Source organism: Elephas maximus, chromosome 7 (assembly GCF_024166365.1).
Source record: "Elephas maximus indicus isolate mEleMax1 chromosome 7, mEleMax1 primary haplotype, whole genome shotgun sequence".
Lineage (NCBI taxonomy): Eukaryota > Metazoa > Chordata > Mammalia > Proboscidea > Elephantidae > Elephas > Elephas maximus.
In genome coordinates, this window is record NC_064825.1 from 31,818,837 (window position 1) to 31,963,015 (window position 144,179).

Here is a 144,179-nt window from a genome sequence, read left to right on the forward strand (position 1 = left end):
ACCTGTTAACTGGAATGATGAATATTAGAAATGGACTTTTCCTGGTAAAAGTAAAGACATTCAAGTCTGTGATTAAGCTAAAACATTTTAGAGGCACCCCACACCTTTGGATGAATAGGGATTAAGAATTCTGTGAGTGACTGAGCATACCCAACGTTGGTGAGAATGTGGAGGAACTGGAATTCTCATATATCTCTGGTGGGAGTGTAAAATTGTACAACTGCCTTGAAAAAAGTGTGGAAACTTCTTAAAAAGTTAAACATACACCAGGATGACGCAGCTATTTCACTCCTAGATATCTACCCAAGAGAAAAAAATATATGTCAAAAAAAAGAACCGCACTTGAATGTTCATAGCAGCCTTATTTATAATCTTCAAAACTAGAAACAAACCAAGTGAACAACAACAGGTGAATGGACAAATTGTGGCACATTCATAAAATGGAACACTATATTCGTCAAAAGAAAAAGGGAACTATTGATACATACAACCATATGGATGAATCTTAAAATAATTTTGCTGAGTAAAAGGAGCCAAACAAAAAAGGGTACATACTGTACAATTCTAGTTATAAAAAACTCCAGAAAATGCCATTATCTATAATGACAAAAAGAAGACTGGTGGTTTCTCGGGAAGAGGGAGTCAGAAAGAAGGGAGGAAGGGACTGCAAAGGGGCATAAGGAAACTTCTGGGGGTCACGTTCACTATCTTGATTGTGGTAATGGTTAACAGGTATATACATATGTCAAAATTTCAAATTGTAAAATTCAAATATATGTAAGTTATTGTATGTCAATTTTGAAGGCTAATATAAAAATTGCTCAGGTTTTAGAAAGCTGACCAACAAAAAAAACATTGCCATTAAGTCGATTTCGACTCACAGAGACCCTATAGGGCAGAGTACAACTGTATCCGTAGGGTTTCCAAGGAGCGGCTGGTGGATTTGAACTGCTGACCTTTTGGTTAGCAACTGAGATTCCAAGAGGAAGTAAATCTGAAAGTGGGTGTAATCTTGATGTACGGTATCCTCTCTATGGATGTGACAGGCACCTTGTTCTCATTGTCTGGGCATCTCCAACCATGGTTTCAAAGTGGGATGTCTTCACAGGAGAAAGTCAAAGTGATTTGTTGTATAATTTTTTGGTGAGTGTCAAGTGTATGAAGTCGCACAATTTTCATAAGATTAAATTACAGGGCTTCTCAGTGGCTTCCACCAACTCCAAAAAACAAGCCTAGGGAACACAGTGGAGTTTCACCCAGAGTCAGCATGACAACGAATCCAGCACCAGTCACGTGCAGCTTTTACGTTGCTAAAAGGAAGTGTATTTCTTGGCCTGAAATATGAATTTCCTGCTTGCTTCCAGAAGAAATATAATTACGGATAATGATAAATTTTTTTTCTCATGGCTGATTATTTCCTTAGTAAACTATATGAACCAACCAACCAAATAACTTGTTGCCATGGAGTCAATTCTGACTCATTGCGGCCCTATAGGACAGAGTAGAACTGCCCCATAGGGTTTCCAAGAAGTGGCTGGTGGATTTGAACTGCCAACCTTTTGGTTAGCAGCCATAGCTCTTAACCACTGCACCACCAGGGCTCCAAATTATATGAACACCCATGTTATTTTCTTTTTTAATTCCAAAAATTAAAATAAAACTAATTTGAAATAATTCTCAAACTCTTGAAATCCACTCTAAACATTAGAAATATGAGTCACATATGTGATTTTGTTTTCTAGTGGCCAGTTAAGAAGTAAAAAGAAATAAGTGAAATTAAATAACATTTAATTTAACTAGATATATTAAAAATACCATTTCAACATCTAATCAATATTCAAAAAAATCAATGAGATAATTTTCTGTTTTTGTACTGGCTTTGAAATTCCATGTACATGGTGACCAGTGGAATCCAGCAGCTCCCACTGCTTTCTTGGGTGGCTTTGTAGTGGAGTGCCTCTGTCAAGACACTTCCCCATAAACAGCTTTTCACAGTACCCCGGTGGCTGATTTCCAGGGAGTTCTGGAGTGAATTTTCAGCAATTTCTATTATTACAGCACCACAGCGACTTCTCTGCCAGACAGTGAGACAGGGGATTGGGGGACACCTCCCTTGGTTGCTTTGTCTCAACTCTCAGTGTAGTGGCTATTCCTTATAGCTGTAGTTCTCATATTATTTAGTGTTCTCTCTATATCTCACAAAACAATTTTCTGTTATAACAATGTTGTTATAATTAATAATTTTTAATATTCTCTTTCCCTGTTCAAGTTACTGTGTGGGTTCTCACTCTTGATTGAATCTTGATACATAAACAGTATATCCACAGAGGTGAATACTTTGTTAGTGAAATGGAATCTGCAACCTGGATGAACCTTGAATGGTGAATAAAGCAATCAAGTAATAGAAAAATACACGATATGATTTTTTAATAAAAGTTCAAAAAATGCTCACAAAGCCAAAAATATGTGAGTGATACAGCCACGTGTGGTAAAATTATAAGAAAAACAGGGGAAAGAGAAACAAATTCCTAGGAAGTGGTAATCATTGGCAGAAGAAGGTGCAACCGGCCTGCAGTACATGGAGGATTCAAAGATATTGGTAATGTTCCATTTCTTAAGCTGATTATTGGGTTCACAAATGTCGATTTCATTACTATTTTTCACTGTACATATGTTATATATTGTGATGGTTAAAGGTTGTGTGACAACTTGGCTAGGACATGATTCTCAGTGGTTTGGCAGTTATGATGTAGTTATGATGCAGCTATGTAATGATGTAATCACCTCTATAATGAGATCCCATATAATATAATCACTGCCATGATGAGCTCTATTATGAGTAGCCAATCAGTTGAAAGGGAGTTTCCTTGAGAGTTTGGCCTGCATCCAATATAGGTGGACTTTCTGGCAAAGCTCTCAGGCTTTTGCACACTCTGAATCCTGTAACTGGCTCCTGTTAACTGACCTCCAGTAATTGGGACTTGAGCTAGCAGCTTACCTGCCAATCTTGGGCTTCGTCTGTCTCTACAGGCTGTGAGCCACAGCCCTGCTGTCTGATCTGGTGATCTTGGGGTTGCCAGCCCCTGCACCTACATGAGTCAGGAGAAGCCTCCAGCCTGACCCACGGACTTGGGATTTTTCAGCCTCTGTGTGTACCACACACCACAACCTCAGGAGCCATTTCCTTGGTATAAATCTTTTTCTATGTATGTGTATATGTTGCTTAACTTTACATATGTCATTTTACTACTTTACTTTGTCTTCTCAAACCACCCTTTGAAATCTTCTGTTCAGCTCTTTTACTTCATCATTTCTGCTGTTTGCTTTAGCTACTCGACATTCAAAAGAAAGTTTAGGGTCTCTTTTAACATGCATTTTGGTCTTTTCTTTCTTTCCTGCCCTTTTAATGACATCTTGGTTTCTTCATGTATGATGTCCTTGATGTCATTCCAAAACTTGTCTCATCTTTGGTCTTTATAGTTCAATGCATCAAATCTATTCCTGAGATGGTCTCTAGATTCAGGTGGAAAATACTCAACGTCAGACTTTGGCTCTCTTGGACTTCTAATTTTATTCAGCTTTAACTTCAATTTGCATGTGAGCAATTGATGGTCTATTCTGCAGTCAGCCCCTGGCCTTGTTCTGACTGATGATATTGAGCTTTCCCATCCTCTCTTTCCACAAATGTAGTCAGTTTGGTTCCTGTGTATTCCATCTGGCAAGGTCCACGTGTATAGTCGCTGTTTATTGTTGAAAAAAGGTATTTGCAATGAAGAAATTGCTGGTCTTGCAAAATCCTATCATGTGATCTCTGGCACTGTTTCTATCCCCAAGGCCATATTTTTCACTACCAATCCTCTTCTTTGCTTCCAACTTTCATATTCCAATTCAACAGTCAAGTTGCAATATTGAAGGATCCTATGGGCAAAATACTGAATGAAGGAGGAAGCAGCAAAAGTAGATGCAAGGAATATACAGAGTCACTGTACCAAAAAGAATTGGTTGACATTCAATCATTTTGGGAGGTAGCACATGATCAAGAACCAATGGTACTGAAGGAAGAAGTCCAAGCTGCACTAAAGACACTGACAAAAAAACAAGACCCCAGGAACTGACAGAATACCAACGGAGATGTTTCAACAAATGGATACAGCACTGGAAATGCTCATTCGTCTATGCCAAGAAATTTGGAAGACAGCTACCTGGCCAACAGACTGGAAGAGATCCATATTTATGTCTATTCCAAAGAAAGGTGATCCAACCGAATGTGGAAATTATCAAACAATATTAATATCACACACAAGTAAAATTTTGCTGAAGATAATTCAAAAGCGGTTGCAGCAAAACATATACAGGGAACTGCCAGGAATTCAAGCTGGATTCAAGAAGACATGGAATAAGGAATATCATTGCTGATATCAGATGGATCCTAGCTGAAAACAGAGAATACAAGAAAGATGTTTCCCTGTGTTTTATTGACTATGCAAAGGCATTAGGCTGTGTGGATTATAACATATTATGGATAACATAGTGAAGAACAAGGTAATTTCAGAACACTTAACTATACTTATGAGGAGCCTGCACATAGACTAAGAGGCAGTTGTTTGAACAAACAAGGGGATACTACATAAAGTCAGGAAAGTTGTGCATCAGGGTTGTATCCTTGCACCATATTTATTCAATTTGTATGATGAACAAATAATCTGAGAAGCTGGACTATATGAAGGAGAATGGTGCATCAGGATTGGAGAAAGACTCATTAACAACCTGGGTTATGCAGATAACCCAACCTTGCTTGCTGAAAGTGAAGAGGACTTGAAGCACTTACTGATGAAGATCAAAGACTACAGTATGAATTACACCTCAACATAAAGAAAACAAAAATCCTCACAACTGAAGCAATAAGCAACATCATGGTAAAAGGAGAAAAGATTGAATTCATCAAGGATTTTATTTTACTTGGATCCACAATCAACACCCATGGAAATAGCAGTCAAGAAATCAAATGAAACACTGCATTAGGAAAAATCTCCTGCAAAAGACCTCTTTAAAGTATTCAAAAGCAAAGATGTCACTTTGAGGACTAAGGTGTGCCTGATCCAAGCCATGGTGTTTTCAATCGCCTCATATGCATGGGAAAGCTGGACAATGAATAAGGAAGACCAAAGAAGAGTTGATGCCTTTGAGTTGTGGTGCTGACAAAGAATATTGAATACACCATTGGCTTTCAAAAGAATGAACAAATCTGTCTTGGAAGTAGTACAGCCAGAATGCTCATTAAAAGCAAAGATGACAAGACTTCACCTGACCTACTTTGGACATGTGATCAGGAGAGACCAGTCCCTGGAGAGGGACATCATGCTTGGTAAAGTACAGGGTTAAAGAGGAAGATCCTCAAGGAGATGGATTGACACAGTGGGTGCAACAATGGGCTCAAGCACAGCAACAGTTGTGAGGGTGGCGCAAGACTGGGTTGATTCATTCTGTTGTACATAGGGTTGATCTGAGTCAAAACCAACTTGATGGTACCTAACAACAACAACACAATTCACTGGTTCTGATTCTCCAGAGAACCTAGGCTAAGACATTTGGTACTGAGAGTGATTCTGGAGAAATAAAATTATAAGGGTGAGTTTTTTAAATTAGTTCTCAAGTCTGGTTAGTTTTAAATATGTTGACCCTTCTTTCAGTAGTAAAGAGGGCACTGCTGATTCATGGTATGAGATGGTAATAGAAATACAAAAAATATCACCACCAATAGATCAGGCATTTGTGAGAGGTACGGCCCTGGGTGATCACATGTTTGATACCTTTCTACAATTTTGTCAGAATGAAACATATAAGGAAGCTGCTTGATTGGCCCTACTTTCGCTTGACAAAGTGGTGAAAAAAAGGGATGGGCTCAGGGCTTCAGAGTCATAGATTGACTGCTGCATATATGACCTCAAAATTTCCACTTGTGCCTTGAAAGAAAGCCTTATTTCTTGTGGTAAAAGCACTGATATTGTCCAAAACCAAGCTGAGGGTCTTATAATAACACTGGCTGAATTACAATGCCAATTGAATTCTCAACCTTGAATGATGTCTAAAGTGAGGGCATTGATTGGGAAGAAATGGGATCCTGAAACTTGGAATGGAGACATATGGGCAGATAATCAAGAAGCTGGTAACAATGAACCCCTAAATTCCACTAAATGGCTCTTGCCAACAGAACCAGCCCTCTCACTCCCATCTGAGGAGGTTACTCCATCTTTGTCTGTTAAGCCACCCTCCCCAGTAAAACCATTAGCCTGTCTATCCCCATCTGATGAGATTAAGCCAGCTGTATCTGAAGAGCCTTTGTCTTAAGTCACTGCCTGGGGCATCCCCTGGGGCAGATGCCTTACAAGATGTTGCTAAATGTTCTTAGAACATATCCCCACCACTCATTTTTGCCTCTAGACCTATACGTAGACTTAAGTCCCAGCAAGCCCCAAAAGGGGAAACACAAAGTGTGATCCAGGAAGAGATACACTACACTCCAAGAGAACTACTTAAGTTTTTTAATATGTACAAACAGAAATCTGGGGAAGTGTGGGAATGGCTATTAAGGGTATGGAATAATAGTGCAAGGAACATAAAAATGGGTCAGTCTGAGTTCATTGATATAGGTCCGCTAAGCACAGATCCTTCATTTAATGTTTCAGCTTGAGAGGTTAGGAAAGGATCAAACAGTTTATTTGGTTGGTTCACTGAAGGATGGGTTAAGCAGTGGACTACACGAAATCAAGTTGAAGTGCCAGACTTGCCTTGGTGTACTGTAGAAGAAGGTATCCAAAGACTTAGGGAAATTGGCATGTTAGTGTGTATTTATCAGGTTAGGCCCACAGACTAACACATGGAGTTCCCAGAGGACACACCTTTGACCACAACTGTGAGTCACAAATTTGTGAAGGGAGCCTTGGCATCCTTGAAGACTGCTGTGATTGCTATTTTATGTAAGTCAGGTTTGACAGTGGGAATTGCCCTAACTGAATTAAGATACCTAACTACAATGGGACCAATTGGACCCTGTGGTGGTAGGGGCTAAGTGGCAGTATTCAATCAACAAAGACAAGGTGGGCATGGTTACCATAATGGACAGTGGAGTCAAAGCAATAATCAAAATAGCCTGACTCTTATGCACTTATGTCATTGGCTACTTAGTCATGCTGTCCCTAGTGTGAAAGAGATTGGAAGCCTATTATTTACTTGATCTGTACAAGTGGAAGAATTCTAGGTCAAGTAGAGATTGAACGCTTAGCCATGGGCCACCAAGTCACCATGAGGCCTGAGCTGCCTATCATGAACTGGGTGTTGTTGGACCCAGAGTCATAAAGTCAGGCTTGCACAGCAGCACTACATCATTAAATGGAAATGGCATATACAAGACTGTCCCTGAGCAGGACCTGAAGGCACAAGGAAGTTGCATGAAGAAGTGTCCCAAATGCCCATGGTCTCCATTTGTCACATTACCTGTCCTTTCCCAGTCTGCACCTTTGGCCTCATAGGGAGTTCCTTATGATCAGTTGACTGAGGAATAGAAAACTCATGCCTGGTTTACAAATGGTTCTGCACAAAATGAAGGCACCATGTGAAAGTGGACAGCAGCAGCACTACAGCCCCTTTCTGGGAACTTCTTGAAGAACAGTGGTGAAGAGAAATCTTCCCAATGGGAAGAACTTTGAGCAGTGCACCTGGCTGTTCACTTTGCTTGGAAGGAGAAATGGCCAGTTGCATGATTGTATACTATTTCCGGGCTGTAGCCAGTGGTTTGGCTGGATGGTCAGAGACTTGGAAGGAACACGATTGGAAATTTGGTAATGACCTTCTTCCTTGGGGAAGAGATATGTGGACAGACCTCTCTGAATGGACCAAAGAAGTGAAGATATTGGTGTCTCATGTGAATTCTCACCAAAGGGTGACTTCGGCAGAGGAGGATTTTAACAATAAAGTGGATAAGATGACGTGTTCTGTGGTAATCAGTCATCTTCTTTCCCCAGCCTTTCTCGTCATTGCCCAATGGGTTCATGAACAAAGTGGCTATGGTAGCAGGAATTGAGGTTATGCACGGGCTCAGCAACATGGGCTTCCTCTCACCAAGGGTAACTTGGCTACAGCCACTGCTGAGTGCCCGAACTGCCATCAGCAGAGACCAATACTGAGTCCCTGATATGGCATCATTCCTCGAGGAGATCAGCCAGCAACCTGGTGGCAGGCTAATTACACTGACTGCTCAAATCATTGGGAAGGGCGACATTTTGTTCTTACTGGTATAGACACTTACTCTAGATACGGATTTGCCTTCCCTGAACACAATACTTCTGCCAAAACTACTACCTGTGAACTTACAGAATGCCTTATCCACCATCATGGTATCCCACACAGCATTGTCTTGGATCAAGAGACTCACTTCACAGAAAATGAAGTGCAGAATGGGCCCATGCTCATGGAATTTGCTGGTTTTACCATGTTCCCCATCATCCCGAAGCAGGTGGCTTGACAGAATAATGGAACGGCCTTCTAAAAACAAAATTATGGCATCAGCTAAGTGACAATACCTTCCAGCGTTGGGGCGATTTCTCCAGAAGGCTGTATATGCTCTAAACCAGCATCCAATATATACTGCTGTTTCTACCATAGCCAGGATTCATGGTCAGGAATCAAGGGGTGGAAATGGGAGTGGCACACCACTCACTATCACCCCTAGTGATCTCACAAAATTTTTGCTTCCTGTCCCCATGACCTTACGCTCTGAGGGTCTAGAGGTCTTAGTTCCAAAGGGAGGAATGCTCCTACTATAAGACACAACACTGATCCCACTGAACTGGAAGTTAAGAATGCCGCCTGGCCACTTTGGGCTTCTCACGTCCCTGAAACAAGCAAAGAAGGTAGTTACTGTATTGGCTGGTGTGACTGATCCTAATAACCAAGAGGAAATCAGACTGATGTTACATAATGGAAGTAAAGAACTGCATGTCAGGAATACAGGAGAACCCTTAGGGCATCTCGTAGTACTACCATGCCCTGTGATTAAAGTCACTGGAAAACTATAGCAACTCAGTTCCAACATGACTATTAATGGCCCAGACCCTTCAGGAATAAAGGTTTGGGTCACCTCACCAAGCAAAGAACCATGACCAGCTGAGGTGCTTGCTGAGGGTAAAGGGAATACAGAATGGGTGGTAGAAGAAAGTAGTTCTAAATAACAGCTACAACCATGTGATCCATTGCAGAAATGAGGCCTATAATTATGAGTATTTCTTCCTTGTATGTGTGCGTGAAATATTTTTGTTTTCTTCACTTAAAAAATTTAAGATGTAAATAGGTCTAATGCATTTTTTATTGTACATGTGTTAGTTGTATCGTGTTAGTGGCAAGTATGACTTTATAATAATTGTCATTTTTTAGAGATGTATACAGGTGCCAAGTTGACAAGGAGTGGACTGTGGTCATTAAAGTTATATGTCAACTTGGCCTCCAAAGTCTGTGAGTCAGAGGTGTGACATGCTGATCATAGGTTTGCCAGCCCCTGCAGCTACTTGTGTTAGGAGAAGCCTCCAGCCTGACCCTCAGTCTTGGGGCTTTCTAGCCTCTACAAACATGTGAGCCAATTTCTTGATATAAATCTCTCTCTCTATATATACATATTTATATACGCTTCACTGGCTTTGCTTCTCTAGAGAACCCAGCCTAAGATATGTATATGTAACCTTTTATATAAATGATATATTTCTTATTTAAAAAAGCAATTATCCCTAAATGTGATTAGACCAGAGCTTCTCAACTAGTGTGCTAAGACACTGACCCTCTTAGCCATGGGTGGCGAGGCAGGACCTGGGGGTCTCTGAGTTGGAGCAGCTTTGTGCATTTTCCCCTTTGTGCTCTATCACATACAGATATTTGCTATGTGTGAAACTACATGAATGCATTTGGAAAGACTGAGTTAAAACTTGATTCCCTGATGTGCCAGAGGAGAATTTTACTATATTAGGCTGTTCTTAGTTTTAACACCTACTTCAACTTTACAATAACCTTCTATAATTAAAGAATAAAACTGTCTATGTCTTTCAATCCATAGGGAGAAGAAAAATGAATGCTAAGAGAAATACATATATTAATGTAATATACACACATATATAACCGACTATTTTTTTTAGTCTATCAACATGGCCATGATGATTCTTTCAGAGTAATTCACCAACTCAATATGGGCTCTTGAATGAACCCTCTCAGGCTACTTCTCTCAGAGTCCCTGCTGCAGCCTGCACTGTGAAGGCTACAATAGAAATCTGTCTCTTGACTTCTTCCCAGGCTTTAGAAGGCTCCACTTTGCTTCCAATATCAAACAGAGCATCATAAATTCCTGGAAATGACTCCCCTGCATATTTGTTGTGGCTGCTTGGAGCGTAGATGACATGCCTGTTGACAGAAAGAGTTTGCTGTCTGTCAGTTGTCCAAATGATATATGAAAGAAAAAAAAACAAAACAAGAGCACTCTGCAATTCCTGGATTGCATATTCCTTAACTGTATTATTTTAATGAGCCACTTGTCAATTAAGCTTCCAAGTTCAACCATCTCCAAAGGTAAGCCTATGAAATATGTATTAATTGACTATTAGGAAAGTGAGTAAATGGAGCATAATACGTGTGTTTTTCATACGTCTACACATGTTTATATATAAACATACATATATTTAAAAGGGGAGAGGGTCTAAAATTATACATACCACAGTATAAACAGGATTGTATATGTGGCTGATGGGACTGGGGAGATTATTGTTTTCTCTTGTGGCTTTCTTGATTTTCTATATTTCGTACAATAAGCATATATTCTTTTATAATAAACAAAACATAAATGCTAAAAATAGGAATATGTAAGAATCATTATATTTTATGAAGGGATAATATATCATTTACTACATATATTTTGTAATTTTCTATTTGCTTTCAAGGAATCAACTGTGATATTCTCTTCACAGTGCTAAAAAATGACCAAAAAAAATTATAATGTCATAAATTTGTTTTCTTACCTGTAGAAAGGCCTGTCTGGTAGCCCTAAAGGATCAATAAATGCTCTTTCCAGAAACATTAGCTGATCATTCATAATTCTCAGTAGCATTGGGCTAAAAAAGTAAGTGAATACAGTTATAACTTCAAGAAAATGTGTGCACTACAAGAAAATTAAAAACTAAAAAACCAAACCTGTTGCTGTTGAGTTGATTCTAACTCATGGAGACCCTATAAGACACAGTAGAATGGCCCCATAGTGTTTCCAAGGGTGTGATCTTTACGGAAGGAGACATAGCTAATATATTTTAAATTTCTGTAATATACAAATTAAGAACAAAAATACATACAGTCACTGTATTTTGGAATCCTATAACTATTCTGTTAAGGCTTATAAAACCACAGAAACAGTTATATATGCCCAAGGAAAGTAAAAAGTGATTGTAATCTTTATTTACATTGAAATAATAATCAATTGATAAACCTTGATATTTTAAATATAAAGCCTCCCCCCCCCCCGCAAAAAAAAGAACCCATTGCCATTGAGTCGATTCTAACTCATGGCAACCCTATAGGACTGAGTAGAACTGTCCCATATGGTTTCCAAGGAGCAGCTGGTGGATTCAAACTGCCGACCTTTTGGTTAGCAGCCAAATGCTTGAACACTGTGCCACCAGGGTACCATTTTAAATATAGGCAAGACTTTTTTCACCTTAAGTATTCTAACACTCTAGTAATAGAAGTCGTATCTGTATTGAAATTAGATAATATATTAATGCTTAGTAGGATATTTGGCAAATTATAAACGTTTACCAAAAGATAGCTACTCATGCTTTCACTATTATTATTAAAGATAGGTGTATCACGAAGACAAGAGATGGTGTGTACTTCATCCTTTCAACAATATTTGAGTGCCTGCTATATATCAGACACTCTGTGCTCTCACAGAGCCTGTATTACAAAAGGGATGGTGGTTGTGATATTGTATTATAAATTTTCAATATAATTGAAAATTTACCCACAAGCCTTAAATAGTTCAGCAATAAAGTACTGAATTCATTATATTAATTTTGTCATAATTTAATTAACTAATGAGAAATAATCATTATAATAAAGAATAAATTATTTATTAATTTAATTAAACAACAGTCTTGTTATAATTTAGTTTTATTAGTAACAGCTACCATTTACTGATTGCTTCCTATGTTCTAGTTCCAGTTCCAAGTGTTTATACAATATATTATTTTAATCTTCAGAGCAATCCTACAAGGTAAGGATGAGATAAGTAAGGCTCAGTAGTTAAATAACTCATCCAGGATAAAAACTCAAAAGTTGCAGAGTCAGAATAGGAGATCAGTACTACTCTTTCAGAAGCCCTGGTGGCAGAGTGATTAAGTGCTCAGCCGCTAACCAAAAGGTCAGCAGTTCAAACCCACCAGTCTCTCTGCAGAAGAAAGATGTGGCAGTTTGCTTCTGTAAAGATTACAGGTTGGAAACCCTATGGGGCAGTTCTACTCTGTCCTATAATGTTGCTATAAGTTGGAACAGACTCGACGGCAATGGATTTGGTTTGTTTGGGTTTAACTACAATTTCAGCTGCACTATGTGCTGAAAGGAAAATAGGCAAAACTAGTCTCCATGATCTGAATTTGAGCATTTTCACCATCCATTTATTTAGCATCATAAACTCAGGTTTTGTGATAGCATAAAAGTAAACTAAGCATAAGACTTTACCTGTGAGCAGTTCACATAAACTAACAAAAGAGACAACTGAATGAAAAATGATTTCAATAAGATGCTATAGGATTCTTAACTGAATTCACAAAGCATGGCTAGGAACAAAAAAATCAAACGGATATGCACACATACACACCTGTACACACACACACACACACACGTCTCTCCCTCTGGAGGTAATGAGATCAGCAAGTGGTAGAAAACAATGCATGCTCTGAGAAAAGGAGAGCTTGGTTGAAGAATGAGGAGGGAAGAGCAAGATGATGAAGTGAGTGGAGGCTCCCATTTACTCCCCCAGCAACTAATCCACTGAACAAAGAATCAAAACAAGCACAGACTGAGATCTTAGAACACTGAGCAGCATCTGAGTTATTGGAGAGTCAGGGGGAATCCAGAAGCAAGGGAGAAGAGGAGTGGAAATGGCACAGCAGGTGGGAGAACCTGCCTGCTAACATCGGGAGTGCTCGCTTATTGCAGCCATTTTAGGACAGGGCTGGGTAATACCCCAAACAGGGAACACAGAAAAAGAACTAATCTGAGGAGGCTGTAGCCAAACTTTTTTTTAAGGTGGCACAAATTGGTTGTGGGAATTCATAGGTAGTATAACTGGGTGGGGGTGAAGAGACATTGTGTCATTGGGACAGAGTGCTTTTGAATCTTGCTGAGGTCTGAGACAGATGGACACTAGGACCGGGAGAAACAGTGGGGCAGCAGGGAGAGAGGAATACTTTGGACTGACAAGATGTCACATCACAGAGAGAGACAGCCCACAGCGGGACACTGATTGAGGCTGTACCTGTGAGAGAAACAAAGAGAGCCCCTCACCTTCACCACAGGAAAGTTGAGCCTCACCACTTATGTGCACCCACTTCAGTGCATGTGTACTGAATTCCAGAGATCAAGCATCCAAAACTCCTAAATAAGCACTGAGAAAAAAACCTAAGTATAGGAGAGCTTTCTAGTTTTTCCCAGGAGAAGATACCAGGCCTGCAGCTGCTGGGTCAATTCTGACTCATAGAAACCATGAGATTCAGTGGAGCTGCACTGTGGGGTTCCCAGGGCTGTGAGTCTTTGCAGAGATGAGTTGCCACATGTTTGTCCCATGGAGAGGCTGGTGATTGCAGGCCCCAGATTTTCGGTTGGCAGCTGGGCTCTTGGCCCCTGTGCCACCCAGACATCCAACCAGAAAACTTTCCCATGAAAACAAGAATACAATATTTAAAGTAAAAAAAAAGATGACAAATGGCCCAAGCTCAAAAAAATTAGTAAAACACAAAAAAATCACAAAAGAAGAAGGACCAGTCAAAAGCAAAGTATTAAAAAGAGGAAATTTCTCCTACGGAGGCTAGAATAATTCAAAGAATTGATAATTTTCAGACTATGATGCTAAATACGCTTAAAGAAAGCAAAAAAAAAAAAAAAAAACACAGAAAACAAAATATCAGAGATTGGGAAACAAATGGAGGAACAAAACGAGAGACTCAATATCAAAATAAAAAGAGAACTCCTGCAACTGATGAATAAAACGGCTGAATTAGTGAAAGCCAGAGAAACACTCAACAATACAGTTGAACAGTCAGACGACAGAATAAATGAACTAGAAGACAAAATAACTGAGTTTATCAAGTCTCAAGAGAAAAGAACAAAGAAAAGAGAACAGACCGAAAAGGAAATAATGGAATTCAGTTAAGAAATCTAACATTAGAATTATTGGAATCCCAGACCACCATGACAACAATAAAGGCATAGAAATGATTTTCCAAGAGATAATCAGAGAGAATTTCCCAGGCCTGAACAGTGAACCAAGGCTACAAATACAGGAAGCTACATGAACCCCAGTTGAAAGAGACACGAAAAGATCAGCTTCATTCCATATCCTAATAAAATTCTTGAAAACCAAAGAGAGAAGAGAATTCTGAAAGGAGCAAGAGAAAAATGCAATATAACATACCAAGAGGCTTTCATAAGAATCAGTTCAGATTTCTCCCCCAAAATTCTAGATGCTAGAAGACAATTTAGCAATATATATAAAATACTGAAAGAAAACAATTGACAGCAAGAATTCTTTGCCCAATAAAGTTGTCATTCAAAAACAAGAGGGAAATCAAGACATTTCCAAGCAAATGGAGGTGCTGAGAAATTTGCCATCACCAGATCAGGGAGTACTCCAAATGGAAAGATAAGAGCATTAAATAAATACTCATATCTACACATGGGAAAAATAAAAAAAAAAATGAGAGATGTCAAAAAGTCTTAAAAAACACAGGCAATTATAATGACCAAGTTCATGATACTTTCAGGGAATAAACTCAATAACTAAAGCCTCCAAACAATACAACACCAAGTTTGTAAAAAATGAGTACAAATTAAACTCATCAAATAAAAACCCAAACCAAACCCATTGCCATTGAGTTGATTCTGACTCATAGCAACCCTACAGGACAGAGTAGAACTGCCCTGTAGGGTTTTCAAGAAGCAGATGGTGGATTCAAACTGCTGACCTTTTGGTTAGTAGCCTGTGCTTTTAACCACTGTACCATCCGGGCTCCCCAACTCATCAAATATAGGCTATATATGGATGTTAATGGAGACACATCAACAGAAATGCAGAAGGGAGGAGCATATCAGGAATAGATTTATTATGTTAGGGTTGTATGTTAACAGTTGCTTATACATTAAACATTATTGCAATTGTAAGTTGTGTAATGTAACACATGTGGTAACCACTAAGAAATCACCAAGAAGAAACATTGAGAAGGAAATTAGCAAAAAGGCTTATCACAAGAAAGTAGCCAAATACAAACAAAAATCAGAATAAAACAAAGAAGATATAAAACACTCAAAAAACAAACAAAAAAATGATGGGGTAGACACTTCGTTTTCAGTAATAACCTTAAATTTGAAGGGTCTAAATGCCCCAGGTAAAATGCAGAGAGTGACAGGCTGGACTAAAAAAACAAACGAAAAAACAGATCCATCCTTTTGGTGTCTACAAGAAGCAAACCTTAGACTAAGGACATAAACAGACTGAAAATAAAGGCACAAGGAAAAATATACCATGCAACCAGCAAAAAAAAAAAAAAAAAAAAGAGCAGGGTGGACATACTGGTATCAGATAAAATAGACTTTAAATCAAAATCTATTATAAGAGATAAAAAAGGATATTACATAATGATAAAAAGGTCAATCCAGCAAGAAGACATAACAATTATAAATATATATACACCTAACAGCAATGCAACAAAATACATGAAACAAATACTGACTAATATGAAAGGAAAAACAGGCAACTCCACAATAATAGTAGGTGACTTCAACATACCACTTTCAATTACAGACAGAACATCTAAGAAAAAAGATCATCAAAGACACTGAGAACTTAAATAAAACTATAAGCCAATTGGACCTAACAGAAATATATAGAACACTTCATACAGCATCAGAACAATATACATTCTTCTCCAGCACACATGGATCATTTTCCAGAAAAAATGATATTATAGGACACAAAACAAGTCTCAACAAATTTTAACAGGCTGAAATCAAACAAAGCATCTTCTCTGACCATAATAGTATGAAGCTAGAAATCAACAAGAGGGAAATTAAGAGAAAAAAAAAAAAGCAAAACATGAAAACTAAATAATAATACCACTAAAAAACAACTGAGCCATAGAATAAATTAAAAGTGAAATTTTAAAATTCTTACAATCAAATGAAAATGCAACATATTAAAATCTTTAGAACATAGGAAAAGCTATACTCAGAGGGAAATATATAGTAATAAATGCCTACATTAAAAAGAAGATTCAAAATCATTGGCTTAAATCAACAACCTGAACAAATAGAAAAGGAAGAGCAAAAGAAGCCAAAAGCTATCAGGAAAAAAAAAAAGGGGGGGGGGGGAATACTAAAGATCAGGGCAGAAATAAATGAAGTAGCAAATAGAAAAACAATAGAAAGAATCAACAAAACCAAAAATTGGCTCTTTGAAAGGATCGATAAAATGGACAAACCACTGGCTAGATTGCCAAAAGAAAAAAAAAACAAAAGGAAGAGGCAGATAACCAAATTATGATCCTACAAAGATAAAGATCATAACAGATTACTGTGAAAAATTGTACTTCAACAAATTTGAAAACCTAGATGAAATATAAAAATTCCTAGAAACACACTACCTACCCAAGCAGAGGTAGAAAATTTAAACAGACCATTACAAAAAAAGAAATAGATGTCATCAAAAAACTGCCAACAACAACAAAAATTCCCAGGTTGAGATGGCTACTCTGGAGAATTCTACAAAACTTTAAGAGAAGAGTTGACACCAATCCTATCCATTCTCTTCAAAATACATAGAAGAAGATGGAACAGGACTGAGCTCTTTCTATGAGGCCAGCATAACCCTGGTATCTAAACCAGACAAAGACATCATAAAAAAAGAAAATTACAGGTCAATATTTCTTATGAACATAGATGCAAAAATTGTCAACAAAATTCTAGCCAAAAGACTTCACCACCATATAAAAAAACAACAACAGAAAACCACACACCATGATCAAGTGGAATTCATACCAGGATTACAAAGGCGTTTTAATATCAGAAAATCAATCTATGTAATCCACCACATAAATAAAACAAAGGAAAAAAACCATATGATCATACCGATTGATGCAGAAAAAGCATTTGATAAAATTCAACACACTTTCCTGATAAAAACTCTCAGCAAAATAGGAATAGAAAGGGATTTTTCAACATAATTAAGAGCATGTATGCAAAACCAACAGCCAACATTATACTTTATGAAGAAAAGTTGAGAGTCTTCCCTTTGATAACAAGGATATCTGTTATCATCACTCTTATTCAGAGCTGATGTCCTGAATTTGGACTTTTAGACTACTAGACTGTGAGAGAATAAACTTTTTGTTAAAGCCATTCAATTTTTGGTATTTCTGTTATAGCAGGACTAGATAACCAAGACAGGGACCCTCTTGGCCTTATACAGTTTCACAGGAGCAGCTGGTGGATTCAAACTGCTGACCCACTGGTTGGCAGCTAAGCACTTTAACCACTGTGCCACCAGGGCTCCAATATATACCCTAGAGATCTAAAAATATGCTGTAAACAGACATATGCACACTTATCTTCATTGCTCCTTTATTCACATTAGCAAATAAATGGAAACAACTGAAGTTTCCAACAATGGTGGATGAATGAATGCGCAAATTGTGGTACATACATACAGTGGAATACTATGCAACCATAAAGAACAACGATGAACCCATGAAACATACTATAACATGGATGGACCTGGAGGACATAATGCTAAGTGAAGCAAGCCAAGCATATAAGTACGAATATTGTATGATCCCTCTTTTATAAGAAGAATGGATAAAAATAGAGACACCAATGTTCATTGCTGGTTACAAGGGAGGGGTGTGGGAAAAGTAGGCTTTATAGTAGAGACTTATTTTTGGTGATGGGAAAAGTAGCATCAAATGCAGCTGTAGTGAACATAGCACAACGAAAGTAAAAACAAGTGTTTGAGCAAATATGGACGGGTGCAGGGGAACTGGTATACAGGTAGGTACAGATGTGTACACAGGTGAAAACGGATAGAAGTACCTATAGGGACGTGCAAAAACAAATATGTGGGTGTAGGCACATACGCTTACTGAAGACACAAATACTGATACTCCTCAGACATAACCAAACACCTTCCAACGTTGGTTTTCTGGATTTGAAGGGTCAGGACCACACTGTCATGGGACAACTCAGTCAACTGGCATAACATAGTTCACAAAAATCGTGATCTGCATCCTAGTGAAGTGAGTAGTGTCTAAAAGGGTCTTAAAGCTTGTGAGTGGCCATCTAAGACACAACCACGGGTCTCTACTTGCCAGGAGCAAAACAGTAAGAAAATAGCCAAAAGCACAGAGAAAAAACAAGTCTACATGAGCCACAACCTCATCAACTCTGAGACCAGGGAGGCAGAGCCAAGGTGGTGGAATAGACAGATGCTTGTTTTTTTTTTTTTTTCTGGTGAGACTTCTTTACAACAAAGACCCAAAAAAACAAGTGAAGTGAGTATATTTGTGACGAGCCGGTGGCCCTGAGCTTGAAAGGCAAGCTTAGAAAATGAACTGAGGGGCAGGGGGAGGAAGAGACCATTCAGAAGCAGAGAGGAGTTACCAGACCTGAATCGTGGGGAGCCCTCAGGTACCATTCCCGGAGCGGTGATGGTGGTGGGCTGGTACTAGTGTTTGGCTGCAGTTTCCTCAGGGAGAAGCAGCCAGCCACACAGCCTACTCACACCTCTGGAACCTGAGAAGAACAGTGCTCTCAGCAAAAGCTTAAGTACTTGCGTGTATTTTGCCGTGACCCTCACCCCCAACCTGGCTTCAGTGCTGAATTCCGTGGGCCTGAGATAGGCCCTGCTGAGCATCTAGAGCCATCCTCCTGGCCTTGGGGAAGGAAAAGATTTGCAGTTGGGGGAAAAGATATTTTGCTAGCTCCACTAACCAGGGGAGCTCAGGACAGAAGTGGCTCCTGTCCAGGCATAAACCGTCCATGGACTTTGAGCACATTTCCCTTCTGCATGGACTTGTGTGGGCCTATTTCGGGAGAATAGGCCCTTGTTCGCAGACTCCAGCCATTTCAGCTGTGCAGTGGAGAGGTGGCTGTTTGATGTTTGACATTGCTTTGTGTATTAAACAGGGTCCTTACCTACCCACATCAGGGACCTAAGAACTGGTAGCTCCATTCAGGTCACCCAGCCACCTGCAACAGGGATCCAAGGATAACTGGTACCTCCCAGTCCTTACAACCAAAAACTTTGGGTGCTCATGGTCCGTATGCAGAACCCACCCACCTGCAAGCTTTAGAGAACAGGGATGTGCTTTCCTCAGAGACACTCGGGGGTCAGCTCTCAGCACCCTTCCTTGTTCAGAGCATGACCCCCTGCTGCAATCAGATACCAGTATATATGCCAATCACCCCTGCCCCTCTAAGACTGTAGGACAGAGCCTGTACCACACACTTGACGATCAGCTACCTGGAAACCTGAGCTGAATTCATACAAGAAAACTGAATGAACTCCTAGACTGATACCTCATAACAACTCTAGCCATTTGGGTAGAGGACGTCAGAGCTCCAAAGGCAAAAATAATCAAGGTAGCTCGCTCAAGAAACCCATAGGGGTATACCAAAACAAAACAAAGCAAGAAGCTACGACACAGTAAGCAAGCATAAACTAATACGACAACTTCTAGATGGCTCGGAGACAACAGTCAATATCAAGTCACATAAAGAAACAGACCATGATCACCTTAACAAGCTCTCAAAACAAAGAATCCAGGGATCTTCTAGATGAAAGTGCATTCCTGGAACTACCTGATGCAGAATACAAAAGTTTAATATACAGAACCCTTCAAGACATCAGGAAGGAAATATGGCAATACACAGAACAGGACAAGGAACACACAGATAAAGCAATTGAAGAAATTAGAAAGATTATTCAGGACCATAATGAAAAGTTTAACAAGCTGGAAAAATCCACAGACAGATAGCAATCAGAAATTCAGAAGATTAACAATAAAATTACAGAAGTAGACAACTCAATAGAAAGTCAGAGAAGCAGAATTGAGCAAGTAGAAGCCAGAATTTCTGAACTCGATGCCAGATCACTTGGCACAAATATATTTGAAGAAAAATCAGATAAAAGAACTAAAAAAAATGAAGAAACCTTAAGAATCATGTGGGACTCTATCAAGAGAAATAACCTACGAGTGATTGGAGTACCAGAACAGGGAGGGATAACAGAAAATACAGAGAAAATTGTTGAAGATTTGTTGGCAGAAAACTTCCCTGATATTGTGAAAGATGAGAAGATATCTATCCAGGATGCTCATCAAACTCCACATAAGGTAGATCTTAAAAGAACATCACCAAGACTTATTATAATCAAGCTTGCAAAAACCAAAGATAAAGAGACAATTATAAGAGCAGCGAAGGATAAAAGAAGTTACCTACAAAGGAGAGCCAATAAGAATAAGCTCGGACTACTCGGCAGAAACCATGCAGGCAAAAAGGGAATCGGATGACATATTTAAAAAACTGAAGGAAAAAAATTGCCTGCCAAGGATCGTATATCCATCAAAACTGTCTCTTAAATATGAAGGTGAAATGAAGACATTTCCAGATAAACACGAGTTGAGGGAATTCATAAAAACCAAACCAAAACTCCAAGAAATACTAAAGGGAGTTCTTTGGTTAGAAAATCAATAATATCAGGTATCAACCCAAGACTAGAACACTGGGCAGAGCAACCAGAAGTCAACCCAGACAGGGAAATCCAAAAAAACAAAGCAAGATTATTTAAAAAAAAAAAAAAAAAAAAAAACCCGAAACAGGGTAACAGAGACGTTATTATGTAAAAGAAGATAACATTAAAATAATAAAGAGAGACTAAGAAATGTAATCATAGTCCTTCCATATGGAGAGGAAGATATAGCGATACAAAGAAATAAAAGTTAGGTTTAAATTTAGAAAATAGGGGTAAATAATAAGGTAACCACAAAGGAGACAAACTACCCTACTCATCAAAATAAAATGCAAAAAAAAAAAAAATAGAGACTCAGCAGAAACAAAATCAACAACAAATATGAGGAAAGGACAACATATAAAGTATATCTACTCAGCACATAAAATTAAGTGGGAAAAAGACACAAAAAAAGACATCAAAATGATAGCACTACATTCATACCTATCCATAATAACGCTGAATATAAATGGAATAAATGCACCAATAAAGAGACAGAGAATGGCAGAATGGATTAAAAAACACGATCTGTCTATATGCTGCCTACAAGAGATGCACCTTAGACTTAGAGACACAAACAAACTAAAATTCAAAGGATGGAAAAAATATATCAAGCCAACAACAATCAAAAAAGATCAGGAGTGGCAATGTTAATTTCTGACAAAATGGATTTTAAAGTTAAATCCATCAGAAAGGATAAGGAAGGACACTATATAATGATTAAAGGGGCAATACACCAAGAAGATATAACCATATGAAATATTTATGCACCCAATGACAGGGCTCCAAGATACATAAAACAAACTCTTTCAGCGTTGAAAAGGAAGATAGACAGCTCCACAATAGTAGTAGGAGACTTCAACACCACTTTCGGTGAAGGACAGAACATCCAGAAAAAAGCTCAATAAAGACACGGAAGATCTAAATGCCACAATCCACCAACCTGACCTCATAGACATATACAGAACACCCCACCCAACAGCAACCAAGCATACTTTCTTTTCTAGTGCACATGCAACATTCTCTAGAATAGACCACATATTAGGTCATAAAGCAAGGCTTAGCAGAATCCAAAACACTGAAATATTACAAAGCATCTTCTCTGACTATAAGGCCATAAAAGTGGAAATCAGTAACAGGAAAAGCAGGGAAAAGAAATCGGAAAAGAAATCAAACACATGGAAACCGAACAATACCCTGCTCAAAAAAGATTGGATTATTGAAGACATTAAGGATGGAATAAAGAAATTCAGAGAATCCAATGAGAATGAAAACACGTCCTATCAGAACCTTTGGGACACAGCAAAAGCAGTGCTCAGAGGCCAATTTATATCAATAAATGCACACATCCAAAAAGAAGAAAGGGCCCAAATCAAAGAATTATCCCTACAAGTTGAACAAATAGAAAGAGAGCAACAAAAGAAACCCACAGGCACCAGAGGAAAAAAAATAGTAAAAATTAGAGCTGAACTAAATGAAATAGAAAACAGAAAAACAATTGAAAGAATTAACAGGACCAAAGCTGGTTTTTTGAAAAAATCAACAAAATTGATAAACCACTGGCCAAACTGACAAAAGGAAAACAGGAGAGGAAGCAAATAACCTGAAAAAGAAATGAGAGGGGCGGTATTACAACAGGCCCAACCGAAATTAAAAGAATCATATCAGATTACTATGAAAAATTGTACTCTATCAAATTTGAAAACCTAGAAGAAATGGATGAATTCCTAGAAACACACTACCTTCCTAAACTAACACAAACAGAGGTAGAACAACTAAATAGACCCATAGCAAAAGAAGAGATTGAAAAGGTAATCAAGAAACTCCCAACAACAACAACAAAAAACCCTGGCCCCGATGGCTTCATTGCACAGTTCTACCAAACTTTCAGAGAAGAGGTTAACCTTACTAGTACTAAAGGTACTTCAGAGCATAGAAAAGGATGGAATACTATCAAACTCATTCTAGGAAGCCACCATATCCCTGATACCAAAACCAGGTAAAGATGCCACAAAAAAAGAAAACTATAGACTTATATCCCTTATGAACACAGATGCAAAAATCCTGAACAAGATCCTAGCCAATGGAATTCAACAACATATCAAAAAAATAATTCACTATGACCAGGTGGGATTCACACCAGGTATGCAGGGATGGTTCAACATTAGAAAAACAATTAATGTAATCCACCACACAAATAAAACAAAAGACAAGAACCACATGATTTTATCAATTGATGCAGAAAAGGCATTTGACAAAGTTCAACACTCATTCATGATAAAAACTCTCAGCAAAACAGGAATAGAAGGAAAATTCCTCAACATAATAAAGGGCATTTATGCAAAGCCAACAGCCAACATCACCCTAAATGGAGAGAGCCTGAAAACATTCCTGTTGAGATCGGGAACCAGACAAGGATGCCCTTTATCACCAGTCTTATTCAACATCCTGTTGGAGGTCCTAGCCAGAGCAATTAGGCTAGATAAAGAAATAAAGGGCATCCAGATTAGCAAGGAAGAAGTAAAATTATATCTATTGGCAGATGACACAATCTTATACACAGAAAACCCTAAGAAATCCTCCAGAAAACTACTGAAACTAATAGAAGAGTTCAGCAGAGTATCAGGATACAAGATAAACATACAAAACTCAGTTGGATTCCTCTACACCAACAAAAAGAACATCCAAGAGGAGATCACCAAATCAATGCCATTCACAGTAGCCACCAAGAAGATAAAATACTTAGGAATAAATCCTACCAGAGATGTAAAAGACTTATACAAAGAAAACTACAGTACACGTCTGCAAGAAACCAAAAGAGACCTACATAAGTGGAAAAACATGCCTTGCATATGGATAGGAAGACTTAACATAGTAAAAATGTCTATTCTACCAAAAGCGATCTATACATTTAATGCAATTCAGATCCAAATCCCAACAACGTTCTTTAATGAGTTGGAGAAACAAATCACCGACTTCATATGGAAGGGAAAGAGGCCTCGGACAAGTAAGGCATTACTGAAAAAGAAGGACAAAGTGGGAGGCCTTCCTTTCCTGATTTTAGAAACTATTATACCACCACAGTAGTCAAAACAGCCTGGTACTGGTACAACAGATACGTAGACCAGTGGAACAGAATTGAGAATCCAGACATAAATTCATCCACATATGAGCAGTTGATATTTGAAAAAGGCCCCAAAACAGTTAAATGGGGAAAAGACGGTCTTTTTAACAAATGGTGCTGGCATAACTAGATATCCAACTGCAAAAAAAATGAAACAAGACCCATACCTCACACCATGCACAAAAATGAGCTCAAAATGGATCAAAGGCCTAAACATAAAGACTAAAATGATAAAGATCATGGAAGAAAAAAATAGGGACAACCTTAGGAGCCCTAATACAAGGCATAAACAGAATACAAAACATTACCAAAAATGACGAAGAGAAACCAGGTAACTGGGAGCTCCTAAAAATCAAACACCTATGCTCATCTAAAGACTTCACCAAAAGAGAAAAAAGCCTACGTACAGACTGGGAAAAAGTTTTTAGCTATGACATCTCCAATCAGCACCTGATCTCTAAAATCTACATGATACTGCAAAAACTCAAGTACAAAAAGACAAATAACCGAATTAAAAAATGGGCAAAGCTATGAACAGACACTTCACTAAAGAAGACATTCAGGTAGCTAACAGATACATGAGGAAATGCTCATGATCATTAGCCATTAGAGAAATGCAGATCAAAACTACAATGAGATTTCATCTCACTCCAACAAGGTTGGCATTAATCCAAAAAACACAAAATAATAAATGTTGGAGAGGCTGTGGAGAGACTGGAACACTTATACACTGCTGGTGGGATTGTAAAATGGTACAACCACTTTGGAAATCAATTTGGCGCTTCCTTAAAAAACTAGAAATAGAAGTACCATAAGATCCAGCAATCCCACTCCTTGGAATATATCCTAAAGAAATAAGAGTTTTTACACGAACACCCATGTTTATTGCAGCACTGTTTACAATAGCAAAAAGATGGAAGCAACCAAGGTGTCCAACAACAGATGAATGGATAAATTATGGTATATTCACACGATGGAATATGACGCATCGATAAAGAACAGTGATGAATCTGTGATCCATTTTATAACATGGAGGAACCTGGAAGGCATTACGCTGAGTGAAATTAGTCAACTCTGAGACCAGAAGAACTAGATGCTGCCAGGCTACCACCACTGAATGCTCTGACTGAGGTCATAATAGATGGTCCCAGATAGAATGGGAGAAAAATATGGAGCAGAAGTCAAATTCTTATTAAAAAAAAAAAAGGCCAGACAAACTGGAACAGTAGAAAGAGAGGACTCCCTGAGACTATTGTCCTGAGACAGTCCATAAACCTAGAACTTAGCCTTGCCCTGAGTTCACCTTTTAGCGAAACATCAGAGTGGCACACAGAAGAAAGGATTTTACCCATAAGATCGTTGCCTTGCTTTAAAACCATCAGTATGAGACCAAAAGGTCAACAATTACTCCAACTTGAAGATGAGAAGATAAAGGGGCAGGGAAAGGTAACAAACTAAACACAGTTAAAGAGACTGTTGACACTCTGCGATAAACTTAACTAATGTCACCGAACAATTTGTGTGGAAATTGTCAAATGGGAACACAGCAAGTTTACACTTGCTGTGTAAACTTTCACCAAAAATTCAATCAAATATTTAAGTTAAAAAAAAAGGAATAAGAGATAAAACTGGAAAAAGCTGAGGTCACATAGTGGAGGACCTTTAATGTTACGGTGGGGTTTTGTAATTAATCCAGAGTCGTCAGAAAAGAGGCATTGACATTTCTGAGCAGGATAGCCCAAACTCACAATGCCAGGGATAGACCTTCAAAAGATAAAGCAGCGTTAGGGTGGAGAGACAGAAAGCAGCAAGAACTTTCTAAAGGTATTTCAGCAATAAAGATCTTAATTAGTATTTCCTTTCAATTAGATCTATGATATGCATAATTTATTTGTAGAGAACATACTTGCTTGTGTCCAAGTCTTGGAGTCTCTTATTGAACTCCGAAGCAATTTCTGTAAAATTCTTCACTGCACTAAAAAGTGAATCTGAAATAGAAGTTAGGACCATCAAAAGCTTGATGAACATATTGTCTAGGGGCATCGTTGTATAGTTTAAACAAAAGGAACAATATAGAAAGCCACCCTCTATCTTTTTGTATTTATACTTTGAATATCTCAAGATATGAACATCAATGAAATGGAAAACATCTTTGTAGACATAAACAGAACATTTGATCATATGGCATCAAAATAATAAACGAATCTAAGCTAGGCTATTGGATTTTAGAGATCAATAAGAACATACGGATACTGAATTTTGAGATTGAGCAACATACCAAATGATACGTTGTATGTTTTCATTTCTTGTGAATGTTTCATTGAAATGTTGTAGATCTCGTCAGCATAATTTCTTAAAACTACAGCATAATTTCGACAGTCAAACGGGAGCACTATGGAGTTGGCTAGTTCAAACACTATCCCGCCTCGAACCTGGGCCACAGTGAGGTGGTATTTAAATGTTGGATCATAAAATTTCTCCACCAATTCATATGTTTCATAGACAGTGTGATACAGTGGATAGCTACTGAATTTGCTTGTTGCCTGCAAAACAAAAACAAAATATATCTCTTATAAGATAGTCTATAATACAATGCATAAAACCTTATTTATTATTAATACTAGTATGAATGTTTTAGTCAGCAATGAGAAGGAAAGGATATAGCACCTCAATAATCCATGTACTAAAGGGCTAGTATTACAGTACTCAAATACAATCTAGGTTTGTACCAATTAAAATATATATGTATATAATATAAATAATATTATTTAAAAAATTCTTTTGGAAAGACCTAGACTGTTTGCCTTTAAGTACATAAGAGCTGTGGAAATGTTTTAAGAATCTGACGCAAGATAACACTGCACCTGAGCAAAAATAATTTAAGAAGACAGTGAGTAAATAAGCACTGGGCAACATCACAGGGTAATACAGCAAATTCCTTAATCACTGAAACATCATGGTTAAATGGCTCTCTGACAAGCAGGGTACTGAAAACCAGAGAGCCAGAGCAGTGAGGGGTTCAGTGGTAGATTCAAAACCTCATTAAAGAGAGAGAAGGAATACTCAGAGAGGTCAAGAAAAAAATAAGAGAACATACAAAAGGTAAGAGGGAAGGACCTTTTTAACTGTGAATTGTTGATTTAGTCCCTTTGTTTACTGTTTTGAGGTTCTTATTTTTTCTTATTGATATGTGAGAATATTTTATATAGTTATGGGTTGAACTGATTGGGACTCTGAAATCAGCTGTTCCAGGATTTAGGACTTAGGGCCACAAACTTTGTGTGGTCACTTAACCTTCCTTTACCTTAGTGTTCTCCTAAGTAAAATGTAGAAAACAATAATAGTATCTTCTCTCATCACTACCGTCATTTAAGCTTGTCCAACTTCCTATGCCACTGGCAGGAGATTGAAGATTTCCTGTCTGGGAAAAATAACTGGCCCAAGAGAACAGACCTATAGGTGCTCAGTGATGGCTGCCTCCCAATGAAGCAGATAGGCCAGGCCATCCCAATCACTGTCCTGTGAAGCTTACCTTTCAACAAGTGCCATCCGTGAATGCAGGGCTTTAATCAGCTTTTCATTGCCTCACTCTTGCATAAGAACAGATTTGAAATGATGACCAAGTATTTGAAGAAAGCATTTAACTTGAAAGATGTAGACCAAATAAACCAACTAAAACCAAAATAACAAAAATTCAGAGTAAAGAGGTAAATACCCATTGCAGTCAAGTCAATTCCAACTCATAGTGACCCTATAGGATAGAGTAGGGTTTACATACTTAAAGCCAAACCCCATAAGGTTTCCAAGGCTATAATCTTTACAGAAGCAGACTGCCACATCTTTCTCCCATGGAGTGGCTCATGGGTTTGAACTGCCAACCTTTCATTTAGCAGCTAAGAGCTTAACCATTGTGCCACCAAAGAGGTAAAGCAAGGAACAAAAGGAAACAATGAAAATGATTTCAAGAGAAAAATGAATGGTAAATGTGAGGAAAATATTCCAGAAAGTATAAAAAGACATAAACTGAAACAAAACAAAAAAAAGGGAATATCAGAAGATAATCTCCAAGCACTACACAAACTAATATTCATTCAAAAAAGAGGAAAAAGCGAAGAAATAATTGAAGAAAAATCTTTCCTAGAACTGAAAGACATGGTTTTCCAGACTGAAAAGCCCACTTTGTGCTCAGCCTGGTGAATGAAAAATGACATACACCAAGGCATATGTGTACATTAAAGCACAGCACTGGTCATAAAGAGAAGATACTAAAATCTTCCTTAAAAAAATAAAATAAGGAGGAATCAAATGGCATCAGATTTCTCAAGAGCAACCTGAATCCTAGAAGACAATGAAGCAGTGAGTTCAAAATTCTGAGAACACAGGACTTCCAATCAAAAACTCTGTGCCCAGCCAAACTACCAAAGAACTGTGAGTTCAGAATAAATGACATCTTCAGACATGCAAGGCCTTTAGTTTTCATATATCTTTTACAAGAAGCTTTTGAAGGATGTGCTCCAACAAATATAGGGCCCAGGTGGTACTGTGCTTAAGAGCTTGGCTGCTATCCAAAAGGTTGCTCCTTGGAAACCCAATGGGGCAGTTCTACTCTGCCCTACAGTGTTGCTATGAGTCGAAATCAACTTGTTGGCAACAGCTAAGCAAGAAAAAAGAAGACATGAAATCCAGTAATCAAGAGATCTAAAACGTAGAGAAATGATGTTACTCTCAGACTAATAGTGAAGGAAAACTCCATAGGCGAGAGCTATGCTGTAGGTGGAGAGCACCATTACAGAAGCCAGAGGAGCAGGAGAACAGCCCCAAGAGCGGGGAATTAAAATCTGCCAGGTCACCTGATATGCTGGAGAATACAAACAGCTTGGTATTCTAATCAACAAGAACATGACAACTGTATAGCGAAAAAATGTAAAGAGAGAAGGTATTTGGGGGTCTGAAGGAGGAGATGATACAAGAGAACTAAATCTCCACCTTCCCTAACCAAAACCAAACCCATTGGTGTTGAGCTGATTACGACTCATAGTGACCCTATCAAGTAAATGGCTAATACATAAAATCGAGAACAAAGAAGCCCCAGCATGAGCAAATTATTTTTAACATGGAGACAGGTATCAGAAGAAACCAATAAAAACATTGAAAGAGTTTTCGTCTGATGAATAGAATCAGTGGTAAAATGAGCATAGAAGTGGGATAAGTGACCACTGTTTTTCATTACATGCCCTAATAGAACTATCTGGTATTTTATAAACTATGTACTTGTGCTACTTTGACCATATAAAAAATAAAATCATCATCAACAACAGGAAAAAAAAAATGAAAGGAATCATGACTTGGTCATGTTCACTGTGTTTTATGACCTTTGTTCATTTAAAGTGACCCTCCTTTTCATGTTTAATGATTGAAGATATAATAAAATATAAAAATCCAAATATTTGCAGATCTCGATACTGATAAAATTTGAATGATAATAGGGAAAGAAGTCAAAGACAATTCCTACATTTCTAATTTAAATGACTAGGTGGATGCAGTGCTGCCAAATGACACAGAAAACATGTGTAAGGAAGTACACGGAGGCTCAAGTTTGCAGATTTTATTGGTCCCAACTGGTATTTGAATGTAGGGCTCAGGGTACCAGATGCAAAAACTCTCTCATGTAGTGCTAGAACAATCTCAACAACCAGACTTCTCCCTTCTGCTCTCAAACTCGTCTATGCGTGAGCCACTTTTTTGGTAACTAAAATGTATTTATAAATTATCTTTACATTGATATAGACTTACCCAGTTTTTCGTGTAGTGAATTCGACCAGAAGCAATGCCAAGTCTTTGGAAGAAAACTTCAAAATCATTACCAGATCCCAATTTGCCAATCCTTTAAGGGATTAAATACTAGAATTATTTCAGAGTAATTTCCTCATCAGTCTAAAGATTAAAGATTCAGTTAAACTAAACTCTATGCACAAATTTTGTTTTTCAGCTATGTAGCCTTACACATGCAATAAAAAAGTAGAGAGGAACAGCAATTCTGCTCACAAAGTATCTATTTTCCTAAGACTGTTCTGTGTCATGGTGATCATTTTATGTCACATTTTTTTAAGATTCATGAGGTTGAAAAATAGTTTCCTTCAGATTACTTCATTCAACTTATTTTGTAAGCTATATTTGTTGTACATGATAAAGTGGGAAGTAGATTGCTTCACTTCACATAATTCAGATATAAATCCTGTCCTTAATAACATAAAATAGTCATACTGTTGCTATCTCTAATCTCAAACTACTGACACATTTATTCCTCTTCACTTGCTAGTGAAGATACAACCAATGGTGAAATGATGTTTCTATCTTTATTAGAATAACCAAAATATTCAACTGTCCAGAATAAAGAATAATTGGAGGATGACTACCCAAACCCAGTGCAGTCGAGTCAATTCTGACTCATAGTGACCCTATAGGACAGAGTGGAACTGCCCCCATAGAACTAGCGGGACACAAATGTAAGGGGGAATTACTTTTCACCATTATATCCACAATGGCCTTTGAGTTCTGTACTACATGTAAATATTACCTATTCAAAAGAGAACAGTTTTTTGATGCCATACAGATTTTAGCTTCAAGGCAAGCAATAGTGTTTTACTTGTGAACCTAAGCATTACTTTTATCAGGTTTTAGAGCCTTTTGAAGAGTTAAATTTTTATTACTCAAGATAGAAAACATCCTTTTATTTTTAACACAATCCCATATTGAATTTAGCAGAAAGGTTTTGTGTGTGTGTGTTGTTTGTTTGTTTGTTCATTTACCTGGGCTTGCCACTGAAGTTGAGTGAAGGACTTTTTTCTTTCCAGCTCTCATAAAGAGATTTTCCTGCAAAGCCTTCATCAGGGCTTTTCAGCTACACAAATTAAAAGTAAAAACACAGAATACTTACAAACCAGTTATATTGAAACCTAACATGTCCTTTAACCAGGGAGGGAATAGTAGCCTGTTGGTCAGCAAACTAAGAGATGCAATCCATATGCTAGTAGTCATTTAACATTACAGTCACGATTTTCTGACAACATGGACAAATGCTCGTGATACGTATGGGCACAACTATATTATATAAAAAAATGCATGGAATGTATAGAAAAGAAAGCTACACTAAATTATTACCAAGCCATTGTCTTTACTGTTTTTTAATTTATTTTATTTTGCTGTTGCTGTTGTTAAGAATATACATACATCAATTCAACAATTTCTATATGTACAACTCAGTGACACTGAGTACATTCTCCAGGTCATATAACCATGCTCACCCTCCTTTTCCAAATTGTTCCTCCCTCATTAACATAAACTCACTGCCCCTAAGTTTTCAAGTTGTTGTTACTAATTTGATCTCATATAGACCGTTATTAAAAGAGCACAATGCTCGAGGCAGACATTCTTACTAATTAAGCTAAACTATTCTTTGATTTAAAGAAGACTTCAGAGGATATTTTTGGTTTAAAGATTATCTCAGGGCAATAATTTCAGGAGTTTATCTAGTCTCAATGGCTTCAGAAAGTCTGAACCAAGCCAAGTGTCTTTAGGTAAATGCTTATACTATTTATTTGGGGGGGGGTGGTATTTTTTTCTGAATTGAGAGAAGCTATGCTCAAAAAAATATATTTCTTCTTCTTTTATAAGAAAGAAAATGAAAAGAGGAAAGCTAGTTAAGGGAAAGTATTTCTTTTATTATTGTTTCTTGCCAGTAAGGTTATCAAAATCATTAAATAATAAATAATGAAACAGTGAAATTAATATTTCATTTAATTAATTGAGTATGTATAGGGTTGCTATGAGTCGGAATTGACTCGATGGCAATGGGCTTGGTTTGGTTTTATTGTAATTGTGTTAAACATTGGGCTGTAGATACATTTTCTGATTTTATAGATGAGAGAACTAAGAGAGTAAAATACAATCGATCATTGAATTCTAGACTCAGAAGATTTGGTGTTAATTGTGTCAAAAACACTTGGCAAACTAACTTTTAATTAATGTCCATAGTTATGTATAGGTCATTGAACATTTGGTATAAATTATTTCATTTCATATTTAATAAAAAATCATAGGCTCTAACTTTCAACAAATTCAATTTAAAAATGTTTATAGGAGTGTCACCCAGGGACTCCTATATGAATTTGTAAGTAAAAAAAAAAAAAGATAAAAATCGTATATACACAACTACTTAAAAAACTTTTTTAAACCTATAAATGTGAGAACAAGTGTACTGTGCCCTTCTGGCCATGTTTTCACATTCTGCTCCCTTTGCAAAATGCCATTTCCTACTTCAACAGAATACCTCCTCCTCCCTCAGGACTCAGCTTCTCTGGGGAGCCAGTTTCAACTTGCCCTACCACAGGCCAGAGGGTGAGGTGGTTCAGTGGTAGAATTCTAAGTTTCCCAGCCAGTGTATCTCATGTACAGCTACCACCCATCCGTCAGTGTAGGCTTGCGTGTTGCTTTGATGCTGAGCGGGTTTCAGTGGAGTTTCCAGACTGAGACAGGCTAGGAAGAAAGGCCTGTCCGTCCACTTCCAAAAATCAGCCAGTGAACACCCTATGGATCACAATGGTGTGACCCCATTGTGCATGGAGTTCTCATGAGTCAGGGCCAACTCTGTAGCAGCTGACAACAACCACCACCCTAGGCCAGTCTGGGTACCCCTCCTCTGATTGCATACCACCTTACATATTCACTGGCCATAGGCTACATAGCTGAGACATAATTAAATACAACTTCTGGGAACAACATTGTCAAAGGGCTATTTAATGACTGAACCCGGGAAGTATCATGACACTCAGCATTGTTTTCAGTCCTACGCTGAAGAGAAAGTAATTCATTCTAACAAAAGTGTTTTAAAAGCACCCTCCTCTGTCCAAAAATAGGAGCCTCTGAAGGGCACAAACAGTTAAGTGCTGAACTACTAGCTGAAAGGTGGTTCAAATTTTCCCAGAGGTGCCTGGGAAGAAAGGCCTGGAGATACACTTCCAAAAGATCACAGCCTTGAAAACCCTATGGAGCAGTTCTACTCTGTACACATGAGGCTGCCATGAGTTGGAATCGACACAATGGCAACTAAAAACAACAACGACAATGTCCAAAAACTTAGAGCAGCTTCATGAGACAATAATGTTGCTTTCACAAAGAAGAACATAACTGGAAGTTAAGGTCTGAGCCAGAGCTGCAGTCCCAGGCAGCCACAGATGATCTTTTGCTGAACAAAAGATTGTGTGGCACAGGAATCAGCACCCTTGCTGAATTCTACGGTAAAGAATCTCATTTTTCACCGCACACATAAAACTCATCGTATACTATATTCTACTGATTTGTGCACTTGCCTGTCCCTCCACCAGACTTTGAGCTTCTCTGGAAGGCACCTGCTATCTTCTGTCTTTGTATTTCCAGGAGCTAGCATAGAGCCTTAGGCTGACTAGGCAGTAAACTCACTATTAAATGAATGAATAAATAAAGGGAGGTGATGCCAGTGACCTTGATGGTCTTAAGCAACCATTTAGAAACTGGTGGATTCATGGGGAAGGAGGACTAAGGTGAAGAGTTGGCTATCAGTCCTGTTGGAATTCAGGTACCACTGCTTGGCCAGGCCCAGTTCTGAGTACTGCTGTCAGAGACTCCTGTCTCTCAGCCAGGCTACCACTCTACTAAGCACAGAGCTCAGTGAACTGGAGCCCAGGGCAAAGTTCAGGCAGTCAGGAAGGGTAGGTACCTGCTATCCTAGCTTCTGCTCCAAATTGATTTGCCCTTGGAAGTTGGCACTAGGTATTTTTATGCATATTCTTTTTCAATCAGTTAGAACTTTTAAACTTTCCTGGGTCCTGAATTAATTGGCATCACTATATTAAGGAGTATAATTCAGTTTTTAAAACTAAGGAGTTAAACCACAGAATCAAGTCCTCTGGTACAAGTTGCACACACAAAAATAAAAAAACCATTGCCTTTGAGTCGATTCCAACTCATAGCTGCCCCATAGGACAGAGCAGAACTGCCCCATAGGGTTTCCAAGGAGCACCTGGTGGATTTGAACTGCCGACCTTTTGGTTAGCAGCCATAGCTCTTAACCACTATGCCACCAGGGTTTCCAAGTTGCATTATAGTGGTGGCTAATCCCCTTCGAGCTCAATTTGCTTATCTTCAAAATGGGACGGTAGACATAATGCTATCCAAAGACTGCCTCACTGTGGGGAGGGGAGAAATGAGTTAATGTATGCAAACACTTGGTTAAACCAAAAAAACCAAACCTGTTGCCTTCGAGCCAAATTCTGACTCATAGCAACCCTATAGGACAGAGTAGAACTGCCCCATAGGGTTTCCAAGAAGTGGCCGGTGGATTCAAACTGCTGACTAATCGTTGCAGCCTGAGCTCTTAAGCAGTGTGCCACCAGGGATCCAACACTTGGTTCCAAAAACCAAACCAAACCTATTGCTGTCAAGTCGATTCCAACTCATAACGACCCTATAGGACAGAGTAGAACTGCCCCATAGAGTTTCGAAGAAGTGGCTGGTAGATTCAAACTGCCAATCTTTTGGTTAGTAGCCTGAGCTTTTAACCACTGCGCCACCAAGGCTGGGTGCTATTTATTAATATGAAAAAAAGTCGTAAAACAACACAGATGTTTAAAATAATAATGGCACTTCAAGGACACATCATTTGCAGAACTTAAATTTTCTTAAATTACATGTAATTTTCTTTTACCTGTTTTGCTAGGTTGTATACCAAGTTGAACATCAGTGGTGTACAGTCAACTCTCAGAGTGTAGTTTCCTGAAAGGTAAGATCAACTGTATTTTATTTCAGTTCTTTCTTTTATTTTTTCATTTAAAGACCATTGCTAACTCCCCAGCCAAAATGATCCTTATAAAATATAAATCAGATAAAAAATCCCCAATGGCTTCCCATCTCACTCAATAAAATCCAACATCCTCACCATGCCCCACAGAGCCCTGCATGAAACAGCTCCAGTCCATCTCTCCAAACTCTTCTCCTTCCACCTGCCTCAAGCATACTCCCACCTCAGAGTCTTTGCAAGTACTATTTCCTCAGCATATATGGCTTACTCCCCCACGTCACTTAGATGTGTCATGTTTTCTAAAACATGTTTTCAGGTGTCATGTTTTCTAAAAGGCTTTCTCTGATCACCCTACATAAAACAGATACTCTTCCTACCACCATCCTAGCCACTTTCTCTCTTGACCTTGTTTTATTTTTCTTCATATCACTTATCTACCGAACATATTACTTATTTGCTTGTTTTTTTTTTTTTTCATAGCTTGTTTGTTTTAATTATCTGGTCATTTGGAGAAGGTACTTTCTTTTATTCACTGCCATACTCCCAGTGCCTACAGCAGCCCTGGTATTTATTTAGCATTTACTCAGTAAGTATTTGTAGGAAAAGTGAATTTGTGAGCCAGGTACTGTCTAGGCTGTTCTCAATAGAGAGCAGAAATGGAATCCCCTTTCCTCAGGAGTTCTCCATCTGGTGCATGTGAGAATCAAACAAACCAGCCCCTAGAGGTTCCCTTGGGGAGCTGTGGGAGCACAGGAAGGTGCAGATGTCAGAATGCAGGGCGGGGAGGTACTAGGACTCTTCAATTGAGTCTCATAGAATCAGAAGGAGCTAGCTGAGCCAAAAAAGAAATGGCATTTGGAGCTAAGGGAATAGCCTTTACAAATGCCCAGAAATGTCAAAGTTCACAGTGCATTCAAAGAATGGCAAAAAGCTTTATCCCAAAGTATAAGGATCACGTCTGGGAACAGCAAAAAGACAGGCTTTATAAATGAATAGTGGCACCACAATGGAATTGTTCATGGAACTTGAAAAGCTAATTCCATAATTCATCTGGAAGGAAAAAAAAAAGCACAAATAGTCAATGAAATGTTAAAAACAGAAGAAATGCTGATAAGAGCTGACTCAGCTCTTTTTGGGGGTAGGGAAGGAGTTTGGCAGCGTTTACTACAATTTAAATGCACATATCCACACCCAAGCATTGTACTTGTCACTCTGTACCCTCATTTTATGTAGAAGATGGCATGTAAATATAAGGTATTTACTGCAACAAATTGAAGCAACCGGACTGTTAAAGAAATTTCCCTATTGAATACAATGCTGAACTTTTACTTTTAAATGAGGCAGATCTATATGTAGGAACATGGAAAGTTATCCGTGACGTGTTGTTCAGTGAGAAAGGCAGGTTGCACGCCCCTTTTATCTGCCATATGACGCCAAGAGTCTGCAAGGTATAGAACAGTGAGAGGCACTAGAGAGTACTGGTTAGACAGAAAAAGTTGCAACAGGTCAGCTCAACTATTCATTCACTAACTGTATGACCTTGGGAAAGTTACTGATCCCTGCTGAGTCTGTTTCCTGTTCTATACAACGGAAACAATGAAAGTACTTGCCTCACAGGGTTATCCTGAGGATTAGATCCATTTTCACATGAAAAACACTTGCACCTGCTGCGCTGCTCCTACTTTGTGTGAGCTAAATTCTATTCTAAACTGAGGGCAGTAGTACCTTTGGAGAGCAAGTAAGATTTGGGAGTTGCTTTAATGGGGATTTTAGCTTTATTTGTAAAATTTTACCTTTTAACATGAGAAGTGCAAAAATATATGACTTCTTGTATTGTTTGATGCTTGATGGTATTTATCATCCAATCAGAGGCATGGGAAAAATGAAGTAAAACGACCAGTGAAGGACACACAGGTAGTCCCTGACTTGTTCGAGCTATGATGAACCACACTTATGACTTCAGTGTATTTGGAACATTGCATCTTCCTGGGAGGAAGTTATGGGAAAATGCATGTAGGTGATATGGAAAAAAATGCTGAGTTACGTGAACACTGTGTGAACATGCTCCAAGCATTTGATCAGGATAATATAATGGAAGAGATCAGAGGGAAAATCGTCCACATGGCAGGAAGGCTGAATTTAGAACTTGATATTGCCTAGGTTGAACAGCTTATAGATCATGAAGAAGGGAAATTGAAAGATCAGGACTTGATGGATTTTGAAGAGGCAAAAACGCTGAAGAAGAAAAATAATAATGAAGAAGAGGAAGGAGAGAAGTTGTCAAAAATTTTTATAGTGAAAAGATTAGCTGGAGCTTTTTCTAAACTAAATCATGGGCTTTAGTTGCTTGAAAACATGGGCCCAAACGCTGATGGCCTTGCTAAAATCTACAGGCAGATTCAGAAAGCAGTGAGTTGTTACTGCAAAATATATGAAGAAAAAAACAAAAGGACCATACAGACAACTCTCACTCATTTTCTGACTAGAAAAGCCATCCCCATTCCCAGGGGTAATCCAGATGATCCAGAACCTTCCACAAGTGGAGTTATTACTGCAACCGACAAAATGCCCACATTCCAATCCTTCATCATCGGAGTAAATTTTTATTATTTGTGTTTTTTATGTATGTATGTATTAAAATACATCTGTAAGTTTATACGTAATGCTTTCAACCGCTACACACAAATAAAGATCAGTTTTATAAAGATACTGATAATAAAAGGCAATACTAATGAAACCTAAAAAAAAGGAAAAAAACGTGATATTCGACTTACACTGGAACTGACTTACAACGGAATCATCAGAACAGGAGCCCGTCATAAGTGGAGACTGCCTGTATAGGAAATAGGAGTTGCAATGGCTGGGATGTTGCCTATTACCAAGGAGTGAAAAGAAGAGTGTTGTGGCTGGAGTGTAGCGACAATGGACTGTTTGATCCGCACAGAAATCTTCATGGAAACCTGAGAATGTCCCTTACTTTGAATCATAGTTTCTTAGAAGCTTATTCATTCCTCAAGGCCTATCTCAAATGACTCTCTCATTTCTCAAGCCTTTCCTGAAGTTTCTTTTTCTTTTTCCTCTGACCCCCCCCAGAGAATTTTGATTGTATATTTCTTACAGTACCTTCATATAGCATAATCCTGACCAAAAAACCAAACCCGCTGCTGTTGAGTCAATTCTGACTCACAGCGACCCTATAGGGCAGAGTAGAACTGCCCCACAGAGTTTCCAAGGAGGGCCTGGCAGATTCGAACTGCTGACCTTTTGGTTAGCAGCCGTAGCACTTAACCACTACGCCACCAGGGTTTCCGTAACATAATTCTAGATTGATTTATTTTATTATCTCTATTAAGTAAGACTGTTCCCTACCTAGTTACCTCTGACTTTTCTGACTCCATGACAAAGCACACTGCATACAGGAGGTGCTCAGTAAATATTTGATGAATTGAAGAAAAAGCAAAACACTTGGTGAATGATGAAATTTTAGTAAATCGGCATTTTTTCAAAACTTATATGTTTGTTATTATGATGAAACTAGGGATTAAACCTAAAGTGTAGTTTCCTCCATCCCACTCTGAAATCATGGAACTCTTTAGTTCCATGATTTCCTCATTCATTCAACAGGTATTTACTGAATTCCTATAACACATAAGGTAATCTAACCGATGAAGCAAATTAAAGAGTGCTGCTTTCCTAATTAGCACTTAGTGCAAAGCAAATGAAAAAAAAAAAAAAATCAACAGATTCCCATCCACATGTTATTGGATTTGCCGGCATTGTTACTGCATAATTTATGAACTAAATGGCTCCTACTAGCATATTCACATCTTTTCCTCTGAAGCCAACAATATTCACCTTCTATAGAAAAATCAGAATTAATATAGGCCACACCACGTTCTTGAAGGAGTCTAGAATTATCCTATAACAAAAAAGAAAGAAAAACATAAGCATACAGCCATATACCCCAGTCCCCCCCCACAAATTCACGTTTACATTTATTGTATACAGATTTCTAAATTCAGCTGGCCCAAGTAAAGCACAATTTGACATATAAAATCTCCAAAAGAACTGGTTTGAAAGAATTTCAATAAAAATTTTTGGTAAGGAACTACATCTAAAACTTTTTAAGACTAAAATTTAAGATAAGAGTGTCCACATACTTAATAGGGCAAGTGGAAAAGGAGTGGATTTTTTAACTACAATAAATATATCCTTCACACAATTTTTTTAGCAAATGTGCATGATCCGAGAAACTCTGAAGTGGAAGTAGAGAATCTTGCCTGACTCACAGGGAATGAGCTATTTAAAATGTATGGTGTTATAAAATGCGGTAAGTTAAATTATGTCTCTATATACCCTGAAATAGTCAAGTATGGAGACTATCTCCTGCAAGATGCTACCATCTATTGGTCAGATTGATAACTACACATTTTTAGAACACTGACCAAAAGAACAATTTTTTTTTTTTTTTGAGAAGTCATTGTGGATTCTGAGTCTCCAAAACATGCAATTTCCTAAGCTTTCTGAATGTAAGAAAGAAACTGAAAAAAAAAAGTGCAACGTTGAGTGATGAAAAAAAGTACAACATTGATATAGACAAATTACACCCTCAAAGTATTTAGGCCCTTCCTGACACAAGCCTAAATCTTTCTTGTAAAAGTTTCAACTAGGTCTACAGGAGTACTGCTTATTTTCCAAGAAAATGGAAGTCTGGAGTATAATAGGAGCCAAAAAATACTTACAATGTGACTGGAAGTTAGTGGAACAAATTTTTACAAATATTTACAACTAACGCTTCCATTATACAAAGCCAAAAAAAAAAAAAATGACAAAAACAATACATGCAGGTAGAGTTACTTTTCAAGGGGTCTAGTAAATGTTCTGTGATGGTAATTAAGTCCTGACTGGTTTATTATTACTGTGAAAATTTATCTTGTAGCAAATTACCAACTAACCTCTGCCCACTCAGTAGAACCAAGCAGACCATATTCTTCGGCATCCCAGCTTGCAAACAAAATTGTTCTTCTGGGTCTCCATCCTAAAATATAGTATGTACGTACATGCATATATATATACACACACACACACACACATATTCAGAAAATGTGTAATATATTCAAGACATTACCAAGCTCAAAAAGGGGAAAGAAACTGTGTGGGTTATGTTAGGGAGTTTGGATTATAGTGTGAATCTTACATAATTTCCTTTTATAGGATGTTAAAATGAATCTGTCAATACAAGATAATACAATTGTACTGAAAATGAAAATAAAATTTAGACATAGAAAAAATCCTGGGAGGGCACAAAATATTTTATTAGGCTTATAATAATAGAGTATGCTCAGGAAGGCATCAGTGTCTGTAACTGCCCAGAGCAAAAGAAGAAAATGCTAGATGAGGTTGGCATTCTGAGAGCAGATGTAGCTGAGAAAATCTTTTAGAACTGTGCCCTATTATTCCTGCATCACATGAACAACTGCTCAGTGTCATCTGGCTGTGTGATGCCACTCCATTCTCTGCCAGAATGAGTCAACAGGGACTCAGTTAGCAATACTAATGTCTGCTGCTGCTGCTGAAAACTACACAATTCAATAGGGAGGTCATAAGACTTGGAGGTTATAAAACTAACCTTGGAATTAAAGACAGATCTGGCTTCAAACCTCGATTCTCTCACTTACTAGCAGCGTGATCAAGGAAATGTTATTCAGACTAACTAAGCCTCAGTTTCCTTAGTTATGCACCAGGAAAAACGGCTTATTGATAACCACACTATTTGATTGTCGATTGTCAGGGGGGATTCAGTGGAATAATGCTGATAGCAGTCAATATACTATTTCTATACTAATCAATGATCCCAAAACTTTAAGTTGTTAATATTTTAATAATTATTTCATATGTGCTGATTAAAAATGTGTATCTTACTGCCATTGAGCCCAGTGTTTTATTTTTGTCAAGTTTGTTAATAGCACTGTTCGAATTTCCTTTTTTTAGTTTATTAGTCCTCATTATTCCATCCTTTCAGCATATTGTATAGTTGTCACAGTGATGCTATGCATTTATTAGAGGGAATCTTCTTGTGAAACGACTGAAACCTTTTGTAATAAAATTATGCATGACCCTACTCTAAAGAACTACGTAAATTCAGGGATCCAGAGTTCTCTTTTCTTAAAATGTAAGGTACCTGTGTTGGAAAAAAAAAAAATGGAATGCCTTTGTATTTTAATTTAAATAGAGGCATCATGGTTTAGTGGAACGATAGCCATATAACTGGGTTTGCGCTCTGGCTCTCTGACTCTGCCATGTACTAGTTACATAGCTTGGGTGAGTTACTTGATTCTGTAAATCTTGTTAATTTACCTGTAAAATTAGAACAGAGGCCACTAGGTGAACTTCTGATGGGATACTATCAGTTCAAAATAGATAATGAATGTGAAAACACTTTGCTTCACTGAGGAAATAAGATCTATGCAAACTTACCATATTTTTCCCCTAGTTTTCATTGCTGATAACAAAAATATGAATCACATTTTACAGCCTTTAGACACCATGTTTGCAAGGTCAATAAACACAGTGGGCTTTCTACTCTCAATATGTAGTGATCATCTTAAAAACCAACTTTAAATGCTATTTTAATTTTCATATGAATATTCTAAAATGACTGAAGTAAGTAATTGTGGTAAGAATATAATCCTTATTTCTGGGAAAGCAAACCTGGGCTGGGGGTAAGAGAATGCAGATAACGAGATTTTGCAGAATCCTCTAAGGCAGCAAGACCAGTGTCTTCTGAGAAGCCTCTGCCTCCTCAGCTACTTAGTACCTGGACCTGAACGTGAGGCTGGAAGAGCTCAAGGAACTTCTACTCACAGTTCCCTGATCATGAAGTGTTGGCTTCGGAACTACTCCATTGTGGCCTCTTCAGTGAAGAAACCCATTTTCATCTTCTCAGTGCCCAGCACTAACCACTAACAATGTAATTTCTTTATTTCATATTATACAGATTATAATTAACACACAAATATCAATAATATAAATACTGTTAGGTAAATAAGTGCAAAAATAAAAAATGTAATTAATGAACCAATATAGGCAATATAGCCGTGATTTATTGAAAGCTACTCGATGCTACTAAGAACTACTAAGTGCTCTAGCTACTAAAATGGCATACTTTATGGATATCAGTCCTGCTGACCCTTCGCACAAACCTATGAGGTACTAATATGACACTTTACAGAGGACTAAACTGAGGCTCAGAGTGTTACTCTCTGTTTATATTACCTTCCTTTTTCAGCTTTCCAAAACTCCTCACAATTTCATGAACAACAGCTGCTCCAGTCTGAGGGTCAATGCCACCAAATACCCAAGAGTCACGGTGACCTCCGAGAATGACATATCTGTCTAGAAAGCATCATTGCAAGATCACTAGTCATTTCAGGTCAGTAATACAGCAAATTGCAAATAGTTCAATTGCATCTCACATGAAACTTTCACAACTCAAAAAAAAAAAAACAATAAGCTCTTGAAGACTTGTGTAAATATATTATTTTGTTCTGATTTTGATGTATGTTTCCTCTATCTGAAGAAGCTCAAGCCAACATAAAAACATGTACTTCAATGTATTACAATAATTATAGTAGTAACTTATTCAAACCATAGCCCATGAAATTACCCTTATCCAAGTCTTTCTATGATACTCCGTTACTCTTCCCTTACCTGGCTTACCACTTTCTGTTTCCAGTATGTTCAGAGTGAGAGAACACAGTGGTAGTGTAGTAAGTTGTCTATTTCCCATTCCTTCTACTCAATTTTCAAGGCACAGTTCAAATATTTTTCCCCTCTATGAACCTTCCTTATTTTCTACAGGAAGAGGGAATTACTCTGCCTGCCCAGCTCTTGGGGCAATATTTTTGTATCTGATTTAGCATTTATCACACTTAAATGTCTGACTCCCCATCCTAATTGTAGGCTCCTTGTTCCTGGTCTGGGTTTTTTCTTTTTTTTTCTTTTATCTCTTCATCTCCATGACTAGCATAGAGTTGGCACATAATAGGTGCTGAGTAATAGCCAAGAGTCCCTGCGTAGTGCAATCTGTTAAGCACTAGACTACTAACTGAATGGCTGGTGCCTCAGAGGACAGGCCTGGCAATCTGCTTCTAAAAGGTCACAGCCTTGAGAACCATATGGAACAGTTCTTCTCGGCACACATGGGGTTGCCATGAGTCAGAATCGACTCAGTGGCAACAGGTTTTTTTTTCGAGTAAAAGTCAGTTGTTATATGTTGGTTAGTACTCTTTGGAAGTACATCAATATTAATGATCCCTGAAACAAAGCACTGGCTGCATGTAAGAAAGAGAAGAAACTGAACTGTATCTGTTTTTATGAGAAATAAGTAATAAAATATTTCCTGAGGAACTGAAACAATGAACTAAGACTTTAATAGGGATTTATTACAGATGTCATTTTAAATCTCCTATGAAAAGGATGTGTAGTTTTAGAGAAATTTCTATAATTCCTACGTTTTACTTCTAATTTGGCGTTGTAAAAGAGTAGCTGGAATGGATGTATAACTAGTGATATTTAGTGGAAAAGTACTGTGTACATCTAAGCTAACATTATATATAACTAAAATTTATCTAAAATCCACTCATCTGTCAGTTTGTCATACTGTGGTAGTTTGCAGAACAGACCATCAATTGCACATATGCAAGTTAAAGTTAAAGCTGAAGAAAATTAAAACAAGTCCACAAAAGCCAAAGTACAACCTTGAGTATATCCCACTTGAATTTAGAGACCATCTCAAGAATAGATTTTACACATTCAGTACTAATGACCGAAGCCCAGACGAGTTGTGGAATGACATCAAAGACATCACACATGAAGAAAGCAAAAGGTCATTAAAGAGAAAGGAAAGAAAGAAAAAACAAAAATGGATGTCAGAAGAGACTCTGAATCTTGCTCTTGAATGTAGAGTAGCAAAACCAAAAGGAAAAAATGATGAAGTTAAAGAGCTGAACAGATTTCAAAGGGCAGCTCGAGAAGATAAAGTATTAGAAGGAAATGTGCAAAGAGCTGGAGTTAGAAAAACAAAAGCTGAAAGAACCGAAGACAAAATTTAAACCTTGAGCTACAATACTGAAGGATTCTATGGGCAAAATACTGAATAACACAGGAAGCATTAAAAGAAGATGGAAGGAAGACACGGTCATTATATCAAAAAGAATTGGTAGATTTTCAGCCGTTTCAGGACGTAGCATATGATCAAGAGCTGATGATATTGAACGATGAAGTCCAAGCTGCATTGAAGGCATTGGCAAAAAACAAGGCTCCAGGAATTGATGGAAAACCAGTTGAGGTATTTCAATTAACAGATGCAATGCTGGAAGCACTCATTCATCTATGTCAAGAAATTTGTAAGACAGTTATCTGGCCAACCAGCTGGAAGAGATCCATATTTGTGCCAATTCCAAAAGAAAGGTGATCAAACAGAATGTGGAAATTATAAAAAAAATATCATTACTATCACACACAAGTAAAATTTTGCTGAAGATAATTCAAAAAAATGGTTGCTGCAGTATATGAACACGGAACTGCCAGAAATTCAAGCCAGATTCAGAAGAGAACGTGGAACAAGGGATATCATTGCTGATGTCAGATGGATCTTGGTTGAAAGCAGAGAATACCAGAAGGATGTTTACCCGTGTTTTATTGATTATGCAAAGGCATTCAACTGTGTAAATCATAACAAATTATCGATAACTTTGCAAAGAATAGGAATTCCAGAACACTTAATTGTGCTCATGAGGAACCTGTACATAGACCAAGAGGCAGTCATTGGAACAGAACAAGGGGATACTGCATGGTTTAAAGTCAGGAAAGGTGTGTGTCAGGGTTGTATCCTTTCACCATACTTATTCAATTGGTATGCTGAGCAAATAATCCAAAAAGTTGGGCTCTATGAAGAAGAACATGGCATCAAAATTGGAGGAAGACTTGTTAACAAACTGCTATATGCAGATGACACAACCTTGTTTGTTGAAAGTGAAGAGGGCTTGAAGGATTTACTGATGAAGATGAAAGACTACAGCTGTCAGTATTGGTTACATCTCAACATAAAGAAAAAAAAATCCTCAGGACTGGACCAATAAGCAACGTCATGATAAATGGAGAAAATACTGAAGTTGTCAAGAATTTCATTTCACTTGGATCCACAATCAATGGCTATTGAAGCAGCAGTTTAGAAATCAAGTGACATATTGCACTGGGCAAATCTGCTGCAAAAGACCTTTTTAAAGTATTCAAAAGCAAAGATGATACTTTGAGGACTAAGGCACACCTGAATCAAGCCGTGGTGTTTTCAAATTGCCTCATATGTACGTAAAAGCTGGACAATGAATAAGGAAGACCAAAGAATTGATGCCTTTTAGTTATGATGTTGGCAAAGAATATGGAATATACCATGGGCCACCAGAAGAATGCATAAATCTGTCTTGGAAGAAGTACAGCCAGAATGCCCCTTAGAAGCGAGGACGGCAAGGCTTCATCTCATGTACTTTGGATATGTTGTCAGGAGGGATCAGTCCCTGGAGAAGGACATCATACTTGATAAAGTAGAGGGTCACTGAAAAAGAAGACCCTTAACGAGGTGGACTGACACAGTGGCTGCAACAATGGGCTCAAACATGGAAGTGATTGTGAGGATGGTGCAGGACCAGGCAGTGTTTCCTTCTGTTGTACATAGGGTCAGTATGATTTGGAACCTATCTGAAAGCATGTAACAAAAATAACAACATATACTGACTTTAGTTGTGGAAAATAAAACTATATAAAATAAACAACAACAAAAAGAAACCAAGCCCATTGCCATCGAGTTGATTGCAATTCACAGCAAACCTTTACATAGGGCAGAATAGAACTGCCTCATAAGGTTTCCAAGGAGTGGCTGTTGAATTCCAACTGCCAACCTTTTGGTTAGCAGCTGAGCTCTTAACCAACATGCCACCAGGGCTCCAAAACTGTAGAAAGAGTGTATTAATTCAAGGTGGCCTTAAATTTCATTTATAGTTATAAACCTTTCATTTATAGTTATAATAAAGATATTTACCCACACAAAATATGTGGTGAGTAAATCCAGAAAACTTACAGAAACATATCAAAACAATTTCTCCCTGCCCTTCCTCCCTTGATGGTTTAGTTGAAGATGTATAGTTCATCATACACCTTGGTCTTGTGACCAGCCTCACCCCAACACTTAGTTTTCTTTTCTTCACAACATGTATCATAATAAAAAATTTTCTCATACTTATGTATTTTGTGTTTATGTAAGTTCCATTAGGGGAAAGACTTGCTTTGCCTTACACTCCTAGAGCTCAGAGCAGTGCCTGGCACTTAAGAGTTGCTCCATCAATATTTTTCAATGATTGATTTACCTGGTTCCACGGCTCCTCTGAGAGTTCCAATCACATTGTAAATTCTTGTCACTTTACTGTTTGACTGGATATGCATCTTGACTTTTCTAATGCAAAAACAAAGGACAAATTCTCAAAAAATTGGTTAAAAGTTTACTGCCCATGATGATTTTTAAATCTTACCCATCATTTATATAAAAAAACATTTCTAAATGTATGCAGACAAAAAATTATGTTCGTCAATCGAAATGATGCAAGACTATTCCCTTCTGTAATCTGTAGTTTTGTTTCCTGCTGGGTTTACTTTGTCTATCTTCTTCTGTGATTGTTTCAAACACAAAAGGTTCTCCCTAGAAATAGTGAAAATAAAAATAGCCTCTTAACTGTGTAGAAAAGCCTCCAGTAAAGCCAGGTCCAACATTGTAGGGCACTTTAAGAGCTCCTTTCCAGCTGTTATCTGGTGGTGATAATCCACCCATTTTTCTGTTGAACACAAAAAATATTATTAGTTGAAAGAAAACTTTGATGTTAGAAGTTACAATGTGAATTAATTTGCTTCTGTTCACAATAGCTTTTCTGGGCCAGGGATCATGAGAAATGCTTTCCATAAAATAGGCCATTTGTTCCCTACTACAACTCTTATGAGGTCAGTTCTGTTACTATTCCCATTTCACAGATGAGGATCCTGAGGCTTAGAGAGATTAGGTAACATGCCCAACGTCACACAGCTAGAAAGTGATAGAGCTGAGATTCAAATCATTGGTAAGAATTAGCACTGCATGTTATCAGTCTGTAGGAGCCCTAGCGGTGCAGTGGTTAAGCACTCAGCTGCTAAATGAAAGGTTGGTGGTTTGAACCCACCAGTTGCTCCTCGGGAGAAAGATGTGGCAGTCTGTTTCCACGAAGATTTACAGCCTTAGGAGCCCTATGGGGCAGTTCTACTCTGTTGCATGGGATCGCTATGAATTGGAATTGACTCAACGGCAACAGATTTCGGTTTTGGTTATCAGTTTCCAACGGTAAACCATGTTAAAAGTGCTCTCCAGAGCATGTTCTTAAGCAACATCTTGATGTCTAACTCTCTGGAATTTTCTGTTATGTTACTTATACCACTGATAAAAATATTCCCAAAGGTGTATTTCTTTACAAAGTACTTTCAAGCATATCTTATTAGGAAAAGAGGAGGAGCAAGGGAAAAGGCCTTTGGTTCAACTTCCAGCCCCCAAAGCCTGCATAATTTTCTTTGATTAACAAAGGTAGAAAGATACAGGGGTACCATCCTGTACTTTCCACTAGTGGTTGTCTCTCAGGAGATAACCCTGGAGGCAAAGAGGCAATGGAATGAAATATTCAAAGAGCAGAAAGAAAAAGATTGCCAACCAAAGATTCTATATCCAGTGAAACTACCTTTCAAAAATGAAGAAGTTAAGACATTCCCATGCACACACACACAAAATAACTTGAGAATTTGTTCTTAGGAGATCAACAAGAAATAGTTATCTTTAGGATAAAAATGAAAAGACAAATTTTGAGGTCCTGGTAGCACAGTGGTTAAGAGCTTGGCTTAAGAGCCTGGCTGCTAACCAAAAGGTCAGCAGTTCGAATCCACAAGCTGCTCCTTGGAAACCTTACAGGGCAGTTCTACCCTGACCTATAGAGTCGTTAAGAGTTGCAATCGGCTCCATGGCAACAGGCTTGGTTTTTGTTTTATTCATAGGAGCAAAAGAGCACAAGGAAAGGAACCAATATACATAAATGTAAAAAAGCACAGTATAAATGTATTTTTTGTCTGTAATTATTTTCTTCTCCTCTCTGATTTTTTTTTTTTTTTCTCTGATTTAAAAGACAACTGTCCTTAAAAAGCTAGAAATAGAACTACCATACGATCCAGCAATCCCACTCCTTGGAATATATCCCAGAGAAATAAGAGCCTTTACACAAACAGATATATACACACCCATATTCATTGCAACACTGTTTACAATAGCAAAAAGATGGAAGCAACCAAGGTGCCCATCAAGGGATGAACGGGTAAATAAACTATGGTATATCCACACAGTGGAATACTACGCATTGATGAAGGACGGTGGTGAATCTGTGAAACATTTCATACCATGGAGGGATCTGGAAGGCTTTATGCTGAGTGAAATTAGTCAGTTGCAAAAGGACAAATATTGTATAAGACCACTATATAAGGACTCGAGAAATAGTTTAAACAGAGAAGAAAATATTCATTGATGGTTATCAGAGTGGGGAGGAAAGAAGGGAGAGGGGTTTTCACTAATTAGATACCCACTAAACACCCACTGCCGTCGACTCGATTCCGACGTAGATAAGAACTATTTTGGTGAAGGGAAAAACAACACACGATACAGGAGAGGTCAGCACAACTGGACTAAACCAAAAGCAAAGAAGTTTCCTGAATAAACTGAACACTTGGAAGGCCAGTGTAGCAGGGGCAGGGGTTTGAGGACCATGGTTTCGGAGGACATCTAAGTCAACTGGCATAATAAAATCTATTGAGAAAACATTCTGGGTCCTACTTTGGAGAGTGGCATCTGGGGTCTTAAACACTAGCAAGAGGCCATCTAAGATGCATCAATTGGTCTCAACCCACCTGGAGCAAAGGAGAATGAAGAACACCAAAGACAAAAGGTAATTATGAGCCCAGGAGACAGAAAGGGCCACATAAACCAGAGACTACATCAGCCGAAGAACAAGATGGCGCCTGACTACAACTGATGACTGCCCTGACAGGCAATACAACAGAGAACCCCTGAGGGAGCAGGAGAGCAGCGGGATGCAGACCTCAAATTCTCATAAAAAGACCAGGCTTAATGGTCTGACTGAGACTAGAAGGACCCCAGCGGTCATGGTCCCCAGAACTTCTGTTAGCCCAAGACAGGAACCATTCCCAAAGCCAACTCTTCAGACAGGGATTGGACTGGACTATGGGATAGAAAATGATACTGGTGAAGAGTGAGCTTCTTGGATCAAGTAGACACATAAGACTATGTTGGCACCTCCTGTCTGAAGAGGAGATGAGAAGGCAGAGGGGCTAAGAAGCTGGTCGAATGGACACGAAAAGAGAGAGTGGATGGAAGGAGTGTGTTGTCTCGTTAGGGGGAGAGCAATTAGGAGAATATAGCAAGGTGTATATAAATTTTTTATGAGAGACTGACTTGATTTGTAAACTTTCACTTAAAGCACAATAAAAATTTTTAAAAATAAAATAAAAAGTAAAAGTAAATTAATTCAATATAACCTCCATTAAAAAGCCCAGCTGGCTTTGTTTTGCAAAGAAATGGACAAGCTGATTTTAAAATTCACATGGAAATTCAAGGGACCCAGGATATCCAGAGCAAACTTGAAAAAGAAGAACAAAGTTGGAGTACTCAAATTTCCTGATTTCAAAACTAGTGGACCGATTTGTTTCTTTAGCTATATATTTTGTTTTAGTTATTTTTTTTAGTGGTTGTACAGGGAATTATAATTAGTATATTTACTTATAACAATCTAGTTCAGAGTAACACCAAGTTTTAAGAGTATTCAAAGCATTTGCTCTATAGTTTCATTTCCTTCTACTTCCTTTGGGCTATTACTGTCATACAGATTATATCTTTATACGTTATACCTACATCAACACAGATTTATAATTATTGTGTTATGCACTTGTCTTTATTTTATTTTTATTGTGCTTTAAGTGAAAGTTTACAAACCAAGTCAGTCTTTCATATAAAAATTTATATACACCTTGCTATATACTCCTAGTTGCTGCCCGTCTAACGAGACAGCACACTCCTTCCCTCCACTCTCTATTTTCATGTCCATTCAGCCAGTTTCTGACCCCCTCTCCTCTCTCATCTCTTCCCCAGACAGGAGCTGCCCAAATAGTCTCATGTGTCTACTTGAGCCAAGAAGCTCACTCCTCACCAGTATCATTTTCTATCCCATAGTCCAGTCCAATCCCTGTCTGAAGAGTTGGCTTTGGAATGGCTCCTGTCTTGGCCTAACGGCAGGTCTGGGGACCATGACTTCTGGGGTCCTTCCAGTCTCAGTCAGACCATTAAGTCTGGTCTTTTTATAATTTGAGGTCTGCATCCCACTGGTCTCCTGCTTCCTCAGGGGTTCTCTGTTGTGTTCCCTGTCAGGGGAATCATTGGTTGTAGCCTGGCACTATCTTCAGGCTGATGTAGTCTCTGGTTTATGTGGCCTTTTCTGTCTCCTGGGCTCATAATTACCTTGTGTCTTTGGTGTTCTTCATTCTCCTTTGCTCCAGGTGGGTTGAGACCAATTGATGTTTCTTAGATGGCCGCTTGCTAGTGTTTAAGACCCAGACGCCACTCTCCAAAGTGGGATGCAGAATGTTTTCTTAATAGATTTTATTAGGCCAATTGACCTAAAAGTCCCCTGAAACCATGGTCCCCAAACCCCTGCCCCTGCTACACTGCACCAAATCGATTTCCTAAGTGGTCGTACCATTTTACGTTCCCACCAGCAGTGTATAAGTGTTCCAGACTCTCCACAACCTCTCCAACATTTATTATTTTGTGTTTTTTGGATTACTGCCAGCCCTGTTGGAGTGAGATGGAATCTCATTGTAGTTTTGATTCACATTTCTCTAATGGCTAATGATAGCGAGCTTTTCCTCATGTATCTGTTAGCTACCTGAATGTCTTCTTTAGTGAAGTGCCTGTTCATATCTTTTGCCCATTTTCTATTTGTCTTTTTGTAGTTGAGTTTTTGCAGTACCATGTAGATTTTAGAGATTAGACACTGATCGGAAATGTCACAGCTAAAAACTTTTTCCCAATCTGTAGGTAATGTTTTTACTCTTTTGGTGAAGTCTTTGGACGAGCATAGGTGTTTGATTTTTAGGAGCTCCCAGTTATTGTTTTGTTTTTTAAAGGCTAAGTTTCAACCACGCAGAATGCTTCATTATTCCTTAGTAAGCATGGATGGTGAAATAGGAACTGTCTTATTAAAAAAAAAATTTTTTTTTTTTATTCCACTTAATATATACAAGTGATCTCTTACTTCCAAATAAGTTTGCTTCCAAAGTTCAAGTTTGATTCTGGTGTTCTGAATGCAAAATGCACTTTTCCACAGAATTATGTTATTAATGGTAGTTGCATGTATAAAATAGCTTACAAAGCTGAATTAACTCCAAACATATAAGGTAAACGGCATTTATGATTTTTGAAATCAAGTAATTCTATTACACAGTGAGGGTGCAGCTGATATCAAACTCGCTAACCAGAGCAGTTGAATGGTGAATACCATGATTAAAGAAAACTCACATCCAAATCCATGTGATCCTTCTTTCACTCCTTCCTTCTTATCTTTTTTTTCCTAGTTACAAAGATATTAGACGTTCATTTTTTTTAACCTTTTACACCAGTATATAAAGTACATTCCAGAACAGAACCACTATTCTTTAACATGGTAATAAAATTACATGCTCCACCCATCTCTGAGAATTTCAGTATCGGATAATGGAGATATTAGCATAAAATGTGAAGACTGCCATTATAGAGAATTAACCAAATAGACATTCCATTGTGTTTAAAAAACTTACTCTAGAAACTTCTGTGCATCATAGTATCCAATTGGGTGAACAGGAATAGTTGGAAGACCAACAGCCTCTGTAATTCCATGTCTATAAGCATATTCTGGGAAAAAAATTCAAATTTTTTTCACTAAAAATTTAGTGCCTTTTAAAAAATTTTCTCTCAAACACATTAAACACAGCCTCATGTCACCCCTACTAAAACTGTTAAAAAAGACTGACAATTTTAACAAGAATGTGGAGCAACTGACACTCTCATACATTGCTGATGAGAATATAAAATGTTGTGATCACTTTAAAGAACTCATGAAATTTAAAGTTAAGCAGAGATGTACCCTATGACCCAGGAATTCCATTTACTCAAGAAAGATGAAAACTTATGTCCACAAAAAATCCTGTACAAAATTGTTCATAGTGGCCTTCTTGACATTAGACGAATATTGGAAACATCCCAGGTATCTGTCCATCAACAGAAGCATGAATAACTCATCTGTGGCACAGTCCCACAATAGAATGCTAGTCAAGAGCTAAAAGAAAAAAAATATTAATACACACAGGAACATGGATAATCTCAATTCATTACACTGAGTGAAACAAGAAAGGCACAAAAGAATACTGTCCGATTCCACTTACATGAAGTTTAAAACCAAACAAACTAATCTTCAGTGATAGATATCAGAAAGTGGTTACCTCTTTTAACTCTGGGGGGTGCAGTGGAAGTTGATCAGAAATGGGTCCAAAAAAACTTTCTAGAATGATAGAAATGTTTTATATCTTATTTTGGGTTATGCAGATGTATGCGATTTTCAAGATTTATTGAACTCTTCATTTTATTGCAGGTAAATAATATCTCAATTAAAACAAAAACATTCTGTCATTTCTTCAGACTTAAAAAACTTAAGAGCTAGTTTTCCATTTTTTCTGAAATTTTTAAAAAATCTAGTAATAAATTTAGGTAATTGAAAAAGCTTTTGCTTTTTACAGGTAAAATAATATAATGATATGATATGTGAGAATTATTTTCAAATTCTCTAGCATAATAACAGAAAAGGGGGACTGATAGACTAAACAAGACTGACAAAATATTGGTAACTCTAATTTTGTATAAGTTAGCAATGTTTGTAATAAAAGTAAAATTAAAAGGAAATGGGCAGAAAGGGAATTCAAGAAATGTTACCCCAAAAGGGTAACAAGATTTCCCCCCCTAAAATTCCATCATGCAAATTTGAGGGCCATCAATAGAAAAATTCCAGTTGTTTTCAAATTTCCTCATAATTTTAACTTTGTATAATAATGGGAGAAATTACATTTTCTAAAACTTGAGAATAAAAAGATGGAGTAAATAACTTCAGGTGGGTCAGTGTGATATTATTAGGTAAATACGTATGCTGTTGCCTCCCTAAAAAAATCTAGGAGGATGTACTGTGTTCCAAGAAGATTTACAAAGCCAAAAACACGTAAGCTTTAGAGGAATCGACAGTGTGATGGGGAAACCAGATGAAGAATAAATGCAGAAATGTACCAAATTGGCAAACTTTTATGCAAGTTATAAACTTGTTTTAAACTAAGTTTTAAACTACAGAAACTAAATGATCACAGATTTTTTTTTAAGCATCTTCAAACAGTTGAGTAATTTTAAAATAAGTTAACTCCTTTTGTTAATGATCTACTTGCTGTTTTACAAGAGCATTTCAGCGTAAGTCGAGCAGGTAGATTTTGGGAGACAAACTGCCTGAATTTGAATCCCAACTCCTCACGGAGTGGTGTGGTGACGTTGGGTAGACTACTTACCTCACCTAGCCTAACAGAGATAACAACACTACCTGTTATGAAAAGCAAAGGAATTAATGTATGCAAAGGGCTGACATTTAGGAAAGGTTTCAAGATTGTTTTCATTACTATCTTTATACAGCAACAATGCACAAAGCCTTTTCTGGGCTCTCTACTCTAAATGTGTCATTTCCGGGGTTTCTAGAATTACTGATCTACTTTCCCTTATTTGGAATCCCTGGTGGCATAATGGTTAAGAGCTATAGCTGTTAACCAAAAGGCTGGCAGTTTGAATCCACCACGAGCTTCTTAGAAACCCTATGGGGCAGTTCTGCTCTGTCCTATACGGTTGCTATGAGTCGCAATAGACTCGATGGCAAAGGTTTTGGTTTGGTTTGGTTTTATCCCTTATCCACAATCGGGAAAACCACAAATTTTGAGGGAACTTTTTTTAGCAACAGAACGTGATTTAATCCAAATTCATTTGATAGCAAAATCTGAGTTCAGCTGACATGAAGCAGTTTATATTCTTTATTTACCCCCACTTAGCATGACCTTTTGCTGAAAAAATATTTATATGCTTGTTCACTGTATTCTGTCCTAGCTCTGTATGTGAGTGCTATGCAGTATATGCTACATGCATCATAACTGAGTTCTCATCACTCACCATTTGCTGGATAACCAGGTGTGAGAGGGTCTCCTGCACCATTAAGATTTAAGACATTTCCACGCTGGACACCACCTCCAGGAAGATTCCAACCATCTGGATAGGACTTAACTCCAGGAGCAAAGTAATCGGCTGGATCCGAGTACAGGATGACTCCTTTGGCCCCTGCCTGCTGGGCATTTTTAACCTGTAAAACAGTGTCTTTCTTTAATGCAAGTTACTTGTTCCAGATTTGGTGATATTAGTTTTCAAAATTACACTCCGAAAGTGGCCAGACATCATCCTCAATGTTTTATTGTAAGACTTATGCCAACAGGCATCTCTCAGAGAATTGTTTTTTTTTTTTTTTTTTTTTCCTTTTTCCCACTACAAGTTCTAAAAACAGGATTCTAGAGCTGGACTTTCCCTGAGAGCAGCAGCTTTGGGAAAATATCCATCTTAGTGGCAGTATTTGTTGTTTACTTTGCTAGTCTAGAAACGCAATCAGCAAATAGGTTCCACAGGCCACATTCCTATAGTTCTGTGGCTGAAAAGGGAGCAATATATTTGAAACTTAATTCCCCGTTTAAACAACAAAAATGTCAGCAAATCAAGTGATAGCAATCTTTAAAACTGCTAAGTATAAATGAGTCTCCCTGCCAATAATAGCAACTTATATAAAAAATTTAATTTAGTAAATACATCTAGGGATAATATTTAAAATAAAACTATTGGAGGTTAGCAACAAACCCAGTGCATGCTTCTTCCCAGGCCACAGATATAGTTAGTAGGTACAGAAAAATCTGCTCGCCCTCAGCTTCTGTCCTGGCCCAGTGCCAATGAACAGACTGAATACCCTTGCCTATAAGCTAGTAAATGTGTCCTTCCCTTAAGATAGGCATGTCGCAAAACAGGCAAGGATCATGGTCCTCAGAAACTCTTAAGAAGATGGTTCTTCACACAGGAGATGGTTCTTCATACGCAATATACAATATAACTTTTTTATATTTGAGGAAGAGGGAGGAGAGATGATTTTTACCTTATTTCCTCTGAAAATTTTCCCATATCTGGCGATGACAATCTTCCCAGAGCAATTGATTTTCAGGTCCCGCTCCAGTTTAAAGAAGTCTTTAGTCCGTGCATAATTAACATACACTAGGTCACCCTGTTGAGATCAAGAATGAGTTAGTACAAAAGACGCTTCTCAGCATGAGGACTGTTTCACATCTTTTTTTGTTGTTGTTGTTCATAAATATATATATTTTATTGTGCTTTAGGTGAAATTTACAGAGCAAATTAGTTTCTCATTTAACAAGTCCTACACAAATTGTTTTGTGAAATTGGTTGCAATCCCCATGCTGTGCATCACTATCCCCTTCTGCACCCCAATTCCCCATTTCCATCCGTCCATTTTTCCTGTCCCTTCCTGCCTTCTTGCCATTGCTTTTGGGCAGGTGTTGCCCTTTTGGTCTTGTATACATGATTGAACCAAGAAGCATGTTCCTCACATGTGTTATTGTTTTATAGGCCTGTCTAATCTTTGGCTGAAGGGTGAACTTCCAGAATGGCTTCAGTTCTGAGTTAAAAGGGTGTCCAGGGGCCATAGTCTCTGGGGTTCTTCCAGTCTATGTCAGAACAGTAAGTCTGGTCTTTTTTTTTTTTTGAAAATTTGAATTTTGTTCTACATTTTTCTTCTGCTCTGTCAAGGACCCTCTATCTTGGACTCTGTCAGAGAGTTGGTGGTGGTGCCAGACACCATCTAGTTCTTCTGCACTCAGGCTGGTGGAGGCTGTGGAACTTGCGATCCATTAGTTCTTTGGACTATTATTTCCCTTGTGTCTTTGGTTTTCTTCACCCTTCTTTGCTCCAGATAGGATAGGACCAGTAGATGTATTTTAGATGGCCACTCACAAGCTTTGAAGACCCCAGACGTTACTCACCAAAGTAGGATGTAGAACTTTTTTAATGGACTTTGTTATGCCAATTGACCAGATGACCTCATGACCATGATCCCCAGCCCTCAGCCCCGGTAACTCAGTCCCTCAGGGTGTTCTTATGTATCTGTGAAGCTTCTATGACTTTGCCTTTGTCAAGTTGTGCTAACTTCCCCTGTATTGTGCACTGTTTTTCCCTTCACCAAATTTAACACTTATTTACCATCTAGTTAATGATTTCCTCTCCCCAGCCCTTCTCTCCCTCATACCCATCAAAGATTGTTTCTTTCTGGTATAAACCTTTTCTTTTTTTTGTAATAGTGGTCTCATACAGTATTTGTCCTTTTCTGATTGACTTATTTCACTTAGCATAATGCCCTCCAGATTCATCCATGTTGTGAGACGTTTTACAGATTCATCATTGTCCTTTATGGTTGTGTAGTATTCCATTGTGTGTATGTACCACAATTTGTTTATCCGTTCACCTGTTGATGGGCACTTAGGTTATCTCCATTCTTTTTGCTAGTGTGAATAATGCTACAATGAACATGCGTATGCATATGTCTATGTGTGATGACTCTTATTTCTTTAGGATATATTCCTAGGAGTGGGATTGCTGGATCACTTGGTATTTCTACTTCTAGTTTTTAAGGACGTGCCATATTGATTTCCATAGTAGTTGGACCATTTCACATTCCCACCAGCTGTGCATAAGCGTTCCAATTTCCTCACAACCTCTCCAATGCTTGTTATTTTCTCTCTCTCTCTCTCTTTTTTTTTGCCAGTAATGTTGGGGTGAGATGGCATCTCATTGTAGTTTTGGTTTGCATTTCTCTAATGGCTAATAATCACAAGATTTCCTCATGTGTCTGTTGGCCACCTGAATGTCTTCTTCGGTGAAGTGTCTGTTCATATATCCTCGCCAGTTTTTTAACTGGATTATTTGTCTTTTTGTTATTAAGGTGTTGAAGTATTTTGTAGATTTTAGAGATTAGACCCTTGTCAGACATGTCATGGCCAAATTTTTTTTCCCAGTCTATAGATGTGTTTCACATCTTTGAGAGAGGGAAGAAGCAAGAGGACACAACAGGGTTAGAGGGGCATAGGCCTCAGATAAGATATTCACAGAAGGAATTAACTTAAATCAAGATGGCAATTAGATGAATTAGAGGAATAGGAATCAGTTCTGTTCATATTTGTCCATTGTTGTTAGTTGCTGTGAGCCTGTTCCAACTCATGACGATCTTATGTATAACAGAACAAAACCCTGCCCAATCCTGCTCCATCTTCATGATCTTTGACATGTTTGAGCCCTTTGTTGTGGCTATATTGCTATCCATAAAGCTTTCATTGGCTAATTTTCAAAAGTAGATTGCTACTGTAGTCTGACTTAGTCTGGAAGCTCCACTAAAACCTGCCCACCATGAGTACCTCCACTAGTGTTTGAAATAACAGGAGCACACCTTGCAGCATTATACCAATGTGCAAGTCACCACAGTAGGACAAACTGACAGAGAGGTGCCGTCTGTCCCCTAGGTAGTGGCTATCAAGCTATAGAAGTGTTCCTCAGAAAAACGCGTATAAACGTACACACACACACACACAGCTGCATGCAGTTTCAAGGGGTTCAGGCCACCCTAGGTTAAGCCTTCAGTCTCAGATAATTTCCAATGTTCTATAATTTTATTGACTTACTGTTTTCCTCTTTGACTACATTTTTCATAGCATGTGTACATCAAATTTACAATTGATATGAAAATGGACTTATTAATCAAGCTGATTCTAGGATTCATTTGACAAGTATTTGTTGAAGATCTAAATTGTTGAAAAGAACACTTTGATGACTAAGATATTGCCTGAGTGAAGCCACAATATTTTCGATCACCTAACATGCATGTGAAAGCTGGATGATGAATAAGGAAGACTGAAGAAGAATTGATGCCTTTGAATTATGGTGTTGGCAAAGAATACTGAATACCCAGTGGACTGTCAGAAGAACGAGCAAGTCTATCTTGGAAGAAATACAGCCAGATTGCTCCTTGGAAATGAGGATGGTGAGATTTTGTCTCATGCACTTTGGACATGTTATCAGGAGACAGCAGTGTCTGAAGAATGGCATCATGCTTGGCAAGGTAGAGGGTAAGCGAAAAAGAGGAAGACCCTCAACGAAATGGATTGACACAGTGGTTGGAACCATCAGCTCAAGCAAAGCAACAATTGTGACGATGGCTCAGGACCAGGAGGTGTTTCATTCTGTTGTATGTAGGGTTGCTATGAGTTGGAACCAACTTGATGGCACCTAACAACAGCAACAACAACAATTTCTACAACTGATGCAGTGTTAATACTTCATTAATGATAGCACTATATGTCTGATTAATAATTGTTAGCCATCTCTGGTGCTCACTCTTACTTGATTTTAATTGTGGCTACAGAGTCATCAGTCAATTTAGTTTCAGTAAATTATTTTTCATATAAGAGTTTTACTTGAAATTTACCCGTAGTTAATATTACCATCTTTTGTGGAGACGATTTCTTTAAATGTCTCTAAATTGTGGCTGTATTTTGATAAAGTAGCAATCCTGACAAAACAAATTACAATGGAGAAGGAATTGGAAAAGTTATTAGTTCAAAAAATGACAGTATACTCTGAAAATAAAACAAGTGTGATAAATCTGTCCTCTCAGCACTTCTCAAAAGCAAGTTGTCACTGTTAGTTAGAAAAAAGCTTTGTTTTCAGACAATGACCTTCTTCTGTAGTTTACACTGTACCATTGTTCTATAACTGGGAATAAATACAATCTTGCACTGTTAACCTAAAATTTTCCTTGTTTCTTTCAAGCTCCTATCTTCCTGCCCTTGTTAATAGACAAAGAAATGAAAGACAAGAGCAGGGATTCTCAAAGCATGGTCCTTGATAGCAGAATTAGCATCACCTAGGACCTTGTTGGGTAGGACCTTGTTGGAAACCCTGGTGGTGTAGTGGTTAAGTGCTACGGCTGCTAACCAAGAGGTTGGCAGTTCAAATCCACCAGGCACTCCTTGGAAACTCTATGGGGCAGTTCTACTCTGTCTTATAGGGTCGCTATGAGTCGGAATCGACTCGACGGCACTGGGTTTGGTTTTTTTGGTTTTAGGACCTTGTCAAGAAATGCATATTCTCAGGGTCCAGCCAAACCTGCTGAGACTCAGGAGGTGGGTCTCAGAATCTATGTTTTACAAGCCCCACCCCAGATGATTATGATGCAGCTTTAAACTGAAAACTGATAGACCATATATTATAGACATTGTCAGTTTACTAAATTCAAATGGCCTAAAGTAGAGCCCAGTATTTTAAGCTCCAGAGACTTCAAACATAGATTCACTGATAGGGAAATATTTTAAACACACATACAAACATGCATATTTTAAAACATTGGATGGGTTACAGGTGATCCAGTGAAGCACACTTTAATCTTACAGCAGACAACAAACTCATCTGATATTTGAACACAAAGAGTAAGCCCATACAAAATCATATGCTTCATCTCTCCTCCCATTCACCTGGAAGAGTTTAATTCTACTTGGAAGAAATAAGATTTATGATCTCTACGGCTGTAATTCTATCAAAGTCCAAACATTCTTTGGGGACATAATTGGTTACGCAGTAAACCTACAAACTGGATTTGTAATTTTCTAATTACAACGTTCTGTCTTTCACTTGATGTTTCTTTACACATAATCTTTTCACTTCTCAGTAGATCTCAGTGTTCTTCACCTAGTTCACATTCGTTTCACATTAAGATATTTTAAGTGTGTTTTTATATCTTACAGCTATTTTTAAATTTTCTGCTATCATATATCATTTATCCATATAGATTTAACTCCCATCTAGTAATTTTAATGCTATTCTTTTAATGAAGATTCTATTAGTTTTTTTTTTTTTGATATTTTTGGATATACAGACAAATCACCCTAGATAATGAAAAAGGAGAAATTACTAGGTCTATTTTCAATACAGGGCAACATAGATAAAGTTAGCAAATAGGTGACAAATGAGAAGACATTTGGAATATTTAAAGCCAATACTGGATTAATAGCTAAAATATTTTAGAAATGCCTACAAGTTAACAAGAAAAAAAAAGAAAGAAAGAAATTCAACAGGGAGAAAAACAAGAATGTAATTAATTATTTCACAAAGCAAAAAGCCAAAACAGGACATATGTTTAGAGATGATCAACCTCTACTTACAATCAGAGAAATGAGAATTAAAACAACAGTAAACCAATTAGATGGCAAAAGTTTAAAGCCATATAACTTCAAGTGCTGACGAAGATGCGAAGAAAGACAGATAGTCATACATGGTCAGCGGGCGAATAAACTGAAACAGGCTGGACTTTGTGAAGTTAAGTATGCTCTAAATCCCAGTAATCCCACGCTTTGGTTATTGTCCACAGAGAAACCCTTGCAGGGCCATATGGGGACATCTATGCACATACTCACTCAAACAATGTTTATTGTAATGAGCATTTAGCTACAACCTGTCAAACTGTGAGTCCATCACTAACAGAATACATATGTTACATTTGGTATGCACAGAAGATGAAATAATATGCAACAGGAAAAGTAATGACTATCCTGACAAAAAGCAACATGTATGGATTTTTAAAAGACAATTGACTGAAAATAGTAAGAAATCAAGTAAGACCTAAAGTGTAATACTACCTCGAGCATAAAACAAAGCCATGTATTTTCAAGAATGCATATATATCTAAGGACATACCTATATCAGAGTGAGTATAGTGGGGAGGGGAATGGGATTGGGAATAGAGATACGAGATGAAAATAAAATGAAAGAGGGACTTTACATGGAGCCATGCACGATGCTAGTGTGGCTTACCCTGAGGAATACGATTAAGTGACCTCAGTATGTCTGAGGTCTAAAGTATATTGTCTCTTGATTTCCAGTTATTATACCCCTTATTTCTATTTCATGTGTCATTTCACTGGCCAAAACATCAAAAAATTATTAAATAATTATGATGACTGAAAATATTTTTATTATATGCCTAATATAGTAAGAATGCCTTCTTATTTTATTAAAATTCTTCTAATATTATACCATTAAGTATGATGTTGACTCTTCATCTGAAGTAAATTTCATAGAATTAGAAAATATTTTAACTCTGTGAGATTTTTTAAAATTTGTAGTGAGTTGATAAAGCATATACATTTGAAAACCATTAAAATATGTTTTTATCTTATCTCATAAATATATGGCCTTCCCTAATCAAGGTCGCTATGAGTCGAAATTGACTCGACCGCAGTGGGTTGGTTTTTTAATATCAAACCATCTTATGTCCTTGCAATAAATTCTATTTGATGAAGATGGATTTGCCAAATATCAATTCAATTTTAAGTGCAAATATTTTACTTAGGATGTTACAGTGACAGTTAAATCCTTATCTCTCTATTAACAGTCTTAAATGCCCAATTTTCTAGTAGCAACTCCTTGTGAATATATTCCAAGCATTTCAAACTCAACACATACAAAATCAAATAGAGTTAATGTGGAATAGTGTATTATGAAAGAGGACTTTAAAAAAGATAATAATAAATTACCATTCAGCCTTTTCGAATTTAATTTTTTCACCAGAAACAAAGTCCTGGGGAGGAATCTGGGGCTTGATTGTTAAATTTCAAGCAGTAGGCATCCACGCTGTTTCACTGAGTAAACCACATAAAATTTTCTGGCATGGACATTTCTGGTTTTTATTTGAAATTGGCAACAACACCCTTATTCAAACTCTTTGGAAAAATTAATCAGTGTTTTACAATTGTAGTAAAATGTGTAGTGTATTCATTCAATGGAAGTTAGTCAGCAATAAAAAGGAATAAACCCCTAATAAGTGCTAGAACATGTGAATCTCACAGACATTATGCTTGGTTAAAGAAGCCAGACACAAAAAATTATATGCTATATAATTCCATTTCTATGAATTTCTTAGAATGGGCAAAACTATATCGGCTCGATGGCAGTGGGTTTTTGGGTTTCTCAGAAGAATGATTGCCTCGGCAGCGGGAGGCGGGGGTGGTGGTGGTGTGAGAATGACTGGCAAGAAGCATAAGCGATGGTTATATTCTATACATTGATAAGGATTTAGATCACACAGGTATATGCATTTGTCAAAAGCCATTAAATGTTAACATGGAATTTGTGTACTTTGTTGTAGTAAATTTTATCTTAAAAAAAAAAGCTACAAAAAAATCAATCTCCATTTTCTTACTAAGAAATTCTAGTTTCTTATCTAAATGATATGCATTGAAGAAAAAATAAGTAAATAAAACCAGAGAAATGCAGCAACTAACAGAGATTGTAACCACTGGGAAGATTTTTTTTAAAGTAAAAGCAATGTTTCTAAGTTAGTCTTAATGTAAGACATCAAATGTGGAAAAAGAGTAAATTTGGATTATGTCAAAAATCGCCTTACAACCCTTTAACTATTATCTGCACATATAGAGGGAGGTTCTGTTGTTGTTTTCACTTCATTTCAGTTTAGTTTAGTTTTACCTCTGGCATTCCTTGTGCAGAGAAAGCACTGAAAGGTGGCACAACCTCTGAAATATTTTCATACCTGGGAGGAGGTGGCTCAAATAATGATGTGTTGAAAAGCTAGAGGAAAAAAAAAAAGAATCAAAAATAAATCAATTAAGGCCTGATTAAACTACAAACAAGGAAAAATACATATTATCTCTTCTGTCACTACAAGGTTAGTCTATCCTTCAGTACTTAAACCAAACCCATTGCTGTCGAGTCGATTCCGACTCATAGCAACCCTATAGGACAGCGTAAAACAGCCCCACAGAGTGTCCAAGGAGCGCCTGGCGGATTTGAACTGCCAACCCTTTGGTTAGCAGCTGTAGCACGTACCCACTACGCCACCAGGGTTTCCATTTTGAGAATACATATCAGATAATCAGCACGGTGGTAGGAGCTGTGAGGAGTTCGTGAAACGAATACATTACAGCTCTGTCCTTAAAATGCTACAGTCTAGTTAGGGAGACCAAGCTAATAAAAATGCCATATCAGAATTACCCAAATTATATTTTCTTATGCCCTCTTAGGAGCAAAAGAGCACAGTATGGTGTTTTCAAATTGTAGATTTTTACCTATTTTGTGGTCGAGAAATGAGTTGGAGTTCTGGGGGTTAAACTGAAAAAAGCCAACAGAAAGTAAATTAAACTTGCAAAGTTTGTAATACAAAATTAAACAACTGAGAAAAAGAAAAAGAATTATTGACTCCAGGGGAAAATATATTGTGCAGAAGAGCAAAACAAATCACAGTTTATTACATGGCTGTGAATAGTCACAATAATTAAACTACACGCTGCCTTTGAGTTGATTCCAACTCATAGCAGCCCCGTGTGTTACAGAATACAACTGCTCCATAGGGTTTTCTTGGCTGTAATATTTATGGAAGTAGCTAGCCAGGCCTTTCTTCCATGGTGTCACTGGGTGGGTTCAAACTGCCAACCTTTAGGTTAGCAGTCGAGCTCAAATCATTTGTACCACCCAAGGACCTTGTGGTCAGGGTACAGGAAGAAGTAGAGCTAAATCATCATAATGTCAACAGGCAATGCCTAAATGTGAAAAGAAAAAAAAAAAAGCACTAGAAACACATTATTATTTAAATAGAGGTAAATATTGAAGTATCAACTAAAAGCTGAACAGTGATTGCTTCTGGGAAGGGGGAAATAAAGAAGGGAGGCACTTTAGAAAACTAAGGGATTCTTTATGTGTAGAAGTAACTTGGATAAAATAAAAATCAAATAATGATATAGTTTTAAAAATTTAAGAAGTTTTAGGTGGCTAAGACCACTAGGCAGACTCTCCAAAATGAAACTTATATATGATATATTTCATATTAAGTGTCAAGCTTTATGAATTACATAAATGCTTTAACAGTAAAAATGCATAACAAAATAATAAAAGAAGTAGTATGGTTGCAATTGGGAGGTGAGAAGGAAAGGAGAGGAGAAACGTAGGTTTTCTACTTTCCTCGTACATAGATAATTCTTAAATTTGATGGGTCAAAACTGAGATTTAAATATACATATATTTTTTATATCATTAAATGGTTTCCCCAAACATGTTTTTAAAATCCTATAGTGTTTAATTATACAGATATGCCACCATTTATTTAAAAAATGTTTTGGGGCCATATGCTCTATACTGGCATTCCTCATATACTTTTTTAAAATACTTTTTTTATTTTGAAACATATTTAATCATACTTTTTGAAGTTAAGCTGTTAACTACTATAATTTAAAACAGTAATTTGGAAAATTAGAAATGATATTAGAAAATTTATCAACAATTATATCATTGACTGCAAAACATATTAATCATTTAAGAGACCGATAATCTCTAAGAGAGATGGACATATTATCATATTTTGAAATTAAAAAAATATATGTATATACTGAAATCACATGAAGCTTTCAGTTCACTGACTATGCTGGACGTATTTGAAGCCATATATAATTTAGAAGGCCCAGTTTTTTTTTTATGTTATGTAATGATGGAAAAAAATTTTTTTTTTTTTTTTATGTAATGAAAAGAGCTATTCAGGAGCTATTCTAGATATGGTAGCTTTAAAAAAAAAAATCCCTCTGCTAAATAGGGATGAATGTATGAAATCCTATGAAAAGAAATATCTTAATCACTTGAACTATCTTCTCTTTTTCAAGTGTCTACTTTAATTTGAAAATAAGATGGTAAATTCTTTTGAATAGGTATCATTCTATAGACCTCCCCCACAAGCCCTTCTCCAAATCATCTTTCTTTCCAAGTGCCCATACACAAGTTCTTGGAACAGAGCTGAGCACATAATCACATCACAGACACTATCATTGAGCACCAGTGAAAATCTGCTGACTCAAACTATTCACTGAGTCTCTGAATTTTCTAGCAACTTCAACTCTATGCAATGTCTTCATAATCTGAACCTATCAAAGAGGTATCTGGTCTTATTTTAGTTGCTTCAAAGCTCACTAATATATTGTATTTGATGGGATTAACACTGGTGTGCAACACTCAAAATGCAAAATAGTAACTGCCATCAAGCACTTACTTCTCAGAATCCAACATTGTATTAAATTCAATTACAGTCATGAACCACGTAACATCCATTCCAGCAATGACCAACCACACATATATCTGTGGTCCCATGAGGTTATAGGTAAGTTAGAACGGTTAGGTACGGTTCGTATTTAACGTTAGTTAATCAAATGTTTGTCTCAGTATATACCGTACCTTTCTATGCATAAAAGAACATTAAAGAAACACATCCAAATACACTAAAACATCTTTAACATGACAATACAGTAATAATAATAATGTTTTGATGCGTGTCACAAATTATCACCCATCTGTTATTACGAATCATTATATGTACCTCAAATTTTTTAATATAATAGGCTTTATGCGGGTCAGTTCATAACTAAAGGTTGTACGTTTGTAGCACAGGAATTGTTCAAATACAATATTGTGTTTGCACAACGTGCAGATCACATAACGTCCTATTTTACAGAACATATCATGGACGTTAAACGAGCCATGATTGTATTAGAAAGTAGTTAAAGTTGGTAAGAGATATTAAAAATATCACTAACAAGTTTCAGTAATGCTGATTTCTATCAATATTTGCAGATGGGATAAGATAGTCTTTCACAGAAAGTATTCGAAAATAATAGATATTAGGTAGAAGCTTTCTTTTATCCTTTTTTTTTTTTTTTACCTCATTTCCATCTTCATCAATTATTGAGATGTAGTTGGGATGAGTCTCATTGGGGTAGGACAACAGGACATCGTAATGGGCTAACTCAACAGAATCCAGTCCAAACTCTTTCCACTGGGATTGAATTTGCTTTGCAAGCTGAAAGTTTTGTTCTGTTCCTGCTAAATGTGGTATCTGTGTAAAATTACTGGTGAACGAAAATTAAAAGTGGTTAGAAATCAATGCTTAGTCTTTATCCTAAATCAACAACAAAATAAGGCAGATTTACATTAAAAAATATTTTGAAAAGTGATAAGGTAAAAAAGGAATGTAATGGTATTTTTGCATCAAATAGATTTTCAAAGCCTGTTTTGAAATGTTCGTGCTCTAATTTGTACTTATTCAAAAGAAAAACTGGACAAACTGATATTTATAGAGTCCTTGATGACACAGTTATTAAGAGCTTAGCTGCTAACCAAAAGGTCGGCAGTTCAAATCCACCAGCCACTCCTTGTAAACCCTATGGGTCAGTTCTACTCTGTCCTATGGGGTTGCTATGAGTCAGAATTGACTCAAAGGCAATGGGTTTGGTTTTCTTTTTTGGTTTGTATTTGTAGTCCTGTGGGCAGGCTCCATACAGTAGATGAAAAAAGTATCATATTCTTTCCATTTCTTTGCTTGTGTAAAATGTATTTGGGAAATAAAAAATATTTTCTTCCGAAAGGCCAAGCTGAGACATGCTAAGAACTACTGAGAATTAAATTTACTTTCAAACACTGAAAGTTATAGGCATATTTGAAACCAATTACCAACCATTTAGAAATTGTCCTCATTAAGGAATAATCTAAACATACGGTCACAAGCTCAGACTGAATTTCTCACACTCCATCAATCATGCGCTATAGTACATTAAAAATTAATGAAGAGAACTATTGTAACGGGAAATATCTTTAACAAAGATGCTATTCTGTACCTGGCCAAAATTTGGCTATCATGTCTTGAGTTCTTTACCTGTACATAGGGAGAATATCACTACCTCACTACTTCACAAAGATTTGAGGCTCATTGAGATAACTGACATTAAACGGCAGTTCTGAATTTTTTGTTGTTGGTGTTGTTCTAATCAGCTGGAAAGTGTGTCACAAATAATTTTTGCTCATACTGTAGAATACCAAATTTCATTAAAAAACAGTAATAATAATAATTTAGAAATTATCCAAAACAGTGACTGTTTTGTATATTCAAAAATATTACTTATATATACCTTTCTAGCTTGAAAAGTTTAAATATAATCCAAGTATCATTTGAAGCCTGTTACATAATATTATCTCATTTCATTTATAAAGCAAAGTTATGAGGAAGCTACTGGTATTCCTGTTTTAATACATTACATCTGGTTTACAAATGACAAGACTATGCTTACAGGAGTTACATGACTTAAAGTAAAAGGTGGAACTAGTATGCAAATGCAGACCATTGATATTCTGAGGCACTCCATCTAAAAGCTCTTCTAAAATAATTTCATCTTCCAGGACGTGAGGGAAGAAGGAAAGGCCCTCTAAAGAGATGCAAACAGTAAACAGGTCTGAGAATTCTACCAGGTGTTTACAGAACATAAAAGAAAACATGAGATATGCCTGTACCCCCAATACTGACTGAAAAGGCAGCCCCTACTTAACCCCCTGAACCTACAATCAGAGGTAGATAATTCACATAGGTAGTGGGGACCTTTAAGAGCAGAACAAAGGATCATAAAGTGGGAGAAGAAGGAAAGCTGGAGGCTTCTGATCCATGGGCAGGGGTGGATTACCCAGTCAGTAAGGTAAGCACAGGCTAAGTTGTGTTTATTTACTAATCTGTAGTGTGCAATTTCACATGGGCTTCACCTCATCTTTGAAATCGTTCACTACATATTAGTAAGCACAAGTAAACCCGTGTTTACCTTGCTTACTCGGTAATCCACCCCTGTCGGGAACTGTAAATTTGAAAACAGGCTCTGATTCTGTTGGAAGGGACTGTGGGGTTGGGAGGGACAGATGCCAGTCATAGCTACAAGCGGAATCTTTGTGGTGAAAAAATGTGAAATCATTCACTACATATGATCTGATAAGCAAGGTAAGCACCATGCTTACCTTGCCTATTGGATGATCTGCCCCAGTTCATGGTACATATGGCACATATAGATTGGAAGCTCTCTGATGTATAAATGACAAGTTGCAAATCTGGAGACTCCAAGAAGCTTCTAGAGATTTTGGCATCCTTGGGATGAGTGGGGGTGCTCTTAATCTCTTTGTGTGTAAGTGTGTTAATGGTGAACACCCTTGAGTTCTAAGTAATAAGAGAAACTTATAGAGGGTCATGGAGAATAAACAAGAACCTGGCTGCTAGGTTTTGCTCAAGAGTCCAGAAAGAAAAGTAAAGGAAGGCATTCATTTTTTTTTCTTTGTTGGTTAGTCCATGTCACAGGTTGGGAAAGGAAGAAGAAATCAGGGAAGAAGCTCTGTCTGGGAGTGAAGACTACGTCTCCTGGACCTCTATTTTTTATTATACCTATTATACATAACTACAGTGGAATAGGAGTGTCTGAGTGGTGCAAGCGGTTAATGTGTTTTGGTCATTAACTGAAAGGTTAGAGGTTCAAGTCCACCCAGAGGCACCTCAGAAGAAAGAACTGGTGATCTACTTCTGAAAAAATCAACCATTGAAAACCCTATGGAACAGTTCTACTCTAATATACATGGAGTCACCATGAGTCAGAATTGGCTGGACTGCAACTGATACTGGTACTGGTATAGTGGAATAAGTGCAAGAGGCAGAGGCGGGGTTTCCACAAAGGTAAAGAAGCTTACGCTTCAGGGTCTCTCACTTGAGAGAGCTCTTCCGATACACCAGGAGGTATCCTACCAAATTTTTATTAATAACTTTAATTCTACTATAATTAATAAAGTCATATATACATGTGAGTTTGTATATTATCCTTTTATATAAAATTATAAAAAATCAAAGAATACTTTTTTGTGACACATGAATTATAAACCATTCAAATTTCAGTGCCCGTAAACAACGTTTTATTGGAACAGTCACACTTATTCAGTTATGTACTTTCTATGACTTCTTTTGTGCTACAACAGCAGAGCTGAGTAGCTGTGACTACCAACTGGCCCACAAAGCTTGGCCCTTTCCAGAAAAAGTTTGCTGACTTCTGTTCTAAAACGTCTATAAAAGTGAAGTTCAGTTGAAAGCATATTCCTCACTATGTAAAATGTGATACAATAAGATCCCTGAGAGATAGAAACTAAAAAAGGTTAGCTACTGATACTTGAAATTTTGAATCAAAACTTCTAAACAGGAGGTGGGGTCAACATGGCAGAGTAGTAAGATGCTTCCTGTGGTCCCTCTTTCAACAAAGACCCAAAAAAAAAACAAGTGAATCGATTATATATGACTGTCTAGGAGTCCTGAACATCAAAGGCAAACTTGAGAAATTGGACTGAACAGCAGAGGGAGGGAGAGATGGTTCAGAAGCAGTGAGGAGTTGCCAGACCTGAGCTGGTGGAAATTGGCACCCTGCAGGCAGCATTGGCTGACGTGTGCAGAGAGGCAAGTAGGCGAGCTTAGGATGAGTTTTCCACATCTGGAGAAATTAAGTGGCAGAGAGTCTGCTCAAGCCTCCAGAACCAGCAAGAAGTGGTGCTCAATCAGCAAAAGGTAAGTACATGCATCTAACTTACTGCACAGATTAAAAAACACCCCCTTTGGGAAGAGCTGCTTTCCCATTTACCTTCCCACTCCCTGCTCTAAACCAGCTCCCAGGCCAGCTTCAGCAATTGCTGCATCCCCTGGGTCAGAAGTATCTGTCGCCCACCCCTAAAGCCATTCTACTGGCTTTGGAGACAGAACAAATCAACAACAACAAAAAAAAAAAAAACCAAACCTGTTGCCTTCGATTCGATTCCAACTCATAGTGAACCTATAGGACAGAACAGAACTGCCCCACAGAGTTTCCAAGTAGCACCTGTTGGGTTCGAACTGCTGATCTTTTGGTTAGCAGCTGTAGCACTGAACCACTACAGCACCAGGGTTTCCAAATAGGAAAATATAATCTGCCAGCTCCCTTAAGCTGGGAACTCAGTGAAGTTACAGGCATTTTTGCCTAGGCACAGGCATAAGGGGGCCATGGACTTTGAATGCATTCCACCTCAGCATAGGCCTGTGTGAGCCCATTTCAACAGAGTAAGCTCTCATTAGCACAGTACAACAGGGTATATACCTGAAGCCTATTTTAAAATGTATCAGCTATAAGGTGATGTGGTAGATTCGTGACATGTGACACCACTCTGCCCATTAAGCAGGGTCCTCATCTACCCACATCAGGATCCTGAGGACTGGTGGCTTCATCCACGCCACCTAACCATGCACAGCATGGGTCCAAGAATAAGTGGTACCTCCCAGTCCTTACAGCCAACAGCATTGGTCCCCATAGTCCAGCTGCAAAACCCACCCACCTACATGCTCTGGGGAGCAGGGACATGCTTTTCTTCCAGACACTCAGGGGTAGCCATCAGCCCCATGTCTTACTCAGTGCATGATCTCCTACTGCAGCCAGACACCTATGCCTATTCTAATCACCCCTGCCTGTCTAGGATGATAGCTGAAAGCCTGAACCATATACTTGGCCACCAACTACCTAGACACATACGAGAAAAATAAATGGACTTCTGGGCTCACATATCTAGTAACAGCTCCAATCATGCAGTGACAGAATGTGACAGCTTCAAAGGCACCAATAATCTAACTAGCCCACACAACCAGCCTATTTGGGCATATCAAAACAAAACTAGAAGCTATGACATAGTGAGCAAACATAAAATAAATACATATAATAACTTATTGATAGCTTGGAGACAAGAGTCAATATCAAATCACATAAAGAAGTAGGCCATGATGGCTTCAGCAAGTACCCAACACAAAGAATCAAGAAACCTCCTGGAGGAAGATAATTTCCTGGAACTACTAGAGATAGAATTCAAAGGATTAATACACAGGGCTCTTCAAGAGATCCGGCAAAATGCAGAACAAGCCAAGAAACACACAGACAAAGAAATAGAGGAACTTAAGAAGGTTATACAAAAGCGCAATGACAAATTAACAGACTGCAAGAATCCATAGAGAGGTAGCAAACAGAAATCCAAAAGATTAACAATAAAATTGTCAGACAGAATTAGACACTCAACAGAAAGTCATAGGAGCAGAATTGAGGCAATGGAAGTCTGAATTAGTGAGACTGAAGATAAAGCACTTGATGCCAACTTATCTGAGGAAAAATCAGGTAAAAGAATTTTTAAAAAATGAAGAAACCCTAAGAATTATGTGGGACTCTATCAAGAGTTATAACCTATGAGTGATCGGAGTACCATAAGAGGGGGAATAACAAAAAATACAGAGAGAATTACTGAAGATTTGCTGGCGGAAAACTTCCCTGGTATTGCAAAAGATGAGAAAATAACTATCCAAGATGCTTATCGAATCCCACACAAGTTAGATCCCAAAAGAAAGTCACCAAGACATATTATAATCAAACTTGCCAAAACCAAAGATAGAGAATTTTAAGAGCCACTAGAAATAAACAAAAAGTCATCTACAAAGAAGAGACAATAAGACTAAGCTCAGGCTACTTAGCAAAAACCACACAGGCAAGAAGGCAATGGGATGACACATATAAAGACTTGAAGGAAAGAAATTGCCAGCCAAGAACTGTATATCCAGCAAAACTGTCTCTCAAATATTGGGAAATTAGGGCTTTTCCAGATAAACAGAACTTTAAGTAATTTGTAAAACCAAACCAAAATTACAAGAAATGCTAAAAGGAGTCCTCCAGTTAGAAAATCAATAACATCAGATAACATCTCCAGACTAGCACACAGGAGAGAACAAACAGATATAAGCCCAGATAGGGAAATCACAAAGAAATCAAAGCTAAAACACTGAAAATAGGGAAACAGATATCAATATGCAAAAGATGACAACATTAAAACAAAAAAGAGAGACTTAAAAATGTAGTCACAGATCTTTCATATGGAGAGGCAGTCAAGGCGATATAAAGAAATAAAAGATTGGTTTAAACGTAGAAAAATAGGGGTAAATATTAAGGTAACCACAAAAGAAACTAACAGTCCTACACATCAAAATAAAAAACATGAAAAACATAAAGAATCAGCAAATACAAAATCAACAGCAATGGAAAGAATGAAAAGAAAACACAAAAAGAAAAATGACTCAGCACAGAAAATTAAGTGGAACAAAGAAATTGTCAACCCAAAGTGACCTATAAATACAATGCAATCCCTAACCAAATTCCAATGGCATTTTTTAATGAGATGGAGAAACAAATCACCAACTTCATATGGAAAGGGAAGAGGCCCCAGATAAGTAAAGCATTACTGAAGGAGAAGAACAAAGTGGGAGGCCTCACACTACCTGATTTTAGAGCATAGTCAAAAGAGCCTGGTACTGGTTCAACAACAGATACATAGACCAATGGAACAGAATTGAGAATCCAGACATAAATTCATCCACCTACAAGCAGCTGATATTTGACAAAGGCTCAAAGTGTGTTGAATGGGGAAAAGACAGTCTCTTTAACAAATGATGCTGGCATAACCGGATATCCATCTACAAAAAAATGAAGCAAGACCCATACCTCACACCATGAACAAAAACTAAACCAAAATAGATCAAAGACCTAAATATAAAATCTAAAAAGATAAAAATAATGGAAGAAAAAATAGGGAAAATGCTAGGAGCCCTAATACATGGCATAAACAGAGTACGAAACATTACTAACAATACACAAACACCAGAAGAGAAACTAGATAACTGGGAGCTCCTAAATATCTAACAATTATGCTCATCAAAATACTTCACCAAAAGACTAAAAGACAACCTACAGGCTGAGAAAATAATTTTGGCTACGATATATCTGATCAGGGTCTAATCTCTAAAATCTACAAGATACTTCAAAACTTCAACAACAAAAAAACAAATAATCCAATTAAAAAATGGGCAAAGGATGTAAACAGGTAGTTCACCAAATAAGGCATTCAGGTGGCTAACAAATACATGAGGAAATGCTCACTATCATTAACCATTAGAGAAATGCAAATCAAAGCTACAATGAGATACCATCTCACTCCAACAAGGCTAGCATTAATCCAAAAACCAGAAAATAATAAATGTTGGAGAGTTTGTGGAGAGACTGGAATACTTATACACTGCTGTGGTGGGAATGCAAAATGGTACAACCTCTTTGGAAATTGATTTGGTGCTTCTTTAAAATGCTAGAATTGGAAGTACCATATGATCCAGCAATTACACTCCTTGGAATATATCCTAGAGGAATAAGAGCCCTTACAGGAATAGATATATGCACACCCATGTTCACTGCGGCACTGTTCATAATAGCAAAAAAGCAGAAACAACCTAGGTGCCCATCAATTTACAAATGGATAAACAAATCATGGTGTATTCACAAAATAGAATACTAGGCAATGATAAAGAACAATGATGAATCTGTGAAACATAATATGGGTGAATCTGGGAGGCATTATGCTGAGTGAAATTATTCAGTTGCAAAAAGACAAATATGTATGAGACTGCTATTACAAGAATTCAAGAAAATGTTTAAACACAGAAGAAAACATTCTTTGATGGTTACAAGGGTGGGGAGGAAGGAAGAGGGAAATTCACTAACTAGATAAATAGACAGGAATTATCTTAGGTGAAGGGAAGGACAATGCACAATACAGGGGAAGTCAGCTCAGCTGGACAAAACCAAAAGCTAAGAAGTTTCCTGAATACAACCAAACACTTCGAAGGACAGAGTAGCAGGGGCAGGGGCCTGGGGACCATGGGTTCAGGGAATATCTAGGTCACTTGGTATAACAAAGTTTATTAAGAAAGCGTTCCACATTTCACTTTGCTGAGTGGCGTCTGGGGTCTTAAAAGCTAGTGAGCGGCCATCTAAGATGCATCAATTGTTCCCAACCCACCTGGAGCAAAGGAGAATGGAGAACACCAAAGACACAAGGAAAATACTCGCCCAAGAGACAGAAAGGGTCACATAAACCAGAGACTCCATCGGTCTGAGACCAGAAGAACTAGATGGTGCCCAGCTACCACCAGTGACTGCCCTGACAGTGAACACAACAGAAAATCCCTGACGGCGCAGGAGAAAAGCGGGGTGCAGAACTCAACTCTAGTAAAAAGACCAGACTTAATGGTCTGACTAAGACTGGAGGAACCCCGGAAGACATGGCCCCTGGACTCTCTGTTAACCCAGAACTAAAACCATCCTCAAAGCCAACTCTTTAGACAAAGATTAGACTCAACTATAAGACATAAAAGGACACCCGTGAAGATACATGAGACTAAATGGGCAGCTGTTCTCTGGAGGCAAGATGAGAAGGCAGAACGGGACAGGAGCTGGTTGAATGGACATGGGAAATCCTGGGTGGAAAGGTGTGTGCTGTCACATTACAGGGAGTGCAACTAGGGTCACATAACAAGGTGTGTATAAATTTTTGGTATGAGAAACTAACTTGAGCTGGAAACTTTCACTGAAAGCACAATTCAAAAAAAAAAAAAAAAAAAACTTCTAAACAGAATTTTTCCCAACAAATTGTCCACATCAACTTTCAAGTATATACTTACTATAAGAACTTCTTGATGTTCTCAGCTTTTAATTCATCCAAAAATACCTTCTTCACACTTTGTTGTGGAACAATGATTGATTCACTGGAGGATTTTATAAACCACCCTGTGAAATGCACACAAATAGAGCAATGAGATACAAGCTCATAGGCAGATCCTACTTTTCCTTATTGTTGCATCTGCCCGATGTGAAATACAAAATATCAATTATCTCTGGCGTTAACTGAGATTTTTCTGAAGTATAATTTCTCTTGCCTACTTTCCATTAAAAAAAGAACACGCACTCTTTTAAGAACTGTCTATATAGCATCAAATGGATAACAGAACTCAAAACATTAGGTAGGAAATCTAAGGGACAGTGAGTTTATGTTAATGGGGAAAGGACAATTGTGAAAAGGAGAGTGAGAATGGTTGCACAACTTACAGAATGTAATCAATGTCACTGAATTATACATGGAGAAATTCTTGAATTGGTGTATGTTCTGCTGCGTATATTCTCAACAATAACAAAAATAAATTTTAAAAAAGTACATGCAAACTGATTTTTAAATTATAATATAATTAAAATATCTTTTTATCCAATTTCAGAGATAGGTGTTGCTGCTATTCTCCCTAAGAAATGTTTTATGATGAAATCAGCACTGAACTTAAATATGGCGTTAATGTTTCTATTTATGAGGATAAAACATGATCTGTAGAAAGTTAAGGCAAAAAAGAGATCTGCCTTCTTTCTCCATGAAGGTTTTGTCCTCAGTGACTGCTCCTCTGCTTGCCAAGAATAGGCACTGAATAAATGTTTATAATGAATGAATTACGAATACATCTCAAGTACATAAATTATTTCAAAAAGTTGAAAGAAGCTCAGACTTCGCATTTGCTCTGGCTCTGAAACTAAAACAAAATGTGCTGAGGTTTTTTTGCAGTTGAAGTACCCCCCCCCCAAAAAAAAAAAAAAACCTGTTACCATTTAGTTGATTTCATTACCCTACAGGACAGTAGAACTGCCCCCATAGGGTTTCCAAGGCTGTAAATCTTTATGTGAGCAGAATGCTAAATCTTTCTCCTGTGTAGCAGATGGTGGGTTCAAACCACAGACCATTCGGTTAGCAGCCGAGCGCTTAACTGCTGTGCCACCAGGCCTCCAGCTCCAGCTGAAGTAGGCTTGAGAAATTCCGAGTCAGAAAACTACAGTGACACTACAATTCACCCAACATCTCTGCAAGGAGTCCAGCTTACAGAGGAGACCAGAGGCAATGAATGGCCAGATCACACAGAGCCTTTGGCCACTGTAAAGACTTTGGTGTTTAAACTGAGGGAGATGGGACACCATTACAGAGTTTGTGCAGAGAAATGATATGATCAGGGGATAAAATGGTTACCAAATTCAGCACCCAGCTAGCTCTCCTGGAACTTCCTAGTCATTGAATCAAATGATCACATACATACATAAACGCACATATACATACTGAAATAAACAGAGCTAAAGAAAATACAGTTCCACTTGGGCGTAAAACAGAATCCAGAGCAAGAGTAAAGTGCCTGGCAATACCTTAACCTGATCCTGTGCATAAAAGTCCATTTAGGAGTTTTCCCACCAAGAAAGAATAAAGTGCCTGCACCCCAGCACTGTGCTAGGAGGTTTACATTTTATTTCATTGCTATTCCCAATAAATTTCAGATAAACGACCCTCATCAAAAAGAAAGGGAAACTGAGGTTTAGAGAAATTTGGTAACTTATTCAAGGCGACTGAGAGAAGGTAGAGTCAAAAGTACAAAGTAAAAGTGTGAGCTTGTCTGCGTTGCCCTGGTTTTCTTGGAGAGTTGGGTTAACTCTGGTAAAGATCCTTTTCAGAGCTCTCTAGAAAATCTGGGGTCAAAGAAACATTAACCCAGTTTTCAGATGTGCCTTTTTGCTCCCAGGCTGAAAGAACGCAGAGAGAAAAAGTCCCCTGTACAGCACGGCCGTGAACTCTATCGCACACGTGAAGAAGCCCCAAGCCCATGGTTCCATAAAGATCCTGAGCAAGATCGTGCCGCTTTGAGCAAAGCTCCCTGGACGACCTGGTTCATCTGCCCCAAATATCTGCCGCTTGCTTTAAAAAGTACCTACTTCTTGCAAAGCTTAGGCGAGTGGAACTTTCTGAAGCCCAGTTTCAGGAATTCACCGTTCTACACCTTACCATGGGAATCTGTCCCACAAGTTACTGGTCCAGAATCAAATCCTGCACCGCCCCCAGAACCTCCCCACCTAATTAGTGGGTAGGGTCGCTGCGAGTCGGAATCGACTCGATGGCACTGGGTTTGGTTTTGGTTGGTTTTCATCACCACATACGTCCGACTCAAAATTGCTGCCCCTGAGGGAGAACGAGAAGCTTTGGTGACGCTGTGGTTAAGCGCTCTGCTGCTAACCTAAAGGTGGGCAGTTAGAACCCATCAGCTGCTCTGCGAAAGATGTGAAAAACTTTCACGAAGATTTACATCCTAGGAAACTCTAGGGGGGGCAGCTCTACCGAGCGCTACAGGGTCGCTATCTACCGGAAGGCAGTGGGTGTTTAGTGGGTTGGCAGGAGGAAAGCAAGAGCTCGGCCCGCGTGTCCCCGGAACCGCGAATTGCCCGGCTCCCCACGCCCGCGTATGCGCCGGGGTTTGGGTGGCTAGCGCGTCCCTACCGAAGAGGAAGCCCAGGCCAAACAGGCCGCCGGCCAGTACCAGCGCCCCAGCGCAGAGCCAGCTCCGGCGGCGCCAAGCGACAGCGGACGAGTCGGCGTCTTGAAGGAGATTCCACATCCTCGCGCGGGTCTGGCCCCCAGAGTGTGCCCCTCAACTCGCAGCTCCGCAAGGCAAAGCCCTCCTCCCACAAGTGCTTCTATTATCAGTTACTGGAGGCTGGAATCTGCTCCCTGGTATATCTAGTTTCTCCGCCCTCAAAGTATTTTCACTCTGAACCAATCGGAAGAAAGAAACCCAGCCCCTTATGAGAGGTTCTTAAAAAAAAAAAAAATTCTTATTTAAAAGAAAGAAAGGAGGAGGGAGGGAAAGAGGAAGAGAGGAAGGGGGACTACTCATCTCTCCACTCCCAGACCAAAATCTTCATTCCCTGAAAGGAAAACAGTGCTGCCCATACTGGCTGAAAGTTTTGACTCATTAATATTACTTGGAAATGAAACCATCATTTTCATCCCAGCTGATAACAAGAGCTGAAAGCTGTCTTTCCAACAGCCTGTAACAGCAGTTTGCACTCAATGAAAAATGAACAAATTTGAACAGGGGCAGGTTAGCCAATAGGCAAGGTAAGCAACGGCTTACTTGTGTTTACTTACTAATCTGCGGTGAACAATTACAAATGGGTTTCACACGCACTGGGTAGTCCGTCCCTGTCAGGGACTGTAAATGTGAAGAGGCTTTGATTCTGTAGGAAGGTGCTGTGGGATTGGCAGAAAGGCAGATACCAGCAATACCTACCCACTAACCCGCTGCCGTCGAGTCGACTGAAACAATCTTTGATGTGGTGAAAAAATGTGAAATTATTCATTGCAGCTGATCTGGTAAGCAAGGTAAGCACAATAATCCACACCCGAATTTGAATTTTATTCTTACTTATTATTTGGAATGTCAAAAATACATTCCATTTGATTTCTAGTTTTTCTGAAGTTCCCAGAGTTTGCCATAAGGAGTTCAGCTGGCCCAGGCAAGCCTAGAGCACACCCTACACCCTTCATACTCCAGGCAGGAAAGGAGCAGCTTCAAGCTTCAGCGAAAGAAGTGGCTGCATAGAGGAGTTTGAGTCCTAGGTTTGGAGGAAGGGTTTTTGAGGACTTACAGGCCATAAACCCCACTGTCTTAGTTGTCTAGTGCTACTGTAACAGAAATACCACAAGTGGATGGCTTTAACAAAGAGAAATTTATTCTCTCACAGTTTAGGAAGCTAGAAGACCAAATTCAGGGTGCCAGTTCCAAGAGAAGGGTTTCTCTCTCAGTCAGCTCTGGGGGAAGATCCTTGTCATTAGCCTTCCCCTGGTCTAGGAGCTTCTCGCAGGGACTCGGGTCCAATGAACATGCTCCACTCCTGCTCTTCTTGCGTGATGGTAATGAGGTCCCTAGCCTCTCTGCTGGCTTATCTCTTGTATCTCAAAAGAGATTGACTCAGGGTACAGCCTAATCTTGCAGGTTGTGTCCTACCTCGTTAACATAGCTGCTTCTAATCCTACCTCATTAACATCATAGAGGTAGAATTTACAACACAGAGGATAATTACATCAGATCACAAAATGGCGGACAACCACACAATACTGGGAATCATGACCTAGCTGAATTGACATACATTTTTGAAGCACCCAATTCAGTCTATAACATTCACCAAGAAATATGCCAGCGCTGCAGCCAAGCACACCCAGAGGTACAGACGGCCCCTGGACTTCGCCATGGCTTCTTCAGGACTGAGCTTGGGGGCGCTGGCTGCCACTGCAAGCCTCAGGACTGTGCACAAAAACAGAGGTGCTCAGGGACACGGGGAGGGCCCAGGTTGCTGCGGGGCTGGCCCTTGTCCCTGGCCCACCACAAAGCCTACCTCCACCCTCCTGATCTGTCCTGGCCACAATGAAAACCCCTGTCATCCCCATGGACTCTCAAGGGGGGAGAGGAAGCCCAGCTGAGGAGACACGTTCTTCCTGTTTGCAGGCAGTTTTCATTTTGTGGCACTGCAGTAACCAAGGTGACTGCTTGGAACTGCTAAAAATGCCCTTACTGGTTTCCGAAAGAACTTTCCTCATCCTGCTTTTTGCCACCCCTATCCCAGGAATTGTGAAATTTTAGCTGCAAAGTACATTTAAGTACTGCCTTTAAACTTCTCTGTTGATTATGTTGTTGTATTACGTGTCTTCGAGTGGGTTCCAACTCATGGCGACCCCTATGTACAGCAGAACGAAACAGTGCCCATTCTTGCACCATCCCCACAATTGTTATGCTTGAGCCCATTATTGCAGCCACTATGTTGATTATGCTGTTGCCAAATTCTCTATCCTTGTTTCTGCCTCGTCAAACTCAGGAAGTATTTCTGATCCTGGCTTTCCATTATAACACACCAGTTCCTCAACCACACATCGGTATCAAAGCTGATTGGATTCAGTTCATTCTTTTTTCCACTTGTCTGACAAGTCTCTTCTGTAACTCGTGGTTTCTTTTTAACTAGAGTTAATACCTACCTGACTAGCAAGTTGTAGGTTCAAATTAAAACAGATTAACCCCTGAGAGGGCCATGCACCATTCTTGACAGTTTCTCAACAAATGTCACCCTCTCTGACCTCATCCTCCTATTATGCTATAGGGCATCTTCCTTTAAAATCGATTAGAAAGGCCCCAGGCACTACGAAAGAAACTAAGGGAAAACAGAAGCACTAAGCATGGTATTACCCCCAATTAATTGGGATGTCCCATGAAACCATGACCCTAAACCTCCAAACGAAGGAACTAGATCCAATGAGGTATCTGGTTGTACACAAGTAGCCACAGCAGCTGCTTTTTTTTTTTTTTTTTTCTTGGTCATCATTGTACATGTATCTTTGTGGAGCCATGAAGGCAGGGGCTAGATGAAACCCCAGGGAAAGATCCTAACTTGCCTTGCCCCAGGCAAATTGGTAGATTACACTAAATCATTTCTCAAAAACTTTTTTTTTCACCTCTGAAAGTCTTTTGAATATTTTACCACACTATAATGAGTAAACAAACAAAAAAACAAAACTCTTTGTCAAGGAGTCAACTGCCACTCATAACGAATAAAAAAAAGAAAAACAAAAAAACAGACCTATTGCCCTCCAGTTGATTCCACTCATAGCCAAAAAAAAAAACCCCAAACCCAGTGCTGTCGAGTCGATTCCGACTCATAGCGACCCTATAGGACAGAGTAGAACGGCCCCATAGAGTTTAAAAACCCTGTGGGAAAAGGTGACTTTCAGCCCTTGCATTGTTTTGGATAGTCAGGGAGGAGCTGGCATCAATGTGAATTACCACTGTGTTCTTTCTCCTAATGAATGTTCTTTCTCCTAATGAATGGAGCTGTTGTTAGTAAACGTTTAGGGAATTGTTGTCACTTTACATAACAAAAGCACTTTTAAAGGAATAATAGCGGAACTTTTTGAAGGCAGGGGCAGTCATTCATTTTCATATGCTGGCTGCACTTGACACTGTCTTATATGAGTTCATCAGTAAAGGCTTCATGGAGGAGAGGGGCTCAATCTTGAAAGATAGGTGGGATTTGGATAAAGAGAAGAACAGGACAGAGAGGAGGCTTTCATGTCATGAGAATAATAGAAATAAAAGAACAAATTCATTAAGTTCTAGGAGCAAGATGCAGGCCTTAAGGAAAATAGAACTGGACTCAAATGCTGACTCTGCTGGTTATGAGCTCTGTTACCTTTAGCAATTTAATAAACCTCTCTGAGCCACAATTTTCGTTTGTTTTTTTTTTTTTTTATCTATTCAATGTCCATATTTTTGGAGAGAAGCAAGGCATTTTAGTATTCTTCTAATCCCTCAGTTTCATAGTTTTGGCAAACCCATATTGTCTTCACAACCACCTTTTCTAGGGATTTCACAAGGCTCCACAGATTCATCTCTAAATTACTGCGTCTTTCTAAAATGTTGAAGTGAGTAGCTCTGCAAGGTTCATAAGCATATGAGGAAGCCTAGAGTAGTACTCTCTGCTTCTTTGATACGTCACCCATATCAGTGACAGTTTTGGACAATGTACTTTATGTATACAAAGTACAGTTGAGAATGCCATAGTGTTTATATTCTGAAAAAATATGTTCCCATTATGCTTGTACTGTGTTCATGGCCTGTGTTATCCTTCCTTTTCACTTTCTCCTTTCCCAAAGAAGTGTTCTGATGTGTACCTAAAAAGGATATATTTGCTCCCGTGAAAAAGATTGAACCGTGCCTTCCACTTAATGATGCTCAAAGAAGTATGGAAATCTGGAGAACTCTTTCAAACAGCTCCAACTGCCATTGATCAAGAATTCAGTGAAACTTGTTCAGGAATCTCTGGTGATTGGGAAGGAAAATAGAATAAGATCACCTCATTGCCTATTTTCTCTCCGGCAGTCCCATCTGGTTGAAGTGACTGAGTTCTGTTTCGGTGCCCTCAAGTCAATTCCAACTCAAAGTGACCCTATGTACAACGGAACAAAGCACTGCTCGGTCCTGTGCCATCCTCATAATTGTTAAGCTTGAGCCCGTTGTTCCAGCCACTGTGTTGATCCATCTTGTTGAGGGTCTTCCTCTTTTTCCCTTACCCTCCACTTAACCAAGCATGATGTCTTTCTTCAGGGACTGATGCCTTCTGGTAACATGTCTAGAGTATGTGAGATGTAGCTTCGCCTCCTTGCTTCTAAGAAGTGTTCTGGTTATATGCCTTCCAAGACAGATTTGTTTGTTCTTTTGGCAGTCCATAGTATATTCCATATTCTTTACCAACACCAGGGTTCAAAGGCTTCAATTCTTCTTCAGCCTTCCTTATTCATTCTCCAGTTTTCACATACATATGAGGCAAAAGCACCATGGCTTGGGTCAGGGGCACCTTAGGCTTCAAGGTGACTGCTTTTCAACACGTTAAAGAAGCCTTTTGCAGCAGATTTGCCCAAGGCAATGCATCTTTTTATCTCTTGGCTGCTGCTTCTGTGGGTATTGATTGTGGATCCAGGTAAAATGAAATCCTTGAGAACTTCAGTCTTCTCCATTTATCATGATGCTGTTTATTGGTCCAGTTGTGAGGATTTTTTGTTTTTGTTTTTCTTTATGTTAAGGTGTAATCCATGCTGAAGGCTGTGGTCTTTGATCTCCATCAGTAAGTGCTTCAAGTTCTCTTCGCTTTCAGCAAGCCGGGTTGTGTCATCTGCATAACGCAGGTTGTTAATGCATCTTCCCCCAGTCTTGATGCCCCGTTCTTCTTCATAGAGTCCAGCTTCTTGGATTATTTGCTCAGCATACAGATTGAATAATTATGGTGAAAGGATACAACTCCGATGCACACTTTTCTTGACTTTAAACCACGCAGTATCCATCCCCTTGTTCTGTTCGAATGACTGCTTCTTGATCTGTGTACAGGTTCCTCATGAGCACAATTAAGTGTTCTGGAATTCCCATTCTTCTCAATGTTAACCATAACTTGTTATGATCCACACAGTTGAATGCCTTTGCATAGTCAATAAAACACAGGTAAACATCTTTCTGGTGTTCTTTGCTTTCAGCCAGGATCCATCTGACATCAGCAATGATATCCCTGGCTCCACGTCCTCTTCTGAGTCTGGCTTGAATTTCTGGTAGTTCTCTGTTGATGTTCTCCTGCAGCTGCTTTTGAATGATCATCAGCAAAATTTTACTTGCATGTGATATTAGTCAGAGCCCTGGTTAAATGCTACAGCTGCTAAACAATAGGTCAGCAGTTCAAATCCACCAACCACTCCTTGGAAACCCTATGGAGCTCTGTCCTACAGGGTCACTATGGGTCAGAACCAACTCGATGATAATGGGTTTAGGTTTTAGGGTGATATTAATCATAATTTTAGATAATTTTTGCATTTGGTTGGCTCACCTTTCTTTGGAATAGGCGTAAATATGGATCTCCTCCAGTCTGTTGGCCAGGTAGCTAGCTATCTTCTAAATTTTTTACTGGCTAATTCTTTTCTTTTTAAAAAAATTGAACTTTGGATGAAGGTTTACAGAACAAACTAGTTTCTCATCAAACAGTACACACATTGTTGTATGACATTGGTTAACAACCCCACGACATGTCAACACTCTCCCTTCTCAACCCTGGGTTCCCTATTACCAGCTTTCCTGTTCCCTCCTGCCTTTCAGTCTCTGCCCCAGGGCTGGTGCACCCATTTAGTCTTGTTTTGTTCCATGGGCCTCTTCAGTTTTTGACTGAAGGGTGACCCTCAGGAGTGGCCTCATTACTAAGCTGAAAGGGTGTCCAGGGGCCATACTCTCAGGGTTTCTTCAGTCTCTGTCAGGCCAGCAAGTCTGGACTTTCTTTTTGAGTTGGAATTTTATTCTACATTTTTGTCCAGCTCTGCCTGGGACCCTCTATTGTGATCTCTGTCAGAGCAGTTAGTAGTGGTAGCTGGGCGCCACCTAGTTGTGCTGGACTCAGTCTGGTGGAGGCCATGGTAGATGTGGTCCATTAGTCCTTTGGACTACTCTTTCCTTTATGTCTTTAGTTTTCTTCATTGTTCCTTGCTCCTGAAGGGGTGAGACCAGTGGAGTATTCTAGATGGCCACTCGTAGGCTTTTGAAACCCCAGACACTACTCACCAATGTAGAATGTAAAACATATTCTTTATAAACTCTGTATGCCAATTGAGGTAGAGATCCCCTGAGACCATGGCCCCCAAGCCCTCAGCCCAGCCATCGGGTCCATGCGTCTATGGAGCTACCATGGGCTTTCATTGTACTGGTTGAGCTGGCTTCCCCAGTATTGTGTACTGTCTTACCCTTCACCAAAGATACCCTTATCTATTGTCTATTAAATATTTTTCCATCCCAACCCCTCCCCTCCCTAGTAACCATCAAATATTTTTTCCTTTTGTATGTAAACTTTTTCATGAGTTTTTACAGTAGTGATCTCATACAATATTTGTCCTTTTGTGACTGACTTATTTCACTCAGCATAATGTCCTCCAGATGCATCCGTGTTATGAGATGCTTCACAGATTCATCGTTGTTCTTTAGCATTGTGTGATACTCCATAGTGTTTATGTACCACAGTTTGTTTATCCATTCATCTGTTGATGGGCATCTGGGTCGTTTCCATCTTTTTGCTGTTGTGAACAATGCTGCAATGTACATGGGTGTACGTATATCTATTCATGTGATGACTCTTATTTCTCTAGGATATATTCCTAGGAATGGGATTGCTGGATCAATGGTATTTCTATTTCTAAGGAAGTGCCATATTATTTTCCAAAAAGGTTGTATCATTTTGTATTCCCACCAGCAGTGCATAAGAGTTCCGATCTCCCCACATCCTCTCCAACATTTGTTATTTTCTGTTTTATTGATTTGTTCCAGTAATGCTGGGGCGAGATGGTATCTCACTGTGTTTTGATTTGTATTTCTCTGATGGCTAGAGATCGTGAGCATATCCTCATGTGTCTGTTGGCTTCTTGAATGCCTTCTTTGGTGAAGTGTCTGTTCATTTCCTTTGCCCATTTCTTAATTGGGTTATTTGTTTTTTTGTTGTGGAGGTGTTGGATTTTATTGTAGATTTTAGAGATTAGACCTTTGTCTGATTTGTAATAGCCAATTTTTTTTTCCCCAGTCTGTAGGTTCTCTTTGTACTGTTTTGGTGAAGTCTTTTGATGAACATAAATGTTTAATCTTTAGAAGATCCCAGGTATCTAGCTTATCCTCTGGAGCTTGTGTGTTGTTGGTTGTGAGTTGTATCCTGTTAATGCTGTGCATTAGGGCCTCTAGTGTTGATTGTATTTTTTCTCCTATGAACTTCATGGTTTTTGGCTTTATATTTAGGTCTTTGATCCACTTAGAGTTAGTTTTTGTATATGGGTCCTGTTTCATTTTTTTGCAGATGGACATCCAGTTTTGCCAGCACCATTTGTTAAAAAGACTGCCTTTTCCCCATTTGATGAACTTTGGGCCCTTGTCAAAGATCAGGTGGGCATAGGTGGATGCATTTATACCTGGGTTCTCAATTCTGTTCCATTGGTCAATGTATCTGTCATACCAGTACCAAGTTGTTTTGACTACCATAGCTTTATAGTTGGTTCTGAAGTCAGGTTCACTGGCTAATTCTTTTCCAAAGTAGACCACCGGGTCCTTCTTCCTAGTCTGTCTTAGTCTGGATGCTCAGCTGAAATCTGTATGCCATGAGTGGCCCTGCTGGTATTTGAATATTGGTGGCATAGCACTATCATTTCTCTCTGGGAATTACCATCTAAAGATTCTTTCAGAGTTGATGGCTATTAGCAGATACAACATAAAATGCAAATAAATCTTTTCTTTATTTGATGTATCTATTCTGAATCTACTATTTCTGCCACTGAGGGAGAAAAAAGGATTGTCAGGTTACTTTTAATTTTTCTGTCTTTCTACCCACCAAATATAGTGCCAGACATCTTTTGTGTATAGATGGGTGTCTTAGTCATTAGTGCCTGGCAGAATATTTAGCACATAGTAGTTACCCACTAACTACTTTCAAATGAATGAATTGTATAGCAACTTGATATGTTAGAGGATGTATATATTCTAGTTGCAAAACCCTTTCAAATAGTAAACCACAACAAAAAAGTAAGTTTTCATCAAGATCAGACGTATTTAGACCTAGACAGAAAGGTATTTTAAATAAGAGCCAAAGACATGCAAACTCTAATCCAGTAATTTAACCTGGGTGAGGTTGCAGAGTCCTGTGAGAAGAACTAGGTAAACTCCGAAACCAAGTATGTGGGCTATGAAATTTGTAAGACCATTTAATGGACATTGATATAGTGACTGTGAATAAGGCTCAGTGTATGCTATAGCGTCAATAACGCAAATTCTGTCAGTGTCCCTCGTCACCATTTTAGGTTAATATTGCAAACTCCATTCATCTAAGATAGTATCCTCAATGCCTGTGTTGACATACACCATTGCTTTCTTTGTGCAAAAACTTATAAACCTTGAATATTTAGATTTAAAAACAGAAGTGCTTAGATAATTGAGCCTATGTTATTAATTATAAGAAATTTGGGCATATTTAGTATTATAAGACTGTATGATATTGAAGAGAATTTGGCCTGTTAGATTAGCCTTGCTCCTAATATAAACAGTATAATTGAGTAATTGGGTTTGTCTTTTGGCCTTAAATTGAAATTACTTACAATATTTATATTCAGTATTACCGGAATATGTAAAAGAAATGAAGATTCAATGTAATTATATGTTAAATTTATTAGATTTCTAGGAATTAATTTTAGGTATTGGAAAGATTTGTTAGAGTTAACATATCTAAAAATTAATAGAGTAAATTAAGAGTATAAATTTTGGTTAAAATGTTTAATACTGTTTAATTAACTAAATGTAAAAAATAAGACCAAAATCATTCAAAAATCTCTTAAAAGTTATTAAAACTTATTAGCTTTATAAATAGAAAAGTAAGACATATGTGCTGAACTTAAGAATTTAAGGAAGAACTAGGTTTTTAAATTTCTAACCTCAATTAATCAAATGTTCATTTAATAAGGTAACACTCTGAATAATTTTCTGCATATTAAAACTGCCCCCAAGGACAGGAAGTCACTATGACAGTGCAAATGCTCACAGAGTTTAACAAAGTTAACTGCTACTTCCGTTAGTAAACACTTTCTTTTCTAGACTGTAGGAGCCCTGGCCGTGCAGTAGTTAAATGTTCAGCTGCTAACCAAAGGGGTTTGAACCCACTAGCTACTCCTTGGGAGAAAGATGTGGCAGTCAGCTTCCATAAAGATTTTTAGCCTTGAAAACCCTATTGGGCAGTTCTAAACAGTTCTATAAGGTTGCTGTGAGTCAGGATTGATCAGAAGAAAATGGATTTTCTAGACTATAGGACACCACTCTCCTCTAAAAGTGATTGGTCACTTCTTCACAGCCTCCTTGTACACCACAAGACTAAAAGAATGTAGGACCCTGAATCATTGCTTGGAAAAGGTACCAACCAATCAGGAATGCCCAACGGGACTTTGTAGTAGTGAAGAAGAACGTTCTATTTTTTTACCCATTGGATTTATTTGTTATAGCTGGTGCCATCACTACCTCTGATCTTGATGGAGCCTGCATTTTTTTTTTTTTATTTTGTTTTCAGCCAGCACCTCTTCCCTGAGATACAGAATCAAATAGCTGACTGCTTAATTGAGTTCTCCATCTGGAATTCTACTAGGCTTCTCAAACTTCACATGGTCAGACAGAAGTTGGGCTACCGCTCAACAAATTTACTCTCCACTTTTCCAACATGACTCCTTCCTGCCAGACTTCCCTGTTTGTCCTATCTGAATAAATGACATCATTGTCCACTGCTTTTCAAATCAAAACCTAAGTCATTTTCAATTCTTCTCTTTTATTCATATTCAGCTACAGCTACTGTAGTCTAAGAAATAAATGTTATCATGACCCTCTCTTGCTTGAAAACATTGCCTTTACCCTTTTTACCCCTGCAAAATAAAGTTTACACTCTTCATCAAGATATACAAATCTTTCCAAAATCTTACACAAAGCTCCTCTTGTAGTGAACATCCACCTTGAATATCTCATACCCCTGGGCAAAATTAATTGGATAAAGATAGATACATGATTCAGTTTGTGAGAGAATCTTTTTGCTGAGGTGTTGAGTTGGAGTTTGAAATGGCTGGAAGTGTTAAATATGTGACCATTCGACTTCTTCATGCCATATGGATGGAATAACAGAGAAAGCAGGATTAACTGCAGAGTAGAATAAAGCAAGGGCCCAGAGAGGAGCAGACACAGTATTGGAAATAGACTATTCCTTTAACTCTTGGCAGCCTTCAAGATCTTGGTTTAGTGCTGTTTGAGACCCAGTGTCACTCCTACCCTTGGTTTCGATGAGACACAACTTGTGTCCTTGTAATAAGCCCCTGCCACTTTTTCTCCCCCCTCCTTTTTGCTTAAACACACGAGTTGGTTTCTTTTATTTGCAACATATAATCTTGAATACTTAAGCCTCAGCATCCCTTTCAGCACTACCCCAATTCCTGCCCTATCATATATCATACACACTGGTCACGTTGAACTTCAAATGATTTCTGGATCATTCCTGGATGTTTTATGGCATTTGTTTTTGTTAGTTGCTGTTGAGCTGGCTCCTACTCATGACAACCTTATGCATGACAGAGCAAAACATTGTCCATTCCGGAGCCATCTTCATGATTGTTGGTACACTTGAGTCCACTGATGTGACTATTGCGTCAACTCATCTCATTGAGGATTTCCCTCATTTGCATTGGCCCTCTACTTTATCAAATATGATGTCCCTTTCTAGAGATTGGTCTTTGCTGATGATGTGTCCCAAGTAGGTGAGTTGAATTCTTGCCATTTTCACTTGCAAGGAACATTCGGGTAGTATTTCTTCTAAGGCTAATCTGTTTGTTCTTTTGGCAACCCATGAGTGGATAGTGTTCTTTAAATATGAAAAATTTTAGATATCTACAGAAGGAGAGCAAATCACACAATGTACTTCCATGAACCCACCACCCAGATTAAAAAATTAGTTCGACTATACTTCCACCCTGATTTTAGAGATAATGAAATTGAGTCTTAAGAAGAACTAAGCTTAAGAAATGGAGCCAGGATTCAAAAGCTGGTTTACCCTTTATTCTTTTCTTTATTCTTTATGGGCTATTTAGATTGAGCAACTCCTATGTGTCAGGAGCAATGCAAAGTGCTGCAGATGCAACAGTAGACACAATAGACATGATTCCTGTACTCATCAAAATTATAGTCTACCGGGGAAAACAGTCATAAAATAAATAATCACACAAATAAATATATGATTACATTTAAAAATAAGTGCTTTGAAGAAAATAAAGGATGTAATGAGAGATTAGACTAAGGGTGGGGGCAGAGGGGAGTAGGTAAGGAAGGCTTCCCTTAGGAAGTGTTGCTTCACCTGAGGCCCAGTGAATAGCCAGATGAAGAATGAGAAGAGCACTTGGAGCAGAAGGAGCAGAACGCGCAAGGGTCATGACACAGAAAAGGCGCCTGGTATGTTGGAGGAATTGAAAAGATAACGAGTGACGGCTAGACTGTAAGATAGGCAGAGACTTCTCATTCCCGCTTTTATAGATTTTCTTTTCTGCTCCCATTTTCACTCTCTCTGTCATTGACAGCTCATTCCTAAGTTTCCAACTCTAGGAAGAAGCTGCTAGTCTATCAGTTCAGAATTTTGTATCGTATTCCAAGGCTAATGGGTACTGTGAAAGCATCTCTTTCCAAAGATATCTTTAATGGTAGGTGTTTATTTAAATTTTTTAAAGAGCTTTTTTTGTTCTTGTTGTTGATTGGGAATTTATCAAGCAAATGTTTGTGGACTTAAAAAGAGTTTTCTGATTCGTGTTGGGGTATTCAATGTCATCCTAGAATATTTTATTGTTTTCTTCAGAAATGTCTATTTTATGATTGTGACCATTTGCGATATGTATTTTATCTTAATTCAGAAACTCCTGTTGAGTCTCTGGGTTCTCTTCTGCCAAGAACTGACCTAAATAAGATGCGTTTTGCACCTCTGGCCAGAAACATGCAAATAAGCTCTTTGCACCATGTGAGATTACTAGCTAGGACAGCTTTGTGGAGGAAAGACCTCTTTACCCTTTAAAAGTGACAGGAAAATCACACTGTTCTGCAGGATTGACCTATCAGCATGTGACTCTGACATGATCATATGTGGCAATACTGACATAAGTTTTCTTTCTTCAACTATTGATAATTCAGTTCATTGTTTATTGTGCTTCCTAGTGAGGAACTTGATCTGCCACTTTCCAAATAACACCAGTTAATACCTTCCTTTGATTAAAACAATTTAGAATTATTAGCTAACCATTTTATGCCCAATAACATGTATTTGTGGAGTATGCTAATTTAACACATCTTCCCTATATCCTTGTTTTTTTTTTTCCTTCTATTGTACTTTAGGAAACACTGGTGGCATAGTGGTTAAGAGCTACGGCTGCTAACCAAAAGGCTGGCAGTTCGAATCCACCAGGCGCTCCTTGGAAACTCTACGGGGCAGTTCTACTCTGTCCTATAGGGTTGCTATGAGTCAAAATCTACTCAATGGCAATGGATTTTGGGTTTTACTGTACTTTGTGCATCTTTTGGTAAGCCATCTCAAATCTTTTTTGGACTAAATCTAGAAATATGTTGTTTTTCCTATGTTCCAGCCAACTTCATACGTGCCTCTTTTAAAACAATTATCTTGTCTATTGCAGGGTTTTTTTTTTTTTTTTGCATTTCTGTTTCCAGATTGGACTATGCACTCATTCAGAGTCCTGTCACATCTTTCACTCTGTGGTATTTTTATAAGAGATACAAGGTATAAGGCATGATTCCTGCCTTAAGATCGAACAACACTAACTCATATAATATTTATTGAGTGTCTATGTTATTAGGTAACAGGCACTCAGTCAGGATATTGGCCATACAATCACACCACATCGCCCACTGCCCTTAAGTTCCTTCTGACTCATAGTGACCCTATAGGATAGAGTAGAACTGCCCCATAGGGTTTCCAAGGCCATAACCTTCACAGAAACAGACTACCACATCTTTTTCCTGAGGAGCTGCTGGTGGATTTGACTGATCAACCTTTTGGTCAGCAGCCAATCACTTAACCATTGTGCCACCAGGGCTCCTTGGCCATGCAATGATGCACACAAAAGATGATGACCTCTTCTCTCATGGAGCAAATAGGCTGGGGGACAGTAGTAAGGAACATTAAAAACATACACAAATAAGTGATAATTGTACATTATGATAAATGGTTTGAAGGGAAAGAAGGCAAACCATATCTTTATAATAGAAATTTTAAATTATTTGATAATTGCCAAGTAGGAGGGAAACAGCCATGTGTAAATAAGAGAAAGCAATGATTAGTCTTGACTATGAGATGGTTGGGAAGGCCTCCAAGAGAGGACACTTGAGCTTGGCCTACAAAAGGGAACAGGATAAGGAGGAAGGTCATTTAAACTTGTCAAGATGGGTATAGGCAAGAGTTTCTGAGGAACTAGCAGTCCATTTGACTGGAGCATAGAGAAGCAGAATAGTAAGATGTAAGTAAGATGATATGGTATGATGATTAAAATAGTTATTTTTTTTAAATAATATTTACTGTGTACCAGGGACTGAAATAAAGATTTACACTATTTCATTTACCTTCACAGTTTTTGATGGGATCTGTGGTAGCCCCAATTTACAGATGAGGATGTTGAGGCTTGCTTAATCATTATTTTGGCACTCATGGCATTATAGGATACTACTTCTTACCAACCAGACTTATTCATAAGAAAATCTGTGATTTGGACTGAGGTCTCTGACTCCACAAGCTCTGTTCTTTCCACTACTGAGCAGCGTCCCCAAAATGTAGAGTTAGAAATATAGTTTGCAGGCAGACTTTAGAATACTTTGTATTCCTAGTTAAAGATTATAAAGTATTCCTGGTAAACAAAAGGAGAAACCCAACTTCTTTCTGCAAATAGTGACATGAAATGAGATGTTTTAGGAATATACGTACAGGGTTGGTGTTTAGGACAAATTTGAAATGGAAAGAAATTTGAGGAAGTAGGATCACTTAGTGCTGCTAAAGGGAAGGTCCAGATGAGAAATATAGATTTATTATTAGGATGGTGTACTATGCACAAGAACCATCTGTTCAAAATTCTCATTTTTCCAGCACCACCCCAGGGGATACTGACGTGAGGAGACTTTAAATGGTATGATGGTCTCACCCAGCCAAAGGCTTAGGAAGGCAATGTGAACCAAAGTGTTCGTTGTCACAGCAAGCTCTTGGCCTGCAGGGACCATATTTCATTCATTCTGTCCTCCTCCCTGCTTTTTCCCCAGGACTCAGAGCTTTGCTCATAATAAGCATATGATTAGATTGATCTGTCAAAGACTCTTGTCAAAGAAGAATCTTTAGGATTATATTAATTAAAAAAGGGAACATAATTCAAGAAAACACAGTTTGTAAGTGTGGGAGAGAACGTGCAGGGCACAGTGATGGTGACCAAACATGACTAAAATGAAATTCCTTACCAATTATGTTTGAGTGATCTGGTACTTATGGCACATGATTGAGTTCCTAGTAGGTCTTACATGTGTCGGGCACTTTTTCTCTGCAGACTCTGAAAGCACTTTGAAGAGAGTGTGTTACCATTAGCAGACAATATAAAGCACAGCTTGATTGGAGTCTCCCACTCAGGAAACGTACAGGCACCATTCTTTCTGCTGAAAGCCATAGGGAGGAACCAGAATAGCTTTTTCAATTGAAATAGTAGGAAGGTATATAGGGAGGAACAGTGTGATTTTCTGAGTTGGAAATTGGATGGAACACAGAAGTGTGACTTCCTTTCTTCTCTAAAACATCCTGGGGATGTCAATAGATATGAGCTGTGTTGAACCTGTTAAAATGAATTGCAGGATTACAGAGAAGGGAGTCCTTATTTAAGAAGCTCACATTTATTTACCAAAACATAGCTGGCATCCAGTGAATATCTGTTTAAAGAAAAATAGCAATAACAAAATTAGGGAATATGTGCTCTCAAGTGGTTGCTAAGTCATTCCTTATAACCCTGTTGCCCCTTGGCCTAGATGTGGAGGGGTTGTCTTTGTTTCTTCTAGTTGGTTCTTCCAGATAATTTACGTTCTGTATTCCTTAAAAATCTCCTGGCCAAGATGTTAATGTAGTCAGATTATATTGCTTATTAGCCTTCCTTATTGTTTCAAGTTCAGGAGTCCTGGTGGCGCAGTGGTTAAGTGTTCATCTGCTAACCAAAAGATTGGACGTTTGAAGGCACCAGCCTTTCTGTGGGAGAAAGATGTGGTAGTCTGCTTCCATAAATATTTCAGCCTTGGAAACCCTATGGGAGGCAGTTCTACTGTCTCCTATAGGATCTCTATGAATTGACTTCACAGCGATGGGTTTAGTTTTGGTTTATTGCTTCAAGATGTAATCACTGCTCATAATAAGCACGTGGAGCAGTGTTAGTCTTTGCATTACTCCTGTCATGAATCTTGGTAAATGCCCACAGGTTAAAATTCTAAAATCTTGGCCTACTATATACTAGGCTTTCTATCCTTCAGAGAGCTTCCATTCTACTTCAGATACTCAGTTCCTTAGGTGTACTCTAGAACTTTTCATTATCAATAATTGTGCCCCTCCATACTTCCAATGTTAGGCACCTCGCTCTCCAATTTTCATCTCCTAAATTTTCAGCACGTTGTCTCTGATATCTTGACTCCAAACATTCTTTGACCCTCACTGTACACATTCCATTAATCCCTCCACTTTATCCCAACCCCTTGTTGTTAGGTGCTGTTCGGATGGTTCTGACTCATAGCAACCCTATGTACCACAAAATGAAACATTGCCCAGTCCTGTGCCATTCTCACAATCATTGCTATGCTTAAGCCCATTGTTGCAGCCACTGTGTCAATCTATCTTGTTGAGGGTCTTCCTCTTTTTCACTGACCCTCTACTTTGCCAAGCATGATGTCCTTCTCCAGGAAATAATTTGTCCTGACAACATGTCCAAAGCACATGAAACGAAGTCTCCCCATCCTCCTTTCTAAGGAGCATTCTGGCTGTACTTCTTCCAAGACAGATTTTTTCATTCTTCTGGCAGTCCATGGTATATTCAATATTCTTCAATAATGCCATAAGTCAAAGACATCAATTTTTCTTCAGTCTTCCTTATTCATTGTCCAGTTTTATCACGGAAAATACCGTGGTTTTGGTAAGGCACACCTTAGTCCTCAAAGTGACATCTTTGCTTTTTAACACTTTGAAGAGGTCTTTTGGAGCAGATTTCCCAATGCAATATGTCATTTTATCCCTTGACTGCTGCTTCCGTCATTTGATCCCTTGACTGCTGCTTCCATGGACACTGATTGTGGATACAAGTAAAATGAAATCCTTGACAACCTCAATCTTTTCTCCGTTTATCATGGTGTAGCTTATTGGTCCAGTCGTGAGGATTTTTGCTTTCTTTACGTTGAAGTGTAATCCATACTGAAGACTGTGGTCTTTGATCTTCATTAGTAAGTGCTTCAAGTCATTCAATATTCTTCACCAACACCACAATTCAAAGGCACCAGTTCTTCTCTGGTCTTCCTTATTCATTGTTCAGCTTTCACATGCATGCGATGTAGTTGAAAATACCATGGCTTGGGTCAGGCACACCTTAGTCTTCAAAGTGACATCATTGCCCTTCAACACTTTGAAGAGGTCCTTTGCAGCAGATTTACCCAATGCAATGTGTCTTTTGATTTCTTGACTGCTGCTTCCATGGCTGTTGATTGTGGAGCCAAGTAAAATGAAATCCTTGATAACTTCAATCTTTTCTCCATATATCATGATGTTGCTCACTGGTCCAGTTGTGAGGATTTTTGTTTTCTTTATGTTGAGGTGCAATCCATACTGAAGGCTGTGGTCTTTGATCTTCATTAGTAAGTGCTTCAAGTCCTCTTCACTTTCAGCAAGCAAGGTTGTGTCATCTGCATAACGCAGGTTGTTAATGAGTCTTCCTCCAATCCTGATGCCCTGTTCTTCTTCATGTAGTCCATCTTCTCATACTATTTGCTCAGCATACAGATTGAATAGATATGGTGAAAGAATTCAACCCTGACAAACACCTTTCCTGACTTTAAACCAATCAGTACCCTCTTGTTCTGTCCGAACAGCTGCCTCTTGATCTATGTAAAGGTTCCTCATGAGCACAATTAACTGTTCTGGAATTCTCATTCTTCACAATGTTATCCATAATTTGGTATGATCCACACAGTGGAATGCCTTTTCATAGTCAATAAAACACAGGTAAACATCCTTCTGGTATCCTCTGCTTTCAGCCAGGATCCATCTGACATCAACAATGATATCCCTGGTTCCACGTCCTCTTCTGAAACCAGCCTGAATTTCTGGCAGTTCTCTGTTGATATACTACTACAGCTGTTTTTGAATGATCTTCAGCAAAATTTTGCTTGCTTCTGATATTAATGATATTGTTTTATAATTTCCACATTTGGTTGGATCACCTTTCTTGGGAATAGGCATAAATATGGATCTCTTCCAGTCAGTTGGCCAGGAAGCTGTCTTCCATATTTCTTAGCATAAGCGAGTGAGCACCTCCAGTGCTGCATCTGTTTGTTGTAACATCTCAATTGATACTCCATCAATTCCTGGAGCCTTGTTTTTCACCAATGTCTTCACCGCAGCTTAGACTTATTCCTTTGGTACCATCGGTTCCTGATTATATGCCACCTCTTGAAATGGTTGAACATCGACTAATTCTTTTTGATATAATGACTCTGTGTATTCCTTACATCTTCTTTTGATGCTTTTTGCTTCATTTAATATTTTCCCCATAGAATCCTTCACTATTGCAACTCGAGGCTTGAATTTTTTCTTCAGTTCTTTCAGCTTGAGAAATGCCGTGTCTTCTTCCCTTTTGGTTTTCCATCTCCAGCTCTTTGCATATGTCATTATAATACTTTACTTTGTCTTCTTGAGACGTCCTTTGAAATCTTCTATTCAGTTCTTTTACGTCATCAAGTCTTTCTTTTGGTTTAGCTGCTTGACATTCGAGAGCAAGTTTCAGAGTCTCCTCTGACATCCACCTTGGTCTTTTCTTTCTTTCCCGCCTTTTCAATGACCTCTTGCTTTCTTCATATATGATGTCCTTGATGTCATTCCACAACTCGTCTGGTCTGCAGTCACTAGTGTTCAATGTGTCAAATCTATTCTTCAGATGGTCTCTAAATTCAGGTGGGATGTACTCAAGGTTATATTTTGGCCCTCGTGGACTTGCTCTGATTTTCTTTTGTTTCAGCTTGAACTTGCATATGAGCAACTGATGGTCTGATCCACAGCCGCCCCCTGGCCTTGTTCTGACTGATGATATTGAGCTTTTCCATCATTTCTTTCCACAGATGTAGTCATTTTGATTTCTGTGTGTTCCATCTGGCAAGGAGCATGTGTATAATCACTGTTTATGTTGGTGAAAGAAGGTATTTGCGATGAAGAAGTTGTTGGTCTTGCAAAATTCTATCATTCAATCTCCGGCATTGTTTCTATCACCAAGGCCATATTTTCCAACTACTGATTCTTCTTCTTTGTTTCCAACTTTCGCATTCCAATTGCCGGTAATTATCAATGCATCTTGATTGCGCGTTCGATCAATTTCAGACTGTGGCAGCTGATAAAAATCTTCAATTTCTTCATCTTTGGCCTTAGTGGTTGGTGCATACATTTGAATAATAGTCATATTAACTCGTCTTCCTTGTAGGCGTATGGATATTATCCTATCACTGACGGCATTGTACTTCAGGATAGATCTTGAAACATTCTTTTTGATGATGAATGCAACACCATTCCTCTTCGAGTTGTCATTCCCAGCATAGTAGACTATATGATTGTCTCATTCAAAATGGCCCATAGCAGTCCATTTCAGCTCACTAATGCCTAGGATATCGATGTTTATGTGTTCCATTTCATTTTTGACGATTTCCAATTTTCCTAGATTCATACTTCGTACATTCCAGGTTCCGATTATTAATGGGTGTTTGTAGCTGTTTCTTCTTATTTTGAGTTGTGCCAGATCAGCAAATGAAGGTCCTGAAAGCTTTGCTCCATCCACGTCATTAAGGTTGACTCTACTTTGAGGAAGCAGCTCTTCCCCAGTGATCTTTTGAGTGCCTTCCAACCTGGGGGGACTCATCTTCCAGCACTGTATCAAACAATGTCCCACTGCTGTTCATAAGATTTTCACTGGCTAATGCTTTTCAGAAGTAGACTGCCTGGTCCTTCTTCCTAGTCTGTCTTAGTCTGGAAGCTCAGCTGAAACCTGTCCTCCATGGGTGACCCTGCTGGTGTCTGAATACTGGTGGCATAGCTTCCAGCATCACAGCAACATGCAAGCCCCCACAGTATGACAAACTGACAGACATGTATTTGCTCAACATACAGATTGAATAAGTATCGTGAAAGGATACAACCTTTACTGACACTTTCCCTCATTTTAAATCATGCAGTATCCCCTTGTTCTTTTCAAACAACTGCCTCTTGTTCTATGTACAAGTTCCTCATGAACAAAATTAAGTTCGTGGAATTTCCATCCTTTGCAATGTTATCCATAATTCTTTATGATCCACATGGTTGAATGCCTTTGCATAGTCAATAAAACACAGGTGAACATCTTTCTGGTAATCTCTGCTTTCAGCCAGGATCCATCAGCAGCAATAGTATTCCTGGTTCCATGTCCTCTTTTGAATCCGGCTTGAATATTTGGCAGTTCCTTGTCAATGTTCTGCTGCAGCCACTTTTGAATTACCTACAGCAAAATTTTACTTGTGTGTGATATTAATGATATTGTTTGATAATTTCCACATTCCACTGGATTGCCTGTCTTTGAAATGGGCACAAATACTGATCCCTTCCAGTTAGTTGGCCAGGTAGCTATCTTCTGAATTTCTTGGCATAGACTTGTGATGTTTCCAGAGTTGAATCCATTTGTTGAAACATCTCAATTGTTATTTCATCAATTCCTCGAGCCTTGTTTTTCAAAGGAGCCCTAGTGGCATAGTGGTTAAGAGCTTGGCTGCTAGCCAAAAGGTCGGCAGTTTCAATCCACCAGGTGCTCCTTGGAAACTCTATGAGGCAGTTCTACTATATTCTATGGGTTGCCATGAGTTGGAATTGACTTGACAGCAATGGTTTTTTTGTTTGTTTTTTTCACCAGCGCCTTCAGAACAGCTTGGACCTCTTCCTTTAATACCAGGGGTTCTTATTCATATGCTACGTGCTGAAATGGTTGAATGTTGACCACTTCTTTTTGGTATAGTGACTCTGTATATTCCTTCCATCTTCTTTTGATGCTTCCTTTGTCACTCAGTATTTTGCCCATAAAAATTCTTCAGTATTACAACTCAGAGCTTGAATTTTTTCTTCAGTTTTTTCAGCTGGAGAAATGCTAAGTATGATCTCTTTTGGTTTTCTAGCTCCGGGTCTTTGAATATTTCATTATAATACTTTGTCTTCTCGAGCTGCCCTTTGAAATCTTCTGTTCTTTTTTTCATCGTTTCTTCCATTTGCTTTAGCTACTCTATGTTAAGAGCTAGTTTCAGAGTGCCTTCTGACATTCATTTTGGTCTTTCTTTTTTCCTGTCTTTTTAATCACCTTTTGCTTTCTTCATGTATGATGTCCCTGATGTCATCCCACAACTCATCTGGTCTTTGGTCATTTGTGTTCAATGCATCAAATCTATTCTTGAGATGGTCTCTAATTTCAGGCGGGATGTACTCAAGGTCAGACTTTGGCTCTCGTGGACATGTTTTCATTTCCTTCAGCTTTGACTTGAACCTGTTTGTGAGGAATTGATGATCTGTTTTGCAGTTGGCCCTGACCTTGTTATGACTGATGATATTGAGCTTCCCCATCATCTCTTTTCACAGATATAGACAATCTGATTTCTATGTATTTAGTCTGACAAGGTCCACATGTATAGGTGCTGTTTATGTTGTTGAAAAAAGGTATTTCCAGTGAATAGCCTGTTGGTCTTGCAAAATTCTATCCTGCTGTCTCTGGTGTCATTTCTATCACCAAGGCCATATTTTCCAACTACTGATCCTTCTTCTTTTGTTTCTAACTTTTGCCTTTCAATTACCAGTAATTACCAATGTATCTCGATTGCATGTTTTATCAATTTCAGATTGTAAAAGTTGGTAAAAATGTTCTGTTCCTTCATCTTTGGCATTAGTGGTTGTTGCATAAATTTGAATAATAGTAGTATCAACTGATCTTCCTTGTAGGCTTATGAATATTATCCTATTGCTGACAGTGTTGTACTTTAGGATAGATCTTGAAATATTCTTTTTGACAATGAATGTAACACCATGCCTCTTCAATTTGTCAATCCTGGCATAGTAGGTCATATATCTGATTCAAAATGGCCAACTCCAGTCCATTTCAGCTCACTAATGCCTAGAATATTGGTCTTCAAGAGTTCCATTTCATTTTTGACAGTTTCCAATTTTCCTCAATTCATACTTTGTACATTCCGTGTTCTGATTACTAATGGATGTGTGCAGATGTTTCTTCTCATTCTAGGTTATGTCCCATCAACAAATTAAGGTCCTGAAAGCTTTACTTCATTTGTGTCATTAAAGTCAACTCTACTTTGAGGAGGTAGCTCTTCCCCAGTCATATTTGGAGTACCCTCCAATCTGAGGGGTTCATCTTCTGGCACTATATCAGACAATATTCTTCTGGTATTCCTAAGGTTTTCACTGGCCAAATTTTTCAGAAGTAGATCACCAGGTCCTTCTTCCTAGTCTGTCTTAGTCTGGAAGCTCTGCTGAAACCTGTTTACCATGGATGACCCTGCTAGTATTTGAAATACTGGTGGCATAGCTTCCAACATGACAGCAACACGCAAGCCACCATAGTATGACAAACTGACAGATGAGTGGTCCCAGCTGTCTGTCTACTCATCTACCCCAGTTCTTAAAAAAAAAAAAAAAATTATCCCCCTAAAATTCTCAGTTTCCTTCCTACTTAACTAATATTCCATGACTTGTTACTCTCTTGCAAACACCCCTAACAGTCTTGCCCTTCTTTTCCTTTACTGATTTAGTCTTTTAAAACTCAGGCCCTCTTTAAACTCAACTTTCTACTTATTCTGTGTCAGAATCTAGGCACTTGAATGTGGCTAAAGAAGAACAGGGTTACTGATTTACCTTATTTAAATTCTTGGCCCTTAACTGAAAGTGGTTCTGGTGATCCCTGGCAATTCTACTTTACTTTTTTTTTGGCCTATTTACACATGCAATTCTTTTACACCAATCTCTCAAACCCCCAGAAGTATCTTGTCTTTCTCTAGTTATGACAGGCTTCCTATTTCACCAGGAAATAGAAACAGTCAGTAGATAACCTCCACGTTCTGCCACCTCTGCCTGTACTATCTGTACATACATATCTCTCTTCACCTCTGTTAATATGGATGAACTGTCCATAATTCCATCTGGTAACACTTGTGCACTAGGTCTCATTCTCTCAGCAATGGAGCACTCTGTATTCCTTTGGAAATATTTTTCTTATCAACTAGATCATTCTCATAAGCATGGAAGCATGCTGCATTATCTTCCTTCTTTAAAATAACCCCTCTTGACCATGGTCTCAGGGAACATCTAGCTCAATTGGCATAACAGAGTTTATAAAGAATATGTTCCACATTCTACCTTGGTGAGTAGTTTCTGGGGTCTTAAAAGCCTGTGAGTGGCCATCTAGGATACTTCACTGTTCTCACCCCTTTGGGAGCAAGGAAGAATGAAGAAAACTAAAGACATAAGGGAAAGATTAGTCCAAAGGAAGAAAGGACCACGTCTACCACAGCCTCCACGAGACTGAGTCCAGTGCAACTAGATGGTGTCTGGCTACCACCACTGACTGCTCTAACAGGGATCACAATAGAGGGTCCTGGACATAGCTGGAGAAAAATGTGGAGCACAATTCTAGTTCAAAAAGAAAGACCAGAGTTGCTGGCCTGACAGAGACTGGAGAAACCCTCAGAGTATGGCCCCTGGACACCCTTTCAACTCAGTAATGAGGCCACTCCTGAGGTTCACCCTTCAGCCAAAGATTGAACAGTCCCATAGAGCAAAACAAGACTAAAGGGGTGTGTCAGCCCTGGAGCAGGGGCTGGATGGTAGGAGAGAACAGGACAGCGGGTAATAGGGAACCCAGGGTTGAGAAGGGAGAGCGGTGACATGCCATGGGGTTTTTAACCAATGTCATACAACAATGTGTGTACTTTTTGATGAGAAACTAGTTTGTTCTGTAAACCTTCATCTAAAGTTCAATTAAAAAATCTTTAAAATAATCCACTCGATTTCTCTGCTCCCCTTTACATCAAAACTTCTTGCAAGAGATTTTTTATATTCACTCTGTCTCCTTCCTCTTCTTCCAGTAAGACTCTGAATATTCCAAAAGATCCACACACTAAAAACAATACCTCTGCTCAAGGTTACTGATGACTTCCATGGTACTAAATTCAATGATAAATTCTCAGTCTTTGTTTTAATTAACCTACCAACATCTTTGATCCGGTGGATTACTTTCTCTTTCTTGAAACACATTTTTCACTTGGCTTCTAGAAGCCACACTCTCATTTCTTCTATTCTTCTTGGATACTCCTTCTAAGCATCCTTTGCATGTTCTTCTCATCTCCCCACTGGATTTCACTAGGGTTCTGTCTTTAGATCTTTTCTCTTCTATCCTCTCCTCTTTTCTCTTCTAACACTCATTCCCAGTGTGCCCTCTTGTCATCTCCTGGTTTAAATATTACCCATATGTTGATGATGCACAAATATTCCTTCTCCTGAACTCCAGATTCTGTTCAAATGCTAGTAGACATTCCCACTTGCATCACAGTTAATAGGCATCTCAAATTTAATACATGCTAGGTTTGATTCTTGATATCTAGCTCCTCCAGATTGATCCTCCTGCAGATTTCCTGATCTCGTTAGATGTCAACATTTTCTTCCAACTATTTAAGCAACTTGGAATCACCCTTGACTTTTCTCTTTTTCTCATGCATGTTTGATCCATCAGTAAATTCTCTTAATTATATTTTCAAAATTTATAAAGAATCTGGTTGCTCCTCTCCCACTACTAACTCTTTTCCAGGTGGCCATTATCTGTTTCCTGAATAAATACTCTTCTTTGGGTCTTTCTGATTCAGTACTTGCCTCTTTATGGGTCATCTGGACACAGCAGCTGTGGTCCAATCAGGTCTTGTCACCTCTGTACACTCAACTTCACAGTGCTTATACACCTCGCTGCTTGCAATGGCCAAGGCCCTGCATGATCTGGCTCTATTTCTTTTTAGACCTAATGTCTTCTATTCTTTCCAGGCCTCTTATTCATTAATCACACTGTCCTATTTGATATTCTTCAGACATGCCAAGAATGCTCCCAACAAGAACTTTTCCACTTATAGTTCCCTTTGCTTGGAACACTCTTCTCCAAATATGTACATGGCTCCCTCCATCTCCAACTTCAGGTCTTTGCTAAAATGCCAATTTCTCAGGGAGGCTTTCCCTGACTACCATACTTAAATAGCACCTACGTAGCACTGCCTACCACCATCCCTATGTCTCTTTGTCATACTGTGGGGCACTTGTGTGTTGCTATGATGCAGGAAGCTATGTCATTGGTATTTCAAAGACCAGCAGAGTTACCGATGGTGGACAGGTTTCAGCAGAATTTCCAAAGTAAGACAGAATAGGAAGAAAAGTCTGGTGGTCTACTTCTGAAAATTAGCCAAAGAAATCTCATGGATCACAACAGAATATATTCTGATAGAGTGCAGGAGGATGAGCACCCTAGGTTGGAAGACACTCGAAATACATAGTGCCTACAACAATGAACTCAAACACACCAGAGATACTAAAGATGGCACAGGACTGTGCATCATTTTGTTCTGTTATACATAAGGTTGCCATGACTCAGAGCCAACTTGACATCAAATGACAACAATAACAAAGAACACTACCTATTCCCCATCCCTGCTCAATTTTTCTTTATGATCCTTATAGCCGCCTGACCCGCTATATATATTACGTATTCACTTATTGTCTGTCCTCCCCCTAGACTGTAACTGTAATGAATACATGGATTTTGTTCACTGTTTTATCTCCAGCACCATGAGGAGTACCTGGCACATATTAAGCGCTCAATTGTTAACACCTGAATACTTTGAAATCAGACAACTCTGGGTCCCAGTCCCCCAGACCGTCTACTTACCAGGAGCAGAAGTAGCAGAAAAGGTGAGAATATTAGAGACACCCCTTGTTATTGACTGGAAATGGTGGCATATGCTTTTTCTCTACAATGATCAAAATAATGAATACCGAAAGTACGTCAGTGACTGTCATATTCATGGAATAAAATTTAACAAAAATGTATTTAACCCGAGATGCTTTTTGGTTATATTGGAGAGAATGAATTGAAGCCTTTTGTTTCTTAAGCCAGGTAGACTCCTAATCACTTTCTAAGTCTCAATTTAAACGATCTCATTCTCTCTGAAGCCTTCCTGGCTTCCCAGTCACTCAGCTACTCCTTCCTCGGCATCCCCATAATATTTTATACATATCTTAGTTATAGGTGTTATCACATCACATTATAGTTACCTGTAATGGGTTTATTTCCACAGTAGGCTGTGGGCTTTCTGAAGAAAGGGGTCATGACTATTATATTTGCAACCCCAGTGTCTAGAAGGACCCCTGGTGGCACGGTGGTTAAGAGTTCAGCAGCTAACCAAAAGGTCAGCAGTTCGAATCCACGAGCTACTCCTTGAAAACCCCATTCAGCAGTTCTACTCTGTCCCATAGGGTTGCTCTGAGTCAGAATAGACTCGACAGCAGCAGGGTTTTTACAGGTAGTGCCTAGAACTGCTTATGTCACATAGTAGGTGTTCGTAAATCTTTGTTGAATACATTATTTAATTTAGGACCAGATGGCACAAGATTAGCAATAATTCACTGCTGTTACAAAAATAGAATTACCATGAAACATGGTCCTGTTTGTAGACATATGAAAGAAAAAGAGACCGTTAAACACTAACTTCAAAAATTATAACATGTCCTCCAAATTCTGAATTTAATTACCCTCCAAAAATAAATGTTAATAAACAGAAGTGCAAAGGTACTTCATTTCTATTATTATTATATTCTGTATTACCCAGATTTAGACACCAGATGTCACTAGGAGACTATGGTCCATGCAATTCTTTCTGTATACAAGAAAACGAAGACCTGACGTAGAACCATAGAGCAAAATCTATTTCCTTCTAGAAACTTTGGAATGCTAAGCCTAGTAGATCATTTTTGAGCTGATTTTGCCTAGCCTAGTACACTGGACTAGAAATCGGTAATCCTGGGTTTTAGCTCCAACTTTGCCATTTTCTAGTTCTATGACTACCTGGCAAGTTTCTTCACCTTTTTCTGAAAGGTTTCCTCATTTGAAAACGTTGTTGTTGTTGTTAGCTGCCATTGAGTGGACGCTGACTCACGTTGACCCCATGGACAATGGAACAAAATGCTGCCCAGTCCTGTGCCACCCCAATGATTGGCTGCAGGTGGAATCATTGTGTTCCATAGAGTTTTCATAGGCCAGGCCTTTTTCTTAGTCTGCCTTAGTCTGGAAGCACTGCTAAAACCCCTTCAGCATCATACTAACACGCAAGTCTCCACGGACAGACATGTGGTGGCGGTGTGACCATAAACGGGTTCTTGTTCTGGCCTATTAAAAAAAAAAAAAAATAGAAATAAGATGGTCATACACCACCAGTTGCAAGAGAAACAGAAAGCGGGAATTAATTGTTTGTGCGAACAAGTAGCCCTGTGGAGCCTAGCAGCCAACAGGCCAGGAGCTCCCCGCCCAAAGGGATTTGGGAGTTTTTATGTCCTCCTGTCCCTGGGAGGCAGTGATTGGTGCCTGAGATACAACCCACCCCCCCCACCGCCCCCGCCAAGGTCTTGCATGCCCAAATTTGGACATCCGGGTGCTGAGTCACATTGCAAAGGAAGTCCACCTTGTGGGACTTCTCACTTTACAAAGGGGCTCAGGTTAGCGCCAGAGAATATCTTCCCCTCCAGCAATGCTCAGGTCTGGGGTCAGGTAAGGACACCGTTCTTCATGTCCTGCGCATGCGCCAAAGTTCTGGCTTGCGCATGTGCAGAGATCCCGCGCCAAATTCAAACCACAGTGTGGTCGGATCAAACCGTGATTATAGGCTGCGGCTGGGCAGGCTCCCCGCGTAAGGTGGGGGGAACCACCGGCAGAGCAGGAGAAGCCTCAGCAGAGGCTTCAGTTACACATGAGGTACATTGGCTGGGAATCAAGCCCAGGTCTCCTGCAAGGTAGGTGAGAATTCTACCAGTGAACCACCAATGTCTCCCATCTGAAAATAAGTGTGGCAAATGAAGATGGTCCCCATACACCTTCCAGCTCTAACGTCTGATGGTCCTATCCCCTCCTCTTGCTAAATCCTTAGAGAACAACGAGATGCTTTTCACCTTCAGTGTGACTGGGAAAGCCAGCTCAAGTGAGAATTCTAGACACCTGCTGATAATCTCTAAACACAGCCTCCCCTGGATTTTTACCTGTCCTGAAGCTGGAAAGCCTTTATGTTCTTTCTCATTTCCACTCAGTCTCCAGGTATTGGTTGGCATGCCCTGTGAAATCCCTTTTCTGTTTGAAGAATCCTCAATATTTTTTATAAACACATTGCATGAAATTTGTGTAAGGTCTCATGTAAATATGATACTTTTAAGAAACTGTCATTTTGGGGGGTTTCACTCTCAGTGGGAAATGAATTGTTTATACTAGGCGTTTCTGAATCAAAAAAAAGTTTTTTTTTTTTTTAGTAATCTAAATATTCACTCTCTTCATTACCAGTTCCCTGTGCTGCCCACTCATCCACCTACCTAAATGCACACAACCTAGTTTTTTATTCATGCTGTTTCATGGGCTGCAATCAGCAAGCCTTGTAGTAGACTCAGACACTATTGTTACATGAATGCCTCATTTATCTCTTTCTGTGCATATTTACGCTTCAGTTAGCTGTTCACATTGCATATCGTTTGTTCCATCCTGTGGGCTCTCTCATTCTCAGCTATTTCCTTTGTGATTCTTTCACTCTGGGTTAAAGCATAAAGTATTTTTGAGAATAACCTGAATCAGATGAAGCCACTAACACTCAGAGCCTCTATTTTAGTACCCAAATTATAAGACCAAATTCAGAAATGTTTTTATAGAATTTTTTCATTCCCGAAACATATATTGAATGTTTACTTAGTGTTCAATACTGTTGATGTTCTGGGATTTCAACAGCAAATAAGACTTATTGTGACAAGAATTCAGCATGAATAGGTGTTTACTCGACAAAGTGATGAATGTTACAATGGAGTTATGTGCAGCATGCAGCAAGAGGCTGAGTAAGGCAAGCTTAACCTACCTGGGAGAACCAGAGAAGGCTTTCACAGGATGCGGCAGATTTACCCTTGAGCTGACTTTCAAAGAAAGTCAGGAGAATGTGGATGGGAGCTTGGGAGACTATTCCAGGCACAGGGGGCAGCAGAGGCAAAGAGATGAGATGCCGGACTGCGTATTAAACTGGAGAACTGCACATGGTCTGTACTTACTGGTTAGCAAAGTGAGAGGGGTGCTATGCTGGGAAAAGAGACTGGATAAATATTACCTATTTATTCCTCTTTGAAACTTACAAAATTTTCTCCTTGCTCTATTTTTTAGTTCTGTTTAAGGGCCAGTTCAGGTATTCCTTAAGGAACTTTTCTTCACGATCACTGTGAATTTACATACAATCTACATTTTCTCTAGTCTCTGGAATACTGCCTGTCTCCCATTTAATTTACATCTGTTGTTTATCACATGTATGGGCTCTTGTCTCAGCTAGACGATGCATTCCCCAAGGTCATGTCTATGCTTACAGCAGCCACATTAAAGTATTATTTTGTAGAAGGATGAAAGGAAGGGAAGAAGAAAAAAGGGAGAGAGGGAGGGGGAAAAAAAGGAGGAAGGCAAAGAAAAGATGGGACAAAATGAATATTTGGCACTTAGAATGTACTCAATAACAAGAGATGGAATTAACATTTATCAAGAGAGTGTTTGATTCTGAAAACAAAAAACAAATAATCAGGAATACAGCTAAGCAGTCTATATTGCATGAAAATTTTAGAATAATATTTGTCATTGTCCAGGAGTAAAATTGTCCTGAGCACATGAAACGAGGGGAAGTCCCAGAGTAGATATGAGCGTGTTTTGTGAGATAGAAATTGAGAACAACAGCCTGATAGAAAACCCTGCTCCAAAACATTGGGTACAGCTTTTAAGCTTAGCATTTATGAAATATATAAAACAATATCCTATACTAATCATAGATGCCAAAAGAGATCCCTAAAAAAGCAGTAGAGCAGATTGTTTCATTGTGCTGTCTTGATATTTTTCAGCTAAACTGCCTTTTTGGCTCAAAGAAAAATCCTTGATAGAAAACCTTCTCAGATGGGATCTCCTAGAGATACATAAACTGTCTAGGTTAGAGATTAAAATATTAGGAGAGGGAAATCAGGCGGACATAGGTGCAGATGTTGGCTCCCCAATAGTAGGTTGAATGAGGTGCTTCTGTTTCTCCCCCAAGCTTCAGCTTCCTTGCCTGTTAAATGAATGTGGTAACAGTTCCTTCTCTCTGGGGTTTTGGGTTGATTAAATGAAATGGAGTATATGAGGAACCCAGCAAGGTGCTTGATACGTAGTGTTAGATAAATAATAGGCATAATTATTACTGACTAATGTTGATAGTACGGAGCCCTGATGGTACAGTGGTTAAAGCAATCAACTGCTAACCAAAAGGTCGGCAGTTCAAAACCATCTGTGCTCTGCGGGAGGAAGATGGGGCAGTCTGCTTCCATAGAGATTTACAGCCCTGGAACCCCTATGAGGTCACTAAGTTGGAATGGACTCAAATGGCAGTGGATTAATGTAGATAGTGAAAAAACAAAAGCATAGTGTATAGCCTATAACCAAACCAAGCCCAGTGCCGTCGAGTCGATTCCGACTCACGGCGACCCTACAGGACAGAGTAGAACTGCCCCATAGAGTTTCGAAGGAGGGCCTGGGGGATTATGAACTGCCGACCTCTTGGTTACCAGCCGTAGCACTTAACCACTAAGCCACCAGGGTTTCCGAATAGCGTATAGTAGTCTAAAAACAAAAGACTGGGCTACAGGTTAGAAAATATGAAGTCTGGTACTAGCACTGTCAGTCAGTTACTTGCTGTGTGACCTCAGCCATACACGTTTGTTCTTTCTACTAGAATGGGAGAGTCTACCTACTGCACCTACTTGGCGACATCACATGTGATAATGTATGAAAACAAAAACAAAAACCAAACCCAGTGCCATCCAGTCAATTCCAAGTCATAGTGACCCTATAGCACTATACAATCTAAGGATTTTTTTTTTATTGTGATGTAGGTGAAAGTTTACAGGGCAAATTAGTTTCTTATTCAAAAATTTATGCAGACGTTGTTGCATGACATTGACTGCGATCCCACGTTGTGTCAGCACTCTCCCCTTTTCTCTTTCCACCCGGGGTTCATTGTATCCATTCGTTCAGCTTTCCTGTCCCCTCCCACCTTCTCGTCTTTGTTCCTGGGCAGATTTTGCCCATTTGATCTTGTATACTAGAAATCATTATTTTTTATTACAGCCTTGATTTGAAAAATACAGTGTGCCAGGCCCCCAAGATTGAGCCCCTGTGCCTTGTTCTATGTGACAACTTATGACTGAAACTCCTTGCAAAATTTTAGTGCTCTAGTTGCTGAAAACAGCATCACATGGCACTGTACAAAGTACAGTGCTCATTTCATGGGTTTATGAAGGCACACATGCCAAAGTTGAGAGTCTAATTGGAAACCTAGCGGTCATGCATGGTGTCTTGTGGTATCTTACATTTTTAAAGAAAATCATATTCAGTTACTTAATATGGGATTTTGATTGTCAGGCTTATCATAAACTTCCAAGTCACTTTTGAGTATTATTCATCCACAGGTTATTTAGTCAATTATTCTATTCACTATTCTTAGAAGCTGATATTATTTAAAGAAACTTCTGTTCTCTTTGATTCTTGTATCTGTAATTAAAAAGATGTACTAGGAGCATTTTCTTTTATTAAAGACAAATCTCAATTTTGAATGTCAACTTTCTTCTGAATCCCTTCTCAAATCATACTTTAGGACTGGGAGGGAACATTCTGATTTTGCCTCATACCGTTCGTTACCCACACTTTACGAATGAGGAAACTGAACCCCAGGGAGCTTCAGAGGTGTATGCAATTCCCACTGTGATAACGGTGGAATGTTGTGTTCTCCTCTGTGTCTTTTCAGATAGATCATATTATCCTCGAAGATTTTTTTTTTTAACCTGGTTCATTTCAGAGCACATGTATATAATATGAAGGTAATTAATGTTTGTGAATATATAAATTCAAAACACTGAGTAAATATCATTTGATTATATTGTTACATTTTTGTTTTAATCATTACAGACTCAAAATAGTTTACATAATAATTCCCACATTCACTTTGTTGCATCTTATCCACACCTCTTTGAAAAATACAGAGTAGATATCCCTCCATTATTAATTCCATGTCACAAATGGTAACAGTGTCATTGAAGAAGTTCATGAGCTTTGCTTAGTGTTACTTAGCTAGTAAAAAGGGATGAGAATATTGAAATACAGGTCTTCTGACTCCAAGCTTATTCTAATCCACCCAAACAAGTGTTATTTAATCCAAAGTATTAATTGCTTGGAGAAAGTAATCTTGAAGAAATAGGCAAGGCAACTTTAAGCTATTTCTTTGCCTGGAGGTAGAGGTGATAATTTTCATTCTCTTCATAGTGCTGGCTGCACGGTAAAACTGGACATTTTTTTTCTGTTTCTCCAATTTGGAATTTTCTTACTTTAGTTCCAAATGTTGTTAATTCTTAAGGCATTAGACACCGTCATGTTTAAGCATAATTTCATAACTCATTCCAGAATCAGACATAACGTAAATGACTCTCTGTACCAATGCCTCTCTCCATCAGAGCAGATAATTGAGGGTTCACCCTTCTGCATTTGCTATATACATGTACATCCTTGGCTTATCAACAAGGCTTTTAACTTGGCCTCCTGATTTTAGAAATCTCTTATTTCTTTCATAGTACTGCAATATTACAAGGCCAGAGGAAAACATAACTTTGATCATTTTGTATTTTTATTGGGAAATAATGACATTAAATGTTGATTCTAAATGTATTAATTTACTGTCAAAACTTATGTAATGATTATTTGTATGCTGATGCCTTTAAAAAAGACTTTGAGTTGAGCTCACGTATCAGTGTATTAATTAACTACAAGTGCATATGAAAAATAGTGGTTGAGGATGATGTATATTGCATCAGAAGAAAAGCCCATTAGAAGGAAAAAAAACAGGAATTTCCTCCATATTCAGCCATTGCTTACGTAGTTTATGATCATAGAATTCTAGAACTAGAAGAAACCTTGGAATTCATATTATTGAATACCTTTCTCTTACAGCCCTAAGTGGTTGGCCAAAAATCACACAGTCAACTCGGAGAAGCACCAGGTCCAGAACTTAAGTTATTTTTTAACTTTGGCCAGAATTTCTCCTCCCCTCCTTCTGACATCCTTAATATTGCAATACTTAATAATTTAATTCTACTTTAACTTCTCCTTTGTATTCTCCAAATTAGATTACATAAAGAAAAGCAGAAGTTTTTAGAGAATAATTTTCATGCTTAAATTTTCAGTCTTCTGTTTTTAGACTTATTCTTCCTATTATTTGTTAAACCCAGCATCTTGAGTGAAGAATGGCATCTAGCAGCTTGTTCATGCAAATGTGCATTGCAGATTATTACCATAAATACTGCAAACCAATGAACACAACTTTTTTTCTTTTCTCATTCCTGACCAGGGCATAATTAGGGAAACCCTGTGAGCATCTCATCATACCAAGGTTAGATTTTTGGCTACTGCCACTCTGAGCCCTTCTCCCCACTCCCAACCACCACCACTACCACGTTCCATGCTCCTCCAACCCAATGGATCAAATCATCTTCCTAAAAATCTCCTGGTTTCTCGGAACAAAATCCTCAGACTCATTTTAAAAAATTATTAAAGCTAAACTTGTCTAAAAAAAAAAAAAAGGCTCTACAAAATCTAACCCTCCCCTCTAGGAATGTGATGTGGGAGGGAATGAATGCATGGGGCAATTTCTTATTTTCAATGGTGGAGAGTAAGAGCTGTTTTGTGGAATGGAGGATCAGGTTCCAATATTGAAATTAGAGGCATATTCAATGAGGACAAAGAGGAAGTAATGGAGGCAGGATGCACGCTTGTCCTCAGATGGAGATTCCCCTGTCCTCCTTTTCCTGTAGTGGCCAGGCCACCTGGGAGTATCTGGGGTCTAGAACCCAGTCACTTCAGCCAGATGGGGTTGCTCCAGAGAAAATTCACACTGAGGTGATCTTATTCTACCTTCCTTGCTAATGACCACAGATTTCTGAACAAGTTTCACAGAATTCTTGATCAGAGGCAGTCTGGGGCTGTTTGAAAGAGTTCTCTTGCTTTCCATACTTCCTTGAGCATCATTAAGTAGAAGGCACTGCTATTCAATCTTTTTCGTGGGAGCAAATATATCCTTTTTAGGTACACATCAAAACACTTCTTTGAGAAAGTCAAAAAGGAAGGATGATAACACAGTCCATGAATATAGTTCAAACATAATGGGGACATATTTTTTCAGAATGTATGGCATTCTCAACTGAACTTAAGAAGACCTCTCCTTCAAAGGTACTTTAGGGGTTTGCAAGTCAGTTCATTGAAGTGTAAAAAGAATATATTAGAACTTCTATTAATGCTTATCTTTATCTAAAATTAAAAAGTAATCTGGCTTTATTAATTTTTAATATAACATAGTATAAAATAACATAATATAGTATATTATAAATAATATGTATTTCCATAAAAAAGTATATTCTCCAAAACTGTCACTGATATGGGTGAGGTATCAAAGTTGGAGAGTACTACCCTAGACCTCCTCATATGCTTATGAACCTTGCAGAGCTACTCACATCAACATTTTAGAAAGACACGGTAATTTAGAGATGAATCTGTGGAGCCTTGTGAAATAGCTAGAAAAGGTAGTTGTGAAGACAATACGGGTTTGCCAAAACTATCAAACTGAGGGATTAGAAGGAGAATACTAAAATGCCTTGCTTTTCTCTGAGAATATGGACATTGAATAGTTAAGAAACAAAAAACAAAAAGAAGAAAGTTGTGGCTCAGAGAGTTACTAAATTGCTAAAGATAACAGAGCTCATAACTAGCAGAGTCAGCATTTGAAACCAGGACTATTTTCTTTAAAATCTGCATCTTGCTCCTAGAACTTACTGAATTTGTTCTTTCATTTCTACTTTTCTCATGACATGAGAGTCTCCTCTCTGTCCTGTCCTTTCCTTTATCCAAATCCTACCTATCTTTCAAGATTGAGCCCATCTCCTCCATGAAGCATTTACTGAGCTTGTTACTCAGTCATTTTTCCAAACTCTCGTGGCATTTATAGTCTAAACAATTCAATAATTAATTCAGGATGGTAGGAGCTTTGTTTATGGAGGGTTTTCTCTGTGCCAGATATACAGACACTTAAACAACAGTGTCTCCTCACATAACACTGTGATATGTGATAGGCAGAATAATGGCTCCCAAAATGTTCACGCCCTAATCCCTGGAATTTATAAATACTTTACGTGGCAAAAAGAGTTTTGCAGATGGAATTGACGTTATGGACTTTAAAATAGGGAGATTATCTTCGATTATCTGGGCGAGCCCAATCTAATCACATGAGCCCTTAAAAGTGGAAGAGGGGTACAGAACAGTCAGTCATAGAGACACAACAGAAGAAGATGCAAGATGAGAGTCCTGAAGCATGAGAAAAATCTACCCATCAATGCTGGCTTTGAAGATGGAGGAAGAGGGGCAAATGCTCCTTTCTTGATAGAATGTAGGTGACGTCTAAAAGCTGAGAATGGTTCTTGGCTGACAGCTAACAAAGAAACAGTAAATTCAGTCCTACAACTGCAAGAAAGTGAATTCTTTTAACAACTGAATGAGCAAGAAAATTGATTCTTCCCTTAAAAAATCCAGAAAGGAACACAGCCTTACTGACATCTTGATTTTGGCCATGTGGGACTTGAAGCAGAAAAACCAGGTAAATCCATCCCAAATTTTGACCAACAAAACTTTGAGATAACAAATTTATGTTGTTTTGAGCCACTGAATTTGGGCTAGTTTGTTACAGCAGCAATAGAAGCTAGTATAGTTGTTACTTAAAATTTCAAAAAAAAATTTTGAGCCGTAAAAGAGTTAAGCACCCTGCTGAAGGTCATGCAACTTGCAAGTGTCAGAACTGGAAATCAAATCCAAGTTCATCTGACTGTATCACCTATGTTCTATTTCCTCTCAAATGTGTGTGTTACATGGTCTCTTTTACTTCATATAAGCTACTTAAAGGAAGGAGCCATGTTGTTAGCTGCTGTCTAGTTGGCTCTGATTTATTGTGACCTTATGTACAACAGAAGAAAACATTGATTGGTCTGTGCCATCTCCATAATCCTTGGTATGTTTGAGTTCATTGTTGTGACTATTTCATCAGTCCATCTCAATGAGGGGTTTTCTCATCTTTGCTGACACTTTACTTTATCAAACATAATGTCTTTTTCTAGTAATTGGTCTTTCCTGAGGACATGTCCAAAGTAAGCAAACCAGTCTTGCCATCCTTGCTTCTAAGGAGAATTCTGGTTATTTCTTCTAAGACTGATTTGTTTATTCTTCTGGAAGGCCATGATATATTCAATATTCTTCACCAACACCACAATTTGAACGCATCAACTCTTCTCCTATCTTTCTTTTTCATCGTTCAGCTTTTGCATGGACAATGACATATGAGGTGATTGAAAAGATTAAGGTTTTGGTCCATAGCTTAAATATTTTCTCCATCTGTCTTCTCCATATTATCTGGTGCAGTATTGGACCCATAGACATCGCAAGTGATAGACACTGTGATGAACTGCCTAGGTCGCCTATCAGTGAAGGACTTGATGTTGTCATGGCTGAGAGTACTGCCAGCCCTTAGCCTTCAGCAGCTCCTTCAGGGATCGCCCCAGCTACATAGGCCAAACACACACCTGGGTGGCCCACATACAGTAACTGATGCATAGTGATATAGAAAGCATGACCATGTGGGCCAAACTTGGGACAAGTGTGAAGGACTCTTGTCACTCCAGAGCTATCTGTGTGGTCAGCTGAGGCTGTTGTTGAGTTTACCTCGCAGACCGTCTTCTCCTTCTACCCCATTCTGCTTCGTTTTCCTTCCTTACACAAGTGTGGATGCCAAGAGCATTCCTTAATAAACATCCTGCAAGCTAACCTGCCTCTCAGAATCTGCTTCCCAAAAACCTAACTGTAACATAGCAACAGTACTTTTTGGTTAGTTAACCCATCTAAATATTGGATGATATTTTGGGTAAATAATTTACCCAGTAATTTGGGTGAAATATTAGCTCCTAGTAACACATTTCCAAAGTATGCAGAGGGATTATTTGAATTGTGCTTGTGACTTCTATTCTTCATCTCATGAATTGAAGGTTGCAGATTTCAAATTTTATATATAATCTCCCTGTGATTAGCATTCTAGTACTAGTGCCTGTGTAGTAAATTAACCAGTATTCTTATACAATGCATGTATCAGCCACTTCAGGGACAGATGTACTTCAGCATGCTTGAACAAAAGGACCCGTAAATTTTAAGAGTAACTCAGAGGATTGTGTAGGAAGCTGGTGAATCCCCTCTCCTCCCTTTGCTCCCTGCTTATGCAGCCCTGTGAATGAGTTGACTTGGGAGTTCGAGAACAGAGGGAGGTTCTTCAGCAGAGGTCTTATTTTTTTTTTTCCCCTTGACGTCACCTTCCTGATACCCAAGATTAGACTTCTCCCCTTCTGGTCTTCTTGCTCTCTGATCTCTATACCTCCTAAAAAACCAGTTGCCGTTGGGTCGACTTCTACTCCTGGTGGTCCCATGTGTGTTACGGTAGAACTGTGATCCATGGAGTGTCCAGTGGCTGAGTTTTCAGATGTAGGTCATCAGGCCTTTCTTCCCAAGCACCTTTGGTTAGCAGCTAATTGTGTTGACTGTTTGTACCATGAAGGGCTCACTGGCCCCTAGGTAGCCCCCTGCTGTTTTGCAGTGCCCTATGTGCTCTCAAAATATGTGGTACTAAAGTAAAACTCTCTCAAGTTTCATAAAAGGGTAGATAACAGCTTCTTTTATTCTCACAGTTGTAATATTTCCTCTTTTCCCTCTACCATTTTTTGTTTTTAACAAAGAAAAATAAACCATACCATTTTTTGTTTTTAACAAAGAAAGCCCCCTTCTATTCCATTTGGAACTTTTCTTCTCATTAGCTCTTCAAGAGCCTTTCTTTTCTATAGCACAACTTTATCAGATATTTATATAAGTTTTCCCCAGGAGTATGGCCGCTCAGCATTAAGTTTTCACTCCATTCTATTTCTGCTGGTATTTGTTTTATATACTTTTACTACTGTTTAATGCTAAAAAGAATTGAAAGTACTAACCAGAGTAGTATTTTTTTTTAACTCTTGGAACCCCAGGTTAGTATTGCAGTAGATGACAGGCTTAGAGTCAAAGAAGAGGAACCCCGATAACATATATGTTACTGATATAGTGGTCAGGGCACTTGTCTCTTTATATTGTGAGGAGTTAGAATCCTCAGACCACAAGTTAAAGTCCACATTTAAATTCTCAACACTCAGCTTCCTCTGATGGATGCTGACACCATTGCCCTTTGAACATAATACATCCCATAATAGTTGTTTTGCAGTCAATGCACATTTTCTGGAGAATTGAGGTTGTCTGGTAGCTTTCTAATGTCCCGTGCTATACTTCTATACCTCTTTATGGACAAAGGTGTTACCTTTGTTTTTTCGGTTCCCAAACACGGGAAGGATCATAAGTCATCAGGATAGCATCCTAAAAGTGCCTCTATTCCTTCCAGTCGGCAGTATATCTCAGCAGACTAAATTTTATTTGTTGTTTCATCTTATCCTTGGCTAACCCATTCTGCAGGAATTACCTCAATAGCAGCCAAGAACAAGCATCTAAATTTAGACTAACTATATTCTTGATCCCATTTCACCCTTGGATATAACCATTTTGGCCAGACATACTGTGTTTGAAAGTCTGTTCATGTTCTGTTTGTTTTCTACTGTCTTAGTTTATCTACCATTTTAAGATTCATTAAATTATCTCTTGCTCATTTTCCCTATTCACTTGTATGCAGTCTGTATTTCACTAACTCTTTCTTTCAGGTGCTATTAGCCTATTTCCTAATAAAGTCCCCAAAAATGTTCTGTTTCAAAGTGCCATGGATAAATTTGTTCAGCTACCTCCATTGCTTCCGTCAAATCCTCCCCTCCCCGCTACGCTCCAAGTTCCTCCCCCTGGATACGTTGGGCACAACAGGCGCTCACTACTGAGTATAGGTATGGTTACGGCTGATACGCTGAAGTCCTGGAGGCACCAAACTGATACTCACCATAGTCTCAAAGTCAATCACCTGAAGTTGGGCTGAATTTCTTCACAGAGAAATGGAGAGAGTACCCCTCTCCCAATTTTAGAACAGCTCTATTCTATATGAGCACACTTACTACAAAGTTAGTAGTAAAACAGCTATTTTAGGTTTTTATTTACACCGTCCACACTCTCCACGATGTTTTAGTAAAAATATGAACCCATGGGAAGTTTGAGTAGCAGACCAAGCTGAGTGAAATGAATCTAAGTTTAGATAGCTAACACTGAAAATGTCTCTCAATAAAGTCAAATTCTGATTTAGGGTAGGCCATGCTTGTTTGCTTAGCTCTCTCTTTTATCGTAAGTCTCAGACTAGCCCTCCTCCTGAGGAAGACTGCATGAAAGTCACAAGCTAAATGGTAGAGGTAGAGCAGAGAAGAAATCTGGATAAAAATTTGCCTTAGAAGAAGTCACAGGGGCCTGAGCATGAAGAGAGATATCATAAAGAAACTGCCCAGCACATATCAGTTGCCAATGCCAGGAATCATTGAGGATGCTAGAACAAGGTCTGTAGGTCTATTGTGGCTATTTGGGTGGGTATCATATATCACATGTGCTGAGGTACCAGGGTAGTTGTTCATAGCATTGTTGGACCGTTGTACCATGAAATTTGCTGAGTACACCTGAGCTGCCTGAGCCACAGATACTCTTCACCTAGCTTCCCAGGATACTCCTAAGCCTTGAAAACAGAGGATGATGTCCTTGATCAATGGGGGTTTGGAAAGGAATTCTCATTTTACCCTGAGTGTCTACATTTGGGTAGAACAAAACCATAATAAAAATGAAGAGCATTCCATAAATACTAGTTACAAACTCTAACTCTTCCCAAAACAACGGTTGTTGTTAGTTGCCATTGAGTGGGTTCCAACTCATGGTGACCTTGTGTAGAACAGAATGGAACATTGCCCAGCCCTGTGCCAACAATCGATGGTATGCCTGAAATAACTGGAAACATTAGATTTCGCAAGAATTAAGATTTGTTCTCACCAACATACATCATGTTCTGTTCGAACTGATGATTTTAATGTTGGCTTTTATCTTGTTTGAATCTGAAGTGCTGCATCTTTCAATCTTACCCTCAAGAAAAGGAGAAAAATACAACTGTAAAAGTAAGTGCAGGGGGCGGAGCCAAGATGGCAGACTAGGCAGACGCTACCTCGGATCCCTCTTACAACAAAGACTCGGAAAAACAAGTGAATCGATCACATACATAACAATCTACGAACCCTGAACAACAAACACAGATTTAGAGACGGAGAACAAACTAATACGGGGAAGCAGCGATTGTTTCCAGAGCCTGGAGCCAGCATACCAGTCAGGTACGGCACAAGCACAGAGAGCTGCTCCACCCCCCTGAACTAACCCCGGGAGCGGGACCAGCCGGTTCCACGGGCAGCGTGGGACGCAGCCGGTAGGAGAAGTCCCCTGGAGGCAGTGACTGGTCTTGGAGCAGAAAGAGCAGCGTCTGAGCCGCGGAACCATCCTGCAGGGATTTGGACTGGACGCAGGTACGGCATAAACACGGAGAGTTGCTCCACCCCCCTGAACTAACCCCGGGAAGGGGCCCAGCCGGGTCGCGCGGGTGGCGTGGGATGCAGCCGGTAGGAGAAGTCCCCGGGAGGCAGCGACTGGTATTGGAGTGGGGAGAACAGCGTCCCAGCCGGGACACTCGGTCACAGCACAAGCACGGGGAGCTGCTCCACCCATCTGAACTAACCCCGGGAGGAGGCCCAACTGGTTCTTGGGGCGGCACGGCCACGTGGCTGGAGGGACGAGAAGTCCCCGGGAGGCAGCGACTGATTTTGGAGTCAAGAGTGCACCGTCCCAGTAGGGGAGCCTTGACGCTGGGCGTGGGGCTGGAAGCGGAGGATCTGACCGTGACTCCAGCGGGCCAGACCCCCTGGGGGCAATCTCCACACAGCCAGCACACATAGGCGACGCGCCCGCGGGAATCTCAGATATAATAGTCTTTCCAAGCAAGACAAGCAACTCTGGCTATATTCTGAGGTGCTACTCTCCTATCTCTCTGTTCCCTCCCCCACCCTCCCCAGGCGGCTTCATTGACATCTGAATAGCCTGAGCCAGAGGGAGAACTCTGATAGGGATCTGACTGCATTTTTTTTTAGCGGATTTTCTGGAAAAACTAGTTTCCCAGTGATGGCTCGGAGACAACAATCCATATCAAACCACTTAAAGAAGCAGACCATGACAGCTTCTCCAACCCCCCAAACAAAAGAATCAAAATCTTTCCCAAATGAAGATACAATCTTGGAATTGTCAGATACAGAATATAAAAAACTAATTTACAGAATGCTTAATGATATCACAAATGAAATTAGGATAACTGCAGAAAAAGCCAAGGAACACACTGATAAAACAGTTGAAGAACTCAAAAAGATTATTCAAGAACATAGTGGAAAAATTAATAAGTTGCAAGAATCCATAGAGAGACAACATGTAGAAATCCAAAAGATTAACAATAAAATTACAGAATTAGACAACGCACTAGGAAGTCAGAGGAGCAGACTCGAGCAATTAGAATGCAGACTGGGACATCTGGAGGACCAGGGAATCAACACCAACATAGGTAAAAAAAAATCTGATAAAAGAATTAAAAAAAAGGAAGAAACCCTAAGAATTATGTGGGGCTCTATCAAGAAGGATAACCTGCGGGTGATTGGAGTCCCAGAACAGGGAGGGGGGACAGAAAACACAGAGAAAATAGTTGAAGAACTCCTGACACAAAACTTCCCTGACATCATGAAAGACGAAAGGATATCTATCCAAGATGCTCATCGAACCCCATTTAAGATTGATCCAAAAAGAAAAACACCAGGACATATTATCATCAAACTCACCAAAACCAAAGATAAACAGAAAATTTTAAAAGCAGCCAGGGAGAAAAGAAAGGTTTCCTTCAAGGGAGAATCAATAAGAATCAGTTCAGACTACTCAGCAGAAACCATGCAGGCAAGAAGGGAATGGGACGACATATACAGAACACTGAAGGAGAAAAACTGCCAGCCAAGGATCATATATCCAGCAAAACTCTCTCTGAAATATGAAGGTGAAATTAAGATATTTACAGATAAACACAAGTTTAGAGAATTTGCAAAAACCAAACCAAAGCTACAAGAAATACTAAAGGATATTGTTTGGTCAGAGAACCAATAATATCAGATATCAGCACAACACAAGGTCACAAAACAGAACGTCCTGATATCAACTCAAATAGGGAAAGCACAAAAACAAACAAATTAAGATTAATTAAAAAAAAAATACGCATAACAGGGAATCATGGAAGTCAATAGGTAAAAGATCACAATAATCAAAAAGAGGGACTAAATACAGGAGGCATTGAACTGCCATATGGAAAGTGATACAAGGCGATATAGAACAATACAAGTTAGGTTTTTACTTAGAAAAATAGGGGTAAATAATAAGGTAACCACAAAAAGGTATAACAACTCTATAACTCAAGATAAAAACCAAGAAAAACATAACGACTCAACTAACATAAAGTCAACCACTATGAAAATGAGGATCTCACAATTTACTAAGAAAAACATCTCAGCACAAAAAAGTATGTGGAAAAATGAAATTGTCAACAACACACATAAAAAGGCATCAAAATGACAGCACTGGAGGCGGAGCCAAGATGGCGGACTAGGCAGACGCTACCTCGGATCCCTCTTACAACAAAGACACGGAAAAACAAGTGAATCGATCACATACATAACAATCTACGAACCCTGAACAACAAACACAGATTTAGAGACGGAGAACGAACTAATACGGGGAAGCAGCGATTGTTTCCAGAGCCTGGAGCCAGCATACCAGTCAGGTACGGCACAAGCACAGAGACCTGCTCCACCCCCCTGAACTAACCCCGGGAGGGGGACTAGCCGGTTCCACGGGCGGCGTGGGACGCAGCCGTTAGGAGAAGTCCCAGGGAGGCAGTGACTGATCTTGGAGCAGAAAGAGCAGCATCCGAGCCGGGGAACCGTCCCACAGGGATTTGGACTGCACGCAGGCGGCTTCATTAACATCTGAATAGCCTGAGCCAGAGGGAGAACTCTGATAGGGATCTGACTGCAGTTTTTTTTTAGCGGATTTTCTGGAAAAACTAGTTTCCCAGTGATGGCTCGGAGACAACAATCCATATCAAACCACTTAAAGAAGCAGACCGTGACAGCTTCTCCAACTCCCCAAACAAAAGAATCAAAATCTTTCCCAAATGAAGATACAATTTTGGAATTATCAGATACAGAATATAAAAAACTAATTTACAGAATGCTTAATGATATCACAAATGAAATTAGGATATCTGCAGAAAAAGCCAAGGAACACACTGATAAAACTGTTGAAGAACTCAAAAAGATTATTCAAGAACATACTGGAAAAATTAATAAGTTGCAAGAATCCATAGAGAGACAACATGTAGAAATCCAAAAGATTAACAATAAAATAACAGAATTAGACAACACACTAGGAAGTCAGAGGAGCAGACTCGAGCAATTAGAATGCAGACTGGGACATCTGGAGGACCAGGGAATCAACACCAACATAGCTGAAAAAAAATCAGATAAAAGAATTAAAAAAAATGAAGAAACCCTAAGAATTATGTGGGACTCTATCAAGAAGGATAACCTGCGGGTGATTGGAGTCCCAGAACAGGGAGGGGGGACAGAAAACACAGAGAAAATAGTTGAAGAACTTCTGACAGAAAACTTCCCTGACATCATGAAAGACGAAAGGATATCTATCCAAGATGCTCATCGAACCCCATTTAAGATTGATCCAAAAAGAAAAACACCAAGACATATTATCATCAAACTCACCAAAACCAAAGATAAACAGAAAATTTTAAAAGCAGCCAGGGAGAAAAGAAAGGTTTCCTTCAAGGGAGAATCAATAAGAATATGTTCTGACTACTCAGCAGAAACCATGCAGGCAAGAAGGGAATGGGACGACATATACAGAACACTGAAGGAGAAAAACTGCCAACCAAGGATCATATATCCAGCAAAACTCTCTCTGAAATATGAAGGCGAAATTAAGATATTTACAGACAAACACAAGTTTAGAGAATTTGCAAAAACCAAACCAAAGCTACAAGAAATACTAAAGGATATTGTTTGGTCAGAGAACCAATAATATCAGATATCAGCACAACACAAGGTCACAAAACAGAACGTCCTGATATCAACTCAAATAGGGAAATCACAAAAACAAACAAATTAAGATTAATTAAAAAAAAAAATACACATAACAGGGAATCATGGAAGTCAATAGGTAAAAGATCACAATAATCAAAAAGAGGGACTAAATACAGGAGGCATTGAACTTCCATATGGAGAGTGATACAAGGCGATATAGAACAATACAAGTTAGGTTTTTACTTAGAAAAATAGGGGTATATAATGAGGTAACCACAAAAAGGTATAACAACTCTATAACTCAAGACAAAAACCAAGAAAAACGAAACGACTCAACTAACATAAAGTCAAACACTATGAAAGTGAGGATCTCACAATTTACTAAGAAAAACGCCTCAGCACAAAAAAGTATGTGGAAAAATGAAATTGTCAACAACACACATAAAAAGGCATCAAAATGACAGCACTAAAAACTTATTTATCTATAATTACCCTGAATGTAAATGGACTAAATGCACCAATAAAGAGACAGAGAGTCACAGACTGGATAAAGAAACACGATCCATCTATATGCTGCCTACAAGAGACACACCTTAGACTTAGAGACACAAACAAACTAAAACTCAAAGGATGGAAAAAAGTATATCAAGCAAACAATAAGCAAAAAAGAAGAGGAGTAGCAATATTAATTTCTGACAAAATAGACTTTAGACTTAAATCCACCACAAAGGATAAAGAAGGACACTATATAATGATAAAAGGGACAATTGATCAGGAAGACATAACCATATTAAATATTTACGCACCCAATGACAGGGCTGCAAGATATATAAATCAAATTTTAACAGAACTGAAAAGCGAGATAGATACCTCCACAATTATAGTAGGAGACTTCAACACACCCCTTTCGGAGAAGGACAGGACATCCAGTAAGAAGCTCAACAGAGACACGGAAGATCTAATTACAACAATCAACCAACTTGACCTCATTGACTTATACAGAACTCTCCACCCAACTGCTGCAAAATATACTTTTTTTTCTAGCGCACATGGAACATTCTCTAGAATAGACCACATATTAGGTCATAAAACAAACCTTTGCAGAGTCCAAAACATCGAAATATTACAAAGCATCTTCTCAGACCACAAGGCAATAAAACTAGAGATCAATAACAGAAGAACGAGGGAAAAGAAATCAAATACTTGGAAAATGAACAATACCCTCCTGAAAAAAGACTGGGTTATAGAAGACATCAAGGAGGGAATAAGGAAATTCATAGAAAGCAACGAGAATGAAAATACTTCCTATCAAAACCTCTGGGACACAGCAAAAGCAGTGCTCAGAGGTCAATTTATATCAATAAATGCACACATACAAAAAGAAGAAAGAGCCAAAATCAGAGAACTGTCCCTACAACTTGAACAAATAGACACTGAGCAACAAAAGAATCCATCAGGCACCAGAAGAAAACAAATAATAAAAATTAGAGCTGAACTAAATGAATTAGAGAACAGAAAAACAATTGAAAGAATTAACAAAGCCAAAAGCTGGTTCTTTGAAAAAATTAACAAAATTGATAAACCATTGGCTAGACTGACTAAAGAAATACAGGAAAGGAAACAAATAACCCGAATAAGAAATGAGAAGGACCACATCACAACAGAACCAAATGAAATTAAAAGAATCATTTCAGATTATTATGAAAAATTGTACTCTAACAAATTTGAAAACCTAGAAGAAATGGATGAATTCCTTGAAAAACACTACCTACCTAAACTAACACATTCAGAAGCAGAACAACTAAATAGACCCATAACAAAAAAAGAGATTGAAACGGTAATCAAAAAACTCCCAACAAAAAAAAGTCCTGGCCCGGACGGCTTCACTGCAGAGTTCTACCAAATTTTCAGAGAAGAGTTAACACCACTACTACTAAAGGTATTCCAAAGCATAGAAAATGACGGAATACTACCCAACTCATTCTATGAAGCCACCATCTCCCTGATACCAAAACCAGGTAAAGACATTACAAAAAAAGAAAATTATAGACCTATATCCCTCATGAACATTGATGCAAAAATCCTCAACAAAATTCTAGCCAATAGAATCCAACAACACATCAAAAAAATAATTCACCCTGATCAAGTGGGATTTATACCAGGTATGCAAGGCTGGTTTAATATCAGAAAAACCATTAATGTAATCCATCACATAAATAAAACAAAAGACAAAAACCACATGATCTTATCAATTGATGCAGAAAAGGCATTTGACAAAGTCCAACACCCATTTATGATAAAAACTCTTACCAAAATAGGAATTGAAGGAAAATTCCTCAACATAATAAAGGGCATCTATGCAAAGCCAACAGCCAATATCACTCTAAATGGAGAGAACCTGAAAGCATTTCCCTTGAGAACGGGAACCAGACAAGGATGCCCTTTATCACCGCTCTTATTCAACATCGTGTTGGAAGTCTTAGCCAGGGCAATCAGGCTAGACAAAGAAATAAAAGGTATCCGGATTGGCAAGGAAGAAGTAAAGTTATCACTATTTGCAGATGACATGATTATATACACAGAAAACCCTAAGGAATCCTCCAGAAAACTACTGAAACTAATAGAAGAGTTTGGCAGAGTCTCAGGTTATAAAATAAACATACAAAAATCACTTGGATTCCTCTACATCAACAAAAAGAACACCGAAGAGGAAATAACCAAATCAATACCATTCACGGTAGCCCCCAAGAAGATAAGATACTTAGGAATAAATCTTACCAAGGATGTAAAAGACCTATACAAAGAAAACTACAAAGCTCTACTACAAGAAATTCAAAAGGACATACTTAAGTGGAAAAACATACCTTGCTCATGGATAGGAAGACTTAACATAGTAAAAATGTCTATTCTACCAAAAGCCATCTATACATTTAACGCACTTCCGATCCAAATTCCAATGTCATATTTTAAGGGGATAGAGAAACAAATCACCAATTTCATATGGAAGGGAAAGAAGCCCCGGATAAGCAAAGCACTACTGAAAAAGAAGAAGAAAGTGGGAGGCCTCACCTTACCTGACTTCAGAACCTATTATACAGCCACAGTAGTCAAAACAGCCTGGTATTGGTACAACAACAGACACATAGACCAATGGAACAGAATTGAGAACCCAGACATAGATCCATCCACGTATGAGCAGCTGATATTTGACAAAGGACCAGTGTCAATTAACTGGGGAAAAGACAGCCTTTTTAACAAATGGTGCTGGCATAACTGGATATCCATTTGCAAAAAAATGAAACAGGACCCATACCTCACACCATGCACAAAAACTAACTCCAAGTGGATCAAAGACCTAAACATAAAGACTAAAACGATAAAGATCATGGAAGAAAAAATTGGGACAACCCTAGGAGCCCTAATACAAGGTATAAACAGAATACAAAACATTACCAAAAATGATGAAGAGAAACCCGATAACTGGGAGCTCCTAAAAATCAAACACCTATGCTCATCTAAAGACTTCACCAAAAGAGTAAAAAGACCACCTACAGATTGGGAAAGAATTTTCAGCTATGACATCTCCGACCAGCGCCTGATCTCTAAAATCTACATGATTCTGTCAAAACTCAACCACAAAAAGACAAACAACCCAATCAAGAAGTGGGCAAAGGATATGAACACACATTTCTCTAAAGAAGATATTCAGGCAGCCAACAGATACATGAGAAAATGCTCTCGATCATTAGCCATTAGAGAAATGCAAATTAAAACTACGATGAGATTCCATCTCACACCAGCAAGGCTGGCATTAATCCAAAAAACACAAAATAATAAATGTTGGAGAGGCTGCGGAGAGATTGGAACTCTCATACACTGCTGGTGGGAATGTAAAATGGTACAACCACTTTGGAAATCTATCTGGCGTTATCTTAAACAGTTAGAAATAGAACTACCATACAACCCAGAAATCCCACTCCTTGGAATATACCCTAGAGATACAAGAGCCTTCATACAAACAGATATATGCACACCCATGTTTATTGCAGCTCTGTTTACAATAGCAAAAAGTTGGAAGCAACCAAGGTGTCCATCAACGGATGAATGGGTAAATAAATTGTGGTATATTCACACAATGGAATACTACGCATCGATAAAGAACAGTGACGAATCTCTGAAACATTTCATAACATGGAGGAACCTGGAAGGCATTATGCTGAGCGAAATGAGTCAGAGGCAAAAGGACAAATACTGTATAAGACCACTATTATAAGATCTTGAGAAATAGTAAACCTGAGAAGAACACATACTTTTGTGGTTACGAGGGGGGGAGGGAGGGAGGGTGGGAGAGGGTTTTTTTATTGATTAATCAGTAGATAAGAACTGCTTTAGGTGAAGGGAAAGACAACACTCAATACATGGAAGGTCAGCTCAATTGGACTGGACCAAAAGCAAAGAAGTTTCCGGGATAAAATGAATGCTTCAAAGCTCAGCGGAGCAAGCGCGGGGGTCTGGGGAACATGGTTTGCGGGGACTTCTAAGTCAATTGGCAAAATAATTCTATTATGAAATCATTCTGCATCCCACTTTGAAATGTGGCGTCTGGGGTCTTAAATGCTAACAAGCAGCCATCTAAGATGCAGCAATTGGTCTCAACCCACCTGGAGCAAAGGAAAATGAAGAACACCAAGCCCACATGACAACTAAGAGCCCAAGAGACAGAAAGGGCCACATGAACCAGAGACCTACATCATCCTGAGACCAGAAGAACTAGTTGGTGCCCGGCCACAATCGATGACTGCCCTGACAGGGAGCTCAGCAGAGGACCCCTGAGGGAGCAGGAGAGCAGTGGGATGCAGACCCCAAATTCTCATAAAAAGACCAAACTTAATGGTCTGACTGAGACTGGAGGAATCCCGGCGGTCATGCTCTCCAGACCTTCTGTTGATACAGGACAGGAACCATCCCTGAAGACAACTCATCAGACATGAAAGGGACTGGTCAGCGGGTGGGAGAGAGACGCTGATGAAGAGTGAGCTAATTATATCAGGTGTACACTTGAGATTGTGTTGGCAACTCTTGTCTGGAGGGGGATGGGAGGATAGAGAGAGAGGGAAGCCGGCAAAATTGTCAAGAAAGGAGAGACTGAAAGGGCTGACTCAAGACGGGGAGAGTAAGTGGGAGTAGGGAGTGAGATGTATGTAAACTTATATGTGACAGACTGATTGGATTTGTAAACGTTCACTTGAAGCTTAATAAAAGTTATTATAAAAAATAAAAAAAAAAAAAAAAAAAATGACAGCACTAAAAACTTATTTATCTATAATTACCCTGAATGTAAATGGACTAAATGCACCAATAAAGAGACAGAGAGTCACAGACTGGATAAAGAAACACGATCCATCTATATGCTGCCTACAAGAGACACACCTTAGACTTAGAGACACAAACAAACTAAAACTCAAAGGATGGAAAAAAGTATATCAAGCAAACAATAAGCAAAAAAGAAGAGGAGTAGCAATATTAATTTCTGACAAAATAGACTTTAGACTTAAATCCACCACAAAGGATAAAGAATGACACTATATAATGATAAAAGGGACAATTGATCAGGAAGACATAACCATATTAAATATTTATGCACCCAATGACAGGGCTGCAAGATACATAAATCAAATTTTAACAGAATTGAAAAGCGAGATAGATACCTCCACAATTATAGTAGGAGACTTCAACACACCACTTTCGGAGAAGGACAGGACATCCAGTAAGAAGCTCAACAGAGACACGGAAGATCTAATTACAACAATCAACCAACTTGACCTCATTGACTTATACAGAACTCTCCACCGAACTGCTGCAAAATATACTTTTTTTTCTAGCGCACATGGAACATTCTCTAGAATAGACCACGTATTAGGTCATAAAACAAACCTTTGCAGAATCCAAAACATCGAAATATTACAAAGCATCTTCTCAGACCACAAGGCAATAAAACTAGAAATCAATAACAGAAAAACTAGGGAAAAGAAATCAAATACTTGGAAAATGAACAATACCCTCCTGAAAAAAGACTGGGTTATAGAAGACATCAAGGAGGGAATAAGGAAATTCTTAGAAAGCAACGAGAATGAAAATACTTCCTATCAAAACCTCTGGGACACAGCAAAAGCAGTGCTCAGAGGCCAATTTATATCGATAAATGCACACATACAAAAAGAAGAAAGAGCCAAAAGCAGAGAACTGTCCCTACAACTTGAACAAATAGAAAGTGAGCAACAAAAGAACCCATCAGGCACCAGAAGAAAACAAATAATAAAAATTAGAGCTGAACTAAATGAATTAGAGAACAGAAAAACAATTGAAAGAATTAACAAAGCCAAAAGCTGGTTCTCTGAAAAAATTAACAAAATTGATAAACCATTGGCTAGACTGACTAAAGAAATACAGGAAAGGAAACAAATAACCCGAATAAGAAATGAGAAGGACCACATCACGACAGAACCAAATGAAATTAAAAGAATCATTTCAGATTATTATGAAAAATTGTACTCTAACAAATTTGCAAACCTAGAAGAAATGGATGAATTCCTGGAAAAAGACTACCTACCTAAACTAACACATTCAGAAGTAGAACAACTAAATAGACCCATAACCAAAAAAGAGATTGAAACGGTAATCAAAAACCTCCCAACAAAAAAAAGCCCTGGCCCGGACGGCTTCACTGCAGAGTTCTACCAAACTTTCAGAGAAGAGTTAACACCACTACTACTAAAGGTATTCCAAAGCATAGAAAATGATGGAATACTACCCAACTCATTCTATGAAGCCACCATCTCCCTGATACCAAAACCAGGTAAAGACATTACAAAAAAAGAAAATTATAGACCTATATCCCTCATGAACATTGATGCAAAAATCCTCAACAAAATTCTAGCCAATAGAATCCAACAACACATCAAAAAAATAATTCACCCTGATCAAGTGGGATTTATACCAGGTATGCAAGGCTGGTTTAATATCAGAAAAACCATTAATGTAATCCATGACATAAATAAAACAAAAGACAAAAACCACATGATCTTATCAATTGATGCAGAAAAGGCATTTGACAAAGTCCAACACCCATTCATGATAAAAACTCTTACCAAAATAGGAATTGAAGGTAAATTCCTCAACATAATAAAGGGCATCTATTTTTTTATGCAAAGCCAACAGCCAATATCACTCTAAATGGAGAGAACCTGAAAGCATTTCCCTTGAGAACGGGAACCAGACAAGGATGCCCTTTATCACCGCTCTTATTCAACATTGTGCTAGAAGTCCTAGCCAGGGCAATTAGGCTAGACAAAGAAATAAAAGGTATCCGGATTGTCAAGGAAGAAGTAAAGTTATCACTATTTGCAGATGACATGATTATATACACAGAAAACCCTAAGGAATCCTCCAAAAAACTACTGAAACTAATAGAAGAGTTTGGCAGAGTCTCAGGTTATAAGATAAACATACAAAAATCACTTGGATTCCTCTACATCAACAAAAAGAACACCAAAGAGGAAATTACCAAATCAATACCATTCACAGTAGCCCCCAAGAAGATAAGATACTTAGGAATAAATCTTACCAAGGATGTAAAAGACCTATACAAAGAAAACTACAAAGCTCTACTACAAGAAATTCAAAAGGACATGCTTAAGTGGAAAAACATACCCTGCTCATGGATAGGAAGACTTAACATAGTAAAAATGTCTGTTCTACCAAAAGCCATCTATACATTTAACGCACTTCCGATCCAAATTCCAATGTCATATTTTAAGGGGATGGAGAAACAAATCACCAATTTCATATGGAAGGGAAAGAAGCCCCGAATAAGCAAAGCACTACTGAAAAAGAAGAAGAAAGTGGGAGGCCTCACCTTACCTGACTTCAGAACCTACTATACAGCCACAGTAGTCAAAACAGCCTGGTATTGGTACAAAAACAGGCACATAGACCAATGGAACAGAATTGAGAACCCAGACATAGATCCATCCACGTATGAGCAGCTGATATTTGACAAAGGACCAGTGTCAATTAACTGGGGAAAAGATAGCCTTTTTAACAAATGGTGCTGGCATAACTGGATATCCATTTGCAAAAAAATGAAACAGGACCCATACCTCACACCATGCACAAAAACTAACTCCAAGTGGATCAAAGACCTAAACATAAAGACTAAAACGATAAAGATCATGGAAGAAAAAATAGGGACAACCCTAGGAGCCCTAATACAAGGCATAAACAGAATACAAAACATTACCAAAAATGATGAAGAGAAACCCGATAACTGGGAGCTCCTAAAAATCAAACACCTATGCTCATCTAAAGACTTCTCCAAAAGAGTAAAAAGACCACCTACAGATTGGGAAAGAATTTTCAGCTATGACATCTCCGACCAGCGCCTGATCTCTAAAATCTATATGATTCTGTCAAAACTCAACCACAAAAAGACAAACAACCCAATCAAGAAGTGGGCAAAGGATATGAACACACATTTCACTAAAGAAGATATTCAGGCAGCCAACAGATACATGAGAAAATGCTCTCGATCATTAGCCATTAGAGAAATGCAAATTAAAACTACGATGAGATTCCATCTCACACCAGCAAGGCTGGCATTAATCCAAAAAACACAAAATAATAAATGTTGGAGAGGCTGCGGAGAGATTGGAACTCTCATACACTGCTGGTGGGAATGTAAAATGGTACAACCACTTTGGAAATCCATCTGGCGTTATCTCAAACAGTTAGAAATAGAACTACCATACAACCCAGAAATCCCACTCCTAGGAATATACCCTAGAGATACAAGAGCCTTCATACAAACAGATATATGCACACCCATGTTTATTGCAGCTCTGTTTACAATAGCAAAAAGTTTGAAGCAACCAAAGTGTCCATCAACGGATGAATGGGTAAATAAATTGTGGTATATTCACACAATGGAATACTACGTATCGATAAAGAACAGTGACAAATCTGTGAAACATTTCATAACATGGAGGAACCTGGAAGGCATTATGCTGAGCGAAATGAGTCAGAGGCAAAAGGACAAATATTGTATAAGACCACTATTATAAGATCGTGAGAAATAGTAAACCTGAGAAGAACACATACTTTTGTGGTTACGACGGGGGGAGGGAGGGAGGGTGGGAGAGGGATTTTTATTGATTAATCAGTAGATAAGAACTGCTTTAGGTGAAGGGAAAGACAACACTCAATACATGGAAGGTCAGCTCAATTGGACTGGACCAAAAGCAAAGAAGTTTCCGGGATAAAATGAATGCTTCAAAGGTCAGCGGAGCAAGTGCGGGGGTCTGGGGAACATGGTTTGCGGGGACTTCTAAGTCAATTGGCAAAATAATTCTATTATGAAATCATTCTGCATCCCACTTTGAAATGTGGAGTCTGGGGTCTTAAATGCTAACAAGCGGCCATCTAAGATGCATCAATTGGTCTCAACCCACCTGGAGCAAAGGAAAATGAAGAACACCAAGGCCACACGAGAACTAAGAGCCCAAGAGACAGAAAGGGCCACATGAACCAGAGACCTACATCATCCTGAGACCAGAAGAACTAGTTGGTGCCCGGCCACAATCAATGACTGCCCTGACAGGGAGCACAGCAGAGGACCCCTGAGGGAGCAGGAGATCAGTGGGATACAGACCCCAAATTCTCATAAAAAGACCAAACTTAATGTTCTGACTGAGACTGGAGGAATCCCGGCGGCCATGCTCCCCAGACCTTCTGTTGGCACAGGACAGGAACCATCCCCGAAGACAACTCATCAGAAATGAAAGGGACTGGTCAGCGGGTGGGAGGGAGACGCTGATGAAGAGTGAGCTAATTATATCAGGTGGACACTTGAGATTGTGTTGGCAACTCTTGTCTGGAGGGGGGATGGGAGGATAGAGAGAGAGGGAAGCCGGCAAAATTGTCAAGAAAGGAGAGACTGAAAGGGCTGACTCAAGAGGGGGAGAGCAAGTGGGAGTAGGGAGTGAGATGTATGTAAACTTATGTGTGGCAGACTGATTGGATTTGTAAACGTTCACTTGAAGCTTAATAAAAGTTATTAAAAAAAAAAAGTAAGTGCAACATTTTTGTGCTCATTTTATTAAAATGTCAATGTGTATACTCTGTGAAATCATAATGTTTGACAAATCAAATACAACGTAAGAAAAATTAAGTTTTTATTAAAATTTTGTTTCTTGGCATAGCTGTTTTCTCTGGAGAGTTATAGTCTCCCTCTGGATAACTAACCTAATGTTTCCAGTTGTTTTATATGTGAGAGATTTTTTTTTTTTTTAATCTGAGTGTTTGCTGGATAACGCAAGTGGCATCCTCAAGCTTAGTTATGGCCATCACCCTAGTCCTTGTTTGCCTGAAATATGGAGTACTTTAGTGGAAACTATTTACTTGTTTTCTATATCCTTAGGCAGGCTCATTCATGCATTCATTTACTATACAAACATTTATTTTATCGTGGCCTATTTGCACCTTGCAAAAATCACCAAAGATACACAGTGAATAAGGCATAGACTCTGGCCTCAAAGAACTTAAAGATCTAATGTGAGTTAGAGACACATAAACAAACAATAGCAGGCTGTGTCTATGCAGCTCCAAGAAGATGACTTTGGTACATTTGTAAACCAGTTGTCATTGCGTCAGTGTCGAGTGTGTGTCAGAGAAGAACTGTGCTCCATAGGGTTTTCAATGGCTGATTTTTCAGAAGTAGATCACCAGGCCTTTCTTTCAAGTGCCTCTGGGTGTACTCTAACCTCCAACATTTCCGTTGACAATGATCACGTTGACCATTTGCACCACCCAGAGACTCTGGTGCCTTTATTAATCTGTTGGTGTTGATTTAAATACGACTTATATTTTTTTTTTATAGCCACCCTACGGGACAGAGTAGAACTGCCCCATAGGGTTTCCAAGGAGTACCTGGTGGATTTGAACTCCTGATCTTTTGGTAAGCAGCTGTAGCTCTTAACCACTACACCACCAGTGTTTCCAGTGCATTTATAGTGATCACTAAATAAATGTTTATTACATAATTAAATAAATGAATTGGATGGTATTGAAAAATTTCATTGATGCTATTTATTACCATCACTCTTCCTAACTCTATAAATACCAGTATGTCCACATCACCCTAGCTGGTTTTTCAGGCCCTCAGTAAAATTTTCCTTTTTCCCTGTGAGGATCTGCTCCCTAATAGGATCTCTGGTCCTATTTGCCACCCTCAGTAATTGTCTCAGCAAAAGAGCATTGTTCCTGAGCAAATGGGGAAGGACTGTTGTCTTAGTTACCTAGTGCTGCTATAACAGAAGTACCACAAGTGGATGGCTTTAACAAAGAGAAGTTTATTTCTTCACAGTAACGTAGGTTAAAAGTCCAAATTCAGGGTGTCATCTCCAGGGGGAGGCTTTCTCTCTCTGTGGACCTTCTCATCAATCTTCCCCCAGACTAGCAGCTTCTCCACGCAGGACCCTGGGTCCAAAGGACACGCTCTGCTCCCAGCACTGGTTTCATTGTGGTATGAGGTCCCTCTTTCTCTCTGCCCTCTTCTTTCTTTCCAAGATACAATCCAATCTTGTAGGATGAGTCCTGCCTCGGTAACACAACTGCCGCCCACCCTCTCTCATTAACATCATAGAGGCAGGATTTACAACATATAGGAAAATCACACAATACTGGGAATCGTGGCCCAGCCAAATGGATACACACATTTTTGTGGGGGACATAATTCAATCCATGACAACTGTCTTTTCCTTTATACAGACTTCTCCTTTGAGGATATATACAAGTGTGTAGAGAAGTGGCAGGTTAGAGGATCAGCTTCCCTCTTTTTAAAATAGATATCCATTGGGATTTTAACATTTAAAATAAATTTTTTTAGTAGCTTTTAGCCTAACATATGAATTACAGTCAAAGAAGGTTAAAGAAAGGGTGAATTATTAGAATTTTTTTATGTTTCAAAATGCTTTCACATATGTGAGCTAGGGTGTTCTCACAACCACCGTGGCATTGTGGGCTTGAAACAAAATGGGAAAGGGAAAAAAGACCTGGATCAAGTCTGGCCTCAGCTCTGTCTCTAATTACCTCCGGAAGCAAATCACAGTTACATGTAGAATAGAGCAGATCTACCTCTCTTCAGCAAATTACAACTTTTTGTGTGTGTGTGTGTGTAACCTCAGTCAAGTTACTTAATTTCTGTGTGTCTTGGTTTCCTCTTCTGTATACAGGGATATTATTAGTACTACTCTCACAATTTTTCTGGGAAAATACTCTTAGTTAAAATATATAAAATGTTTAGATTCAGACCTCATGCCTAGACCTATTACTGTTAATCATTATTATTTGTTTCTATTAATGTAGATAGGGAATTTTAAAACAGAGACAGTCTTTTTCATTTTATAGAGTCTTGTAGGCATGTTGTCACATGTTGCCAATTTTGAGACAGAATTTGGTTCTCAGCATGCTTATAAAGAAGTGTCCCGAGGACTCACACTTGTGGGAAAGGGAGAGGAAGTAGAACTGGGCAGAAGGAATCAAACTGCAATGCAGCTCTGATGAGAGCTTTGACAGATCCCACAGGGATCTCCAGAGCTACACTGGCAAATCAGAGTTGTCTCCCACCGGGCCAAAATGGCCACACCATTACACCCCACCTCAGTTAATCATTGTGTATGAATTGCTCCGGGGGGAAATGTGCTAGGGATCTCTCTGAGCTGATGCACTCTCCAAAGTGGTTGACAGCTGAAGGTTGCCTGTGGCCAGCACTCCTAGCAGTGTGACCGTGTGTTTTTCCTTGAAGGAAGCCTGGGTGATACAGCCCTATGTCGCTCACACATGGACATAAATAGTAGTGTAGAGATTATGGCATTAATTCGAGCCAGATCTAGTATCCTGGCTCTGTTACTCACTGTGCAAGGTACGTAATTTTTCCTGTGTCGCTGTTCCTTATGTGGAAAATGGAGATAGTAAAACCTACTTTAAAGATAGTTCTGATAGTAAATGAAGATTTATTATCACATCTGACACTGAGTATATTCAATAAATGTGAGACCTTGCAACATTCTGCATTTTTCCAAACCATGCAACTTTCTATTAATCTTTCCTGATGTCAAACCACTTAAGACCACCCATCCTAAGTTTTGTTTAGAAAATGGGGTTACCATAATTACTGTTTATTTACTTGCAACTTTTTCCCTTATACTTTATGCTAAGCTCATTTACTTCCCTCTACAGTTAGTTTGAAGATCTCTGCCATGTGTAAAAAAGCCACAGCTACTTACTCTGCAGCATGACATATACAATGTGACAGCCCCACACTAAGCTAGTGTTTTGCATATTTTCTTATTATGTTTTCCAAAAGGCTTCCTTATCTCCTGACTATCTGCACTAGTTCATTGTCGTTAATACAGGAATGAGGGTTGGGAGAAGAATTGCATATCCACCATTTCTCATGAAATCCATAAGCTAAGTAACTAACTCAGCCATTTATTTCCTAGAATTCGTGTCTCTCAGATGCCCCAAAAGAGAACTAGACCACATCTCTGTTTCAGTAGCTTCCAGATGCAAGCATGTCCTAAGATATCAAGAGTACTTAATCTTTCAGGAACCAGGATGGGATAATAAAATCACAGTTTTAGACTTCATTCGAAAAGAAGGAAAAAAAAAGGAACATATTTTCTCTTTTATTATATCCAAAAAAATTTCCTCTAGGTTTATATTCTAAGATATTTTGTAGAGATAAGATTAATTAAGAAACTTTTATTAAAGTAGAAGGTCCTTTTGTTTCTCAGCCCAAGTTATACAGAAGTGTTAACTATCTGAAATCCCATATTTTGGATTCCAAGAGTGAGGGATAGGAGAGGGAATGAAGGTAAGAGAGGAATTGCATTGCACTGCTGTCTCTGAGGAAAAAGACACAAACATCAGTAAGTGGAGAGGAGTGAAAATGTGCTTCCCAGTATTTAGGAAGTACTGACCTAGTTGATACTCTTGCCCAGTACAGGAGCAGTCCCCATGGTGCACACAGAGATATGTAGCTCAGATCACCCATTTAAAAGAAAAAAAAAAGGATTTACAAGGAGTAAGGTTAACTGATCGTAACAGAATACAGTCTGATATTGCCCCCTAGGAAGATGAGTCCCTTAGGCTGGAAGGCACTCAAAATATACAGTGGCCACGATAATGGGCTTAAAGCATACCAAAGATCGTGAAGATGGTACAGAACTGGGCACCATTTTATTCTGTTGCCCATAGGGGCGCAATGAGTCGAAGCCAACTAGGCAGCAACTAACAACAGCAAAACAGCAAGGTAAGCGAATAGCCTCTAGTTGTTGGCTTCCTTGGAGTAATCTCAGCCTTTGAGTTGAGATTGCACTATCCTCTGGGCAGTCCCCGGCCAATGAATGGGCTGTGGTACAGGGTCTAGCCATGTCTGCTCAACCCTGAGTTCTTTTGATGAGCATTTTTTGCTCTGGAGTTTCCTGTTGAGAGGGCAGGGATTTTGCTAGGTCAGCATTGGAACCAGATTGCTCTCCCTGCCCAACCCTGCCTTATCCCTCTTATTGGCACAGGTGTTGTCACACCCCTATCAAACGTTTACACTCTAACTCTGTCTCAGAGTCTGCTTCTCACAGAACACAACCAGTGAGTTACATCCCAGCTCTGTGACAGCTTAGACTCCTGGCTGTTTTGTTCAGGGCCTTATCTCCAGCATTTTGCACTGTGGCTGGCACAAGTGGGTGCTTGATAATGACGTTGAATATTAAACTAACGAACAGCATCTCAAACTTAGTTTCAACAAACGTAGTGGCAACTGAGTGTCATGATTAAAACCCCTTGCTCTGAGGTCTGACTGTCTGATTTAAAGTTTGGCTCTGTTGCTTCCTAGCATGGAAACAGACAAATTCATTAACTTTTCTATTCTTCGATTTCTTTGTCTAAAAAATTGTGATAATTGTTGTTGTTGCTGCTAGGTGCCGTCAAGTTGGTTCTGACTCACAGAGACCCTGTGTACCACAGAACGAAACATTGCCCGTCCTGTGCCATGCTCACAATTGTTCTTATGCTTGAGCCCATTGTTGCAGCCACTGTGTCAGTCTATCACATCGAGGGTCTTCCTATTTTACACTGACCCTGTACTTTACTAAGCATAATGTCCTCCTCCAGGGATGATCCCTCCTGACAACATGTCCAAAGTATGTAAGACACAGTCTCACCATCCTTGCTTCTAAGGAGAGTTCTGGTTGTACTTCTCCCAAGACAGATTTGTTCGTTCTTTTGGCAGTCCATGGTATGTATATTCAATATTCTTTGCCAACACCTCAATTCAGAGGTGTCAATTCCTCTTCAGTAGGAGTCAGAATCGACTCGATGGCAGTGGTTTTAGTGGTATTCCTTATTCATCGTCCAGCTTTTGCATGCATATGATGGAATTGAAAATACTATGACTTGGGTCAGGCGCACCTTAGTCTTTAAGGTGACATTTTTGCTTTTCAACACTTTAAAGAGGTCCTTGGCAGCAGATTTGCCCAAAGCAATGTATCTTTTGATTTCTTGACTGCTGCTTCCATGGGGGTTGATTATGGATCCAAGTAAAACGAAATCCTTAACAACTTCCATCTTTTCTCTGTTTATCATGATGTTGCTTATTGATCCCATTGTGAGGATTTTTGTTTTCTTTATGTTGAGATGTAATCCATACTGAAGGCAGTGAGTGGTCTTTGATTTTCATAGGTAAGTGCTTCAAGTCCTCTTCACTTTCAGCAAACAAGGTTGTGTCATTTGCATATTGCAGGTTGTTAATGAGTCTTCCTCTAATCTTGATGCCCCATTCTTCTTCATATAGTTCAGCTTCTCAGATTATTTGTTCAGCATACAGATTAAATAGGTATGGTGAAAGGATACAACCCTGACACACACATTTCCTGACTTTAAACCACGCAGTATCCCTTGTTCTGTCTAAACAACTGCCTCTCGATTTATGTACAGATTCCTCATAAGGGCAATTAAGTGTTCCAGAATTCCTATTCTTCACAATGTTATCCATAATTTGGTATGATGCACACAGTTGAATGCCTTTGCATAGTCAAGAAAACACAGGTAAACATCCTTCTGGTATTCTTTGCTTTCAGCCAGGACCCATCTGAAATCAGCAATGATATTCTTGGTTCCACGTCCTGTTATGAATCCAGCTTGAATTTCTGGCAGTCCCGTGTTGATATATTGCTGCAGCCACTTGTGAATGATCTTTGCAAAATTTTGGTTGCCTGTGATATTAATGATATTGTTCCATATTTCCCACATTCAGTTGGATCACCTTTCTTGGGAATAGGCATAAATATGGATCTCTTCCAGTCAGTTGGCCAGGAAACTGTCTTCCAAATTTTTTGGCATGGACAAGGTAGCACTTGCAGCACTGCATCTGTTGGTTGAAACATCTCAAATGATATTCCTGGAGCCTTGTTTTTCACCAATGCCTTCAGTGCAGCTTGGACTTCTTCCTTCAGCACCATTGGTTCCTGATCATATGCTACTTCTAAAAAAAAAAAAAAAAAATTTTTTTTTTTCCTAGAAATGGTTAAACGTTGACCAGTTCTTTCTGGTATAATGACTCTGTGTATTCCTTCCATCTTCTTTTGATGCTTCCTGCATCTTTAATATTTTCTCCATAAAATTCTTCACCATTGCAACTCGAGGCTTGAATTTTTTCTTTAGTTCTTTCAGCTCAAGAAATGCTGAGAGTATTCTTCCCTTTTGGTTTTCTTTCTCCAGCTCTTTGCACATCGTTATAATATTTTACTTTGTCTTCTCAAGCTGCCCTTTGAAATCTTCTCTTCGATTCTTTCACTTCATCATTTCTTCCTTTTGCTTTAGCTGCTTGATATTCAAAAGCAAGTTTCAGAGTCTCTTCTGACACCCATTTTGGTCTTTTCTTTCTTTCCTGTCTTTTTAGTGACTTCTTGCTTTCTTCATATATGATGTCGTTCCACAAATTGTGTGGTCTTCAGTCATTAGTGTTCAACGCATCAAATCTATTTTGAGATGGTCTCTAAATTCAGGTGGGATATACTCAAGGTCGTACTTTGGCTCTTGTGGACTTGTTCTAATTGGTGATTCTAAAAGATATTAGTTTTTGTTGCTTGTTTCTTTTTTTCTTTTCTGCAAGGATTAAATGAGTTGTAAAGAACTTAAATAGAAAGTTCTTAATTAATATTAATGATATTATACAGTGTGAAAGTCTGTGGTGACAGTGCTCACTCTCTGATTACGCAGTTCTTATTAGTTTTAGCAATTTCCATTTCTCTAATGGTTTTCCCAACTTCCACATCAATATACTGTATTATAAAAAAATATAGAAGCCTATTTATTATTTTTGGAAACCCTGGTGGTGTAGTGGTTAGGTGCTATGGCTGCTAACCAAGAGGTCGGCAGTTCAAATCTGCCAGGTGCTCTTTGGAAACTCTATGGGGCAGTTCTACTCTGTCCTATAGGGTCGCTATGAGTCTGAATCGACTCGACGGCATTGGGTTTGGTTTGGTTTGGTTTGGTTTTATTTATTATTTTCATAGCACTTAGCACCCTCTGAAAGTAACTTGCTTTTGTTTAATTGTTATACTTTTCCTTTTGAAACGTAAAATCTATAAGGAAAGTGATCTTTTCAATTTTGTTGAGTGTTATATCTCTAGTATATCTAGTTCAAGGAGCCCTGGTGATGCAGTGGTTGAGAACTACAGCTGCCACCTCAGTGGTTCGAATCCACAAACTGCCCCTTGGAAACCCTATGGGCAATTCTATTCTACCCTATGAGTTGGACTCAACTGGACAGCAACACGATCCCTAGTTCAAAAGAATACTTGGCACATAATAGTTGTTATATAAATATTTATTGAATGAATGCATGAATAAATTATCTAAAAGTTTTTTTTATGTTGAGCCAAAATATTGTTGTTGTTGTTGTTGTTGTTAGGTGCCATCCATTAGGTTCCGACTAATAGCAACCCTTTGTACAACAGAATAAAACAAGAGTTCAACCATTGGTCCTAGTTGAGCTGTTCAGCTTTCTGGAACAATATATAAAATGGTTTTAATGCCTTTTCCATATGACAACTCTTTAACATTCGAAGACAATTATCTTTTTTTCCCTTGGTTTTCTTTTTATCATTCCCAAATAAAGTCTTTTTTATTTTATTTTTTTTTAATTTAGTGTGATAGGTTGTGAGAAGTGGTATGGATATGGATGGAGATATAGAGGAAGTCTAAGAGAGAAGCTCCAGCCCCAAGAGCTGTAGCATGTCACATGAACTCAGAGAAGAGAGATTTCCTTGCAGATTGGCGTTCTAGTAATAATATCCAGTCCTTTAGAATAGTCCCTTAAACTATAGACTGATGTGCTTTGGTAAACCCTGGTGGCTTAGTGGTTAAGGGCTACGGCTGCTAACCAAAAGATTGGCAGTTTGAATCCCCCAGGGGATCCTTGGAAACTCTATGGAGCAGTTCTACTGTGTCCTACAGGGTCACTATGAGTCGGAATCGACACGATGGAAATGGGTTTTAAATGAAGGAAGAGGAAGAAATATGACTCAGGAAACAAAGAGTGCAGTCAGAGAAGCTGCAACGGGGAAGTTCCAAGATGGCATCTGTCCAGCAGGCCCAGAGAACAAGATACAGAGGGCTTCAGGATCAAGATGTGCCAGTCATTTGCATGTTGGCTCTCAGCTGCAATCCATACTTCCATACTCAGCAATTTGATGCTGGGAGTGGGACTCTATAAAACACATTCTTGTTAGGGTCTACCCAAAGGGTGGCCCTAGAGAAAGACTGAAAAATAAGAGGAGGAATGAAAGTACTTCCTATTTTTTGCTGTACCTATCACTATCAACCAGTTCTACTATTAGGGTCGCTATGAGTCGGAATCAACTCGACGGCACTGGGTTTATCACTATCAACCTAGCAGCAGCCCTTATCCAGCAGCTAAACAAACATCACCAGGGGAAAAATACATACCCACATTTTTAAATCATTGTTAATAAGTTCTCCCTATCCATCTGAACAACACTCAGTGTCCTTTCAAAGTTCATATGCCATTAGACAAGCCGTTCTTACAAGCATATATGAAAATAAAACAGAACAAGAATTTAGTATATATTATCTATCCATCTGTCAAGTCTAAATAATCTAACTTGGCACTATAGAGTCTAACTCTCAGAAGTGTGACTTCGTCATAAAAATTTGTTTATAAAATAAATATCCATGCATCCACACTGACATAAATAAGTGGAAAAGGGGGTGGAGAGAGTAACTTTGCAGTGCAGAAACCTGACAAACACTATCTCAGACAGATGATCAAAATTAGCATCATCAATGATAAGTCATGTTGATAGCATGTAACCTTGATATGTTGTAATGAAAGTGGAATGTTACTTCTGTGGCCTTTCTCCTCAAAACTCATAACTCCATTCTAATCATGAGAAAAACATCAGCCAAACTTCAGTGGAGGGACATTCTACAAATACCTGAGAAGTATTCTGCAAAACTGCCAAGGACCTCCAAAACAAGAAAAATCTGAGACACTGTTACAGCCTAGATGGGCCTAAGGAGACATAACAATGAAATGTAATGTGGTATCCTCGATAGGATCGTGGAACAGAAAGAAGACAGTAGGTAAAATCTAAAGAAATGAGAATGAAGTATGGACTTCAGTTAATAATGAAATATTGGTTCATTTGCTGTGACTAAGAAACTGGACTGTATGAAGAAGAACATGGCATCAGGATTGGAGGAAAACTCATTAACAACCTACAAATCTTCCTTGCTGAAAGTGAAGATGACTTGAAGTACTTACGGATGAAGGTCAAAGACTATAGCTTTCACTATGGATTATGCCTGAATGTAAAAAAGAAGAAAACTCTCACAACTAGACCTATAAATAACATTGTGATAAATGAAGAAAAAATTGAAGTTGCAAATAATTCCGTTCTAGTAGGATCAAGAATCAGTGTTCATGGAAGTACCAATCAAGAAATCAAATGACATATTGCATTGGGCAAATCTGCTTCAAAAGACCTCTTTAAAGTGTTAAAAAGCAAAGATGTCATTTTGATGACTGAGATGCACCTGGCCCACCTATGGCCTTTCAAATTGCCTCATATGCATACAAAATCTAAACAATGAAAAAGGGAGACAGAAGAATCGATGCATTCAAATTATGGTGTTCACAAAGAATATTGAATATACTATGTGCGGCCAGAAGAATGAACAAATCAGTCTTAGAAGAAATACAACCAGAATGCTCCTAAGAATCATGGATGGCAAGGCTTTGGTTTGCTTACTTTGGACAAGTCATCAGGAAAAACCAATCAGCAGAAAAGGACATCATGTTTGGGAAAGTAGAGTGTCAGTGAAAGTAAAAGAAATCCTTAGATGAGACAATAGTCACAACAATAGATTCAAATGTACCAACAATCATGAAGATGGCACAGAACTGGGCAATGTTATACATAAGGTTGCAATGAGTTGGAGCTGACTCAACAACTAACAATAGTTGTGACGAATGTACCATATGAATGTAAGATATTAACAATAAGAGAAACTGGATGTGGGTATGTGGGAACTCTCTGTACTATCTTCACAATATACTAATCAAAAAAATTATAATGTATATATATATTATATACACATACTATATGTCTATATATACTATATATATAGACATATAGTATGTGTATATAATATATATACTATATATATATGGACATATAGTATGTGTATATAATATATATATACATTATAAACTCTCAAAGGCCGCCCTGAGTCATTATACAACTTTTATCCCAAGTTCATTTTGCCATGGGGAAAAAAACAATCTCACTAAATAGTGACAAGTTATGCTCTTTATGAAATAAACAATAGCAATTGTTATTAGGTGCCTTCAAGTCAGTTCCAACTCATGCGCAACAGAACGAAACACTGCCTGGTCCTGTGCCATCCTCACAATCTTTCTTATGCTTGAGCCCATTGCTCTGCAGCCACTGTGTCAATCCATCTCATTCATTGAGGGTCTTCCTCTTTTTTGCTGACTCTCTAGTCTACCAAGCATGATGTCCTTCACCAGGGACTGGTCCCCCCAGATAACATCTCCAGAGTACATGAGATGAAGTCTTGCCATACTCGCTTCAAAGGATCATTCTGGCTGTACTTCTTCCAAGACAGATTTCTTCATTCTCTGGCAGTTCCTGGTATATTCAATATTCTTTGCCAATATTGTAATTCAAAGGCATCAATTTTTCTTCGGTCTTTCTTATTTGTTGTCCAGCTTTCACATGCATATGTGGCGATTGAAAACACCATGGCGTGGGTCAGGCACATCTTAGTCCTTAAAGTGATATCTTTACTTTTTAACAGTTTAAAGAGGCCTTTTGGAGCAGATTTGCCCGATGGAATGCATCCTTTGATTTCTTGACCACTGCTTCCGTGGGCATTGATTGTGGATCCAAGTAAAATGAAATCCTTGACAACTTCAATCTTTTCTCCTTTTATCATGATGTTACTTATTGGTCCAGTTGTGAGGATTTTTGTTTTCTTTCTGTTGAGGTGTAATCAATACTGAAGCTGTGATCTTTGACCTTCATCAGTAAGTGCTTCAAGTCTTCTTTTGGCAAGTGAGGTTGTATCATTTGCATAATGCAGATTGTTAACGAGTCTTTCCCCAATTCCAATGTCGTGTTCTTCTTCAAAGAGTCCAGCTTCTCAGATTATTTGCTCAGGATACAGATTGAATAAGTACGATGAAAGGTTACAACCCTGACCCACACTTTTCTTGATTTTAAACCACATAGTATTCCTTGTTCTGCCTCTTGGTCTTTGTACAGATTCCTCACGAGCACAATTACGTGTACTGGAATTTCTGTTCTTCACAATAGATCTTTGCTTATTTTATTATTTGGAATCATGATTGATTTTTGGACTCAATTCTAAATACTGTTGTTTGTTTTTACTAGTGTTTAAAACCAGTATGTAATAAATTTATTCAAGTGCTTATGGCTAAATATACTTAACAGCTTAGGAAAAATAAATCTTACTTGTACCTGAACAATGGTCTCTTA

At 38.7% G+C, this 144,179-nt stretch overlaps 1 protein-coding gene across 1 annotated transcript; it reads right to left on the minus strand.

Annotated features, from left to right (window-relative positions):
* Positions 1 to 10,250: 10,250 nt before the first annotated feature.
* Positions 10,251 to 77,712, minus strand: LOC126078777 (Putative N-acetylated-alpha-linked acidic dipeptidase). Its single transcript, XM_049889564.1, has 19 exons — positions 77,495 to 77,712; positions 74,826 to 74,931; positions 66,138 to 66,324; positions 62,909 to 63,010; positions 55,464 to 55,589; positions 54,446 to 54,632; positions 52,018 to 52,111; positions 46,824 to 46,922; positions 46,461 to 46,546; positions 42,313 to 42,432; positions 39,993 to 40,075; positions 38,893 to 38,956; positions 34,945 to 35,012; positions 31,013 to 31,104; positions 29,997 to 30,087; positions 26,482 to 26,746; positions 26,110 to 26,191; positions 11,052 to 11,144; positions 10,251 to 10,440 (listed from the first exon to the last, which is right to left on the minus strand). Exons 1-19 carry the CDS (start codon positions 77,610 to 77,612, stop codon positions 10,251 to 10,253), a joined length of 2,253 nt encoding a protein of 750 aa, XP_049745521.1. The 5' UTR covers positions 77,613 to 77,712.
* Positions 77,713 to 144,179: the final 66,467 nt, after the last annotated feature.

Coding starts and splice junctions, on each gene's coding strand:
- LOC126078777 (XM_049889564.1), bottom strand. CDS start 77,612: ATGTGGAATCTCCTTCAAGACGCCGACTCGTCCGCTGTCGCTTGGCGC. Junction 52,112..54,445: donor ACCTGGTTATCCAGCAAATG/GTGAGTGATGAG, acceptor TTTTTTTCCCAG/AATATGCTTATAGACATGGA. Junction 10,441..11,051: donor CCAGACAGGCCTTTCTACAG/GTAAGAAAACAA, acceptor TTCTGTCAACAG/GCATGTCATCTACGCTCCAA.